This window comes from Catharus ustulatus, chromosome 2, assembly GCF_009819885.2.
Source record: "Catharus ustulatus isolate bCatUst1 chromosome 2, bCatUst1.pri.v2, whole genome shotgun sequence".
NCBI lineage: Eukaryota > Metazoa > Chordata > Aves > Passeriformes > Turdidae > Catharus > Catharus ustulatus.
In genome coordinates this window covers 1,310,018-1,452,978 of record NC_046222.1, presented here as the reverse complement: position 1 = coordinate 1,452,978, position 142,961 = coordinate 1,310,018, and the positions used below count along the sequence as shown (strand labels likewise).

General features: G+C 47.5%; 2 protein-coding genes across 4 annotated transcripts; one reads left to right on the top strand and one right to left on the bottom strand.

Moving 5' to 3' along the window:
• Positions 1-7,200: 7,200 nt before the first annotated feature.
• Positions 7,201-17,452, top strand: ADAMTS1 (ADAM metallopeptidase with thrombospondin type 1 motif 1). The gene is made up of 9 exons (XM_033052144.2): positions 7,201-8,154; positions 8,373-8,719; positions 9,171-9,303; positions 9,683-9,850; positions 10,111-10,397; positions 10,623-10,809; positions 10,910-11,085; positions 11,899-12,074; positions 12,238-17,452. Exons 1-9 carry the CDS (start codon positions 7,650-7,652, stop codon positions 12,977-12,979), a joined length of 2,721 nt encoding a protein of 906 aa, XP_032908035.1. The 5' UTR covers positions 7,201-7,649; the 3' UTR covers positions 12,980-17,452.
• Positions 17,453-31,323: 13,871 nt separating this feature from the next.
• GDPD5 (glycerophosphodiester phosphodiesterase domain containing 5) lies at positions 31,324-123,311 on the bottom strand. 3 transcript variants are annotated; one of them, XM_033052145.1, is made up of 17 exons: positions 123,193-123,311; positions 85,226-85,400; positions 58,117-58,220; positions 55,070-55,163; positions 54,429-54,488; positions 53,420-53,518; positions 52,114-52,207; positions 50,158-50,303; positions 46,368-46,450; positions 43,647-43,797; positions 43,060-43,278; positions 41,755-41,912; positions 40,169-40,316; positions 39,171-39,253; positions 38,006-38,020; positions 34,734-34,846; positions 31,324-33,461 (listed from the first exon to the last, which is right to left on the bottom strand). In XM_033052145.1, exons 2-17 carry the CDS (start codon positions 85,340-85,342, stop codon positions 33,346-33,348), a joined length of 1,800 nt encoding a protein of 599 aa, XP_032908036.1. In that variant the 5' UTR covers positions 85,343-85,400; positions 123,193-123,311; the 3' UTR covers positions 31,324-33,345. The 3 variants fall into 3 exon arrangements, with proteins under 3 accessions (XP_032908036.1, XP_032908037.1, XP_032908038.1); XM_033052146.1 differs by lacking the exon at positions 123,193-123,311 and adding an exon at positions 87,967-88,061; XM_033052147.1 differs by lacking the exon at positions 38,006-38,020.
• Positions 123,312-142,961: the final 19,650 nt, after the last annotated feature.

Sequence of the window (142,961 nt, the reverse complement as noted above, 5' to 3'; positions counted from 1 at the left end):
CTTTCTTCCCCAGCTCCTGGAGAAATGAGACACTTCTACAGCAAAGCTTAATTTCACCTGGTAGGGAGAGCAAAAGGCTTGGAGGTAGCTGGGCTTTGGTACCCCTCAGGAGCACAAAGAGCAGGTCAGGGTTTGTCCTGTGTTCCCTGACCAGCACACACAGAGCCAAAGGAATTACTCATGTGTGGAGCAGCATGTATTTACAGCACTTGGCCCTGGAGTCTAGAACACCAGCTGATCCTTTTTGTGCTATCTGTGAGGGTCGAAACGACATACAGAGCAAAATTTTGGACGAGGCACTCTCCAGCAAAATGCTGATGTCTGTAATTAAACTTATCTCTGTGTGGTAATGTTCCCCAGGCACTGCTTCCTGCTCCAAGTGCTTGTTGGAGGCTTTCTGGAAGTGTCAGAAGGTTTGCATTCCCCTACTCTTGGATAATCAAAACTGCTTGCAATTTTGTTTGGATGTTGAAGCAAGCTCAGGCAGGGAGTTTATGCACGGATGGTTTGCAGTATTTTAGGGACATGGGTCTGGAAGCTGCTTCCTTCACCAGTGCATCCTTTCCTCTGCTGGGGTAGGAGGTAGATACACGTAATTCAGCCCTGAAATTCAGCAAACTCAATTTTACAGCTCTCTGTCTCCATCCCTCCTGCTGGAAAACACATCTACACATGTGCCCTCCCTGAAGCAAAAATCACGAGTTAATGTTGTCACTTCTTGCACTTTCTGAGTGCCTGATGTCATAGCTGGAGTGTTTATAGCTTTTCAATTTGTTTCCGACACCATGTTTGAGTTTGGATCCTTTTGAGGAGGTAAAAAGAGAATATTTTTCTTGGAGAGCTTTGAAATCCAAATTGCAAAGCTGGCAGGGCACTCTCAGTTAAATTTGGGTTCACTTTTCTGCCTTATTAGCAATTTCTTTGCACAACCTATTTTAGCTGGTGTATTTACCATATAAAGCAAAGCCAGCTCAGCTGGCATCACTAGAATTACATAAATGTATGTTTTTATGAAGTGGAAAATTTTTACCTGTTTGCTAAAATACCTGATGATGCTTTGGTTTTAAAAAGTGTGCTCTATGTGACAGCTGTGCATATTTGCACTGGAGCTGGGATTTTTATACCACACTCAGTTTATAAATGGTATTGAGCAATAGCTTCTGAGATTTTTAAATAATCAAGAAAGTAAAAGTGGGCAAGGGAAGCTTGAAAATTGTGCTGATCTACTCTGGGACCTTGGAGGTCTCAGGGAAGGGGCTTCCCTAGATGGCTTTGAAGACACATAACATACAAGCAGGATGGTTATAATGGAATAATTGCAATGTCAGCCCCAGAAGTCCAAGAGGTCTCCAGTCCATATCCCACACTTAATGGGACCAGCCCTACTCCTGCCAGTGCAGCCCTGAGGATCAGCCCATCAGCAGCCACATGATCTCAGCCCAGCCCAGATCAGCCACAAAAAGGACTCTGTCCTCTTCCCCCACTTGCATTTCCCAAGGGACACGTGGATGTCCCTCTGCCCAGCATGCAACTGAGGCAGCCAGAGCCAGCTGCAACCCAAAGAATTTGGGGTTGCCTCAGCTGTGTTCCCCATGGACCCAAACTGGGCACCAGAGCCAGGCCTCTTTCCCAGCAGGAGAGGACAATGAAATGATGTCCACTTTCCAGTCATGTCCATCTTATGGTCATTAAGGATGACTGAGCTTGTGCAGACAATTAAATTAATTATTCTGATAAAAAAATCCCATGTGAAACAATGATGCATCTTTCTGCCTGAAATACTTTAACAGCATACCTAAAGGTATTGGGAATTAAAACTAATAGTCCTCTGACTAAACCAAAGGTGGAACACAACTATGAGAGAATGAGTCAAAATACTGAGATTAACTGTTAGATAGAATGATAGTGGGAAAAGCTTTCCCCATGTCTATTTTACCCCTTCCCTCTCAGCAAGGGTTTTGCATAAGGCTTTGCTTATTTATCAAAGCAAGAGGAGAAATTGAGTGATGCTGAATGGAAGTTACACATTTTGTCAACCAACTTTTTGATGTTTAGTCTTACGCAGAAACAAGGTTTCTTTCAGGAGCCCTAAGAGCAACAAGAGTGAAAATACAAATTTGGTTTGCCTCGGTTTACTACTGTCTGTTTATTTCCTGCTGTGTCTGTGGGATAAACTGACATGGGGGATGGATGGGTGTTTTGTTTGAAAAACTTCATTTCTTGTAGAAGACACTGCACATGCTTCCTCTCGATACCATTTGTAAACACAGCATTTCAGCCAAGTTTTTATGAAGCTTTTGGTCCTGTGAGGGGTTAGCACGATGCTGGGAGTTAAGCCTGACTATAAATATTCCCAGGAATGGGGCCGACGTGTCTGCTGAGTCCCCTTTGTTCCCGTTTTGTGCCCCAGCTCCGTGTCCCATTGCTGGTTCCTGTGGGGGGAGGTATTAACAGTGGGATTTGCAGTTGTGCAAGAGAGGTTTTGTCCCACAGGGACTCCCTGAGCTCAGCCAGGGAGACACAGCCAGGCTTCCGCAGGAACTGGGACAGACAGAGAGGTCAAACCTTCCAAAAACAGGGGGAAAAGGTAAGGTAAGCAGGAGAGATCTTGTCTTTGCTCCTCACCATCCCACTCTAATTGGCAGTAAATTAAATTACCTTCCCCCAGGTTAACTCTGCTTTGCTTATGAGAGTAACTGGTAATAAGTTCCCCATCTTTATCTCAATTCACAAGTTTTTCTATCTTATTTTCAACCTCCTGTTATGCTGAGGAGGAATGAGGGATCAGCTGACATCCAACCCACCATGCTACCCTGCAGTTCTTTGCCCAAGATAAGTTACATTTTATTTCACTCATTTCACTGATAAAATGGAAACATTAAGCAATGTGTCAGACAAATGTGATGATGTCTTGCCTCTAGTTCAGCTGACCTGATTAAACCAGCATGTCAGTATTGACATAGAGAAATTATGTGGATAATCCAGGATTTAAGGAGACCTTTTTGGACTTTGCTCCATCCCAAGACACCTAAACAAGTCTGACCAACTTATGTGCCCTTCTACCTGATGGCAAATATTCACTTCATCCCCAATATTAAAAAAGAAGCAAAAAGCAATCTGAAATTAGAGCCTAACACAAGGAAACAAGGGGGATTGAAAGCAGAAAAAAACCAAGAAGGAACCATCCTATGTCCTGTTCAAAATGTGCATAAAACTGTCAAAAAGCAAGAACTGATCAGCAACATCCTGAAAATTATGGCAGAGCTACAGGTTCTGCAAATGTCTAAGAATTGCATTGATGTGACAAAGGTATTTTGTCTTGTTGCTAAGAAATTGCTACATCTCTTTGTGCTGCAGGTTTTCACCTGTTCAAGAAGGATAAGCCTCACTAGGGCATTTGAGGAGATACTCATTACTGGCAGTGAATTGCTCATCTGAGCCCCATCCCTACAAGCCAAGGGGAAAGCCCATCCAAGCTTTCAGCAAACCATGGATTAGATGAGTCTAAGTACGTATATAAATTGTTTGGAGAGTGGAGAGTGGTTAATCACTTTCCTCAAAGGTTTGTGCCCTTTGTTAAATACACTCACTGCCAATCAACTTCTGATTACCCAGCAGGGAGGAAGGGTGGGGGAAGAGGGGATGGGCCAGAGTGAGGGAACTGATATTTAACTCCACTGAAAACGTTCGCTGCTAATGTTCAAATTTCTTGACACTTTTTATCAGGTGTATCAGAGCATTATATGGGCTCTGGTCAGAAAGAATGACCAGCACATCCAGGACAGCATGGAAATCTTACTGGACAGTGGCTGTGGAAGGAGTGTGGCATCACACATAGAAATCTCAAAGGTAAAAAATTATTAATAGGTGCTGGAATGAGTTTTCATTAGGAAGAATTCCATGGAAACTGTATCATGCCTTGCAATGCTTGTGAAATCCTCTGTCCACAGGAGAAAGTGCGGGGTCTGTTGAAATCCCAGTGTGATAAAAATATCAAAATGTCAGTGGAGCTCAGGGCACTGTGAATGTGCCATTTGCCATGGGGCTTCAGAGCCATTGTTAAAGTTATATGTAACTTCTGAAACACTTTCAAAGCAGCCATGCCATAATGCACCATTTTGTTTCGCCTGATTGCTTTTATTTGATCCCTGGCAGTTGTTTTGACCATGAAAATTCAGATTTAGGTCAGCTGTTCACGAGAAATTTAGATGGTGGTGCAAATTCTTCAGTGGGAATACTTCTACTACCAGAAAGTGAGACACAAAGTCAGACCTCAGCAGTCTTTTAAACCAGGTATTGTGGATTTACCATATTGTGGGCTGTGGACAGGTCTGAATTCACATTCTCATGCAAACCTCCTTCTTTTTAAACAGCAAAATATTTGACTCATGCAGTCAGAAGTGTCAGTCCAAGCTCCTGCTGAATCCCATTTTGATAAAAGTAGAGAAGCAATCTCCAGAAATAATCTTGCAAGTGTTTTTCAGAGGAATTTTTCAACAGCATCAAATGTTTTATTCAATGGGCCTAATGTGCCATCTGCTGTTTTAATTCTAATTTAATTCTTAAATTATAACAGTGCAATCATTCTGCAGCACTGAAAAAAATAAGGTTGAGGTGGTTGTTTGTGGTGCCTTTTTAATGTTTTGTTTTGTTTTGAACTCTGGAAGCAGCCATTATTGCAAACAGTGTTGAAGAAAGTAAAGCACTGTTAATCCAGCTCAGAGACCGACAGCACTTGGGTCTGAGCCATTAGAACTGTTCTTGCAGAGCAAAAGACGGTGACCTGACCCAAAAGCGATGATGTGGTGGCGCTATCTGGTGGCTTAATTGGCATTACACTGTCTTGTACTCCTGACAGGATTCGCTTTCTTCCTCTAAACACTAGAAATTTCTTTTAAAAAACCGATTTTATGACTTTTCTGGGTCCTTATCTAAGTTAAATCCTTCAAAAGGTCAGTGAGTTTCTTTCTAAGTCTTGACTCACACAAACTGTGATTGGAGCTGGCACTGGTTGAGTACAATATAGATTAAAAACACACAGAGAGAGAGGTTTCAGTGCCCTGAAAAATCCAGGCAAAGTCACAGAGGTTGTTCACAGGAAGCAATTCAAGCACTGTCCAGATGATGCAGGTGGTGATCTAGGTGTGACAAACCTGTTGTAAAAGTTCCTTCCCAACACGATTTGTGCTCAGGTAGTGGAACAGAACAGTTGAGCTCTTTGCTAAAACACTTCCCTGGAGGTTATATAGAGACCAGGAAAGCTTCTGTCCTAATCAGGGAACTGCAAAGCTCCCTGCTAAAATAGAATGGTTTTCCACCAGGAAAGCTGGGACATGAACCATGAAACTCTCTGATAACAATTTTTTATAGGCGAGTGCCACCTGGTGGAATATGGAAAAGACTTTTCAGCCTGAAAAAGCTGTTTTAAGGTGGTCAGGATCTTTTCAAATCAGAGAATTAACATCAAAAACCAGCAGAAAAACTAAAGGTGCATCTGGTAGTTGGGTGGACACAGCTTTGGTGGCCTGGCTCTGGTCCCTGCTGATCTATGAGTGACACTGATTACACTGACAGACAAGCAGATTTTCATATTTTTAATTCATATATTTGCAAGAGTCTCTATCTTGAACCAATGCAAGTTCAAAAATAAATTATGAAGATGCTTTCCTTTCAATTCCATTTCTATTTCCAAACTTTTAAACTGGTAATTCAGGGATCTAGATTTGGTATCACATCCAACACCAAATCAATTAACAGCATGAATGAACGGTACCTTTGTTGTTCTGTGCTAGTGTTCTGGGCACACACAGACCTCAAAGGTAAGGGTATGGATTGACACACATTCCCAACTCAAGTGAAAAATCAGTCAGAACTGAAAGGATTTTTCTGCTGCTGATGTATTATTAACAGGCAGCAGTCGCAGCCTCTGGAAGTCAATCCAGCATTTCCTGCTGTGTCCCAAAGAAAATCCCACATTTGAGGCCTACTCCTGATTTTGCTCATCACTCTGCGGGACAAGAGCACTTTTGTTGAGCAAGTAGCTGGGGAAATTGGGTTCATCTTTTCCTATGTTCCTTTGAACAACTTCAAACAATGCGCAATTCTGAACTTGCAAGATTTACAGAACGCCATGGGAAATGGAAGCCTTGTCAGAACTTAGCAGGCAGTCAGGCTGTGCTATTGACACACACATGTGGTTCCAAGTTTGTCTGACATGGTTTAAATTAGGAAGAAAAGCCTCAGGGTTATTAGATTTAGTGGCATAAATGGGACGCTCCATCCCAACAAAACAGTGGATACATGAAGTTTTGGAAATATTTGCCCTATCCCAGGTTTTGCTTCTTCTGTTTTCAGCCCCCGAGTTTCATACTTGTATTAAATGATGTGTTGACAGACACACAAGCATCTTTATTTAATTGGGAAGCCCAGGAGTTGTCACCAACAGGTACACACATTCTGTTTTTATTCACACTTCTACTCACCACTTTTCTGCCCTGCTCTTCCAAAAAGGCCTCCAGAAGCAGAAAGCTGGAGCTGTGCACATAAAGAATTAAGGGGATTAGCAGCACCACCATGCTTGGGTTATGGCTTCAAAGCAAAATATTGGCTGCACCTACGTAAACGCCTCTGTTTAAGTGATTGGAAAGGAACCATTTCTCAGAAGTACAGGTGCATGACCGACTGACTGCAGCTATTAGGGCTGCAGAGAAAGGGCAGGAACTGCTTAGAAAAGGGGGAAGGGGGGAATTAAAAATTAAAACAAAAAAAAAATTATAAAAGGAAGAAAAATTGGAGGAAAAGGCACGAAGGCCAGCAGGGATGTGCCCCCTCCCTCCCCCGCCCCGGGAGCTCCGGCCCGTCCACCTGCCGCTCCCCGAGCCCCGCGGGGCGCGGCACGGACCCGCAGCGCACCCAGCGCTCCCACGAGCGATTCCCCGCGGCGCGCAGCCCTCGGAGCTGGGCACGCAGCAGCCCCGGGGGCAGCGCAGGGGCGCAGCCCAGCCCGGCACGGCAGCCAGTGGCCGACCCCGGGCCGCGGCGCTGCCGGCCCGCCCCGTCGGGGGCGGCGGGAGGGCGGCGCGGCGGGGGCCGCCCGCGGGCGCCTTACGCACGCAGTGATCTCAGCGGCGCGGGCGCGGCGGCAGCGCCGGGCTGGGGGCGGCACGGCCGGACCCCATAAAGGGCGGCGGCGAGCCCCGCTCCCGCACTCACCCCGCACGGCGGAGGCGGGCCGGCTCCGCTCCGCAAAGGACGGGAGGGCTCCTCGGCGCCCTGGAAGTGCAGGCGGGACCGTGCCGGGGCTGCCCGAGACTCGCCGGAGCGCGCTGCCCGCTCGCCGCTGCTGCAGCCGGGGAAGGCTGAGGAGGAGGAGGAGCAGGAGCGGCAGCCGGAGCAGCACAGAAGACAGAGGGACGGAGCGAGGGGCAGCGCTGCCCTCGCACAGCCGCGCTCCCCGGCACCGCCGCCGCGCCCCGGCCATGGGGAAGCCGACGCCGCCTCTGCAGTGACCGCGGGACGCGGCTCCCGCGCTGCTCCGCCGGCAGAGAGGCTCAGACACCCCCCAAAACCTGAAAGCAAAAAAACCCACATCTTCCACATCCACCCCTGAATAAAGTGAAATAAAGAGAGGAGAAGGGCCGCGCCGAGCGATGAGGAGCGGGGGGCGGCTGCCGGCGCTGGCGCCGGTGCTGGCGGCGCTGCTGGGGCTGTGCAGCGCCGAGCGCAGGGCGCTGGTGCTGCCGCGGCGCCTGGGCGCGCCCGGCGCCCGCGAGCGCTTCCGCCTGGAGGCCTTCGGGGAGCGCCTGACGCTGGAGCTGGAGCCCGACAGCAGCTTCCTGGCCCCGGACTTCACCCTGCAGTACCTGGGCGGGCCGCCGCCGCCGCCCGAGGACGACCTCTCCCGCTGCTTCTACTCCGGCACGGTGAACCGGGACCCCGGCTCGGCGGCCGCGCTCAGCCTGTGCGCGGGGCTGCGCGGCGCCTTCTCGCTGCGGGGCCGCCAGTACCTCATCCAGCCGGCGCCCGGCACCGCGCACCGCCACGGGCCGCACCTCCTGCGCCTCCGCGGCGCCCCGCGGGCCGCCCCCGCCGCCCGCTGCGCCGTGGCCGAGGCGGGGGCCGGCGCGGAGGGGCCGGAGCCCGCCGAGCCCGCAGGTACCGTGGGGATGCCGCGCCGGCAGAGGGGAAGGGGGGTCTGGCGGGGATGCCCGGACGCTGCTTGCCCCGCATCCCTGCCCCAGGTGCCCACCTGGGCGCGGGGATCGAGCGGACCGTGGGTGCGCATCTTGGCGCTCCCGTGGGTTTGGGGTACCGAACGGGGCTCTCTCGCCGTGCTCACCTGCGCTTTCCCCCCTCCTTTTTTTCTAACGCAGAAACGAGAAGCAGGAGGAAGAAGAGGTTCGTGTCCAGCCCCCGCTACGTGGAGACCATGCTGGTGGCCGACCAGTCGATGGCCGAGTTCCACGGCAGCGGGCTGAAGCACTACCTGCTGACCCTGCTCTCCGTGGCCGCCAAGCTGTACAAGCACCCCAGCATCCGCAACTCCATCAGCCTGGTGGTGGTGAAGATCATGGTCATTTACGAGGAGCGCAAGGGCCCGGATATCTCCTCCAACGCCGCGCTGACTCTGAGGAACTTCTGCAGCTGGCAGAAGCAGCACAACCCGCCCAGCGACCGGCACGCCGAGCACTACGACACGGCCATCCTCTTCACCAGGCAGGTGAGGGACACCGAGGTCACATCCAGCCCAACTGCTCCCTGTCCCCTCTGCCTGGAGACCTCCGAAAAAGTGTCCACAGACAGTCGTGTGCCACCACAGCTGCAGTAAAGCAGGCTAAAAATGAGCTGCTTCTTGTTTTATTCAATCTTTTTTGCTGTTTGCACCATGTCTGGTGAAGCTCACGGTTTGTGCACTGTCTTTGTAAACTCGCAGTTTGTGCACTCTGATCCTGCCCCATATATTTTTAGCAGATTTCAGATGGAAATTATGCATTTCATTTCTACGTGTAACCCTCGCCTATGTTCCAGAGACAGATTTTTGCCATCATACCCATTGAAGTGCTGAATATTTATGCTCTTTCCATAAGTAAAGGCAAACTGCCAGGGCTGGATGGCTCTTGCCAAGGTTAAGTCTCTGATCTGATTAATAATGAAACTGCCTTTTTTTACAGGACCTGTGCGGTGCCAAGACATGTGATACTCTTGGGATGGCTGATGTGGGAACAGTTTGTGATCTAAACCGCAGTTGCTCTATCATAGAAGACGATGGTTTGCAGGCTGCCTTCACAACAGCCCACGAATTAGGTACTTGAAACTTTGCAAAGCCTTTCCCTGGGATTAATTGAAGCCAGCTTGATGCCGTAAAGCCCAGCCTGCACCTCCCCGGAGCAGTCGGGAGGAGGCAAAGCCCTGTCTTGGAGCAGGCTTGGACTCTGGAAAGCAAATCCAGCCTGCACAGCACTGTCTGCAAGAGCTGTGTGTGTGCCTGCAGGGGGAAAAAAAAAAAAAAAAAGGGGAGAGAAGATCCAGTGCCATCTGCTTGAAATCTGGGAGCGTTCAGATTCGGGCTATTAATTACAGACCGGGCTATGAGCAGCTCTAGAGCAATATTTAAAATACTGTTGGTAATGCGTAGGACAGACTTCCTAAAGTCACAGACTTTGCTTTTCTCCTTTTCTCGAAGGCCACGTGTTTAACATGCCTCATGACGATGCAAAGCAGTGTGCTGGCATCAATGGAATGAGCCGGGATTTCCACATGATGGCATCCATGCTCTCCAACCTGGACCGCAGCCAGCCCTGGTCTCCATGCAGTGCCTACATGATTACAACATTTTTGGATAACGGTCATGGTAAGGTTATTAAGCTTTCCATTCATGTGGCGTCTGAGCTCTTGTGCTTTACTGCTTTGCTTTTTTTTTTTTTGAGAGTGCTTTCTGCACAGACTTAACCTTTTGCATGCTGTCAGTGAGTTTAGAAGAGCCTTATTTCACAAAAATGGTGGCACAAACGGGCTCGAAGGCTTCTGTTGCAAAGCAAATGCAGTTCTCTTTTAAAACTGAACCCATGGCATCATCTGACTTTTTTTCCCCCTTTTTGTCAACTTTTCCAGGGGAGTGTTTGTTGGACAAACCCCACAGGCCCATCCAGCTCCCTTCAGACCTGCCTGGCACGCTGTATGATGCCAACAGGCAGTGCCAGTTCACGTTTGGAGATGAGTCCAAGCACTGCCCCGACACGGCCAGTACGTGCACGACGCTGTGGTGCACCGGCACCTCGGGAGGGCTGCTCGTGTGCCAAACCAAACACTTCCCCTGGGCAGACGGCACCAGCTGCGGGGAAGGGAAGTGGTGCATGAATGGCAAGTGTGTGAATAAGACTGAGAAGAAGCATTATGATGTAAGTATGAAAAAGAAATGGGTGCAGCTCGGGTTGCTGGGCCGCGTGGAGAACGCTGCGGTGGGAGGGATCTGTTGGGAAGGGTTGATTCAATGCTAATAAGCAAATCCAGGGCAGGTTTTTTAATGAGTTTGGGTAAAAACCAGCGTGATGATGGCTTTTATGGTGTGGTTTTGTGTGGGTTTTCCTGTGTTAACTTGTGTCCTGCTTTTGTTGTCGTTCCAGACGCCAGTGCATGGGAGCTGGGGCTCCTGGGGGGCGTGGGGTGAGTGCTCCCGGAGCTGCGGCGGGGGAGTGCAGTATTCCTTCAGGGAATGTGACAACCCCGTCCCCAGGAACGGGGGCAAGTACTGCGAAGGGAAGCGGGTGCAGTACAGATCCTGTAACATTGAGGACTGCCCTGACAACAATGGTAATTTTTCCCCATTTTTGACACCCAGGATTGGTGTGTTGTGGAGGAAGAGCGTGGACAGAGAGGATCTCATGCCCACCTGTGTTTTCTCTGCCTGCAGGGAAAACGTTCAGGGAAGAACAGTGTGAAAAGCACAATGAGTTTTCCAAGTCTGCCTTTGGAAGTGGACCTGCAGTGGAGTGGACACCCAAGTTTGCCGGTGTGTCTCCAAAGGACAGATGCAAGCTGGTTTGCAGAGCCAAAGGAACGGGATACTTCTTTGTTCTACAGCCAAAGGTATTTCCAAACTGCACCTCTTCCAGCTGATCATGAGGAGGATTTTTATTTTCCCTCTTTATGTGAAGGGTTGAGCAGTGTAGAAATCTGAAATTGTCTTTCTCATATTTAAGCTGGATTATTCCTTCCTGTACAGTGGGATCATTGCAAGCATGCTTTAAGTGTTTTGGCACAATCCTTCCACTTCCTTTACCCACTCCACCCTGGTTTCCTTCCCTCTCCCTCCACCAATCTGATTGCATCGAGATAGGTTTGGAAAACTCAGAGGGATCTTTGCCAGAACATTGGTGCTTTCTCATACTGGTTACTAATATGCTGACAGCTTAAAATAAACACGAGGAAAAATGTTCATCTTGCATAGCTACTTGAATTCGCTGTCATCAGATGGTGAGAGCCAGGAACTACCAGGGCGATGACACAGAGGGTTTTTGTGGAACAGCACTCCTAGAAATAAAGGATGTGCTGAACAGCATTGAAAGCAATGCTGGCAGTGTGATTTGAGGACATAGCTGCCTTCTAGTGACTCTAGAAAGCAATGGGGCTCTTTTTGTATGAAATCGGTAAAGCAGGAGGTGTTCTGGGAGGAGGTATTAATGAAGACTGAGATTGTTTTCTTCTCTCACCATGGCATCATTTTTGCAAGTGAGATGAAGTAGCACCACATACCTCCAGCTGCCGGTGGGCTGCTCTGGATTTAGTTTCCAAAGCCCTGAAAAAGACAGGTGCTGCAGTTTTCCCACCTGTCTGTACTTGGTGTTAGGCGGTTTCTGAGCGCTGTGCATGTTGTAACATGAGACTCCTTGTGTCCCCAAGGTGGTGGATGGCACCCCGTGCAGCCCCGACTCCACGTCTGTGTGCGTGCAGGGCCAGTGCGTCAAGGCCGGCTGCGACCGCACCATCGGCTCCAACAAGAAGTTCGACAAGTGCGGCATCTGTGGGGGCAACGGCTCCACCTGCAAGAAGGTGTCCGGCACCCTCGTGAGAGCCAAGTGAGTGTAGGGCTGCTGCCTCACCTCGTCCTCGTGGGTGGGATTCATCCATTAATAGCTAAATGCCTTGCCTTCAGACAAGGTTTAGGCTTGTGCTGGGAGGCTTTTCCCCCTCCCTAGGGAGGAGCAGAAGACTGAGTGTTTCTCTCCTCTCCCGCGGCAGGCCCGGCTACCACGACGTGGTCACCATCCCAGCGGGAGCCACCAACATCGAGGTGAAGCAGCGGAACCACCGGGGCGCGAGGCACGACGGCAGCTTCCTGGCCATCAAAGCCGCCGACGGCTCCTACGTCCTCAACGGCGACTACACGCTGTCCACGCTGGAGCAGGACATCACCTACAAGGGCAGCGTGCTGCGCTACAGCGGCTCCTCGGCCGCCCTGGAGCGCATCCGCAGCTTCAGCCCGCTGAAGGAGCCCCTGACCATCCAGGTGCTGACGGTGGGCGACCTGCCCCAGCCCAAGATCAAGTTCACCTACTTCGTCAAGAAGCCGGCGCAGCCCGGCGCCGACAAGGCGGCCGGCAGGAAGAAGGAATCCTTCAACGCCATCAAGGAGATCATCTCCTCGGAGTGGGTGATCGAGGAGTGGGGCGAGTGCTCCAAGTCGTGCGGCTCGGGCTGGCAGCGGCGCGCCGTGGAGTGCCGGGACCCGCGGGGCCGGCCGGCCGCCGACTGCGCCCGCGAGCTGAAGCCCAGCAACCTGCGGCCCTGCGCCGACGTGCCCTGCCCGCAGTGGCAGCTGGGGGACTGGTCTCCCTGCTCCAAGACGTGTGGGAAAGGCTTCAAGAAGAGGTTGTTGAAATGTGTCTCCTCCGACGGCGCCGTGCTGCCCCAAGAAAGCTGTGAGCCCTCCAAGAAACCCAAGCACCTGATAGACTTCTGCAATGCCACGGACTGCAGCTAGACAGGACGACTTGGGAAAGCTAAAACCCGTTCGTTTTTTTATTATTATTTTATTTTTTCCTTCAGACCAGTGCACTGAAAAACACAAAAGAGGGCTAGAGGCAGCGCCTGTGTTTTAGCATTAAAGAAGTTCATGGTGAAGATCCGTGATGGGACAGTGCAAACAGCTTGAGTTGGCTTTGCATCCCGAAAATCCCCTGCCAGCTGAAAATTGGATGGGATAGCAGACCCATGTCATTCATTTCTCTTCAGCAGATAAGGCCCAAAGGCATCAGAGTTGCCTTTTTCTAAGTCTGTTACAAATTAAGCCAAGCGTGAGCAGTGAGACACATTTCAGCAAACATTTTGGGGTTTGGTTATTTCTCCCTTCTTTTGGATTTATGTTGTGGTACTGATCAAATCCCCACGTGTAGGAAGGGGAGGGAAAAAGATAGCTTAAAATAATTGGTCAGGGCTTACCTACCTCACAAAGGGCAAAAAACAAGATTGGAAAAGGAGCTTTAACTATGTCATTCATGGCTGCTATTGTTTCAGAGAATAGTTTTATATAAAAATAAAGCCATATTCTCTACCTGTCAAGAGTAAGAAATACCAAGAACAAATATCAACTCCACAAATCACTAGAATTTATTTTTTTTTAAAGTACCTTTATGTCATCCCAATGTGCCTGTCCACTTCTCTCAGCCACTCCAGTGCCATTGTGGTGACATGTGTAATCCAGAGGCTTGGAAAAGTGGAAATCTGAGTCTGAGTAATTGCTCTTTGTGCCTTCTGCATAACTCCCACTGGCTTTTCTGGTTCCAGCTTGGTCCTACCTTCCTGCCAAACTGATTCATGGAGTGTGTGAGCATTCCAGTCGTGCTTTCACACTCAAACCTTTGGCCTTACCCCAGCCAATGGATATTATTTGAGTTTAAAAGAAAAAAAAATCCCGTTATGAATGGGAATGTCCTCTGTGGCCTCTGCTGGGTTTGTAGAGCTCAGTCACTGATCAGGTGGGAAGGCAAAGCTGAGGGATAGCAGGTCCATCCACAGCAAAATGCCAGCATTCACATCATTGTGCCAGTCCATAGACCATGAGAGAATATGGCTTTCCATATGTATATAGTAAAATATATTACTATAGATTTTACATACTTCATAAGTATTTTTATATTTCTCTCCCTTCTGGGAAGGGTTATAATTTGTAATAAATGCATATAATGAGCGTATTTATTTTTATACTTCTTGTCTAATGTGATCTTCTAAGTTATCGCTTTTTTAAAAGGACATATAACAAGGATAGAGTATTTATACAGTATAATATGTTACTAGAGGTAATAAATGAACCCTATAAATTTTGGAAATGGAGTGTCTTTATTTTCACCAGTCCATGGAGCAGAAAGAGCTTGGAATCTGAGGAAAATATTAAGCAAAAGGCAACTAATTACCTGTGTTAGTGAAGACTTTGGAAAACTGTCCATAATGTCACACACCACCTTAAAAGAGGTAATTTTGTATTTTATTACTTAACCACTAACTCAGCTGTTTCAGAAGATGGAGTGCAACTATACTGATGCCACTGGTTGTAATAACAGCTTGCAGAGGGAGCAGCACTGTCAGTCGAGTTTAGAAACAACAAAATATGCACAAAAGCAGCAATTTTACCTCACTTTGGTGGGAAAAGGAGCAGTCAGAAACCAGAACCATTCATGAGCAGTCAGCCTTACCAACTCCTGGAGAATTTCCCTCTCTAATTTTCTCCTGATGCTGCTTTTCCAAGAAGGAGCTGTTCTAATGCTGTTGGTAGCATGTTTTATTATGTTAAGATGGATATTAAACATCAAAAGCTGATCTTTGCTCCTTATACCTGATCTCATCACCACTGCAGTCAAGAGAAAATCTTCTGTTGGGCTCCACTGGATTTTTGCCATGGAATTTGAGACATCAGTCATTTCTGGATACTTTTGGCTTTGTGTCATGTAAGAATCTATTAAAACTTCCTTTGCCAAAGTTTGGACTCTGTCTCTGCAGAAATAGTTCCTGTTTTATTCCGTGGATAATGTCCTGAATTTCAGAGAATTCTCATCATGTCACACTTCATTGGGCATTGCTTTGACGTGCAGAAATGCTGGAATATTTTACTCCTAACATTATTCAGGAGGCAGCCAATCCCTTTCTGGTTTTATAAATAGTTCCTGTGTAAATACAAGAAGTAACTATTTATTTATATATATGGATGTATATGTGCATTTATGTTGTATTCACCATCTAGGTTAGAAGATAATTGGGAGTTTAAAGAGAAAAAGTTATCCTGGAGCCTGCCAGACTGATGAGATGTGAAATTGTGGTAAGTGGGCTGGGTATCTGAGCACTGTAAGTGGTGTAACTAGAAAATACAGAGCAGCTCTTTTCCTCTGGTGCTGTTCAAACAATAATGGGATTTACTGCTTGAAATTGTCCTAACAGTAGATGGGAAAACACCTCAAAACTCATTCAAATCAACATCTCCAAATAGTGGAGATGTTTCAGTATAAAAGTGAGATTTTGCTTTTATCATTTTCTCATCACAAGTGGGTCAGCAGATGCAAAGCAGTGTGATTTGTTGAATTTTGTAGGACAAATAGGGATATTTTAGACAAACTATCTTCTTCACCCACTAGCTAAATTAGGGAATGGAGAAGAAAATACTCCTGGAGAAATTCAGAACAGCATCTTCAGAGGAATGACCCGGGCTGCTGAGCAGACAATCCCTGTGAAATTGCTGCCACAGCCCGGTGTTATCCAGCTGGGAAGGCTCCTCATCCCCTGCAGGGGCAGAGCTGCCTGCCAAGCCCCTTCTGGAGCAGAGATCAGCCCTGTGGGATGTGGCCATGGCCTGCTGAGGCAAAGCAGGTGTAATTAGGTGAAGTTTTATCCCTAGCAAAGGTCACCCAAACACAGCAAAGGGATCTCCTGGCAGGCAGATCCCACCCTGGACGTGTCCAGGCTACAACAGGAGTGTAGGAGAGCACTTAGCTGGAATATTTGTGTTTGGCCCCGTTCTGCACCAGCAGAGCTGTGTGTTACAACATGTGCAGGCAGAAGGAGATTGCACCCTCTGGATGATCTATCCCGTGCTCCCTTAGCAAAACAGCTCCAAACATTCACTCGTGCCCAATATTCCCCCTGAGAACACAAAACATGGACAGAAGGGAAATCAAAACACAGCACAGTGTTCAAAACACAGTTATCAGGTTCACCAGTGGTGCTGTGAGCAGGGTGTTTGAACAATTGGTGCTCCCAAAGCCTGGGGCAGAGGGATTGTTGTGGAGATGAAAGCAGCGTTGTTTGGACTCGCAGATGGGTTTTGCAGCCCACAACAGAGAGGCTTGTGCAAAAGGGATTTAATGTTGGGCAAGAGAAGGGCAGTTTCCTACAGCCCCTCTGCCTGGAAGCTGAGCTTGACAGCACCAATGGCATAAAGGATCATCCTTGGTCCTGTTGCAGCCCAGGACCAGCTGCTGATGAGATTCCACACCCCTGGAACAACATCTGAATTTAAATATTCAGAACCGAAGTTGCTAAATCTGTCATCTTTAATATATTGTATTTTTGTGTCATGGTGCTGCAAATCTGAATTTCTCCTATCTTATGACCCTTCACAGATATTCCAGTTGGAAATTTGTATTTTCTCCAGTATTAGCCATAAGATATTTTCCCTACAAACACACAAAAAGGAGCTGCATGTTCCAGGGGAAAAGTCATATGGTCGAGATTATAATCAGGCAAGCTAGGAGCAGTGGCCATTTTAATTGTACACCAAATATATTTTTTCAATATAACTAAGACAATATGCCTATCCCAAACAATTTAAATGCCTGCTGCCACTTTGTATCATTTCTCATGTAAAAAACTGGAGGTTAAATTAGGGAAGAGAAAACAACTGAAAAACATTTTGATTAAAAATTTATCTGTCAAGCAGCACAATTTAAGGGAGAATCTTTTATAATTTGTTTTTCTAATTGAATACCTATACCCATCCTGGCTCAGGACAGCACTGGTTAAACCTGAGACCAAAGGAAAATTTGCCTCCTTGTGTTCAATCTGAGTCTTAATTACATGTTGAATTAACCCCAGAGGTCAAACTTTGGTGAGAACATTTTGATAGAGATGAAACTGTGTGAGGAAAAGGGAAGAGAGAGGGAGAAGACAAAGAGGAAAAGAGGACTTTTGTGGAATTTTGAACTGTGGAAACTTTTGAAACAGATGTTGGAGATTAGATTTCAGAATGAGGCCTGGGCAGATTTAGAAGTGAATTAAATGCAGTGTAAAGCCCATCTCCTTTTTCTCTCCCAGTGAACCAGCACACACATTAGGGGATATGCTAAAATAATGAACACTGGTGTTTTCCATTTCTCATTATCCTCCTGCTGGAACAAATGCAAAGCATAACATGGAAGCATAGAGGGGCTCAGCTGCCTTTGATGAATAAAAAAAAAAATTTAAAAGCCTCTGCACATGTTTCCTCTTTACTCCTTAATTTATAATCTTATTTATTTGCACTCTTAAAGGCATAATAGCTGATGTCAGAAAGGAGAGCTCCCAGAGCAACAGCTGCCTGGCAGACAAGAGGGTCAGAGGCATCAAAAAGATAAGTGTCAAAATCCTGCATAAAATAATTTTGAATCTGATCTAAGCTAGCAAAAGCCAGGCAATTCTGAGTTAATTCTGCCATTTGCATGGGGACAAAAATTTGTATAAGCCCATTCCCAAAGCTCAGGCTGAAGTGATGGGTATTACTCACATGAGGACACTGGCTTTAGGGAGGCTAAGCCATTCAGTTACAAATTTATTCCAGGGTTTAAATCAGACTCCTCTTGGTCTGACTTGAAAAGTCAGTAGGTTGATATTATTTGTCTGTGCCACAGATGTTCTCATCACTGCATGACTGCAAGAAGTGAAGAGAGGGTGGGGTGTAGCAGAAAGAGGAGACAGGGGCTGGCTCTGTCCTGCTGGGAGATGGGCTCTGGAGAGCCTCTGGATGAAGGTTCATGGTTCATGGACAAGGTTCATGGATCATGGATGAAGGTTCATGGGCAGAGTTCATGGATCATGGATGAAGGTTCATGGTTCATGAGCAGGGTTCGTGGATCATGGATGAAGGTTCATGGTTCATGGGCAGGGTTCATGGATCATGGAGGAAGGTTCATGGGCAGGGTTCATGGATCATGGATGAAGGTTCGTGGTTCATGGGCAGGGTTCATGGATCATGGATGAAGGTTCATGGATGCTTGGCAGGTGTGTAACAGGCTCTGCATTGCTGGGGCCAGTCTGACAGTTTCCCTTTTGAGTATCAAGAGGGATGTGTCAGGACTTGAAGGAGGAGATGGAGATGGTGGCAGCATCAGGTGGTTTAAAGCAAACTGCTGACATCACTTTGGGGCTTGGCAAAGGAGCCTCGCCAGCCAGGTTCCCCTTCCCAGCTCCAGGAATTTCCCTGGGGATGCAGGGCTGTCCCTGAGCCACAGAATCATCAGAACCCATTCCAGCAGTGAACCTGCTCTGCTCAGAGCTGCTGCAAGAACTGAGTGTTTGGCATCACTGATTATTTGTTCAAAAAGTATCAGTGATGAAGGAGGGTCCTTTAGGAGAACCAAGCTGAGGAGTGAGGTTTGACCTGGTGTTATCCAGGCAGTGCCAGTGCTGCTCCCCCAAAGGCCTGGCCTGTTGTGGGGCTGTGTGGTGGAAAACAGAAATATGGTGGATTTTTTTCAGAGTCAGCAAAAATGGATCCTACAGTTCTCATTCAATTTCAGCCAAATTCCAGGAAAGTGCTTCAAAGGATGGAAATAATTTGTTACTCAAGACATGAGCTACTAAAAAATAAAGTGTTTGGAGCTCCAGAGAATCTTTATTTTTGGGGTGAGGTGCTCAGCTGCTTTTGGACACAATTCACATGGCCATGGGTTTTGCCTGAGTATCCTGAATGTCCAGTGCCCTAAATCTCCTTCATCTTTTCCTTCAGTGGAGCCTGATGTGTATTGTAGCCGGCTCTCTTCTCGTTTGACTAGTGAGAGCTTGTTTGCTTTTTTTGCTGGGGGCTGTTGAACAAACTCACACAAGACCTTCCTGAGTCAGGCTTGCTCTTAAAAGCATTGCTGGCATAGTCTTGTCACTGGAGAACATGGGAAGCAAAGCACAACTCGATTTGGTATAGCTGTAACAGCAAAAAATCCTAATGAGGATGCATTTACACTGGCCCAAATCCTTTCTTCTGTTCTGAGAGCATTCTAAGGTGTACCTGCAAGGCAGTTTAATTTGCTGAACTGAATTAGATTTGCATTTTTGCACCAACAGAAATAGCTTCACTGGTTAAAGCCATGTTAGCAAATGCATTTGCATCCAGAAAATTAAGTAGCCTTCTTTCTTGTGTGCTCCAAGAAATCAGAAATCTTCCTGGGAAAGAAAAATCCTGCTTTTCTCCCTCATGTCAATACAAAGTGCTGCAAAGGAGAGTGGGTGTTACACACCTTCTCTAACATATCCACTGCTTTTAAATATTTGGGCTGTCAGAAATTTCAAATCATTTCTGGCACTGAGTAGAACATGAAGTTTACTGATGCCTCTGCCTTAATGGACATAAATTCTTACAAATAAGCACCCAACATCTTGGTGAGTCAAAATTTCACCTCACTTGCCCACTAGGGCTGGCTGGAGATAATAAAACCCACCCCCAATCTCCTCAGCAGGGTCTGGGGTGGAAAAACTGAGGAAGCCTAAGGAGAAAAAAGCACAGTTAGCAGCATTTTAAAATCTGAGAATGGCAGCATTGTTTTGGGGAAACAATAAATGCTGGGTTTAAACAATTTAATGTCAGACAAATGTGAAGGCTGTGTCGTTCAGGAGCAGCAGTTACAGCAGCGTTGTTTCAGCTTAAATTTAACATCAAGCAGTAACTACAGGCGAGATTTGTTCCCTAGCAATGAGATGTCTGCACATCACAGATGCACGACTTCTTCAGAAAACTGCCAGAGTACCGGATTACTCCAAGGAAAATTTCGCAATGGCCTCTGATTCCTTCCTGCTGAAGTGATTTTCCACAACACTTTGCTCACTGGCAGATGAGGAGAGGCTGGGGAGTGAAATGCATGTTGTAGTATTGCAGAATAAATTGCAGTCACCAGTGTCTTGATTCAGGAGTCCATGCCTGTGGACACACTGGTGACAGCAAGGCTTCCTGAGGTCAATGAGATTCACTCTATAAGTGGAATAAACAAATAATAATTCTTAAAAATTAAAATAAAATCATTACATTCCCCTTTGCAAAGTCACAGCAAGGAGGCTTCAGCCCCAGAAATGCTCAGGTCAAGATTATGCCTGTCCCTGTGAAGTTCTTTGTGCTGCAGCACTGTGATAACAGAGCTCATTCCAGGCTGATTCTGCTGCAAGTGATGGGGTTAAGATGTTTTGTGATGCACACTTTGATTTTTTTTTACTAAATTTCCTGCCTTTTGGGTACTTACCTTTACAGCCTCTGTTCTTTTTTGTGCACAATCAGTGCTGCAATGATGCTGTTGAGCTCCAGAGGAGGAGGTAGAGGATTATTTGCAGTGGTTTTATCAGAAACTACTCTTTTAAAAGCAGGAAGCTTTCCTGTTTTGTTTGAAGTGTAAATATTGTGCAACGCTGCAAACATTGGGCGTCCTTAAAAGCTGTTAGCAGGTGCTAAAAGAAATACTGGGCATTGTAACGGCTGGTGAAGATAATTTATCTCTCATGGTTTATATTAGTTTAATTGATGTTGGTAGTGGCACAAATAAGGAAGCATTTTGGTTTTATTGTGGCTTTTGGTTTAAAATTGGTGAGGATGTTTTTTTAAGTTTTTTTCCATGGCTGAAATGTCAGATATGATGGGCTCTGCATTAACAAAATAGAGTTATTCAAGCCCAAGAGCAGAGCATTAGTCTGCATTGGTATCTGAGCCATGTGATCTTCTTTTCTCCTCCATTCTCATTCAGAGAAGTGAAAGGTTGGCAAAACAGATCCTTGTGGAAATCACTCAAAATATGGCTAAAACTGAAGGAATAACCTTTCCTTTTGGCTGCTTGACTGAGGTGCAGCGTTTGGGGGTTGTGAATTTTCAAGAGTTGGCTGATTTGCATAGGCACATAATTTCTTAAAAGTGGAGCTGGCAGTGCTGCAAGAGTTACAGTTGGCCAACAATTTCCCTTGTAAAATCCTGCTCCTGCTGGGGTAAATTATTTTTCAGGGCTCTGAAATTTCTTGTGTCGGGCCTCTGTCTCAGTCAGTGAATATCTGCAGTTTCATTTTACAGTTATTGGTGTGGTTTCTTAACATTTCTGGGGGAAAAAAAATAGAAAAGGAAATAAAAGAAGCCATCTATTCTCTAGATAATTGTGTCATGATGCTCCAGAAAAAGGATGGAGCTGATGGGACTGGGGGAGGTGACTCAGATTTCTGTAACTCTAATTTTGTGACTCAAACCAAAGTCTGGATGGTTTGAAATGCTCTACAGTTTAAAAAACTCACTGGAATTCAGTAAAATGAGGATAAAAACATCAATTTCTCAAAGCCAGGATGGATTTTAAAACCTGGGCTCTGAAAGTGCCAGTTACAGTCCCAGACATGAAATGTTCTGCTAAAACTGATGTCAGTCCCCCCTGCCTGCTCCAGAAAGACTTTTTTGCTCTTCCCCTTGCAAAAAGGATGATTTTACACTGTTTTCAGTCTGTCAGTTCAGTAAATCAGTGAATTTGGTTATAGTTCTTACAGTTGCAAGGCTTTAGAAGAGAGATTTATTTTACTCTTTGAGGTTATAAAGAACAGGGATGGCTTTAGAGTGAAGGACAAAATTAAGAATATTGAAACAGACCTAATGGAGAGAATTTACCAATCCCACAATTTACTATGGATTAATACCTGTGGTCCTCATAGTCCCAGAAGAATCTCATGTTTTTTATTTGAGGTATTTTTTTCTATGCAAAACAAGTGCAAAGGTACTTCCCCTAACAAAGGGCAGAGTGGGAGAGGAGAAAGCCAATTGTTTTGGGAAAGGAGCTTAGAATTATTTAATATATGTTTTGTTGGAGGGTTTTAGCAATGAGAGCAAGAAGAGCACCCTTTTAGGAGAATTTTTTGGGAAGAAAAATGCTTGTCTTGAAGGGATTGCTGGAATGGTCAGCAGAGATGGGGCTTGGGCTGTCAGAGACCCCTGGTGTTTGCTTCAGCCCACCTTGGACAGTGCCACCCCTTTCCCTGTGAATCCTCCCATTCCTCCAGGAATCCTAGGGAGAAATGGGTGCAAACCAGTGTCCTCTGAAAGGGAATAATGGCAGGGAGCAGGCTCCAGGCACAGATCAGCTTTAATGAAGCTGTTGTCAGGCATTGTTTGAGGGAACAGGAGAGCTGCTGTGTCCCACAGAAGCCTGCTCTGTCCCGAGCACAGCCTGGCTGTGCAGCTCCCTGATAAATAACTCCTTTTGTGCTGCACATCTGGGGGAAGGGCTGCTTCCCCTGCTGGCCACATGCCTGCTAAATAAAGCCCAGAGGAAATTGGTTCTGCGTGCCGCTGTCACAGAGGTGAGGGCTCAGCAGTGACCTCTGGCCCCTTGAACTCAAGGCACTGGAGGATGCTCCACGAGGTTGGCAGCACCAAATCTTTGCTTTGCTCCCTGGCCAGCCAGGGTATTCTTTAAAGGGATTAGCTAGCACAGCTTGGCAAGTGAGTTGTAGGGGACCAGAGCCTTCCTCCCCAGTCAGAGGTTGGGAAAATGCAGTGTAGTTGAAAAAGTAAATAAATGAAAATAGAGATGTTAGACTGCAGAAGCTAAACTGTGAAATTGTAGAGCAGTAGTATTTTGGAATAAATTTATTCATCCCTGTAAATTAACCAGTGATCACTGTGAAGCAAGGACTACCTATGCTCCAAACACGAATTTGGTGATGAATGATCCAATTAATCAGACTCTTTTAAATCCCCTTTTTCATTCCTGGTGAAGTACCTGGGTGCTTTCCCAGCATGTCCTGTGACAAACCTGTCAAAGAGAGAAGTCACATTTCAGTGTGATTTTGCAGGGCAGTGTTTGACCCTGCAGAACGTGCTCAGACACATCCAGGGAGGACAGGAAGAATTCCAAAGGAAAGAAAAGGAAAAAGAAGCACTTGTGGCTACTCTGATTATTTAAGTGCTTTGGGACCTATTTGCATTTAGACACGAGTAAATACAATGAAGACAAATATAGCTGGAGCTAAGCCTTTGTATAAATTTTGAGATGATTGGGTGTGTGTCTCTGTGGGGTTACTCATGAAGCTGGAACTGGTAAGAGAGGAATTCTGTTTCATTCAATTTGTAGGATGTAATTTGAATTTAATAGTCTTCAATGAAAGGAGGTAGGAAATTGAGGAAGGGAGTGTCTTGTTTGGACAAATCAGAGATTTGATTTGCCTCTTCCTGTGCAAATTTCCCTTAATGCTTGATATTAGCAAGTTGTTTTTCCTGCAGAGAAACAGAAAATTTTAGAGAGGTTATTTAGGGAAAGTAAATACTGAAATCCATAGTACAAAAACTTGCTGAGATACCTCATTTAAATATCCTTCAGGTCTTAAAGAAAATAAAAACCTGTTTTATACATAAGCCTGAATCCATAACAAGGAGAGTTAGGGACACACTTACCATCAGTCATTGCAAGTAACCTACCAGGAACTGTTTGCATTTGTATAATTGGTGATAAATTTTACCTATATATGTAAAAAAAAAAAAAAAAAAAAAAAAGTTTAACTTATGCGATTTCTGTACAGAAATGGAAGTTCTCATGTCCTTCTCAGCCTGTCCTTGCTTTTGTGGGTATTACTCAAACCTTAAACAATGAGTTTTTCGTCAAAGATAAGCTCTCAAGCAAACAGGAAGAGGGTGTAGTAAAAAGTGAACGTAAGCCATATACTGGAACTGCTGGAATCAAAAGATTTTATCAGCCTTTTCTTTTTTATTATGTCTGTATATTGCAATATATCCATCTATTGTTTTTTCTGTCGTTGCTGTCCCCTGGCACCAGGAAATCATATATAACACAGGGTATCTTTGTGTCCAGGCTGAAAACTGTTGTGCAGAAATTCTTTAATTTGCATTATGAATTTATGAATTAACACAGTTTGTGGTAGATACAGTCTACTTGAAAGTGGTGGTCTGCAGGGAACAAATATCATGAGGCATATCCAGTTTTTCCTCACATTTATCCAGGCAAAGAGCAACGAAATTTTTCCTCTGTGTGCTTTTCATGTACATTCTTACAGCAAAAAACCCTTCTGCACTTATCATGTGTGATCTGAAAGCAAATCCACTGATAAAAAGAAGCAAATTCAAAAAAAAAGAAAAACCTCTGCTGCTGTCCCCTCAGTGAGTCAGATTTTAACTGTGCAAAATATGGATACTCCAGAGCAGACCAAAGTCCCCCAGAGGTTAGAATTAATGTGACCCTCTGAAGAAATTGTTTGGGTAATAGAGACATTCAGCACTTTGCCATCTCTTAATTTGCCTCTAATTTTGGCTCACCCTATTTCTCTCTGAACAGAACTATGCAGTCTCCTGGAAGCTTTTTAATTGAGACTCAAGGCAGGCTCTGTCACAGTTTGTTGCTCTGAAGATGAAGCATTAATGGTAATATTTCCTTGCTTGTGTTGTTTATTTAGATTTATAGTTTTTTCTAGGATTTGTCCCACAGTGTGTTCAGCGTGCTGGTTCCATGGAATTGTTGCACAAACGGAGCCCTGCTTCTTCAGCTGTGCCCTGCAACTGCAACAACCTGCTGCCAGCAGCACTGCAACTTGCTTAAGTCACAGGCATCAAAAAAATCACATTAAAAACTTGTCCCAGAACTGTTCCCTGCCTTGGGTGGCTGAGAGTGTCTCCCTGTGCTGTTCTGCACTTGCCCTTTTTACCTCAGTGGGAATCTGGTGCTCTCAGCAGCGTCTGGAGCGATTCACCTGGGCTCTGTTGAGCTCGGGATTATTTCGCTCCCAAGGATGTGAGAGATTTGCAGAACCAGGGCAAGTAATGAGGTCAGACCTTGCTTTACCCTTCATTTTCTAGCAGCTGCTTCCTTGTTTTCCTGAGGTTGCTGCTACCCCTTTAAAAACAAGCATCCCAGGAATTTTCTTTTGAAACAGGCTTCCCCTCTCCAAATCCAATTATACTCTTTCAGCTGGGTCATTCTCAGCCCCTGCCGCATTTTTCTTTTTTTTTACAGAATTTATTAAAAAACACGACCCTGCCACGGGGAAAGCAAGGGGAATTTTCACCCTGCTGACTCCCAGCTCTGCTCCAGAGCCCCTCCTGGCTCAGGTGGGTTTTTATTTCCCTTTGGAAAGCACAGCAGGGCAGACAGAGGCAGACAGGGAGCGTGGGGCTCATCCCAGGCAGGACAGGACGGAGCTTGGGCCACCCAGGGATGGGCGTTGGGGGAATGGCAACAGGAAAAAGGAAAAGGATTCAGGGTGTGGAAGTGGGAAACCAAACTTCATCATTCATGTTGGCTGAGATAACAGGGTGCATTTTATTTTAGCAGTGACAGGAGGAATTCACAGTGCCCTGAGACACTGACACACCAGTGCCACCGGAACTGCCATCAGAATTTTGCAAAGAACCATTTTAGTTTAGACGGAATAAATATAGAACACTTTGTTAACTAATAAATAAATAATCTCTGAAGCCTTCCCATACAATTTCCCCCCCAAGTGTCAAATAGCATTCATGTTGTAGCCATGTATAAAGAACCTCTTGTTATGGGTGGTGAATGGGGCCAGTAATGGGCCACATTGCCTTCTTCACAAAACTGGACATCTGTTCTTAGAAAACATTAGGATACTTCCAAATGCAGCAAAATTAAATGTATTCCTTAGCTTCAACATAAAGTACAGCAGTCCAGGGTAATTTCTGGTTTTGCAATCTGCAGAGCGCTGTTATCTGTTTTAATGGGGATTATTTAACACTGATTTATTTTATTTTCATTAACCCCTGCAATTCACCTTTCAAACACTTCCTACTCTTTCACATTTCAGTGCTGTGGGTGTGAAGCCCCTCCTTGCTGCCTGTGACCTCCCAGCTCCACGGGGAGAGCAGGCAGAGATGCCTGGAGCGGCAGGAGGACGTGTCACTTGGGAGGATGCCACCCCTCTGCTCAGGTGTCTCTGCTGGAGCACTCAGCAAACACTTGTTGTGTAACATTCTGCACTGCCCAGCAGAAACAATGGAACAAATCAAGTGGAGAGGCTCTCAGGACCCAAAAATGCCTTCATTTTTGTTGTGAAATCCCACATAAATCTCCTTAACCACACACAGCGAGGGAGGGCAGAGACCTTTGCTTGTGACAGCTGTCAGTGTTTCTTACTTTCAGCACAGCATTTTATCTCTGCAGCCAGCAAGAGGCTCAGAGTTTATAAAATGCCTGAATCTGGGTCAGGAAATATTTCTGCTTGTTGCAAGCTGATTTCCCTGTCTGCTGGAGGTGTTGAGAACGAGACATCACTGCTGTGTTGTTGCTCTCCCTTCTGAGAGTCCAAAAATAAAATTCTGGGATAAAACTCCCCTCTCTCTTAGCTGTTACCATCCTGTGCTCCTGTGGTTTAACCTGAAGGAAAAGAAGCAGCATCACTAACTCAGTATCACTAATTCTTAAAGGGATGGATGTGACCTGACCCCTTCCAAATCCTGAGAAATGCCGTGTCAAACAGCCCCAGCTGGGGATTGGGATGGTGGGAAGGGCTCAGCTGCAGCTCCAGTGTGTCTTGGGAACCCCTCTCAGGTCCTAAACCTGTCCTGAGAGGCTCTGGCACTGGCCTGGCCAAGCAAGAGCCTCCCAGTTCCCTCTGAGCTGTGGAGAATATCCCTGGCACTTTCTCCTGCTGTTTTCCCAGGAAATCCAGGAGCCAGCTCTGGAGCTGTGCTCCTGAGCATCTGACTCTTCTAAACCTCATCAGTGACAAAGAAGAGTTAGGAGCTCAAGAGTTCATTTTGTACAGCATTTATCACTTGAGGTTAAAAACACACCAGAAACCAAGATTTACAGTGCTGCTGTTGGGGTTGTTTCCCTTTCTATAAATTGCAAACACTAAATCAGTCTCATTTAGAATATTCTGCCATCTAAACATCTATTTTTCTTATGCTGTTTCTTGGTCCACCTTGGCTCTCTGGTGATTCCAGTCCTATGAAAATGCTCAAACTCATGGCTTGAAAATGGACAATTTTCAAAAATCTCTATTTAATTCTGCAAGATTCTACAAGAAATGCTGCTGCATGTGGGTGTTTGGCTGCACATATATTCGAATATCATATTGAGACAGGTATTTTGAACATAAGGGAGTTAAGAGTTGAAGTTTTAAAAGTATTTTACTTTTTAATTTTTTTTTTTTTAAGCCAAATGATCTTTTTCAAAGCTGAGCCATGGAAATGCAATCAGTTTGGGTGTTTTACCTCTTTCCCCACCCTCCTGGATATGTCACACAAAATCTGAGCTTGACTCAGTCCCCTCACTAGTGAGGTCAAAACACACCACAATTTACCAGTGCAAGCAGACAAGCTGCACCTCAGGGCTGTCCAGAGACAGCCAGGATGCTGTCCATGGAAAAATCAGCTGTCCCAAAAGCGAGGAGGACACTCAAACCTCGCAGCTGCCCTGCTTTAGCTCATGGAGCGTTGCCTGCTGGTTTGTGAACAGAGCAGGAACTGTTTGCATGTGTCTGTGTCAGGGCTTTTGTTTATGGCTTGGGTCACTGTTTCCATTTCAGAAGAAATAAGATAAATCCTTTTGACATTCTAGCTCTTTCTCTTCTTGGCTCTAACTGATGGTGAATAATTCAGATTTGGCAAAGGGTTTTGTCTGCCCTGAAAGTGCGTTTCTCAACATTTGCTGGTAAAATTTGCCAACTGTAGTCTGGACTGCAAAGGTTTTTACACATTTCAAACCTGAAGAAAAGCCCATGTTGGGTTTTTTTTAAGGTGTCTGTTTTTCTAGTAAAAGATATGGTCTCTCTCAATAAGCCTCTCTGCCATTATAAATCACTGTGATTCTCTATCTACATATGTCATATTATGCATTTCTTTATTTCCATTTATTACTCTTTACAGCTATTTACCTGCACATATATCAACATGTTTGGATGTGAGTATCAAGAGACAGAGCAGGACATTAAGACAAGCACTGAAAGATTTGTGGGGTTTTGCTTGTTTGGGGTTTTTTTTATGGGAAGATACAGAAGACAAGGGTTGGAGCAGATGCTCTGGGTTCTTCACTTTTAGCTGTAGATACTCATACATCAAAGAAAACCAAAACTTTTCCAGACAGAAAGGTGGGGGAAAGGACAAGCTAGCAATTAATGTGTAGCACCTGACTGAGCAGCAGTTAATAGGAGCAGAGTGCTGGGGGAAGTTTGCAGGTTCAGAAAGGATCCTCTGCTGCAGCCAGGCCCAGGGGTATGTCACAATAATCACTACCAGTGCTGGACCTGCTTTCTCTGAAGCTATTTTTAGCAAAACAATCGGAATACAGGATATTTGGTAAGCATCAGCGTCCGGTGTTTATCAAAAAATAAAAGCTCCTGCATGATTTGTAAAGCTATAAATAAAGCAAGAGGTTCCTGTGCATTGAAATTCGCATTGTTTGCCTGAATGGCTGCACAAGCAGCTGGACAGCCCCAGCTCCCCCAGCTTTCCTCAGCAGGGAGATGCTCCAGGCCCTTCAGCATCCCTGCATCCCTCTGTTGGATCTACTCTGGGAGCTCCCTGCCCCGAGGAGCCCAGGACCGGGCACAGTAAAATTAATAAACTTTAATAAATAAATAAATACAGCATTAACGCCCACAGAAGACACATTTAAATTAAGCTTAAATTTAAACGAGTTAAAGAATCCGGCTGCATTTTGACCAGTGATGACAGAGCACATGTACAGCATCACTGCAGGACACAGTTCAGGCTCCCTTCTTTCCTACGGCCAGTGGTTAATTAAATTTTAATTACATTTTAATTACATTTTAATTAGCTGGGGAGTGCAGGTGCGGCCCGCGGCCGCCAGGGGGCAGCCAGGGCGCTTTAAATGTGTAAATGTGAATGTTTAAATTCGGGAATAAAGGTCAATAATGAGCCAAAATCCGCCTGCCCTTCCGAAACTTGGGCAGAAAAGGGTGGGATTTTGGGGGCTGGTTTTAGTATTTTATTTTATTTTATTTTATTTTATTTTATTTTATTTTATTTTTTTATTTCTCTGCTTGAAATTCTCTGCAAAATTTGAGGTTTAGGTATGCAGGGATGCATGATACCAAAAAATAATTTGATATTGCTAGCAGAAGAATTGGTTCCTGGCTTTTGTTCAGGCCACTGTAAATTTGCAAGCTTGGTTTTGGGTTTTTTGTTGGGCTTTTTTTTTAAGGCCACTGAAATGTCCATAATGCAGGTGGCAACTCACCCTGATGCCATGAAAGCAAACAAGAAAAAAAATAAAAGCTACATAAGTCATGTTGCCTATGCTGTCAGTGTTCTTTGACTTAAATACTTTGCTAGAAAGAGCATATACTGCCTATAAAAAAAATATTATCTGAATGGGAACTAAGATCTGATTTTTCAAGGTCTGGGATTTGGTTTTTTTTTTTACTTGGGCTTTTTTATTCTGCCTTTTTTTATTATTGCTAATTTATTTTCTTGCTATTTTCTTTAAGGCAGACAAATACAAAAATTTCCTGCTCTTCAATCAGAGGTATTGGCACATCTCTTTTATAACAATCTTTGTTAAAACTGAGACTCAGCTCCCAAATTAAAAACCACCCATCCCAGGCTGGTTGTTGGAGAGCTGATGAGTAAAATTAATCACTTGCTGAAGACACCTCGTTCTCCTCATTGCCTGCAGCTGGCTCCTGGATAAGATGTGTACCCTGAACAGAGGCCGGGTTTCAAATATCCATTCCTCAGTAAATTTCAGCTTTTTGTTCCTGAAAGAGCAGTTTGGGGCTGGCAGATCCACTCATCTCTGAAGCTGCAGGTAGGAACCCCAATGACACGGGCAGGGAAAATATTTTGAGGTAAATTTGGCGTTTAAAAAGGTTGCCAAAATAATGCTGGAGTTTCTTTCCTTGGTGAAATCTGAAAGGGTGCAAATTATAATTCATTTCCTGCTGGGAATCTAACCTGAAAGGAAAGCCTTAAGGGTTAAGAGGGTGTTTAATTTTCTATACCGTCTTGATTTCTGCACCCTTTTTTCTGCACATTTTTTATTCCTGCTGTACTACTACTATTATTATTATTGTTGTTGTTTTTGTTGTTGTTGTTGCTGCTGCTGTTGTTATTTTTATTATTGTTGTTGTTATTTTTATAATTGCTGTTGTTATTGTTGGGAGCACCTGCCGGATGGTTTAAGGTTGGAAACGGGGATCTGACAGTGAAAAAATGTGAAGTGCAGAGAGCTGAGAAGGGAAGTTCAAATCCCTGCGTGTGCTGTGCTCTAATGGAGCATCCATCCATCCATGTATCCATCCATCCTGGCACATTTTTGTGTGTGACAAGTGTGCTGGACTCTGTGCACAGCTGAAAATGCAGAGCAGCGGGGTGGGTGCAGTTTACAGGCTATAAAGGACAGAAAATTGTCATTTAAAAGTGCAGTGAACACAGGGATCCAAATATGAGGTCTGAGCAAACTTTTTGTCCTGGCTTATCTCCGAAAGATGTAGCTGGAAACTTCCCAAGATATCATTTGTGAGGAGGGGGTCAGAGACAGCTTTACGTGCTGGCACATTTCCCTTGCCCAGTTTTTAGCAGGATCGGGATCGGACTCAGGATAGGGATCAGGATCAGGATCAGCTCGGGCCCGGGGTCGCCCTCTGGCGGCCAGAGCGCGGCGCTGCAATAAATTAAATTATCTTTATTTATTATTGTTTGTTCAGTCGTGCTGACGCCCAGCTTCTCCGAGAACCCAGGAGATAAGGGATTTATTGACACAGGCTCCCAGGGACGAACTGAGCCCATGTGACACCATCCCAAAGCACCCTAAATAATTTTTTTCCCAGCCTAGGCATAGAATTCTTACTGAGAAAAAACCCAAATTAAAAAAAAAGATGTGGGATCTGAGGGCAAGAGAGGGGTTCGGCATTAAATTGAAAATGCACTGGGAAAAGTAAATCTCTGAGACACCTCATATTCTCTCCCAGCTTGGTTTTTGTGTGATTTGCTCTTGATTCCAACTTCTCCCAGGGCATTTTCAACCTTGGGGGTTAAAATGAGCTGAGCACAACAGCTCACTTTCCAATTTCCCACAGAAAATAATGGGAAAAGTCTCTGGCTGGTGCAGTGGGAGCCTCCGTGTAGTGCCACAACACAAAACGATAGACTGGCAGGGGAATACTGACAGTTTATTTCACAGAGCATTGCAGAGTTTATTTTGGTCTAGCTCTAGTCTCATCAAAAAAGTATCATCCTCTTCTTTTTAAAAAAAAAAAATAGCATTTATTCAGGACAACAACAGTCAGTGCATTATGCAGGAAATTTGGGTCTTGTCATTAAAAAAAAAAAAAAAAAAAAGTTGGAAAAAAAAGTTAATTGCAAAAACAACTCTTTGTTGGTTTGCTTTTATAACTTCCAAGCTTTTAAGCACTTAACCTTTCAATAAAGTCATCTCCAAGGATAGAAGCAGAACATGCAGGTGATCACCAACAGATGCTGAGGTTTAACAACATCTCTCACTTGGCAATGACAATCCACCAGGAATGTTCCAATACAGCACCACATCAAAGGGAGAAGCAATTTAATTCTCAAAATGCCTTCAAATCCACCAAAAACCTTGCAGTTCTGCAGAACAGGACACACTGCATTTCACTCTATTAAGAGTACCATGGAGGACAGTGCTTGGGGAAGGTGACAGGGACCAGGGGCTTATTCCACTTACATTCACAAAAACCCAGGGGAGGTGCAAAGGAGTGAAGTCTTGATTTTAGGTGCTGCTTTTTAGAGCATCAAAATTCACACTGCCATTATCAACGTGTTTTTTTCATATAGTTAAGTCAGTCACCCACTTTTGCCCCCAACTCTTACATACTAAGCCCAACCTTCAGGGTTTCAAAATGCCACTGGATTTCACCTGAGAAGGACAGAGCAGTTCCAAATCAAGAACAAACTGCTCAAGGCTGTTTCTCTCATGGCTTTGGGTGTGCAATATGTATATCAGCATCCCCCAGACTGTCTTCTCCTCTGTATCTTTATTTTTTACCATTCTTTTTTACTTTGAACCCCTGGTCTAAGATTCTGGGCTAAAGCCTTTTGCATTGGGCACTTGCTGATGGGAGCCTCTGCCTTCAGAGCCCGTCAGCATCTGCAAAGCAAAGGTCTCCTTGCAGGAATAAATTATATCCTGGGGCTGCTTCACCTTCCAGACTATTTACAACTTCTCCACCCTTGGTCCAGAGAGGGGGGAGATCCCAGTGCACCACCACCTCCTCTTCCAGCAGGGAAGCAAGGAGTGACTGCAAATGCCACTTGGAGTGGCAGGCACTTCAGCCAGACCCCAGCAGGGATGGTGCCCATGGCATTCTTGTCACGAGCCACCCGGGCTCCCACCACAGCCCAGCTTGGGGAGAAGAGAGAAAAAAAAGGGAAAAAAAAATAAAAACTGCTGCCAGCAGAGCCCAATCTAAGACCAATGCTCAGGATTTGCCTTCAAAACTCTGCAGGACATTCCAAGAAGGCATCGAGCATCCAGGCTGTGGGGAATGAGGATGGGACAAGGAGCAGGTGCCCAAGTGACTGAGCCAGTGCAAGCCCTTCCCTGGCTCTGAACCTCAGCAGGGAAGAGCAGCGTGAATTCCCCTCCTTGGCAAGCTTCTCTTCTCCCAACAGCCTCCTGCTGCACCAGAGCTACCATTTCATTGCCCAGGAAAAAGGGAACGAGGGGAAAACAAAAGAAAAGAAACCATAACAAAACCAACACGTCACAAGAACATCACAACATTCAGCTACACAGTCGCTGCACCAGGGGAAGGACTGGAGTAGGGAGAGGGGGAGGAAGGGGGCACACATCCAACGTGTGGCTCCCAAACCCCCAGGGGGACTCAGGCTCTCACATCAAGATTCAAAGAACTTCAGCCATAAGGTTGAGGATTTAATGAACACGGTTTTCCCACTCATGCCCTGGAAAAATTACACTCAAACAAAAAAAAAAAAGACAAAAAAAAAATCAAGATTTTCTACATATTTACAAAAATAAGCCCCCCAAGCCTCACAACCAGGGAGGTGGAGCAGCCAGTGGTGGGGAGTGGGAGCGGGTTTCTGCCTGAGCAGCAGTTCCTCAGAGGTTCCCATCCCAGGGAAGCAGGAGAGCACGGCTCTCGCTGCCGGAGCGCGGGGCCGGAGCAGAGCCCTCAGCTCAGCCGCAGCTTGGTGTCCCGGTGATCCGTGGGCGTCACCATCTCGTTGGCAAAGCCATTCTCCGAGCAGAAGGACAGCTCGTCCGTGGTCTCCACGCCGTTGTTGATCTCTGGGAAGGGCAGAGAAAGCAGGGATGTGATCCCAGGAGCTTCCCCTCTGGATGGGGAACTGAGGTGCTGAGCAGCCATGTGGCATCCACCTGATCCTCCAGGGAATTAGGAGCACTGCACTGATTTCCAACCAGCTCTGAACACAATCTGCCCCCAGGATTGTTTTTTTTCAGCCCTTCAAAATCCAGCCACCACCAGAGGCAGAGCTGGATGTCCCCCTACACCTGATGTCATTGTCACAGGCTGACCAAATTGCCTGTGGGAGTGTGGGAGAGCACCTGAAGATAATCCCTACCCAAATGGCCATCCTGGAAAAGGACTGACTCCTCTAGTCACCGGTTTCACTGGGAAAAACCTGCACCCAGCAATGTTTTCATGGTAAATTCCACCCTAGGCAGGAATAGCTGTTTCAGAAGCACAAAACTTCAATCTGCACCTCCCACCTCTAAGGGATTTTATGTCTAGGACATGCTAGGGAAGCTTAATTCTGCTGTGCCAAGCTGCTTTCCTGTCTGGGTTCCCTGGGTTTATACCTGATTTTCACCACCTCTGGCTGGCATTTCACACAATAAGCAAAGTTGCCTTTTTGCTCTGTCTGTGCACAGTGCACTAAACCCTGATCCCTGCTGGGCATCTCCAGACCCTAAATACAAAAAAAGAAAACCCATAACAAAGCTCAGGGGGTGGGGGGATTATATTCACATTCCTTCAAAGGTGAGTTTTCCAGCTTCATGCACCACATTTAACCTTTTAAAGCTAAACATTTCCACCTTTGCTCAGAGTTTTGCTATCTTTCTTAGAGGTGGCATGTGACGCACACATTACCAAGTGCTCCAAATACACTCTGGGAGGAGCACAAGGGTATCAGGAATGCCACAGCCTCTAATGCCACTGAATTCCAGGCCTACCCCAAACTCATCACCCTGTTTGTGGTCACATGTGCTGTTATTAGTGGGTTTTATGGCTTTTGACAGGAGTGAGTGGAGAAAATGTGGGACAGTGTAAGATGGGACAACCCAGGAAGCTGAATGCAGGATTTGTGAGCACATCAGTACTCAGACCTGAACCAGTTTGGGATGGGGCACAGAAACACAGAATGGTTTGGGCTGGAAAGGACCTTCAGGATCATCCCATTCCATCCCCATGAGCCATGCCTGTATCCCCCAAGTGCAGCCCAGTCCCCTGATCCACAGCAGGAAAAGACCCCGGAATGAAGAGCAGCTCCTCCCTCAGGGGGTGACAGCTGAGGCAGGGACCAGCCCCATCCCCACCTGAGAAGATCAGCTTCTCCTTCATGATCTTGACGTCCTGGCTGGAGCGGCGCACGGCAGCGCTGAGCATGATCTGCTCCGGGTTGTAGGTCCTGATGCTTCCCAGGCGCCACCTGCAAGACAGGAGCAGGATTTCAGGGATGGCCTCTCCAGCCACAGCAGCACCCTCAGGGCAAGAGGCCACCGAGTCCCTTTGCTCCCTTGCACCTACAGGATGTTCAGAGGTGACTGTGTTACCTCAGGCATCTTTAACCACCCTGAGCACCCTAATTCCTCCCAGGAATTAAACCCACGGATTCACAAATCCATGGACTGATTTCCCCAAGGACTGCAGCTGTCCCACAGCCCTCTCCAGCTGTACAAAGGAGACAGAGGTGTTTAAACTTTTAGAGGGAACAGAATAAGAGCACCAGCCGAGTAAAGAAACCACAAACTTTCCCTCACTGAGTGCCATGGGCAGGCTTGTGGAGAAGAGAGCTCAGAGACAATTTTAAGTTTAAGAGCAAGGAAATGGAGAGTGTGTGAAGGGAGGTTTAGATTTGATAGAGGATATATTCCTTCCCCAGAAGGGCTCTCCAGCCCTGGCACAGCTGCCCAGGGCCCTGGTGGAGTGCCCCTTTTTGGAGGGATTTCACAGCCAGGTGGATGTGGTACCTGGGGGCACTGAGCAGCCCTGTGGGACACCCTCGTTAGGAGGGGAAGGGGGAATAGGGGAAAACACAGCCAAGGCAGCTGTTCCCAAGATCCCACCACAAGGGGATGATGCTTAGGCCAGGCTTTCATAGCCCACTCACCACTGACCCATCAGTAAATCCCACTCTCCCTGCCAGGGATGCCCTAAAACTATTTGATAAAGAAACAGCAGGGATTTAGGGTGGCTTTTGAGGTTTTTGATCTGCGGGCACCATCTAGTGGCTCACCCACACAGGAGGAGGTGATTGACACAATCACTTTGTTTTCAATTTCTAACCCCCGACCAGCCCCAGGAGCAGAAGATTTGAGGACCCCACAAATCTCCAGCCTGGGTCTACAGCATCAGCCTGACAAATCAACATGCACAAAAGAGGTTCTGCAATATTTTTCCCAGGAAAATGTAGCTGCTGGGGTCTGTTTTGTAGGGTTTCCACCCCTTTCCCAAATCCCAGTGCTTGACACTTCAGGGTGACCTGAATCAGGCTTTGACCAGGGTACAGATGAAGGCTACACAGAAAAGAAGGGGTGGAATGGCAACGTGACACAACTCACAGAAGCAATGCAGAGGAAGCACAAGGAGGCACAGACATCAAAGTATAAAACAAATTAAAAAACAAACAAAACATTTATTCTATCAGCATCACCTAAACTGAGCCACTCTGACCTGGAAGAATATATTTTTGGTCTTAGTGTCCCCTGCAGGCAGATCCCACCAAGGCCAATGTGATTGCAAGGTCTCACAGGATAAGACCCTCCTCAAACTCTAAATCAGGACCAAAACCACATTGGTACAAGCCTTTTCTTTGCCCACCACACCAGGATTTTCAGAATCAAGTCACTCTGTGGCCAAAAGTGACCTCTTACCCCAGCTCTCAGCTCTCCCACAGAGGACACAGGTCATTCTGGGCACAGAGAGCCCAGCCTCATGCATGTGCAGGGACCAAGGGCTTTCTTTCCTCCTGCTGCCAAGGGGAGCAAGCACTGCCCTGTGTTCTCCATCCCCGTGGGCTGTGGGCAGGCCCAGGGAGGTAAAACATGCACCAGGAGAGGGAGGCTCCTCTCACAGGGGTGCACTGTTCTGACTGAGCCAGGAGAGGGTCACCCCATCTTCCAGGGCTGCTTTGAAATATCCTCTCACAAGAGCCAGCAGTACATTTAACCACGATGCACCTCCAACCAACACCATGTGAAACACTCTGTGCTGTGCTCAGAAGCCTCAGGGTCTCCAAAAAGCTGGTTGAATAGAAAACAGCACCTCTCCTACCCCCTTGGACTCTGTTGTGATGGACCAGGTTTGGGACAGCAGCGTGCAAAAAGGCCAGAGAGACAGCAGGAAGGTCCTGTTCTGGGAGGCTGGCGTCAGAGCAGACCAGACGGACACGGGGTGGGAACAGACTAAAAAATACTGGGACAACAACACAGAGACAGCATACACCGGGTTAGGGCCACGGCCAGACCCTGGGGTGGGACAGGAGATGCTCAATGCCATGGGAAGGGGGTGGGAGAGGGGCAGGTCGAGGGAAAAATGGGGTTGATGGGCACTGAGGTGGGTGAGATGGAGCAAGCACAGAGCCAAGCCAGCTGCAGAGTCCCCCTGCTGTGCCTGCTCCTGCCTCCAGCCTGCCCAGCTCCTCCAGGCTGCCTTCTCCTCATCCACGAGCCAGGGGGAGCGGGAAGGGGAGCCCACCCCACCTCCCTGCACCCACAGGAGGGCTCAGCCCAGCCCTGCTTTGGGGAGTGCTGTAACACCTGAGCACCTGATGGACACCTGCAGGGGTCAGTGGGCAACCAGATCCTCAGGAATACAAGCCCATGGCACAGAGCACGAGCAGGAGAAGGAGACGGGAGCAGTTTGGTCCCAGTAGGGAAGTGGCAAAGGCTTTAGTGCAGACAAGTGATGGCACTTCCCTCCAAAGGGATGGGAATGGCTGCTGAGGGAAGGGCCACAACCGGGAGGAACCTGGAATTCTGACTTTCAAATCCAGCAATTCCCTCCCCTACTGCAGTGCTCTGCGTTTCCACACTCTGTTCCCAGTTTCACAGTGGTGCAACTCGGGAAGATCCCAAGCGCTGAGGGCAGCAACTGATGATTAATTCAGAGAATTAATTAGAGAAGTGCTACCTCATATAATTGAAGAGATTCTACGATTTTCTTTAGGATAGAGGCTGGTCTCAAACATCTCTGGTAAATACAGGGATATGGAAGGGGATATTTTGCATGGGATTATTTCCACAGAGAAAGCATTACATCCTCTGGGAATCTCCCAATTACAAGGTGCCCCAGGACCTCAGAACTGGGCTGTTTTAAAAGGCAGTGACCCAGATCACTGCAACAGAAGGTCAGATTGCCTTCAAAACATCCACTGGCTTCAGCATCAGACTTCCATGGTGCTCATGGCTACAGACTATGCAATGTTCAAACCCTCCTGGTCCCCTCCTGGAGCCAGATGTTGGGAAACACCAGAAAAGCTGCATCCTACCCTGTCCATCTGCAGTGAAGCCATAGCAGAGAGGGAGAAAGAAAGAGAGAAAGGAAGGCTGAATGAAAAAGAGAAAGAGGAGGGAAGCACCAGAATTACCTGATCATGTGATAGCTGTGAGATGCCAGAATGCAGCAGAGAGAGAAAGAGGAGGAACATGCACAACAGTCAGAGCAGTAAGAAAATAAACAAGGCAAAGAGGCAAAAAAAGGTTAGTTAGAAGTCATCACAGTTGGTATTTCCCCTCTGCAGAGGCTGCCACGGTCCTGTCCCTGGGGCTGGAGCAGAAGAGCAGGAGCAGTCCCTCCCACGGCTACGGAGGAGAGAGAAGCCATGCAGAGGACAGAGGACAAGCACATCAAAGCAGTGCCTCTGCTCCCTCCCACCCCCTCATCCTTGCATGAAGGAAGCAGCTCTGGTTTGCCCCAAAAAGGACTTGGGGAAGGAAAAACAAAACAACCAAACCAACCAACCAAAAACACCAACCAAAAACACCAACCAACCAAAAAAATCAACCTGAATATGCCAAATGCCAAGCCCCGTTCCCCAGAGCTGAACCACATCAGCAGGTGGTAGCTGGGCAATCCTGCTCTGTTTCAGTTTTGGCATATCCTCAACCCTGGTAGCAATTCTTTTATGTGGTGGAGAAACTGGAACATCAGGGAACATCTTGGAAGAGCAAGCCCTTTGCTGCAGCAAAGTCCAACTTCTGGAGTAGAGTTCCTCCTCCTTTCTAACTAAGCAACTGATTTGATTTGCAGGATCATAACCCTTCCCACAGCGACTCCCTGCCTGTGGCAGGGGTGTTGGAAGTAAATGATCTTTAAGGTCCCTTCCAACCCAAACCACTCCATGATTCCATAATATTTCTACTTCCAAACAGGAGCAAACTGATGTAAGCAAACTAACGTGTTCTTTTTGAACACTGTAATGGTGGAATCTCAAAATCCCTTTAAAGACTGTAGTATCATTCTCAACATCCATTTCCCTAAAGCATTTACAGTTTCTCTTCCACATATTTCAGGAGCAAAGCAAGGTATCTGACACTACCAATTTGTGATCTCTTGTTCTTAAAAGGTGAATCCAGTTCTCCATCCCATCTTGGGAGTGGAATTATTGTATGCAAGGATTTTTAAATAATTATTTCCCCTGCTATTGCAATCCAAGAACTGAGGCTCAGGGCACTCCTCTTTCCCATCTCCACCCGACAATCTGGACAAACACAGGTCACAAACACACAAGAGCAGAGCTGTAACAAACTTACTTCTGGAATATAAAAACTCCTACAATTACGAGAAATGAAATGAGATCAGACGTGATCCAGATTAGGTGGTACTCCTCTGGAGGCTGCAATACAGAAAACAGAAGCAGACCTTAAATCTTATTTGGGTTTGTGCAATCACAGGGAGACCACACACGGCTGGAGTTACCACCAAGGAGCAAGAAAAGCACAGAGCTGCAGGGGTTAGGTATAAATCACAACATTTATGACCTTCCTAATGCCAGGCTGTCATCCAAAACCATCAGGGAAAACTGCAAACAGGAACAATTTGAAACTCTCCCTCCTTTTGTGTGCTGACATTTTCTCAGAGCTCTCTGGGCTGAAAGTTTCCTATCTCAGCTGTACCTCAGGGTGAGGGCAAGATGCTGTTTGGCAGTCCAAGTCTGGGGGAAAACAGGGAAATATATCCATGCAGGGTCCATTTTAAGTGCAGATGGGACCTTTCAGGCACAGCCCCATGCCAAAAGTGCTATTTGTGGTTGGTCTGGTTACAGTTCCAGTCTAAGTGGTCATCACACCAGCTGAGCCCAGCAGAGCCATCATCATTGGCTCTCTACTTATTCTTGTCCAGCAATGGGGCAGAGAGAGGTAAAACCTGCCCTCAGTTTGGGATTCAGAACAGGTAAAAATCTAATTTTACAACCTGGCCAAGACACAGTTTGGTTTGCTGGCTCACCTGTATGCCTGCTTCTCCTGCAGTTCTTAAGAGCTGCTCAGCAGCTCTGCAAAGGTGTTCTTCCCTCAGAGGGAAAATCACTTGGGTTAAACAGGGGATGCAATGCAATCTTCAAGGGTTCCACCCAAACTGATGGCATTGTGCAAGAGGAACATCAATTCATTACCCTCTCAGGGCTCAGCTGTACAGAGAGGAAAACCCTCAAGCCCAACCAAACCTCAGTGGAAAATCTCTCACCTCTACACCCACCCCACTGCATTTCCCCCTCCCAGAGGCTCCCAGCCTGAGGCAGGGGGGTGCTTACCATGAGCCAGATGGGGAAAGGCACCTTTTGGAGGACGTGGGAGCTGTCGGAGGTGACCGAGGGGACGCCGGCGCACCACAGGATGGAGAACAGCCAGGGCTCGTTCACCGTGTACAGGTTCACACTCAGGTTGGCCATGGTGTAGTCCCTGCCAAGGCACACACAGGGTGATGTGCAGGACCCCACCAAACCTCATCTCCAAGAGGAGAGCTCTTGCCATCAGCCACAGGATGGTTTATTTGAACTGTGTGAGATCGGAGTTTTTAACTGGGCGTGGGCGTTTTGTGAGCAACCCAAGGACACTACAAGCCAATGGTTTGATCCTGGCAGCTTTCCTCACCTCTTGGCTGCTGTCTGGCACAGGCCACAGACCATCTCAGATGCCTCCCCAGGAATGATGGGCATGGTGTGTTTCTGGAACAACCATCTCATCGTGCTAATGCGAAATCAGCATCTGCTCAGACGCCTGTAACATTTCAGGGGCAATTTGCTTAATTAAACGCTGACAGACCTGTCTCCAACATCAATTCCTACAACTTCCATGCCCTTGTTTTGGGGACAATTGTGGAGTTACAGCTCCCAGTCTCCCGAGGTCATTTTCCAAGCAGCCAGAACTGCCAGCTGGGGTCCAGGAGCCACCAGCAGCACACCAAGCACTGGCCATTACCTGGTACCCAGATAATTCACATCAACTCCTCTATTTCCTTATCTATGAAGGAGAAGCATCAACAATCTCCCTCACAGGGGCAGCACAGATTAATCCCTGCAGTTTAACACTGGTAGAACACTTTGGTGGAAGGTCACAATGCAGGACAGGGACATCTGGACTGACTGCTGGCAGCCGTGGAAAGACACAGCAGGATCACCCCAAACAGGGCCATGCTCTCAAACAGCTCCAGGCTCAGTTCCTCCCTACTTCAGCTCTAACATGCAGACAGACAGCTCATTTGGAGATAATTCTCTTCTGCAAACCTGCTTAATTTAAATTTTAAAAACCAGAAAAGGCCCTACTAGAAACAATGTGCCCTCCCTGAGAAAGGGGCAAAGCTGGGAGCTAGAACATCACACAGTGCACACACAGGCTCAGGCAGGTCAGGAACACCTTGCTGTGCCAGCATCATTACAGAGAAGAGCTAATCAGTCTAAACTGATGATACAGGACAGGAGTTTCTCTTTCTGCAAAGAGAAATTTCTGAAAGCATTTCCAGACTTTGGGCTAATCAAAATTCTGTGCCAGCAGCAGACGAACGGAAGCAAAGGGCAGCTGCTAATGAGGATGAAGCAGCACTCAGAGGGAACTCAGAGTGAGAGGCCTTCACTTTTTCCCAGAGCTATGAGTGTACTAAGAATCAGTCAATTCATACATTTGTATTTGAAAGAGGCTCATCATATCCTGAGACAGCATGTAAGATGTCAGAAGCAGCTGTGCAATCCCAGAAGCAGCCTGGATTCTGGATGATGGCTAGGGAAAAGCTGGCACAGCTCAAGCTTTCAAGAGCAAATCCATCTGGAAAGATCCCTCTGTGCAGCCAGGCAGGCTGGGATGCTCAGGAGAGGATGCTGAGGGCTCTCCCAGAGGGCAGTACCTGACATCCTCGCTGGTGACCTTGGTGTAGCGCAGGTTGAGCTTCACGATGCCCTTCTCCCTCAGGCGCTCTGCGTCCAGCTTTAGCCCAGAAGTCTGCTGGAAACCCGGAGCCACCTGTCTGACCAGCTGCCTCTCCGTGTCTGGCAGCCACATCACCTGTGGGGGGAGCAAGGCAGGGCACAGATTATGGCCAGCCCCAAACCTGAATTCCCTGAGGGCACGAATTCCCTGAGCTCACACCACCGTTCCAAAGCTGTCAAATCAACAGCTCAGCTGCAAGAGGTAAAGTGGATCATTGAATCATAGAGTGGTTTGGGTAGAAAGGGACCTTTAACAGTGGTTAGCTTTTTTCTTCTGCCTTCACTCAGAGTCAGGACTGAATGCCCAAGAAATGGATTTCTTGTTCGGACTTGGCTGTTTATTAAATCTTATCTAAAGTACAGAGAGTTCTTCAGCACTTCTACCTACCAAGCCAAAAAAGAGAAAATGGAGGTGAATCTAGCTAGTTACAAGATCTTTCAAACCTAACTATCCAATTAAAAGCTTAACATCTCTATTATTTATACTTTTGACTCAATAACCAAACACCTGTGACCTGCACTGTGGTACTGACTATCCAACCAAGAGCTACCACCTGAAATCATGAAGAACAAGAAGGAAGAAAGACAATGCCCCAGAATATCCATCTTGTCCCATACCTGTTACTATATTGTAAAACTCCAAATTCAAAACCCTTCACCATGTGAAATTACACTTCTATATTAATGACACACCCATGACTTTAACTCTATCATTCAAATTTGGAAGCCTTCTCCAAAGTAAAAGCACTGCTCTTTTGGGTCAGAAAGTTCAAAACTCCCAGTCTTCAGAGTCCCAACATCCCAATTCCTTGCCATTCCAGGCTGGTAGACCAGGCTGCTCCAAGCCCCAGCCAGCCTTAATAACTCAGTGACACTTACCTACCAAAGCATCAGAGCAGCACTGAAGCTACATGCATTTTCAATAGGGAACCAAAAACCTGAGGGAGAAATTCCCCTTCACATCCCCACATCTGTGTTTTAACTTTTTTTCTCTTGCTCTTCATCTCCATCTCTGTTGTGGCCTTAGTGAGGGCTTCAAGAAAACCAGCAGGAGAACCAATTTCCTTATACCCAGAGAGAACATCTCCTGAGCTGTCCCAGGGGCTCCACTCCAACCTCTGTGACCACTGGCACAACTTCCAGTGATGCCCCACTGGAGACACACCAGGATTCATGGAAACCATAAAGAATTTTGGGAATATCCCCACCCCCACAGAACTCACAGCCTGCTGCTGAATTCCCGACGCCAGGATGGTTTCCAGGGTGATGTTGATGTAGGTGCTGTAGTAGGGATGAGCTGCTGGCAGGTCCTGGAAGTTCAGGATGAGGGATGTGTTGTCCTTGATCACCTCCAGCATATCTTCCAGCTTGCAGACTGACTGGTTGGCAGCCTCCAAGTAGTCAGCCCTAGAGAAAGACCCTGCTGTCCAGAAAGGGTCATTCTGAAAGCAAAGCACATCCCAGGATTACTGACAGGACTCCCCCAGTGCAAAGGCTGACCTTCTTACTTTTACTTCATGGAGATTATTGTCCCAAAATTAAATTTTAAAAAAGAGAGGAACAGTGTATAACACTCTGGTTTTTTCTGTCTTTTTTTATAATCACATTCACCTTCCAGGGATCTTGAAGTTCTTTGTGCTGTCAGCCAGGCTTGAGGCCCCACAGAAAGACAACATGGCTTAGACCAAGCTTAAGTGTAGTAGAGACTGAACTAAACATGGTCCAGCAGCACCACATCAACAAGGAGATGGATCTGCACCTTTCACCCTCCAGGAGGAGCTGGGCACAAGTGTGATCCCATGGCACCCACCTGCAGGAACCACTCTCCGGCGTTGAGCTTTTCCAGGTCAGTCCAGTTGAACATGGAGGAGTGCTCGTAGGCCCGCTCTGGAAACACCTCCTCCACGTTTGTTGTTCTCCTGAGAGTCTTGTCATGCATCAGAAAGGGCACCCCATCATAGCTGCAAACACACACCCTGTTACAGGTGGAGGAGAGAAATCCCCTTCCCACTCCAGCCTCTCTTGCATCAAAATCCTCGTGAAGGTCTCAACCAGCCTAAAACATCCCCGGCATCCTCAAGAGGAAAATCTCTCTTAGATACCTGCTGGATGTTGGCAGCTGTCCATGCCTCATCTACTTCTCCCCATTATCCCCTCAAAAATTTCAAACTCAGGTGCCTTCCACAAGAACACCCACCCTGAACGCTCATCAAAGCTTCCTTCCTCAGCTTCTGCAGCTCCCAAAAACATCAGAGGTTTCCCTGGACGCACTGACACACACAAACTCTCCTCAAACTGTTCACAGCAGATCAGGAAGGAAATTTTCAAAGCCTCTCAGACTATATGTGAACATCAGGCTTTCAGCAAGATGCAAGGCTTCCAAACTACCAAAAATGCTCTGAAATTGAAAACTGGTTTCATGCCCGCAGCAGTTAAGTTCATGCTTACAAAAACTAAAAAAAAAAACAAGTCTACACCTCTCAGATGAAACTAAGCAGCCAAATGCATGCCCTGGGGTTTTACAGTCATCTGGATATTACAGAATAATGGTTCTGGAAAGCATAAAAACCCTTTAAACTTTCTTCCACTCAATTTTCTGTGACCATATCCATGTTAAAACCACACAGGTTAGTGACAGTTTTTATCAAATGCAGGGGAACAGCTGTCTGCACCCAGAAATCAGGACAAACCCAGGGCTTTGCCAAAGCAAGGAGCCCATGCTCCTAACAGTAGACTCAGAAAAAGTCTGAAAAAAGATTTGTCATTTCTGGGGTGAAATGACTAATCTCATTTGAATTAGGAGACAACCCAGAGCTATTTCCCAGAGGGAAAATGAAACCCAATTTTAGAGGATGGAGCAAATGTTGCCTCAGCTTTACCACTGCCCTCAGAAGTCCCTTCTCACAAAGGTCACTGGCATCTTTATTTGCTATTTCTGGCCTGAGCTGTGCCAACTCCTTCCCCCAGCCCAAAGCAACCTGCTGACACGGCAATCCCGTAGTGCTGCAGTCAGAAAGAGTTTAATAAATACAGTTAAAAATAAAATAATTTTTAAAAATGCTAGGCAACTGTGGAGTGTTACAAAGAGCCAGGAGCTTGAGTTTAACATCTCAAAGAAGAGCAGAGCACTGCTAAGCCTTAACCACAGTGCAGAAGTCCTGCAGGGCACTTGACATTTGCTCCCTCCTTTCCAATCCTTCCCTCGTGGAGTCACCCAGCACCACTCAGGGCTAACCACAGTGTCTTGGCAGACCCAGGTTTGATTCAGAGACAGGAATCAGAGCTTTAGAAGAAGAGATGTGGGGGGGGGGGTGGAAGAGAGAGAGGAGCAGGCAGCAATTCCAGGCTCCCGCTGCATGGACTAAAGCTGGATTTCAACTAGTTTGGGATGTGGAATAGGTGTGGAGCAGGATGATATGGCTCTGAGTGTGTGTCCCAGCTGCCCACCCATGCTGATACATGTCCAGAAGAACATGGAAATATTCCAGGAGGGATGGACCCACCCAGCCAGAGGTAAGAAGAGCATCCCCCTGAAGGGTGAGGACAGCAAGGGCTGTTGTGCTGCCAGCTGCACCAATATCCCACTTTTCAGTCTGAAAGTCACTGGAATCCTCTTTTTCTGAAGGCACTTGGGTGTCCTGGAGAAGGCTGAGGAAATTGAGCCATCAAAGGCATTGTTGAAGCCTGGAGTGCTCCTCTGGGATGGCAGTGGGGAGGGATCTTGGGGCTTTTCCAGCTCTCCTCCTCCCAAAGCCCACCCTTCTCCTTGGCCAGTGTTAGTGGATTCAGCCACAGGAGCCAAGTGCTCATCTGGGAGCTGGACACTCAAGTACCTGTCCCCTCACAACAGCTGATGAACTCATTTTGGAAAAATCAAGAATTGTATAAAACACATCCCCATTCATACTCCATCCTTCCAGTGACCTTCCACTCACTGATGGGAAGAAATTCCTTCCATTTTTAAATCATTCCTTCTGTTTTAAATAATTTTATCTCAAAAAACAAACAAAAAAAAATCATGCAAAGCAAAAAGTAAACAATGAAAAAATAAAACTTCCTTCTACCAGGAAAAAATATCTGTCCATCAGCATGTACCTCCAAAGCAGTCAGAGAAAAAAAAATCTGCTTTGAGTCTTTCTTGTGTTTGTAAGTGGTACTGGGACAAACTGGGACCAGGAACATTAAGGAATAATAAGGAACTATCAAACTCCTGGAGCAAAGCACAGCTCTGGAAATAACCCTCTCTAAATTCTAATTGGTTTTGTCCACTCAGCTCAAGATTTGCCAGCCAGGAATGACTCTCTGACAGTCACCAGCTTCCTCCTTCCCTAAAGATTAATGCCATGTAAGGGAAAGGAAGAGCTTCCTCCTGCTGTATTCTTGGGATGGCTTTTCAAGGTTGGTGAAAACTCTCCTGTGCAACAAAGTCAAACTGTAATCTCTTCTCTGTCAGCACCTGGGGCATCCCAGAAGAAGTCAAATTCCTGGCTCAGGTTATCCACAGGCAGGCTCAGAGCAGCCACTGACCTACCTCAACACCACATCAGCCTGGACTCCATACACCTTCTGCTCCACTGCCTTCTGGAAGGACATCAGAGTGTTTTCTGGTGCCAGCTGTCAGGAAAACACACACACACACACAAAAAAAAGCAATGGGAGATCAGTAGCACGAGGGAAGTTTACAAAGCAGTGTCAGCAAGGATGCTGGGAGAAGGGTTTGGAGATATCAGTGTTATTATTCCACATCTATCTGTGCCCAAAAATTCCTGTCTCTTCCATACCACAGAGAACAACTAGACTACACAGTCTGTAAGATACGTTTTACTCCCACTTCTACTCATTCCACAAAGTCAATTATTAGTCTAAAAATCAATTTCTCTAATAACAAATGTTCTAGTTAGTTTTACCAACACATTGAAAAATAGTCTTAAGCCTAGAAAATGTATCCCTGTGGCAACCAGAGAAGGACTGAGATTTTACTTGAAATTCCTTGCTGTTGAATGGAGCAGATGGTACAGAATTAGGGTTTGTTTAAAATAAAAATGGTGTGAGGACAAATACCTTGCTGTTCTACAAAAGCAGTACAGTATAGCTACTCCCAAAACAACAACAGCCAGACCAGAAAAAAAATATTGACAACTAGAGAAAGAAAACCTGGCAGGTTTTCTGCACTGAATCACATCAAAATAAAGTTATTTTTAAAAAATAAATTACTTTTTTCCCCACGTTTTTTTCAGGTTTAGAACACCTGTAACATCCTGTTTTTCCACCACCAGGACCAGTTCTACCAGGACACAATGAGCACTCACATCCCATGACTTACTCAGGGACTGCAAAGAGGAATAATTAAGGGCAAAGGCCTAATGGCACTATACAAGCAAGATACAATAATAAAATAACAAAAACAAATACAAAAGCTTGCTCAAGCACTTCGGGTGGCTGTAAGTGACATTTTCTTCTGATCTCTCCACAGGTCAGCAGAGCTTTGGGGTAAAACAATCCTTGCAAATGTCAGCACCAGCCTTCCCCCAGCGCTGGTATCTCAGCACTGAATTCCTCTGGCTCCAGCCGCACATCAATACAAGTTCATTTTTATGTTTGCTCAACAAAGGCAGCACAGAGCCACATTATCTTCCTAAACCAGCTCCCAATCAAAGCCAGACTTGTTTAGGCGAAGGCAGAGGCGACACCCCCAGCGCACAGCCCTGTGCTGGGTCACCCAAGGTCGAGCTCCAAGAGGAGCTCCCCAAACATTCCCAGAGCTGTCAGCAGGGAGCAGCAGCCACAAGGAGCTGGAGAATCCCAGCCAGGCTTGCTCACATCGCCCTGGGTTGCTGTCACCAGCTCGGGTGTTCCTTCCCAAATAGCTCCGGTTTCTGCGAGGTGAAAATCCTCTCTCTACACTCAGTGTTTGCTTTTGCAGCCACCCTCCCATAAAAACCTCTCCTACAAGGACAGGCTGGGAGAGCAGGGGTGGTTCAGCCTGGAGAAATCTCAGAGCCTCCCAGTGAGACCTCACTGCAGCCTTGCAGTACTTAAAGGGGGACTGGAAAAAAGGAGAGCACATTTTACACAGGCAGATAGGGACAGGACACAGTGCCAGAGGGCAGGGATGGATGGATAGCATGGAATTATTCCCTGTGAGCGTGGGGAGGCCATGGGACAGGTTCCCCAGAGGAGCTGTGGCTGCCCCTGGATCCCTGGAAGTGTCCAAGGTTGGGCAGGGCTTGGAGCAGCCTGGGATAGGGAAGGTGTCCCTGCCCATTCCAGAGCAGAGGAATGAGATGAGCTTCAAGGTCCCTTCAAACCCAAACCATCCTGTGATTCTCTGATTAGAGCCCTTCAGGCAAAGACAGATCTCCCTGTCAGCATGTGGTGAGTCCCCAGCCTGTCACCCTGACACAAATAATTGCCTCTCCATCCTGGACCCAAAACCTGCCCTCCACGGCTGCTGGACCTCTGAACGAGCCACTGACACCCCTGACATCACTCAGGGATACCTGCTTGGTACAATAAATTCAGGCATGCTATGTCTAAAACCTAAACCCAGGTTTATAACAAGGCATAGAAACAATTCCTTAAGGGAAAGAAACTTTGGGGCACAAAGCAATGATTTCCAAAGCTCCTCTCTTTTATAAAACGTGCCCACGTACAGAGAGCCAGACAGACCCAGCACAGGATTTCTAGAATCTCTTCCTCCTCTCCTCATCCCCTGCAAAAATCAAGCTACTATTCATTTCTTCCTACTGCAGAGACACAGCAAGTAATTTCTAGAAAATTACTGTGGATTAACTCATTTTGGTTATTTTTGTGCTTAGAAATCCACTGCAAATGATTCAAACAGAGTCAGGAGCTTCGGGGACCTTCCTTAAAGAAGATTATGAAACTGTGTTAGAGCAGCACAACCTGGCTGCAGCTGGGCATCACCACATTGTGTTTTTCCTTAATTAGCCAGGGCTTAAAAAAGAAACTCGTGGCATCATTTGTTGGGGAGGTTAATGAAGAAGTCTGGATGGATGAACCAAATTTTATTCCAAACTAATTGCAGCCACTGCAAACCTCTGGCTGCTCTAGGGGAAAGTGTCTCTGGCCATGGCAAGGGGTTGGAACAAGGTGGTTTTTAAGGTCCCTTTCAGCCCAAACCATTCTGGGATTCTATGATTAAATCAACAAGATTTAAGGGTATTTTCTTGTCCTTTTGGAAATATGGCCATCATTTTAGTTTATTTTTAGTTAATTTTTTCTTCTTTATCTCTCCTTTCCAGTGTTAATTTCCTTCTGAGCCACAAACTGGACAAAAAAAGTCTCACAAGGCAAGATTAGAGTGATACCTAAGAAACTGAATATTGTTTTGTGTAAAAGGATGCCCTTTGGAAGTTCCCAGTGTGGGGCTTAGCATGGGATCTGCCAGCCCATTGGATTTCAGCATTAGTGTCCCATCATGCCAGGTGAGTAACACTCCAAGGCAGTCAGAGTTCTGTTTAAAACATAAAATAAAACATATTTTTAATCCCCATATTTTAGAGATAAATTGGCAGGGGGTTAGAATGGTCTTCAAGGTCCCTTCTCACCCAAACCATTCTGGAATTCTGTGACCCAAATTTTCAGTAAATTCCTACACCAGACTGAAAGGAAGTGAAAAAGCATAAAACAAAGAGGAAAAAAAACCAACCCTACAATGGGCAAGAGGATAAACTCATAAACAAAAGCCATTAGGGACTTAATAACTTGATACAGGAGATGAGACCTCATTATTGTACTGCCCACACAAGAAAGCTGAAGCTTGATTTAATGAAGGACGACCTGACCTGACACAGATTTATTTCCCAGACAAGCCTTTCTCCTGCTCTGGCAGGAGATGTTTATTGTGAGTGTTTGCTGCTATCAATCAGGCCAGCAGCCAGGTTAACTGCTCTTATTTTTAATATGTAAAGAAGGGGTGCAGCAAAGAAATGCTTCTTGATTTCACCTGCACAGGCAATGCAAACCAAAGCTCTTTAGGAGCCTGAAAAAACAAAGCCACCCCAAACAGATGGTGGCAATGTTTGGGTACCTAAGAGAAGATAAAGGGAAGGATTCCACAATTCTATGAAAACCAGCAGCCAAAAGAATGTGATGGCACAAAGCAGCCTGAGCAAGGCAGGAATTGCCCCTTTTTTTATCTCAAACAGCTGGAGTGTCACTGGACTCAGGGCTCAAGCCCTGCTTTACCTCCCCAGTAATCCTAGGCAGAAGGAATGCCTCAAATTTGTATTTGTTGCACCCACTGCCTGGAGACTGCCAGGTCCAGCAGCCCCTTTGCCCCTGGCATCAGCACTCACCATGGGGGCCCCTCGGTGCCCCAGGATGGCTGGCTTGGGTCCCAGGGCCTTCTTCTCCATGATGCAGGGGGAGGAGATGGTGAGGGGAACGAGGTAAAGTGCAACTACAACTGCCAGGTATGCAGAGAACATCAGCATCTGGGAAGCTGGGATGGAGAGAGAGAGACAAAGAGCTGGTGAAAATGCTGGCCCTGCCCTCCTCATGCACAGGAGCAAAGGCAAGACAGCTCTGTCCTTCCTCTGATCCACTGTCAGTGCCTCTAGTGTAAGAGCACAGCTCTGTGTTTAGGGAAAAACATATTAAAAAAAAAACAAGTCCTCAAGGAGGTTTTCACTCCATTTTGTATTGGGGAAACAGTAAGTTAAGTGAATTGCTTAAACTCCCAGAAATGTAGCTCAAAACATTGTTGGCATTTCCACCCTTTGGGTGGGACAGCACCAAATTTTGCCCTGCCTGACAAGAGAAATAATTCACCAGTCACACATAGCTAAAAATAAGCCATGGCACCACATCAGTGCATTTAAAGTTTATATTGGTGGCTCACCAGCACCACCCACTTGAGTCAGGGCAAAGCCACTTCAGCTGCTTCTGCCTTGAGATTTCCACCAGAAAAATTGGAATAATGTTTTGCTGATCAAGCTGGAGATGTTTAAATAAATCCCTGGGCTGTTATGGAGCTGCAGTGCTCGGGCCCAGATGAGCAGTACTGCCTCTCATGCCACCCATCAGCTCCCAATTCCATCTATCAGTGACTTCCCACCAAGCCCAGACTCCCTGGGAATCTCTGGAAGGTGCTGACAGAGCAACAGAATCACCCCCTGTGCGCCACAGATGTGTGTTCCTTATAAAAAACAACAGGCACCTTTGAACTCCTAGGATATGTGGAGCCACTTGAAGCCACAGATCTTAGAGAAAAAGACTTGATTTTTTAGTTATTATTTATTTTGCAAACTCACTAAGGCTTTGGAACTCAAGGGATAACCTCCCCCCAAAAAGAAAACAAAAACAAAAACCCTCATACAATCCCCCCACAAAAAAAACCCTCAAAAAATAAAAAACCAAAACCAAGCCCCTTAAAACAAATATTTGAAATGAATGCAAGATAGAGAAGGTGGTTGTTTTTTTTATTTTTTTTAAGGGAAGGACAGAACAACCCAGCTCTGCTCCTGGCCACGAGTGATCTGGTTTCACTCATAAATAGTCTCCTTTTTGCTTCCAGCATCTAATGGGCTTATTGACACATGTTCCCACAAGCCAGAAAGTAAATCCAGGAACTCTGCCAGGGATTTTCTCCTCCTCTCTGGCAGAGATGTCAATCACTCACAGAGTACTCAAGGAACTCAATGACACCTTGCTAAGGGACCTCCTGCTGTGTCCTGCACCTCAAAGGTGTCACCAGCACCCAAACCTCCAGGCAGACACAGAACTCAGACAACAGACTCTGAAAATTCAGAACAAAAAAACATAAAAATCTGCTCAGAAAAAAGCCAAACTGCCACAAAGAAATGGCAAGAATAGGCTTGCACCAAGGTCTGCTGCTGCTCCTGATATTTCCAAAGGATGGAAATCCTATTTTCCATTAAAAGTGGCTGTAGGTTTTCACAGATGTGTAGGTTCTTCTCTTCTGTTTCTAACACCACCATCTCTGCACCAAGAAACCTGTAAACTCATCCAGGTAATCTGCCTTCCACAAGTCAAATGAGTCTGAAATGATCTTAAGATCAAGAGATACCAGTGTTTTTTCTTAAAAACAAACAAAACAATCCAGGAACAGAAACAGAGAAGGAAAACAACTTCCTGGCTTATTAAAAATTAAAAAAAAAAAAGGAAAAGGGAAAAATGAGGAAAAGGGAGGGGAAAAAAAAGAAACAAAGGGGAGAAAAGAGAAAAAGGGGGAAAAGGAGAACCAAGTGGAGCAATCAGTGCCACCCTGCAGGGACACAGGAGGTACTCACTGGCTTTCTCTGTCCGTGCAAACTGCCCCGCCACCAACCACGACAGTGCTGTGACAGCTGCCAGGGCTCCTATGTGCAGGAAAGGGGCTGTGGCCTGCAGGGCACAAGAACAGGAGAGGAAAATGGGATTAAAGACAGCCCAGCACCGTTGGTTTTGCAGGTTTCATTTCCAGGTGGGTTCTGCATGGCTCCTGCATCAGCCTCCTGCAGCTGTTTTGGCCATTGCTTCTTCCAAACCCTGCCTTTGCCTTTGGCATTCAGGCTGCTCCTAAGGGAAAGGAGGAAAGCTCTAAGCCCCTCTTAGGGGAATTTCTCCCTCAATAACACAGATATTTGGGAGAAGGGTTGGAGGAGTCCAGAGGAGGCCACAGAGCTGCTCCAAGGGCTGGAGTCCCTCTGCTCTGGAGCCAGGCTGGCAGAGCTGGGGGAGCTCAACTCATTGTGGCCTTTCAGGACCTAAAGAGGGTCTGTAAGAAAAATGAGGACAGGCTTTATTAGGGTCAGCTGTGGTAGGACATGAGGGAAGGGTTTTAAACTGGAATAGTGTAGGTTCAGACTAAACATAAGGAAAAAAACTCAGGATGAGGGTGGTGAGGGCTGGCACAGGGTGCCCAGAGCAGCTGTGGCTGCCCCTGGATCCCTGGCAGTGCCCAAGGCCAGGCTGGACAGAGCTTGGAGCACCATGAGATGGTGAAAGGTGTCCCTGCCCATGGCAGGGGATGGCGCTGGATGGGCTTTAAGGTCCCTTCCAGACCAAACTCTTCTGGAATTCTCTGAACACACTGCACTGTATCAATCACCAGGGTGCAGCACCATGACACAAAGTTGAGATGCACCATCTGAGTCATGTTTCTGCTCTCCAATTCCCTGCCCAAATCTTAAAAACACCCCAATAAAATAAAGCACTTCTCAGAAATGTTAGTCACTTGTGTGAATGCCATTTCCACCCCCTAGATTTGCATAGATTTGCATACTCCCAAATACACGTCAGTGGTCACCTCTAAAGCAAAATGAGCAGGATATTTTTGGACTTTTTTTTTTTTTTTTTTTTGAGGAAGAGGGGAAAAGGAACAGAGAACAGATCTGTAAGAAATTAAGTCTGTACATATTTCCCTTTCATATTCTCTAGCCCTGCAGGATACCACAAGTCTTCCTTAAAACAATTTTCTCATTGCCAAGATTTCAATTTGGGGTGTGACAACCATGAAGACAAGAGTTCCATCCTACAGAAATACCTAAATCCCATGGAATTCAGCTGCACTGACCCCTTTCATCCCCCAGGGAAGCATCCTTGCAGACAACTTACCTGCAGTGAAATAAATACCATCTCCCACTCATCATCCCAAAGCTGTGCTATCGATGACATGGTCACCACAGTAGTTATCAAGGTTGTCACCAGGCCAATCTGCAACAAATAGGAGGGTATTCACAGGCTGGAGACTGTGGTTATTATAAAAACTGTATAGGTTGGGAAATGGAGAGAGAAAACCTTTGCATGGAATAAAAGGTGTGAAAAAAGCAGCGTGAAGACTCGGGGGAAGGAGGTTGGGCTCGTGTGCTGTCACATTGTGACCTAAACAGATGCTGGGGCTGGGGAAGGGACTCTGGGTAGGACAGTGGTGGCACTGGGGTGACAGACCAAGACCCAGCCCCTCAGGACCACCCCCAGCCTCCCTCTCACGTGGAAGCACTCAGAGGTCAAAGCAAAGCAGTCAAAATGAAAACGTGACCTCCACAGTGAAGGTAAAAAGTTCAAACCTTTGAGAAGTGCCACGGAAATAACTCCAGCTGTAAAGACTGAAAATCTGGGCTGTCTGTCTAAAAATAATTCCCCACTCTCTGCCTCTGTCTGGTATTCAGCCTCTGCTGTTCTGCCAGAGCCAGAGGATGCTGCTGCAGATCCAAAATCTGCGGGGGAGACTTGGCAGAAAATGGATCCCCAGAAATGAACAGATCACATCAGGTGCACAGGGCTCCTCTAGGCCAATTTCAGGTATAATACCCCAGATCAGCAAATAAAACCCCACATTCCCAACATTTACAGAACCACTTTGGTACATGCAAACAGTATTCCCCATCCTGTGGGACACAGAGGTGTCAGGACACAAATCTCCAATTTATTGCTTCTTCTTCTCCTCCCTTCACACTCATCTTCAACCTGGCTTACAACCCTCAGCTCTTTGCATGGAATCAGAGAAAACTGGAGGGAGTTGTGTGGTTTGCCATACCAGCTTTCCCCACACATTTTAATCTATATTTGAAGTTAATTCAGTATAGTTCAGAGAAGAACTTTAACTTATTCCATAACTTATTACCTTGTGCAGCCAGTGCAGGTTCATCTGCTGTCCCACAGCTATGTGACACAGTGCCAGGATCTGGGAGGGACAAACCAAGAGTCAGACAGAGGCACAGCAGCACCCTGAAGCATCTGAGCACGCAGGGACATGTCCCCATCCAAGGGGACACCCACAGGAGCCAGGGCAGCCAGCAGGAATGGAGGCAGGATGGGCCAGCAGATCCTCTCCAAAGCCAAGGATGTGGAAGGAAAGGCTTTGCCCTCCAAGGTGCAGGGAGCTCAGAGCTTGGCCCACAGCTCCTGGGGCTGCAGGAAGCAGTGCCTGTGTGTGGCCACCCAAATGGACACCGCCCTGAAGGTCCTGGGATGAAGGGAAACAGCTGCCACTTGTGCCCAGAACTTGAAACTGGGCCATTCTGTGGGAAACAACAGCTGTATTCCCTCTCTGAGAACATCTGTCTTTTTCCTTTTGATCATCTGAGGTCCAAGTCCATCCATTTCCCACTTTTAATTTTATGCAACTTAAGGCTAAGAGCAAGAGAATGACAGAGAAATCACTTCTGGGAGAAATCCCCTGGACTTGTAGATGGCCTGAGAAGCTCGTGGCCTTTTTAAAGCCAACACACAAAGCTCCAAGAAATGGGATTTCATTCTACTCACCAGTAACATTGCAATGTAGGTAAAGCCAGCAGCAGTTGTTACAAGGATTGGAATGGACCAGTCACTCCAATATCCCATTCTGTTATATAAAAACCTGGAGGACAAGTGGGAAAGACAGATTAAGAAGGGATTCAACACCAGAACAGCTTCACTAACAAGACTTTAGAAAACAGAACTTCCAAGAAAAGAGACAGGCAGGAAAAAAGCACCCAGTGCTTTAATCCCTTATGGAAATTAACTGGATAGAGAGAGGCAGAGAAACCCCAGAACCCTTCTTACAGCATCTGAGAGTTCAAACCTGACCTGGATTCAAATTCTTCCACTGGATTTTTAGGAAAAAAACCCCAAAAAATAACAAAAAACAAAACAACATCCCTAAATTGTCTTGGATAAAGGTTGACATTATCTCCATGCAAAACCTTTGGCACAAAAAGGACAGGATGGTTGCAGGGTGGAATCAGCTCATTCAATGAACTGGCTGGGTTCTTTTTTTTTTTTTTTGACTTTTTGCCTCTTGGTGCCTTTTTTTTTTGGTCACATCAGGCAGAAATTCTGCATTATGTAAATGCAGGTCAAAGACTCAATCTCCTCCCCAGCAGCCAAACCCAGCATCATTCATGAGCCAGAACCTCTGGTCTGTTGGACAAACTCTGGGGTGATGTTTGGGGCTGTCCTGGGCAGAGCCAGGAACTGGATTCCATGATATAATTCAGGATATTCTCTGACTGTAATTCTGTAGTATTAGGGGGAGTAAAGCTCTGCCATGGGATCTGGAAAGCAAACCCTTGGGCTCAACAGGCATGGCCCATGTCCAGGTTCTGCTCAGGGAGTCAGAGAGCACAGAACCAGGGATCTGCAGGGATTCAGACATGCTGTTAGGAAAAAAGAAGGAAGAAAGGAACGAGGGCTCCTCTGAAGTCTTTGCTGATGCCACCACCCAGAGCTTCCTTAGCCCTCCATCATTTAAGTTTCTGCTCTGATGTCCCTTCAGTGCCCCCCTGAGAGCACCAGGCCTTCCCTTGATGTGCAAATGATTGTTTTAAAATGCTATTTTAAAATGGCCCATGGTAGTTATGGAGCAGATGAGCTTTCTCCAGAACCAAGGAGGAAAACATTTGCTACACAGACTTGCATTTATGGTCCTGCTCCAGGGGGAACACAGGCAGGTTCACAAATTACAGCATCCCCCCCAGCCTGCCTGAGCTAGAGTGAAGCCTTCTGGTGCAGTGCAAACCTTAGACAGTGCAAATCTGAACTATAATGCAAGACACCAAAAACTGAAGTGCCAGAAGCAATTTTTTTTAATTTACTTAAGAGGCACAAAGCACCTTCGCTAACAAGATCCTCACTGATATTCAGCCTTGAGGAAGGAAAAAAAAAAAGATTAAAAGCCTGAAGCAATACATGCTGGGCCACAATTTTGCCTTGTCCTTCTAAAGCCTGTTTGAATCCCAAAATAGTTCCTTTGGTCCTTACAAGCTGGAATGACCTAACAGCAAAGGTGCTGTTTCTAAACACCAGGACCTCACTGTGCCTCACCACCAACAGGTTCCCAGCCCTGCTGGGAATAAAATGATGCTCCCAACTCCTTCACACCGTGTCTGGCCCAAAACTGCTCTGTTTTCACAGAGCCCATGCAGCTGTGCTGCAAGGGAAGAGGGCCAGGCTCAGCCTGCACGACTCAATGGAAATTATTTCTCCCCCTTGCCTGGAACTGGCATGGCTGTAATTAAAACCTCACCCTGTGTTCTCCTCCTCCCACCCAGCCTTTCCACAGCTGTTTTCCAGAAACCCTGCTTGACCTCTGGTGCCCGTGTGCACAGCAGGGACCTAACTGGGGTTACAGCACACACAAAGCACTGACCCATTTTCAGCACTGAATGGCAGGGCCTGAAATGCTGTTTTCCACCCAGACAGCCTCTCCCAGACCTGTGGTGCACAAGAGGGAATCCTTTCCCAGTGCTGGGCACAACCCAGACTGGGTTGCATGGCAGGGACAGGGCTTTGGGCTGCAGGTGACATCTGGACGTGTCAAATCCTAAAAGCCCCTTGAGTCCAGAGCAGACCTGCACATCTCTCCCCATTCCTGCAAGAATATTTGGGGACCCAAAGCTTGGCAGCACTGCAGCTGCAGTGCCCACTCACAGCATTCCCAGGGCTTTCCTTCATTTCTGAAGGATTGCTTTTAGCCCTTTCACAGCTTTGAGCTCAGACAGAGCTGGTTTTGCACTGGAGCAAACTTGGGGCACATCACATCCTTTACTGAGGGTACAAACTGAAGAAGAGAGGGCTAACAAAATGCCACTTAAAAAAAAGGAATTTATATCAAGCTGCTGTTACAAATATCCCAGAGCCATGGTGATGGTTTCACTTCTCACAGTGTGGGTGTGAGTAAAGAGAAAAAGCCCATTTCCTCCTGGGAGGAGCCAGCTCACATCACCATGTTGGTAAACACTCTCCCTCACACAGCTCCAGCATCTAAAGCAGATGATTTATTTAAGGGATCAGCTCCCCACTGTGTTTTTAAGTACACTTTACATCTTATGTTTGACAAGAAGATGATGTCAAAGCAGTTTGGTTAGAATACAGCCCAAGGTGCTGTCAAAATGTTTTAAGATGTTGCTGATAATAAAAGAGAGAATAATTTCCAGCACTGGAGGCAGCTGGCAACACCCTAAATTCCAACACATCCCACTGCAAAGCTCCTTTTCAGCTCCTTCCAACTTTGTATAATATTTTCCACACCCATGTGCTTCAGGCTGAATTTTTGCCATGGATATTTTGTGGAATAGTTGCAGCCAAATTGCTCAGTCACTTTCAAATCCAGCCAGCCATCAAGATAAACAAACAAAAACCCAGCCACAAAGTGGAGATGCAAGGCCACGTTCCATCAGCACACAGATCAGGCAGAAACAGCTCTCCTTGAGTCCCACTTCCCACCTCATTTCCCCTTTATCATCATCACAGCTCCATCCAAAGGATCCAGATGAATCCAGAGCTGCACCAAGTTGATGGCAACCAAATTTCCTAAGGGAAGCTCTACTCACCAGTTGATTTCATTGTAGTCATTGTGAACTTCCCACCAAAAGTAAAACCAGACCAGGGTGAGGAAGAAGGATGAGGTGAGGATGAGGAACCAGAGGCGCTCCCACTGCGGATGGAAAGAGAAGTCAGTGTCAATAGGATCCCCTCTGATCCCAGCTGAGACTAGGTGGAGTAAAGAGCCATTTCCAAAGGCACCTCTGCTCCCTGGGAGATGCAGCCCTGTTCCCCAGGTCTGGGCAGAGGGGTCACTTATGGAGATTCATCTTATGGAGGGCTGGAAGAGCATTTCTGCAGCTGTCAGAAAGAGGGGACATTTCCTGATAGGGAGCTGGGGTTTTGTTTGGTGAGGTTTTTTTGCTGGTGGTTGTTTAGGTGGTTTATTTGTGGGGGGTTTTTTTGAGGCAATTGTTTAATTAACTTTTCCATTCTCATGCATCTTCCCTTCCCTTGGGCTTAGCCTAAATGAGTGAGTAGTTATCACATGGTGAAGATTACACAGTGGATTAGGGATGTTCCTACTCCTCATTCCTTCCCCTGAGGTGCTCAGATCCTGCAGAGCCAAACCACCCATCCCCAACATTTATTCCTCCCACCACCACCACCACATATTTTAAGTGTTTTGCAAACAGACCACACCAGCACAAACATTCAGCTTCCATGAACATTTCAAGTTCTACTCCACACATGCAAAAGAAATCCCTCAGATAAATCTCTTCAGTGCCCCTGCTCCAATACCATGGGTAAAATCCTGAAGCACGAGGACATCAATCTGTGTCTTCAAGTTTCCTCTCACCAGCAACATTTCCATGGGCTCCTGGCTGGTTTTACTCCTTGGCCTTAAACACTTCCCACATTTTCATTTCAACAAGGAAAACACTGAAATAAATTCTGCATGGAAAATATTCCAACAAACCCTCTCTTCCCACAATAAGCAAGGAAGGATGAAGACTGGAAAAGACTGTGAGCACCTCTACCACTATAATTCCCTTCCAGACCCTGAGCAAACATTGATCTCTTTGGAAAATGCTCTTTTCTCTAGCTTTTTAATTATGCAAACTATCCTGGCTTTTTAATTATGCAAAGCAGTGTAACCAATATAGTGACAATAGAAACACTAAAAACTACAAGGTTTTTCCTCTTTTTCCATGCTAAGGGCTGGAGTTATCTACTTAACTGTGTGTTGACTATTTTTTATTTTGCATCACCCAGGATACCAATCCTGTGACACAGCTCCTCCTTGTATCCTCCATCACAGAAAGAGAAGCCAAAAGGAAGCCATAAAAAGGTTTGGAATTATTTCCTTTTTACTGTGCCAAAAATGATGTTTTCTGCTAGAAATCCCAAATTCTTGGTTGTATAACTCAAATCAAGACACCTAACTTTGCCCAGAGAAGCCATGGCTGCCCCATCCCTGGAAGTTTTCCAAAGGCAGGACAGGGCTTGGAGCAGCCTGGGATAGTGGAAGGTGTCCCTGCCCATGGTGGGGTGGCACTGGATGGGCTTTAAGGTCCCTTCCAACCCAAACCATTCCCCTCCCTCTGGATGCCTTCCAGTCTGTACATCTCCAAGATCTCAAACCTCAATTTCCCCACTGTTTGTTGGGATTTTCTTTCCCCCTCTCCATTTGGGTCTAATACCTCTCCTTGCAAATATAAGTTAAATATTGGTTATTTTCCCACATTTATTTGTGCTTTTCCAAGGCAAGTGAGGTTTTAGATACCTTTTATACTGCTACAAAAATCCCACCCTGCAGCTCTTTAAAGGTCACCCTGGGCTGAGCTTTGCTGATGTTCATGCCCTGGATGACACTGATTTGAAAAACAAGCCAAGGAAAACATTTTAAAACCTCTGAGCTTTCCCCCATACATATAAACATAACTTCCCCCCCTTATTTACATGCAAGCAGCAGAGCTTGTGGCAAGCTCTCCAAAAGCTATTTTGGGTCTGTCCTTTAGGATGCCCTTGCCATGTCTTGCTGGTTTTGTGAAAACCCAGGCAAATTCTTCTATCTCAGGGCATCCTTCAGTGACTTCAGGCACAGTTCTCGGTGGGCTTTCAGAAATACTCAGAATATTTGATCTTTAAAGTCCCTTCCAATCATCCTCTGATTCAGTGATCAACAGACACAATCAGAAGGGCCCCAAAAGGAAATTAATGGAGACAGAGACATTTTACCAAGTTGTAGCTTGCCAGATTTTTAAGTTTTCTATAAAATCACAGAACCCTTGATAAAAAGTAAATAAATAAATCAGTGTTTCACACACATTCTCCACCACTTTTGGACATTCCCAATCCCCACTGCATGCCAGGTGGAAGCAAAACCAACTCCAGGTTAAGGGGTTTTGGGAAAAAAACCCAACCCACATGTTAAAGGAATTTGCCACAAAAAAAGCCAATGTTTGATTCACCTGTGATGCTGGCTCATGGATTTTACCTACTCTTGTGCTTGAAGATTTAATCTTGTTTAAAACAGCACTGAAATTCGTATCACAGGGGACAGATTTTCCAATTTAGGGATTAGTTTTGGTTAACTGAAGTCTCTGCCAGTCTCTTTTGCTGCAACTCCCCAAGCCAGACAAAGCAATATTTTCTGCAGTGGCACAGGAAATCAGAGAGGCTCAGGAAGTTTATTTTATTTATTGTAGGATCTGTAGGAGATGTTATGACGTTTAACTATACACACACTCCCACCAACCCCTCCTACAAGGTCTTTCTCAATTCAGTCAAACCTCCTGTATTAGAAACAGGAATTTCTCACCTATTCCATTCCAGATGATCACACATATGCCAGGAGACACCTCCCAGCGTGGTACCATTTGTGAACTAAAGAAATCCTTTGCCCAGGAAATCCAGGTTTTCTAAAAAAAGTCTCTTTAGAGAAGGATCCCTAGAAATTGATCCTCTGCCAAAACCAACCTGCAGGGCCAATGCAGGTTTAGCTTCTGCTCCTGAGCTCAGGTGAGACCCCACCTGCAGAGCTGCCCCAGCCCTGGGGACAACAGCACAAGGACCTGGAGCTGCTGGAGAGAGCCCAGAGCAGGGCACAGAGCTGCTCCAGGGCTGGAGCCAGGCTGGGAGAGCTGGGGGAGCTCACCTGGACAGGAGAAGGAACCAGGGACACCTCAGAGTCCCTTCCAGAGCCTAGAGGGGCTCCAGGAGAGCTGGAGAGGGACTGGGGACAAGGGATTGAGGGACAGGACAACAAGGCAGGATTAGGATGGGATATTGGGAAGGAATTGTTCCCTGTGAGGATGGGCAGGTCCTGGCACTGACCAAGGTTGCTGAAATGCTGTGCTGTGAACTCAGCTGCCCCCTCACACTTCCTTTGGACCCAGCTGGGAGGCAGGGACAGTACAAGACTCTTGGCTCCAGGTCTGCTCCATGAAAGCCAAGAAAGTCCAAGGCTGGAGCCAGACAATTCCCTGGCAGCCCATGGAGCCAACAGAGCAGAAGGATTCTGCTCCACTGGAGCTGCTGGAGTCACCTCAGTTGACACCAGCCCTGAAATGCCATCCTGCACCTGTGCTGCTTGCTGGAGTCCTTGGCAGCTCATCCCAAGCAGGATTAGCATCCCTGAGATCCACCTACATCTCCCAGCCTTGGGATGAAACAGCAGAAGCCCTTCCTGAGCAAACCCACGCCTCCAGCATCCTCCCCAGCACCCAGAGCCCACACAGAGTTACTCAAGGAACTGGGAAGAGAGAAGCCTGCTTTGAACTAGGAATGGGTCTGAGGAAATTCCAGTGCTGGATGGATTAGGGCTGCATTCCCACAGGGATGAGCTCACAGCAAACATTCCAACAACGTGGGTGAAGCTGGGGCCCTTCCAACATGTGCATCCACAGGAGCTTTCCTGTGAAGGAGCTCAAATGCCACTGCTGGAGCGTGCTGCAGTTCATCCCAGAACAGCTCAGAGGGGAACTGATGGATTTTCTATCCCCTCCTGGATTCACATCCCAGGGTGAGGATTGCACTGGGCTCTCATCAAACCCACTGTGCCCAAAGCTCTCCCAAAGCAGCTGAAACCACTGCAGAGCTCACCTCAAGATTCCACCTCAAACACAGGGAGGAGGCTGTGGGTGCTTGGAATTGAGGAGATCCACCTCAGAGCAGATGGATCTTCCTCATTAAAGATATTTTCTTTGAAAGACTGAGAGCCTGAGAACATCAACAGCTTGGAGCAACCTGGTCTGGTGGAAGGTGTCAAGGGTTGGAATGAGATGAGCCCTCAATTCTCTTCCAATCCAAACCATTCTGTGGTTCTGTGAACTCCACGAGGAGCCACCACTGAGACTGGGCAGAGGAAACAACCTAAAGGTGTGTAGAAATTTCAGTCAGATTTAGGGCACACTTTTTATTTAAAAATTAAAAAAAAAGAAAAAAAAAAAAAGACAAAAAAGGGAAGAGGGGGAAAATAAATTGGAAAAAGAGGAGAAAAAACTGGGAAAATAAATGGGGGGGGGAAAAGGGAGAGGAGAAAGCTGACTGTCTTGTTTCTGGAGCTGCCAGTCATCCACCACGAAGAAGGCTCTTATTCAAGCCAAAGTGCCTCTGGGAATTCATGGCTTTCCATTCCTGTGGAGGACCCTACCCATCCTCTGTCTCCTGAGCACAGTGAACCTCCTGTTCATTCATTAATATAATTAAATAACTAAATAAAAATCTAACTAGAACAGGAAGAAGCTTTTGAACAACGTCTTACCACTCCTCCCCCCACCCCTTTTCTTTTTTAATCAGAACAACTCAAGTTTTGAAAAACAGAAGCCTTTCAGAGAAAATCTAATATTTTAAAGCAATCTCTTGCTGAAGGGCATCTTGGCTTGTGGATGGAATTTCTGCTGAGAGGAAACTGGAAGGAGCTTGAGTCCTCCCAAAAATCTGGCATTACACTGGGCAGGGCATGCACAAGCACATGGAAAACAGCAGCATGTGGATATGATCAAGGCTTAAAAAAAGGTGTTTTATCTCCCTGCAGTGCATACCATCCCTGTGTCCCTAAATACCTGCCTTTAGCAAATGAATGGGTTTTTTTGAGGGATCAGTCCTGAACAATTGCTCTCCACCTCAGGAGCAAGTCCAAGAGCTGGAGTCGAAGTGGAGCACCACCAACATCACTCAAGTGTGTTTTCAGACCATTTTAATTCACTCCTGGATCCAACAGAGAGTTCATTAAGGAGTCTGCACTCCACTGTTTCCTGGCATTTTCAAGAATCAATTTGCTGCAGGCATTTATCAGTATTAGTTTGGAGAGGAAAGGAGGAGAGCAAACATTTATCCAGCAAATACAAAGGGAAAACTGACAGTGCAATTCCTCATTTTGGGGTTACCCAGTCAGGCCTTGTCCAAACAAACAAAAGATTATCTTCAAGCAAGTTATTAAATCATCTCTGAGGATGAAGGATGAGTCCATCTCCCAACAGAACCAGAAACTGAGCATCACCAAGAACAAGGGTCAGCTCGAGTGTTTTGTCAATGGGAACACTTTAGTCCCTAAGGAGAAGTCACAAACACTCATTTTCAACTCTCAGTGTGTGAATGCAGAGTCCTTGAAGCAGTGGCTTGCTCTGAATTCCCACCTTCCTCTGACTTTTGCTCCAGGGTTCACCACCACCATCCTGGGGAGAAATTTCCCCTCTGTCCCACTGGAGTTTGCCCTGATGCAGGTTATGCCCATTGCCTCCTGCCAAGGGTCAATTTGGCTCCAGTTCTCAAAGCCAGCTGGAACACTGGGGCTTGGAGCAACCTGGTCCAGCAGAAGGTGTCCCAGGGGTTGGAATGGGATTGAGTCAAGGTCTCTTCAACACCAAAATATTGGATTCTGTGACCTTCTCGACAGTCGCTCTCTCCTTAGCTGAGAGCAGCAAAATCCTCTCTTCTCACCTCCTGCACAACCCCAGCTCTCAGCCCCTCCCGTTTGGTGGTTCCAGTGGGATCACTTGGTAACCCCTGTAGTCTTGCATAAGTCCTGCCAATCATTATGACAAGAAATGGGGACAAAAAGGAAGAAATTTGGTCTGACAGACAGTGGGTCTGAAGCAAGGAGCAAAGCAAAACAAACCCTGCTGCTCTGGCTGCTGAGGCTTCAACACTTAACCAGATGTTTCCTAAAGTAAGTCACTGCACATCTCAGGCACATCTTGTTTGATTATTGCAAAGATTGGGCTAATAGTTCTCTGCACACCTTGTTAGAAAAGGCCGTGAATGAGATTTCTGAGCTGTGACACGCTCCATTTACAATTCCATTTAGCAGGTCCCAGAGAGCAGCAGAGAACATATTCCTGAAATATGTGTTCCTGCTGGGGCTGCTGGAGCTGAACTGCAGCTCAACAGATGCAACTAAAAGAGAGCCAAATCTCTAAAAATATCATTGTTAGGCTTTGTAAAACAGCCCCTGCTCCCAGCCTCCAAAAACACAACCAGGAAAGGTAGGGCTGATTCCCTCCAGGCTCCAGGGCTTGCAAAGCTGGGAGCAGTCAGGCAGCTTTCCTTGCCTAAACAGCAAGGAGAGGGATAAAGGGATCCAAACTGAGGGATAACTCCCACCTGCCTGCCCCTCCCTCCCCACACAGTCAGCCAGAGGACCAGTTTCTCTCCATGTGTCCATCACCCAACAAAGGCAGCATCTCACTGCATGCCCAGCATCCACCACAAAAAGCACTGGCAACCCTCGATGGCACCGAGATGGGAATTCCTGTGCTGTTCCAGACACGGAGCACAGCTGGAGCCAGGGCTCTTTCTGGCTATTAGAGGCCCCTGGGGACTTTCAGCAGCAATAATCACGTCCTGGACCAGCTCTGCCTCCGGCAATTACATCCTCCCTTTTTCATTCAAGGCTGAGGTAAATAAAAATCCCTGAGGGAGCCTCTGATTCATGAGGAAACAGAAGAGAGTGATAGGGGATCCCCAACCTATCCCCCACAGCATGATGTACTCTACTTCCACAGCTCCTGATAACATGTTTTTAACCTACTGGATTTTGTCCAGCTACCACAACCAGTGCTTCTGGACAAACTCATGGAATGATCCAAGTATTCCAAACCTGTTCCTGATGCTAACAAGGCACTGTAACCTTTTTTACCAAACAGTTTCATACTTGGAGGCCAAAGGAAGACAACTATTTTTTCCAGACTAAGCAAGTCCAGATTTTTCAGTCTTTACTGATGAGCCTCATCTAGGGAAGAAAAAAAAAAAAAAAAAAAAAAAAATATCACAGTCCAGAGACCAACTGGCTGAGGTCCAAGGCTTGCCTGAAGTGGGGCACCTTGCTGGGCACAGCATCCCTGCTGAGCTCTCATCAGCATCAAGCAGCAGGAGGATTTCATCCTCAGAGCCTCCTGAGGGTGTTATTCCTGCTAACTCATCCCAGCCTCCTGACAGTCCTTTGCAAAGGCACACGATGTTGTCAACCTGCATTGAATCTGATGGTTCACTTTAATTAAAGCACCAGCATCCTAGGGCAAAGGGGGTTAGGATTAAAAACAGCTTTAATAAAAAGAAGGCTCAAAAAAAAAAAATCTGTATCATCTGCCTGAGAAAACAGCCAATGAAATGGCCTCAGATTACACTTTACTCAAAAAAATCTCAGAAGAAATTTATTATCAGCAGGAGGAACATTTTGCGCAGATCCTGGGGATTTTCTTAACAGTCAGCTTCAGGCTCCAGGTGGAAATCGGACATTTGTACCCTATATCAGGCCTAAAAAATACTGCAGTCTCTAAAAACCCCAACAAAGTTGTGACCCAACCACTCTGCACCTCAAGGGATCACTCAGTGCCAGGGAAACAGCTCCACATTTGCCTTTACTGATCCTATTTCTTGTCCTGGCCCCAAACTGCTTTTGCCATTTGTCCAGCTCAGGCAGGCCCCCAGCTCTCTCCTGTTGGGTGTTTATGAGTTTAATAAGCACAGCTTTACAGGAAGAACAGTGGATGAGAGAAATCCTGAATATTTATCCCTATTTAAAGAGAATTACTGCATTTCAGAATTGTGCTGTATAAAATATCCTAAATAATCTGACATAGATGTCAAATAGATCAAGGACAAATGATTGGACTGGGAGAACACAGTAAGTTTATTCCTTGGACAATTTTTCCCTTGCATCTTACCCTTGGCAGCAAATGTCTGCAAGACAAGTTCTAAAAATAATATTTTGTCATGATGCTTGGCACAAAATAAACAAAAATGGGCCAAGGATTTCTCTGCTGGTTGAAAGGGCAAGAGCATCACCAGCCAGTGTGAGAAGACAAAATCCCAACAGGAAAAGAGGCAGTGGGTGCCATTCTTGGTACCAATATCCACTTTCCCTGGATTGCACCCCAGATTAGACCCAGTTTGGGATTAGGAAAACTTTGCTTTGTAAGACCAACAAATAGCAGCCTGTGGAACCTCCACAGCAGGTGACATCTGCCCTCCCCACAGCCCCCCTTGTGTCACAGAGGTCACTTTGGTGTGGCTGCACAGGCAGAAGGACAAAGCTAAACCAGGAGCATGGACACCAAAAGGCAAACCAGAACATTTCCCCACAAGGAAACCCACACAGGTTCTTTCTTCTCTCTCCATTGGTGGCAGAAGTGACAGGCAATGACTTATTAAAAAAGCATTTGCAAGGGTTGATCATCCAGCAATTCTGCCTGAAGGGTCAGCTGGTCTCCAGCTGAGGACAGCAGCAAGGAAAATGCTAAAGCAGTAGGTGTCTAAATGCTCCTGTTACTCAGAAACCACTGGGAGGCACAAACACCAGGACTAAAATAAGCAAAATGTATAGGCTGATAAAAGCTGCAGCGAAGAAATGAAAGGTCTGATTTAACACAAAGTCCCCTTGCCACTTCCCAGCAGCTCTGACACATCACACTCCCATCACTGTGGTTCCAAGTGGGCATTTTCTGTGATGTTTATGAATCCTGGCGTGGCAAAGTTGAATTATGTAACAACAACAGCAGTGCCATGCGTGTCTGGGCAGGAGCCAGGGCTTCCCCTGCAGCTATTTCCTCTCATGCCCATCACCATGGCTGAAAGGCAAGTAGACAGCTTGCAGACAAGAGAAACAAGTTGTTACCATCCTGTTTGGAGCAGGAGCAAGAAGGAGCCTCAGTGCTCTGCTGAAAACCTGGAATGCCTCAGTGTGGGTTTGGAAAAGGCCCTGGCACTGCCTCGTGCCCTCCCTGCTGCTTCCCAGGGCAGTGCCTGAACCCTGCCAGGCCAAAACAGGGGCCATGCTCAATCCAGTCTGGTTATTTCTCTACGTTTAAAGTCAGAGTATCTGCAGCAAAAGCACAGAGACATGGCCAGGGAGCTTTGAGCAAGAGGCACTGCCAGGGAGATGAGAAGTTCCCAAGGGAAAAATATTTCTGAGCCACCTTTATGGAACTGGAGCAAATTCAGTATTTCATAGAACCACAGGAGGGTTTGGGTTGGAATGGACCATGAGCAGGGACACCTTCCACTATGTCCAGGCTGCTCCAATCCCAGTGTCCAGCCTGGCCGTGGGCACTGCCAGGGATCCAGGGACAGCCACAGCTGCTCTGGGCACCCTGTGCCAGGGTTTTCCCATCCTCACAGGGAATAATTCCTTCCCAAAATCCCATCCTAATCCTGTCCTGTGTCCTCCATCTCTTGTCCCCAGTCCCTCTCCAGCTCTCCTGGAGCCCCTCTAGGCTCTGGAAGGGGCTCTGAGCTCTCCCTGGATCCTTGTCCTCTCCAGGTGAGCACCCCCAGCTCTCCCAGCCTGGCTCCAGCCCTGGAGCAGCTCTGTGCCCTGCTCTGGGCTCTCTCCAGCAGCTCCAGGTCCTTGTGCTGGTGACTCCAGGGCTGGGGCAGCTCTGCAGGTGGGGTCTCACCTGAGCTCAGGGACAGAGGGGCAGAATCCACCCTTTCCTGCTGCCCAGGCTGGGAGATCAGCCCAGGAATCTCTGTCCAGTGAGTGCCCTTGGAAGCACAGCAGCACCTCGGATGGCTGCTCTTTGGAGAGAAAACTCGGTTCATTTCCTCACCAGAAGATCATTTGCAAATTCCAGAAAAGGCATTTTAATCTGGCTCATATTCTCAGCTCTGTGAAAATGGGAATAATTATCCCTCTCTTCAAGTGCTGCACATTGATTAAAGCACCTCCAATGGACGGTGGTACAGAAATAACAAATCTGCCAAACTGCTGTTCTTGCACCTTGCTGCACTCCAGGGTTTGTCAAAGCAGCAGCACAGCCAGCCTGACTTTCCACTCCCCTTTCAGAGGACATTTTCTGGAAGTTCAAAAAAGCTTGCACTGAAAATAACCCAAAGCTCAAGATTTTCCCTACTCCAGCACTGACTGATTGTAAAACACACCAGGAAAAAAAGGGTTCTAACCCTGCAGCTGTCCCACATGACTGTGGACAATTTGGATGAGCAAGCTGCTTTCACACCATCTCTTTGCACAACCCAAAGTGGGGTTTTTTTGCAGACAATGGAAAACGTGGCTTTGGGCTTCACATCCAGGATAGATGCTAATAAAAAAATATTTCCAAGCACAGGAATAGATCATGCCCAGAGTGCCAACAGGGCCAACCCAAAAGGGTTGGGTTTTATCCCAACCACACAACCTCAGTCCTGCTCATGGAAGAGACTATGGCCCGAAATGAGGCACAAACTGTGCCACACCAAGGTGTAACACCTGCATTCCATGATCCTTCTCCACCTTCCTCATGGAGCAAAGCAGCTCTTCCATCTACTGCTTGGAAGGGAAGCTTGGCAGACATCAAAATGCTCTAAAGGCGGCTGACCACACTCAGAACCAATTTTTTCTCTTCCTGCTCTCTTCAAATCACAACAAACATCCTGGACAGAAGGAATGCAAGATAAATGCATAGTAAAGGAAAAAAAAAAGTTGAATTTTGCAGTAATTATTACCTCCCCTGCAAAGAAACCTTTGGCAGTCCATTTCTCTCCTTCCTTCACAAGAGCAAAACTGCTTGTGCAGCAAAACCCACGGCAGGAAAGTCATCTGCAGAGTCACTGCAAAGTCATCTGTCACCTCTGTGAGCTTTGTCATCACAATCCCTAAGCTGAGGTTTGTACCATGGAGAAAGGGAATTCTGGGGAGGAATGGCCTTGAACTTGTTCTGCCTTTGGGTTTTTTCCGTGCATCTCAGAGCATCAAAACTGCTTCAGTGAGAAGCAGCTGGTGAGAAAAATGCCTAATTTTTCAATCAACAGCTAAAGCAGTCCTAGTTCTTAATTATGACTAATTATATCAAAGCACATTTGGTATAAGACACCTGCTTATTTTTCAAAATGAAAATGCAGCCAGCATTGCCTACACAAAGCACAGGAAAAGTGAAAACTGATTTACAAACCCACTTGAGGGTGTCAACTGTCTGCCTGCAGGACACCCACCCCAAAAAACCCAATCCTCTGCCACAGGAAATATCTGAATTATCCCCGGCTCCCATTTCAGCGGGACTGATGGAATTTCTAAACATAGCATGTGCTAAGCCATATTTCCGATTTTTTTTTATAGCCTCTTCAGCAGTCTGGTTATTATTGCTCCAGATCTGCTGAGAGAAGATCAGGAGTGTTTCACAGAGATCCATAAGGACTCTCTGTTCCTTCCTCCCCAAAGGCAGGCCAGGCAGCTCAGAGGTAGGAGGTGCATCTGCTGCTTCAGCCCACAGGCTGCACAGGATCCTCGCCTTGATTTACCCCAGCAGGCTGCAGCTTTCAGGAGAACCAGGATGAAAGGAGAAGCAACAGCTCCAAAGTTGGCAGGAGCATTATCCCTGAGGGAGGTGATCTCTCACATTTTCTTGCTGCATTTAACACCCAAACAGGGCTGATCTTTCCTCACCTGTCTCACACAGGGGTCTTTCCCAAAGCATCTCCCAGCGCCTCTGGGAGCAACACTAGGGATGGAGAGGACAAAAACAGGGAGGCCTGGCTTTTTTCTTTTTTTTTTCCACTACACAAGTCTTTGATGAGCAAAGCTTTCCTACCAATTGTTCATCCATCAAAGAAACAACATCAGAACTGATTTTCTCCAGTCCAGACCGACTCCATCAAAACATCCTGCCTAAAGCAGCGACTGCACTATGCCAGAGTGAAAAAAACCCTAAAAAATAATGAAAGTAGTGTCAATAAACCTCCTGGCAGCAGCCTGTGGCCACAAGCCAACCTGATTTACAGCTGAGCTCACAGGAGGCAAGAGACAGGAAAAAGGTGGAACATGCCCTCCCCCCACCTCAAATTAGGAAACCACAGGGAGAAGTGCATATGGATGTCGGCATTCCCAGCAGGAGAATGGTTGCCAGAAGCAGGCACAAAACCATCCAGTTTGGCCAAGTCTCCAAGAGAACAGATCTGGAACATTTACAGGAGCAGATCGAGCTTGGGGTCACTTATATAATCCATTAAATATATATATATATATAAATATATATATATATAACTGGGAAGGGGCTGGAACCCCAGGAGAGGCTGAGGGAATTGGGAAAGGGGCTCAGCCTGGAGAAGAGAAGGCTCAGGGGGGACCTTGTGGCTTTTTGGGGGTTTTGTCTGGAGAATCTTGTCCAGAAGTTTGGGCTCTGCCCATCAACAGCCTGATGCTTTCTGCTCACACACTCCCTGCATTAGAAGGTCTCCAGAGGAAAATCTGGATTTGAGAGGAACTGGAAGATTTATTTCTGTGGCCAAGTCTTTTTCTCCTCAATGTGCTCCATGCTGAGTGCAAAACTGAGTTATTAACACGCAGTGCTCCCAGCTCCCAGAGCTGATGCATGTGGGAAACCACCAGACAGAAGTGGCAGCTGCCTGAGGTCGTGTGGGAATATAAAATAAATCTGACAGAATCAAACAGCAGCTCAGAGAAGGTGGAACTCTGTTTTCTGCTGGCAGCTATTTTAAAAAAGCAAATAAGCCTTATCAGAAGTACCTTGTCAAAATGATGGCCTGTGGCACATAAAAAAATGCTGCTAAAAACAACCAAGCAGACAAAGAAAAAAACTCCTAAACAAAATAATATCCAACCACACAGAAACCAAAAAACCCCACAAACACCAGTTACAGACTGAATCAGCAGGCTTGCAAACAGAACCACAGAATTGTTTGGGTTGGAAAAACCAGCTCCAAACCCCTGCCATGGGGCAGAGGTGGTGGAAAACAACTCCTATCACCACTGGACAGCACCATTTCCCCATCCAGAGCAATCAGCCATGGATTCAGGACACAGCAACACCCTGGAACAAACCAGGTGGTGCCACGTGGGATAACCAGCCCAAAAAAGCAATTGCACCTTAGATGCTGCTGAGCTTAATAAACTGCTCCTAAATTATCAGGTCTGGCCTGCCTTGAGCAACAATCCATAGGTTTATTGGATTATAAATTAGAGTCAACAGGTGGAGCAAGGTACAAATTAAAGATGTGCTTTGGAAGCAGAATTACCATAACGCCACAAACAGTGACACATTGCACCTCCCTTCTTTTATTCTTCATTACATTGAGGCTGTGCTTTAATTTTACAACAAGAACCCTGCAGCCTGTGAATCTTCCCTCCAACAGCATCTTTTAAAGCCAAATTTTCTTTCTCTGCTGGGATTTTCACTACCAGACAGCTTTTCCAGAGGAATCATTACAATCAACAACTTCACACAACATCTAAGCATCCCTATCTTGTTTTTCCCCATATCCTGCAGTTCAGGAACAGGGAAAATCTGGAATTTTTAAGGGGTTCACAGCTATCTTCCTGCCTGTAAAAGGCACAATACTCTTTGGGAGGCCTGAAAACAATTTAAAATGTTTCCTGCTCAGATTGACACCACTACAGGGTTCTGCACTTGTTACAGACAAAAGCAATTGCATCAAGATAACCCAACCCATCCTATTTTCTGGAAAAGCAGCATTTCCAAGAGGAGACTGATCTGGATAAGATGGTTTTCAATATTCACAAAGCCTCTGAAGAGATAAACAGTGACCCTGAGTTTGTCTTTCACGCTCAGAGGCCACAAAACTAAAGCCTCTGTTCACAGACAGCAAATCAATCCTGACACCCTCTCCAGACCTCTGAGAAAATTAAAATCATTTTTAAACCCCAGCAAACTCTGACATCTGGAATTTGACTGCAACAGGACCCCAAGGAGGATAAATAGCTGCAATTTTGCAGGCAGCAGTGGCAGCACACAGCTAGAGGACTCCTTTCCTACCTCTGGAAATAACTAAATTCATATTTAAATCACCCTCCTCCCACCAACTTATATGGAAGCAAATCCACTGTAGAAAGTTCTGACAAATAAAAAGCAGCAGACACACACATGAGGAGCACATGATTTATTTCACAGGCTTTCCTCACTAGTGTCAGTGTCCCTACATAGTAAACATGGCTTAATAATAGAGCTGAAGTCCTCTTTAAGCAGAATTTTGGGAAGCCAAGGAAAACAAACCCTAATCCTATTTCAAACCAGCCCTGTGATCACAGACAAAAGTGTTTGAACAAAGCTCAAGATGTCCATACATGAATTATTAAGCTCAAAGCCTCTTTTCCACCAGTGCAAAAAGCATTTCATCCCAACCCCACAAGCAAGACAAGAGTCCAAAAATTGGGAAGTGCATGAATGGAATGATTTGTCCCCAAAGTATGTCCACATACGTGATTTTATCCCCTTACTAACTTTTTCCTGGTCATCTGTTCTCCACCAGGAGTCCCCACCCAATTTTAACACCCAGCAGCCTCTGAGCAAGTCAGTCTTGAAAGAGTAAAATAGGAAAGAAAAAAAAAATAGAAAAACACAAATAACAGAAAGAACACACTCTGCCTGTTTCTGAGAAGCACCATGAAAGTCACCCAGATCTTTTCTTTATAGATCTCAAAGCAGGGCAAAATAAAATCCCTTTTTCAGTCTGGTGGTGTCTTTTAATCAGCATCATCAGGAGCTCTGGTGTAGAAGAAATACCTGAGTTGCCTTTGAGCAGTCTGGTGTTACTGCAGCTCTTAGGAAAGGGATTTTGGCTGTTTCTCTCCTTTCAAGCAAATAGTAAAAAAAGGAGATCACAGAAAGAGGAAGAAAAACAAAGCAGGTAAAAGAGGGAGGGAAAGAGGTGCGTGCCAATTAAATAAAAACCACAAAGCGCCAGGAATAATTTTACTGCCAAGAAATGGGGGGGGAAAGGAAGAAAAAAGTTGACTCGGGGCAAGATTAGCTGTTGAACAAGCCCATGCTGGTGGAAGCAATGCAGAAGTGGAAGAACTGGAGAGTTTTTCCTCCTGTTGCCTTTCTGTCCTCAGACACCCTGGAGACTTCAAAGTCACTGTTCCCTCACCAAACCCACAGAGCACTGCAGCACCAAGGCTGGGAGAACTTTCTCCTGGACAACATTCATCCCCACCAATTTCCCTGCAGGCTTCTAAAGAAGGTAAGCCCAGAAATAGCTTTAAAAAAATCATTCTTGCCACCTCTGAAAACCCCTTCAATCAGTGGTAAAATTGTAACGGAGGCTTTAGGGCCATTTCAGCTTTTTACCTCTCTAATAGCTTTAAACATTGGTTGCAAGTGTTGAAAATCTCAGATTTAATTTGTTTTCAAGCCACAGAGGCACAGTACTAATAGGAAGCTGAGTGCTGGCTTCTCATAAAGCTGTTTTAGTGCTCATAACCACTTAATGTGCCAGCACCAGCAGATGCTTCCCAGATTCTCCCTGGGGTGCAATACCCAGGTTGGTGCTGGGATCCATTTACAAAGCACAGGTAAGAGCAGCATCTCAGGGGTAAAATGACTACTCCCATCTGGAGATAAGCCAGGAAGGAGGAGAGGAAGACAGGTCTTCATTTCCAAAGCTGTGCTGCAGTGCTTTGCAAGCCCTCTAATAATTAGAAGGGGTGCAAGACTTGAGAATAAAATCAAGATCCAAGAGCATCTCATGCACAGCAGAGGAACAACCCAAAAAGGGCTCAGGAAAGCAACCAGAAATTCCCTCCAGCCTCCCTCCACGCCCTGCAGTGCCAGACTGCTCCATCCATCAGGATTGATGTGCCTGCCCAGCATCACTCCAGAGGGAGGCAGGGACAGGAGCATTTCCAAGCAGCACCTGATGGAGGTGAGCCCATCCATCACTGCTGGCAGCCCCAGAGACAAATGCATTCCCTTGGGATGCCACTGCAGGCAGCTTCCATGAAATGACAGCTGGAGAACAAGTGGTAATTGATAAGGAAAACAATTTAGGAGCACAGGCAGTGTATTAAGTCATGAATCACACCTAGACAGAGAGGGCAAAGAACTGCTCAACTTTAACCCTGTTGCAAAATATAATTGTTTGGCAGCAGTTGTCAGTTGATTTAATACCTTAAAACATCCTGACAGCTCTGAGTGGCCTGGGTCACTTCTCCATCACTTTTTCCCAGCTGCAGCTGCTTTAATGCTCTCACATAGATCTGCTTTGAAGGGACAAATTCAGCCCAGAAAAACTCTGTCTCCAAAAGCAGAAAAAAGTGTTTTCCTGAATTTCTCAGGATTTTCTAGAAAAAGGAGTGATAATCATGGAAGCATACAATAGTTTGAGGTTGGAGAGGACCTTTTAAAGCCCATCCAGCCCAACCTCCCCAGCAATGAGCAGGGACACCAGGTTGCTCCAAGCCACAATGTCCAACCTGGCCTTGGACACTGCCAGGGATCCAGGGGCAGCCACAGCTGCTCTGGGCACCCTGTGCCAGCCCTGCCCACCTTCACAGCCAGGAATTCCTTCCCAATATCCCATCCAGCCCTGCTCTCTGGCAGTGGAAGCCATTCCTTGTGTCCTGTCCCTCCATCCCTTGTCCCCAGTCCCCCTCCAGCTCTTTTGGAGCTCCTTTAGGCACTGGAAGGGACTCATAGTGTAAAATGCCACTTTACTGACATGTAGAAGAAATAATAAATTGACACCTTTAAAGCCAAAGATTGGTGAGGTAAGGGCCACGTGTTTAATTCATCTCATCATATCCATCATTCAGGGCTTTTAGTACAATTAAAACAAAACAAGCTCAGAGGAATACCAAACATTACCAAAAAAACCCACAAAAAAACCCCAAAAACCAGCACACAATGGCATCCAAAACCCATCCAGAAAACTGAATAAGGAACTTGGGTTGAAAGCAACCACCAAATGCAAACATTTGGGTTTACATCACCCAAGAAGTGGGAACAGTTCAGCATGTGGGTTGTTGAATTAAAAGCATTATCCTACACCCAAATCAGCACTTGAGGGGTTGAAATCACAACAAATCCATTGCATCAGCTCTGCCCACATTCCAGAAGGGGGGAGAGGAAAGGCAAAGCTCCTTGGCTGCTTTGCTGCCTGAATTATGATGCTCTCAAAAGGCGTCCAGGCTGCCATGTCACACTCCTGAATTACAATCCCCTTTTCCCAGCACACATTTATCTCCAAGGATGGAGTGCTGTACAGAATCCCAAGGGAAACACCCCTCATTAGTTCCTCTGACCCCACCTAACCAGCTCTGTTCTAGCTGGAAATGAGACTGAGTGCCCTGCCTGCACATCCCCCTCTCAGGAAGGGTTTCTGCAAAGATGTACAACAGAGCCAGGGCTGGAAAACAGCTCCCAGTTCCTTCTCCTGCCAGTTCCCCCAGTGCAGCTCATGTTGGGCTGCTCTGGCAGCAATTCTGAGATGGAAATGGATAACATTGCAAGTGGCTCCTGAATAGGGCTGACCTTTTTAGAGGTGATTGATTGGCTCCTATAGCAGTCACTTACAGAATTTCTAATCCCAATTTCTAATCTGGGCACCTGTGCCAGGGCCCCCCCAACCTCACAGCCAAGAATTCCTTCCCAAAATCCCACCTATTTCCTCTGGCAGTGGGAACCATTCCAGCTCTCTTGAAGCCCCTTTAGGTACTGATTTGCAATTAAGAACTGTTGCAAATCCAAAACTTGTGAAAGTAAATACCACACTCACATCAATCTATTCATTAGTTATTCCCATTGAAGACAATTAAAACTCTAAAAAAGCATAACAAGATACTCACTCCAGCAAAAGACAACTCTGAGCAGAATTTGTCTTCAATCCCAAAGAAATTAATTTTCCAGCTATTCCTTTGTTCAGCCCTGTGGGCTCATCCCAGTGAAAGTGGTACTAAGATGCCAAAATAAAAGCAGAAATAGCTTGAAATTTTTTGGCTGCCATTTCAGCCCAGGCTGAGCAGAAGGATTCTTTTTATTTGATTTTCTCTTTTTCTTTTTATACAAAACACCAAGCCACCTCCCATCTAGTTTAATATATTTGCAGAGGGCAGACTGGCCCCATCCCTAAATCCTTCCATCACAAGACAAGTAATAAAGATTGAAGTGGTGGCAACCCCAGTTTTCAATAGCTGCTGTTGGTGAAAATTAACTATAACTTCAGAACCACTTGTCTTTCAAATTAATTCCCACATTCCACAATCATAAGCTGTCCAACTCAAAGAAAGCAGGAAGAGCAATTTTTTACTTATCCATCTGGGGCCAGTTCATCACAAAATAAACAGAAACAACCAACCAACAAAAAAATCTTTAAGCAACAACAGCAGAAATCCAGCAAAAATACAGCCAAAAAGGTGATGATCCTGAATTAATTTCTACTCCCAAGCAGGTAAGCTCTGCCTGAGTCCTGCAAAAGACTCAGAGCAGCTGAACAATATCCTAAATGAAAAAAATATGTGAAAATACAGAATATGGGAGGAGGTCCCTGGGACCATCTCCAATTCTCCATTTCTCAGAGGGAGTGTGTTCAGGAATAACTGCAATGCCTTTTTGTCTCTCTAAGAAGTCCATGTGTCCACCCAAAGCACCCTCACCAGAAAACATCTTTCTTTCCAAGGAAGATCCTTGTCAGATTTTATCTATTGAACTGGAGAGGTTTCTCCAATCACTCTTCAGACAAGCTGATGGACATCAGTACATTAAAATCAAGAACAGACAAATATTGGATCAGATTGGATCCAGAGCTACTGGGCTGTTTCATTTCCTTGCCCTTCATCCTCCATTCCTCCTCAGTTTTCCCACAGCTGTCTTTCACAGAATCCCACACTGGGTTGGGAGGAACCTTCAAGATCAGTGCCATGGGCAGGACACCTTCCACTGCTGGGAACAGTGGGATTCCTCCCTGATATCCAAGCTGTGTCCAGTCCCAGGCAGGAGTGAAGGAAGGAGCAGAGCAGAGCAGCTGATGTGCTGCTCCCAAGCCCATCCCTGTGCCCAGGCACAGACAGGATGTCGGGCAGCACGACCTGAGCCTGACCCAGCTGGCAAACCCTGAGTGCTCACATTCTGCTCCACGGAGTGCTGCCCCATCCAAACACAGGCTTATTTATCCCACAGCATGGTCCAGAGGGCAGAGACACATCTGGTAACAAAAGCCACTGAATGGGCTAATGTGCCAGAGGCTTTCTGCCCCAGCTCTGGTGGCAACCCAGTGACCTGAAGGCCTAGAATGAAAAAAAGAATTAGAGCAAGGCAAAACTGAAGTGCCTCTCTTTCAAGGGGAAAATTGATAAAATCAGGGTCTTCCCCAGCCTCCACAGGCACAGCTGACATCGACAGAGCCTGCCTGAAACAGTGGGCATGTCAGATTTACCAGCATGAGGTTAGGGCTTGGCTGCCCAAAAACAAGGGTGCACTTGTTCCTGTATCTGCCAGACAAGGGGATGCTTTGTGCAAGTCAAAGAAATCATGCATTTTTCTAAACCTTGACATATGGAAGGGATTTACCTATTTTTCCCTAAGAGAGATTTAAATGGGTTCAGTGCACAGCCAGAGAGAAACCAAATGAAGCCACAAGGCCCTGCAGGATCTGAGTGTCCAAAGCCAGCATCCCTCTGGAGAGGAGGCAGAAGCTTGGCTTATTTATTCATTACTGGTTTGTAAATCTCAAGGGTGAAGTGCTAGGTCAAGAAAATAAACAATCAGCCATGCTGGGAGTAAATGTAAATGCTGGAGTTAGCTCATCACAAAAGTTTGGGCATTTCAATCCCAGCACACATTGATCCATCAGAGGTTCTACTTTGCTTTTTGCTGTTTATCCCTCACTTCTGGCTGGAGAAGCAGGAATTCCTGATGGCTGAAACAACAGCAGCAAAATAGTTTGGTCAGACTTGAGCACACAGCTGCTAAATCCTGCAAATACACACAGAGCAATTCTGCATCAACCTCAAGGAAAAAAAAGCAGCGAAATGAGAGATCTCTTCCAGATACTGCTCAGCTACACCCCCATTTCTGATACAACCTGAGGCTCTTGAATGTTTTGGGGAAGGAACAGACCCAGACAAGGAGGCACAGTCACAGAGGGCTGGTTTGCTCAGGATGTGGGGTGGTTTGAGTGGTGACAAACCAGGCGTGGTGAGCAAAGCCTCCAGCAAGGCGCCACAGCGAGCTCTGAGTTACAGGAACCAGCTTTGGTTTTTTCCAGAAAGGCCACAAAAAGTCACGTCAAAAAATGTCAAACGCGAAGGGACAGCAGTGAGCAAGAACGAAAGAGCTTTGTGGTGCAAGGAGCAGCGTGGGGCAGCAGAAGAGCTGACACCACCAACACCAGAAACACCCATCTCTTCCCCCAGGCATCACTGGATGGGATATTGGGCAGGAATTGTTCCCTGGGAGGGTGGGCAGGCCCTGGCACAGGGAGCATGATTTGGACAACCACCCAAACTCCACTTGTTGGTCACCTGCACTGCTTTTTGTCACCCAAAAATCAACCTCGACTTTACAACCGGCTTCAGGAGAGCTCAAAGCAAAGTTGATTCAGTTTCAAAGAGTCACACTTCAAACAAAGGCTCAGTTGTTTGATTTTTTTTGTTCCATAATTGTCCCTGGAAAAGAGCCTCGTTTGACTTCACTGAAGTCAATTGACTCTCAAGTGCAAGCTGACATCATCTGCATCAAGCATCTGCCAAAACTGCACATCAAGTGGAAATGATGGGTCCAGACCAGTCCATCAGCTTTTCTTTTAACACCTCACTGTAGACACAGCACAAAGGCAAAACAAAATTAGGATAATTTTTGAGGTTGAGATGAGTACCAAGAGTAACAACCAAAAAACAATCACAAGCTCCAGCCATGGACAAGCATACTTCCAGCTGTTGGTTATACCCTTGAAATCCCACTGTGGAGCTTGGCCATAGTTCTTCTGGAAATAACCTGGAGAAAAAGCTCAAATCTGCAACCAAACACTCCTAAACCCAAGTTCCCTGTCCCAGAACATACAAGACAGTAAATAAAAAAATCACAGATCAGCTTCACAGCCAATAGAGTCATTATATTTTTCAGCTTTGCTAATCAATTTTGTTAATAAGGCGTGTCAGCAGCACAGAGGTTCCCAATTCCTAAAACCACAAGCATTCCTGGAACCAAGCACTTTGGATCCCCACCCAGACTCCCCAGGCAGCAGAGTCCTCTCTGAAACAGCAAGCTGGCAGATGGCTGAAATGGCTTGTGACCAATGCCAGGAAAGCCACACCTCACACATTTTCAGGTTGTTCCCTTCCCTGCTGACCATCATTTCAGAGAGGGGGATTTGGCAAGGGTCTGGAATAACAGGATGGCTTTACACTGACAGAGGGCAGGGCTAGGATGGGATATTGGGCAGGAATTGTTCCCTGGGAGAGTGGGGAGCCCAGAGAAGCCATGGCTGTTCCATCCCTGGAAGTGTCCAAGGCCAGGATGGATGGGACTTGGAGTAAACTGGGACAGTTGCAGGGGGAATTAGGTGGTCTTTAAGGTCCTTCCCAACCCAGTCTATTATCTACTCCCACTCTGGCTCCTTCCCCAGTTTCCCCCTGCTCCTCTGGACACCTTTGTCAAGGATCATCACCACAAACTAATTCTGCTTCTTCCCATTCCATCCATTTCATTCATTTACTCTCACTGGGGCCAGGTTTCCTTCTTATCTCGTTCATTTTTGTGGTCATTTTGGAACCACAAGCATCCTTAAAATACTTCCACAAAGTCTAATTTTATGAGAAATGGAAAAAATACCTTCAACTTGGATAGGATAAAAAGAAAGGATCATAAAAAGCCTTTTCTATTGGCCCCTGCACTCTCCCAGTGCATCTAGCCACCACCACCCAGTAAGGACACACTGCTAAGTTGCTCTCCCACATTTTCTGCTCTGTCACAGCCCAACTGTCCTTGGATCTATTCCAGGACACCTGGGAATTCAGGATAGACACTGGAAAAGCAGAGAGGTGAAGTAGGAGACTGGCAAATTCAACCCCAGATATAAAGGAAATCACTCAAGTCCAACTCAAGGGCATCAGGGTCACATTCACTTCCCTCTGGGTGAGGAAATCAAGTTTCCTCTGGAAAAGGGCCACAAATTTTCACTACTCTGTCAAGATCAGAGAGAGAGAACCTCTGACATCAGACTCCCACAAGTCAAACTTCCAAGATGTCAATGCCATTTCACTTTGCTCATCTCTCCTCAATATTCATACTCATGGTTCCACACATGGGAAAGGACTAAACATCTGAGAAAAGAGAGACAATGAATTAACCTGGGATTAACAGGATCACAGGCTCCCAATGCCTCTTTGGAAAAAGGAGTTATACAATTCAATTGTAAAAGTCTAACTGCAACAACAACTACACAGCTGAGAGGAAGAACATTTGTTTAGGAAAACAAGCAGAAAAACTGCCTCAGTTTCCCCTTCTGGGAGGGAATTCAGAAAATATTGCACCTTGATGCTGTGTAAACAATCTTCAGCAATAGCTGTAGGACTGTTTCAGTCACAAGCCCAAAATCTGGCACCATACAGCTGCTGTGCAGAAAATAAATTGTATCCCAGTCAAAAAAAAAAAAAATACAGGGAACTCACAAAGGTCTGGAAAGACTTTTCCATGGGGGTCAAACCAGGAGTTGATTGAGCATATTCAAACCAGTAGAGATTTTACAAGAGTGGCTGCACCACTTCCCTTAGACTCGAGGGGCACTGCTATATCCTGCTGTCCAAGGGGAAGACATCTCTAAAAACACATGACTGGCTCTAAGGGACCATGGCCCAAAACCCTTCCTTGCCCCCTCTTCTTGCCCCTTTCTCCACACACAGCTCAGTTCAGTGCTGCCTGTTCAGAGCCCAAAGCCACGTTTTGCAGATGCTCTGCAGTAAAAAACCTTTGACACCTCTAAAGCTTTATAAATCCCAGGGCATGTTAATCACCCAGTCTGAGCCCATAATCCCAGCCCAGGCCCCACAGTCAATGGGTTTTGCAGACTCTCCCCCAAAGGCATTCTGCATCTATCAGGACCACGCCAGAAATTCAGCATTAGTCAAACATCCTCACCCTGGCAATATTTAGGGTGCACCACAACATTAGGCTCCAACACTGTGGCTTTCCTGGGGTTTCCAGGACTTGGGATTTCCCATCCTTCAAACCAGCTTTGCTGAAATAGGGAACCTCTTTAACACAGAACAAGCAGGTCCATCCCAACCTTTCCAGGAGCTGTGTGAGGGCGTGGAAATCAAAGAGGAGCAAGCTCTTGGCAGGTTAGGGTTAATCCCAAGGCTGGAACACTTCTCTGCTCCTTGCCACTCCAGGATCCCACCCTAAGAGAGATCTTGGTCCTTCATGAAGGCCAAAACATGTGATTCCCAGTTAAAACCAGTAACACTCTGCAAAGTCTGGTCTGAAAGCACCACACAGAGCAAATGCAATTCCTGCCTGGCTCAGCTGTCACAGCTTCCCTGGACAATCATCCACCTCACAGCCTCCCTGTAAACTGAAGGGCTCAAAGAGGAATTTTAAAAGGTATTCAAGTGATGTGTAAAACCCTAAACACAGCCTGGTTTTGCTTTCATTTCCAAGAATCATGGGGAAAAAACAGAATCCTAGAATCAGAACAGTTTGGGTTAAAAGGGAACTTTAAAGATCATCTAGTCCCGCCCTTCTAATGAGGGGGGCACCTTAGGAACAGTAAGGAAAAAACACAGATATTTAATGGAATGACTGGATTTCCCTGCATTTAGCCCATCAAGCCAACATGATTGGACACATCCATTCATGGGGACTCAGCTCTGAATCACCGATCACATCCAACACGCAGCATCCAATGCTTCAGTGCCCAGCCTCAAATCAAACAGCCTTGCAAGAGCCTCTTTCCCTTAAAAGCTCCTGTGCCCTCAGGCCTACGGTCTGGAACCCCCACAAACTGAAAAACACACGGAAAAGAGCAAATTAACCCATCCTCTAATAGCAGATTTCAGCAAAGCAAGCAATTTCTGTGACCAGTGACCTCTGGCCATTCGGGAACGAGCCCTGACAAAGTCCCAGCTCCAAAGCCTGTGGCTTAGATCATCTGTTCAGGTCATTTCCCAGCTCTGGCCAAGCGGGAATTACAAGAGCATTTCACCAGAGAGTGAATTAATACACGCAGCCCAGACACAGCACTGCAATTCATTATGCTGATGGATCACAGCTCCTCATTTATCTCTGCACAAAGGGACCCCAAAAAGCCACCAGAAGCCTCATGTGATGCATTTAACCAAATGGACTATCTTGAATCACACACATTTCACTTGAAGGGCATAAATCCTGACAGGGACTACCCAGTTCATAGGAAGGGGCTGAGGTATCATCTATAGATTTGCAGCTACATGAGCAGCAGCAGAAAAAGGCAGGGAGAGGCTTTATTGGATATTTTCTTTCATCTCCCCTCCCACATCCTCACAGTTCAGACAACTTGTAATTAAGAAGAGGATTAGGAGATTTGTGATGGAAAGACAGACCATGCTTTGATAGCTCAGCCTAGCCAGTGAATAAAAGTGGCTTCTTTTTACTGGGTGGTAGATTAAAAAATTATCATTGCTATTTTCTTTGGTAGGAAATCTTTGTTCCCTCTCCCACTCAGGATGATTTCCAAGTGGGTTATTTGCTGTGTACAAACAACAGAGGTTTGGAAGCAATAAAAAAATGCTTCCATGCACTGACTTCATAATAACCTTGGTTGAATATGTGATGAACAAGCTGTGGTTAGATCAGAAATTCCTTCCTCGCACCAGCTACAGAGATTATGATGATCTGAATCTCAGCAAGACCATTTCTCCTCCTTCATGTGTCTTTCATTTTAAAAGGCATTAAAATTTTAAAAAAAGAAAAAAGAAAGGCTATCTTGCCATTAAAGCTGAGGGTCCATAAAAGAAAAAATCATTTTGGAAATGTTCAGAATTTTAAAAGGAGATCAGAGTATATTGGCTGTGTGCCTTCAGCCCCTCTCTTCATGCAAAGGATAATGACAACTACAGCAAGTTGCCTCTCAAAAAAAACCCTAGAACTCAGGTGACCACTTAAAATTCTCATTTAATGTAAATTTTTAACATGGAGTAGAAAGCTTGATGTGCATGCATGTGAAGGAAAAAGAGGAATCATAAAAATTCTGGCTGTGGAGGTGCAGCACAATTCAGACAACAAATACTCACAGGCATCAGCTGAAGATATCATGGAGGCAAAGTTGGATTGTGACCCAAATTTGGGTGAAAAGCTGTTTATTCTGGGGAGTTTGATGTTTTCACAAGACAGCAGACAACACAGCCTGCAGCTCATTTTAGGCTTTCTTCTACTCTGCTGCTGTCACCATCACTTTTACCAAAGTGGAAGTTGAGGCCTCACATAGACTTACAAAGACCAGTTCAGACAGGACATTTTTAAGCCTGGATCAGCCACCTTTTAACACAACAAATTCCTTTCCAGCACTAGCAAAAACCAATGGAAATTCCAAGCAGATTTGGAAAGCTGCCACTGGTATTTTTTGGTAACACAAGCACTGAAAAATTCGTGGCAACTTTTCTTTAAATTTTTGAAAAGAACTGTAATGTTCTGCTGGCTCAAAGCGGTCACCCAGAGTGAGCTGGCCAGGCTGAAAGCAGAGGGAAAACAGCACCAACATTCCTGCTTTGCCAAAGGAAATTTGTTTTAGGCTGCACAAACTCAAGCAGTGACTTTCCAATTCACAGCCAAGCTGCAGCACCAACAATGGTTGCAATTCACAACCAGGAGCATTTCTGGCATGGGATCTGCCACATAGCCTTGTTTGCTCCTTCACAGCTGCTTTTCCAAGAGGAAAAGCACTCCAGAGCCAAGAAGATCCCTGCTTATAGACTTAAAAACAGAACAGAGGAGCCAAGGGATAGGAGAGCAAAATTAAGCATTCAAAAGGCAACCAAAGGGTCCCCTGGGAGCACTTCCAGATGGAACAAGATTTAAAGAAGGTAAAAGCCCCCAAATTTAACTTGTAAGCACGTTTTAAAAAACCATCCCAGGCAACATGGGAGCACAGGAGAACAGTAAAACAAAATCCTTACCCAGATGATGTAACAGGATGGTTTTGACAGCGATTATTTTCACACTTCTCCTATCAACACATCACAAGACCTTATCTCACAGCCCAGAACAAGAGGGGAGGTGCACGTCGAGCCTCATTGCCCGGATTCTCTCTGCCAGAGCTCTTACAATCTATATTTACCCAGGGGAGGGAAGAGTCACCTCCAACAGCTTTCCCATTTACACTCTGCTTGCTCTCACCTTCTGCTGCCTTTCATCAAACCCCAGGAAGGGTTGGAAGGGACCTTAAAGTCCATCCAGTGCCACCCCCTGCCATGGCAGGGACACCTCCCACTATCCCAGGCTGCTCCAAGCTCTCTCCAGCCTGCCTGGGACACTTCTGGGGATCCAGGGGCAGCCCCAGCTTCCCTGGGCACCCTGCTCCCCTACCTACAAACTCACTGTCACATGCAAGAACAGAATCATAAAGATTGGAAAAGAATTCCAAGTCGTCAAGTCCCTTCTGGGACTAAATATCACCATGCCCACTAAAGCCACACCATGAAGGCACAGATGCTGCACAAACACAGGACCTGCATACCCAGCCAAGGGTGTTGCAAGCACCAGCAGGACACAGAGCAAGGATGAAAAATCACAAGGAAAGTGTTCCCCTTTGCCACAGATTTGGGGACATTCGATCCCCTGGAGCACCATGACCAATCTCACTGTGCCCATCTACATCAACCACACAGGGAGGACCTCCTGCCCTGCTCAACAATTCCCACCAAACATCCAAGCCAATAAATCAGAGAAAAACCCAAATATTTAATACTTTGAGCACAAGCCAACACACCAGGCAGGTGCTGTCCCTGCTCACCTTGGTGGTGTCATCATGTGACCGCTGGTACCGTTTCCAGCGGCAGCCGTAGATCCCGGTCAGACAGGACAGACATAGCTGGGGCTCGTAGTACTGCAGGGGTTGGTGTTTAACCATGCTCCTTCCAGCCCCTCCAGAGCCAGCTACCACAGATCCATCAGCTCCTGGGAGCGCCCTGAGGCAGAGGAGAGAAAACGACGACAATAACAAAAGGAAATTAAAATCCCGAGCGATATTTCAATACATTAACAAGCAATTTAATAATTAACCGTGTCCTCTGGCTACTGAGAGGAGGGATGAGAATCACATCTATTCCCAGCCCTGCCAACATCTCCCACTCCTTACTCGACGAGACCAAGAAGTTTAATTAGTTTGCAAGTTTTATTTCCTTGTGCAGCTTCTCCCACACCACCAAAAGCAAACGTGTTCGCGGGAGTTATCTGCTGGGAAAGCCACGTGCAGACAAAAGCAGCAGGATGATGATCTGCAGCCCAGGTGATTGGGTTTTTATGAATGACTGAGGTGTAAAGAGACAGAGCTGCTGCAAGAACAACCTGAAAATCGATTCAGAGACCTCCACAAAGCTGAAGCTGAGCCAAGCTAAAGCATCCCATGGAGCCTGCAAAACAGTGCCAGATGAGGAATAAACACTTCCATGCCTCCTGCAGAAGGGGCACGACAGGAGTCAGGGACTATCCTTAGCTGGAAGGCATCAAAAAAATAAAAAGGATCAAACTTCTGGCCCTGTGCAGGACAATAGAATACAGTGTGCATATACACAATATATAACATAGGCATTACCCTTTTCCTATTATAAACCTCTCAAGCACTCCCAGGGATGCAGAGCTGGATGCTGTGCTCAATCCCACAGCTTTTCCACAGCTCCCTGCAGCACAGGTGTGCACCCAAGCCCCACACACTGCCGCTGTGTGCATCATCAGGGGGCTGGAGTGGAGTCTGACAGCAGCTGGGCTTGCACACCTTTCCCAAGAGTGCAGACTTGTGTGTGGGCAGTAAATCCTACCCTCTCCTGGGGAAACGCTTTGCTTCCTTACATGTGGCATTCCCAGGGCTCAGGGCTTGGGAAAAGCTGTGACAGCTGAGCAGCAACATCCTCACTGGCATCAGCAAAGCCTGGGCTTAGGGAGATAAACCACATCCCACAGAAGGAAGCCTCCAAAAGCAGGGCTGGCTGTATTTTCCAAACCAGCTGATGCACAAGGGAGTGGTGGAGTCTAGAAATGACAGCAGGGACACGGAGAGCTCACCCCTCCCAGCTCCTGCCCATGTCTGTGTCCATTCACGCTCCGTGCTGACAGCCAGGACAGCCTTGCCCTGATGCTCTCATCAGGACTCAGCATCCCCGAGGCAGGAGGTGGTTGTGGCTTCAAACCCAGCAGCCTGTCACCCTGCTGTCCCCAGAGCCCTGTGCCTTCCTCTGGCCCAGACACAGAGGCAGCTTTGTGCTCCCAGCAGAGCTCCCTGTGCTGCTCAGGGCGCTGACCCAAGCAGGGGACACGAGGTGAGCACAGCTCACATCCATGTGTGGCCAGCCCAGCTCCCCACGTGGCTCTGCTCATCCCTGAGGGGATGACAAGCAGGACAGAGGCACAGACACAGCCAGCCTGGCACCAGAGCTGTTTGCTGATCGTGTCCCCCCGTGCCCTCCCAGCCCAGCTGTGCCACCTCCATGACCTCGTGTCGAGGTCACCTCCCTGCCCACATTTCACCTCTCCTCTTGTTATTTATAAAGCTCAGCATTAGTCACTGCTCAAGTTGCCTCCCATCTTCAGCTTCAAGAGCATCCCTCCCCCTCTGCCTTCCCACCAGAGGCACAAAAAACTGTCACAATGGGACAGAAACACTGAGGATGTGCAAAACTGGAGGTTATTTAAAGGTCTTGGGCAAAGCCATCCCCTCTGCCCTGAACATTCCAAGTGTGGAGTGAAGTACAAGATGCTGGGGGATCTGTGCAAGATGTAAAAGTCACTCACAGCCTATTAACAATTCTCCAGCCAAATCCCTTATTCCCACCCTGAAAATCTAGAAGGCTACAGTTGTTCCAGGTAATCCTGTACAAATTCTTCTGCAAAGGACAGCATCTCTCCTGATTTCCACCTCTTTCTGCTTTAGCCATGCAAGACATGAGGGCAGACAGGCCACCTCCATCCACAAAAGCTTTCACTGGGTACTTCATTTGATCACTTGCAAGAATTGTGTCGATTTGATAGGAGAGAAATCCTTTCCCAGGAGGGTGGGCAGGCCCTGGCACAGGTTCCCCAGAGGAGCTGTGGCTGCCCCTGGACCCCTGGCAGTGTCCAAGGGAAAAGACAGCTGAAAAGGCTCTATAAAGCACCAAGTGAAGCTCCCAGCCTGGTTCCTCTCACTGCAAAGACAGGTTCTGTGGGAACCCAGAATTCCAGGCTGCTCTCCACAAAAGCTCAGAAAAAGCACAATGACAAAAAAACCCCAAGATGAGTTTTACAAAATCCATTCCTAAATACAGTGTAATTGCATGAGGCGCAACCAACAAGCCTAAAATCATTCCTTCTTCTCTATGAACATCACAACCAGATCCATACAAGCCCAAAACAGATGGGAAAGGACAAAATGCAGCACCCACCCTCCCCTCCACACGCAGGGACACCTGAGCAGTAACAGGAGCTACAGGGAGAGAAACCACACTGACACCACCTGCCCAGAGAGCCTCGCCTGGCCACGAGCATGGACTCAATACTTACTGCTCCTGCTTCCAGAAATGGAGTTAAGGGAGCAGCAGAAAGTCTGCAGCACCTCAGCACCACTGTTCCCATGACATCTCCAGCTGTCGAGGTGGAGAAAGCAGCCTATGAATGATTCAGCCCACTGCTGGTTAGCATTACATACAGAAATGAAAACAGGAAGCAAGACAACAGGCATTAATTATTCAAATCCAGCAACGTGCACCAGGAGGGAGGGGGGAAAAGAAACAAAATAGAAAACACAAACCCACTCATGCTCTCAACCTTTACTTTCAAAATGCATCATCTGCCAAGGGCTGTGAGCTTCTCAGAGCTGAATAACCAGCTCACTTGTCTAAAAAGGGGGAGCAGGGTAGATTCCATCTGCAAATACAATGGGAGCATTTTCCAAAGGCTCCAGGATGCCTAATTAGCACACACTGCACTTTGGAGATACTGAAGTGGAGGTATCAGTTACACATTATTCCTTTCCAAACAGCTTTGGAGGAGAGAAAAAAAAATTGGAGAAGCAAACTTAAAAGTGAAGCTCACTGGGGAGATCTGGCCTAAAAATTTTTGATTTTTGTCTCTCTGAGTTAACTGCTCCACCCCTGTAGTCTCAGGGCAATATTCAGAAACCTGGACTGGAGAGGGAAGGCAGCAATTAAGACCAATGACTAAAGCATCTCAGTGCCCTCATTTTAGTGAGGGGAAGAGCAACAGCACAAGTCCTGAAGTGCTCTGAGTAAATACTGGGGATGAAGCTTCAGAGGAACAGGTTTAACAGCCTCTCCCAAGGCTTGCTGCAGTCCAAGCCCTCCCCTTTGATCCCCCTTCAAGGAGACTGAGGGGAGACATCACTGCAGGCACAACTTCCACATAAGAGGGAGAGGAGGGGCAGGCACTGATCTCTGCTCTCAGGGACAGGACCCAGGGAACAGGGAGCTGTGTGCAGGGCCAGGACTTGGATTCAATGATCCTGTGGGTCCCTTCCAGCTCAGGATATTCAGTGGTTTTTAAAAGCCCAGGGACAAGCAGCCTTACTGCGCTTCCAGCCACACACCATGGACTGTCCTGCTCCGAACACCCACCACAGTTTGCTCAGGATGGTTTGGATCAGCACATCCAAAAGATAACCCAAAACACAGCCAAGGATGCTTTGATGGAGGCTTATGAATAATGAAATCACAGAATCATTAAGGCTGGAGAAGTCCTCTAAGATAATGAGGTCCAACCATTAACCCAAAGCAAGCCCTGAGCACACAGGCTCCCATCTCCCAAAATTCAGGCCCAAGGAAGCTCATCCCACCTGCAACACAAATAAACATTAGAGATTCATTTTTGAGGTTAATCTTTTACATTAGCTCATTTTAAAAAGAGGCTTGACAGATTCTACTGATTTCCATATTAAAAGAAGTGTTCTTCCTCTTGGTGACTCCTGGGATCACTGTTTATCAAGAATCTCTGTAAATTCAACATCTCCATCTCTACTAAAAGTTGTATCAATCTAATTATGCTTAAAACCTTGTTAAGCAAATAATTTCTTATGCCAATTAGGTGAGAACATCCCTGATAATCAATTACCCCTATTGATATGCTTGTAAGGCTGCTTGTCAGCTGTTTCCCTAATTACACTGGAAAATCTTGATTTTCCTGAAATACTTCCTAAAAAATTAAGCTATTCCAGAGCAAAATACAGCTCTGTGCACAAAAAAAAAAAAAGGGAAAATAGAAGAGAAATCTCTATTGCTCAGCCAAGTCTGAAATCATATAAATTATCTAAATTCTTGGGATTTGCATGCACTCTCCATTGATTTTCATATACATTTTTTTTATTAATACACTGAACTTATCCAAGCCAAAGTAATGCAATTTCATTTTCCCCGACTTGGAAAATGGAAATGGAAGAGGGTCAATATCCCCATCTGTTTAATAACAAGCTATTACTGAGGGCTGTTTGCTCTGGCCACTCCCATGGGAGGAAATTGAGATGCACATACACACACACTGAGCACCATTTTCCACATTTTGCTGGCACAAACCCAAAGCATCTCAGCTTGCAAGATCCAAGATTTCATTTCAAGGCAGGAATGGGACACCCCAAAGGTATAAAACAGCCTCAGGTGATTCATTCTGGGGATGGAGGATGCCCAGGCACTGACCCCTCTGATGACCCAGCAGGGTTATTCTTCCCAGCAGAATTATTCCCCACTCTGGAAATCAGGTTGGTTCAGAGGTCTCCCACACAACATCCTTGTCCTTAAAGCTGAGTGCTGCTGCCTCAGTGCCAGAAAATAAGAGTGGGAGGAATACAAATTAAAAAACTGAAAGATCTACAGGCCGTGTGTTGGTCTGGCAGAGCACTCAGAAGGGGAACACTCCTGAGATCCCAAAATCCATGGCTACATCCCAACCAAGGGAGAGCCTGCAGAGCCACTTTGATTGCCCAAAGTGGCAGGGGATGACCCAAACAGACACATCCTAAATAGGATCTGGTTGAGGTGGAGCCCCTGAGGGTCTGACCTGTTGTTTATTGTTCTTAAATGTTTTCTGTAAAAAAAATTACAGCTTTAAAACTAGGGCAGTGCGTAGTTTGGGGGGTTGTACACTTCCAGTTAATGAAAATTCAGACTTCAAAAGATAAATACTTCAAAGGGATTACAAAAGAAAAACTTAGACTTTAATCTCCCTAAATAAATAAGCACAGGACGGACTAACGCCCTCTGCAACAGAGCTTCTTAATGTTTTCCACAAACTGAGGCAGGAATGGGTGCCTGGAACTTTGAAAGGGTGGAAGAAGAGGAGCAGGGCACAGGAAAAACCTGTATAAACTTCTGGCAGAGCAATAATTAAACACAATCTCTGCTTTCTGCATGAACCTTGCAGGTCAAGGTGTTGTCATGGCTCTGAAAACCCAAACTCTGCTGCAGATACAAAAAATCAGGTGAATCCACAAGCAGGCTCTGAAGGAACCCCAAGCAGCAAAGCACAGGTAGGACATGAGGAAAAATATGGAACATTTCAGGTCCCCTCTGCCAAAGAATTTCTGGCAACCTGAGTATAAAAAGAGCTTCATCTTCTGGGGGCTGGTGGAGAGATGTGCAACAATGTGTGAATTTCTCATATCTTGAAGTCTAATGAGGCTCTTGGCTTTTAGAAGCAGCAAAGAGAAGTATTAAGCAGCCCAAAGCATGTGAAATAACTTTTTTGGCAGAGGAAGTCCAACCTTTCCACCTCTCCAAGTCCATGTCTGGTGCAGTCAGCATCCCAGAACATTCAGAGCAGCACAAGAACCCAGCAGTTCAACAGCTAAAAACCTAAAATAGCAGCCAAGGTGAGGTGAGACACCACCAGGAGCCAGACAGAGCTGTTGATGTTGATCTTGGCAGAAGACAGGGAAGTGGAGGGAATCTGAGCCACAAACCAAAGGGACAGGCAGGAAAGCACCAAGCTGGTCTGGGACAAGAGGGATGGGAAGGGAGTGTCCTGAGTAAGAGACCCCATGCTCAGGCTTGCTGCCTGAAGAGCCTCTGACAGAGAACATCCTGGGATGCTGGTGTGGTCTGGGTGATGACACCACATCAGCAGGGCTCAAGAGAGACAGCCCAGGTGAGAAAAAGCCAGGAAAAACCATCACAGAAAGAATGAGAAGACAACACAGCTGGATGAGGACAGCACAGCTGGATGCTAAACAAAACCCATGCACCAACAAGGAATTATAATAAGCAACTGAAGAATTAAAAAGGTTAAAGAAGGTTTTTCCTCTCCACAGACTCCAGGAGCTTTGCAATGCTCACCAAGCCTTACCCATTAGCAGCATGTTTATGTGAGAAATTAGGTGGAAACAGAGCTGGGTTTGAACATGCACACCCTGGCTTCCTCTTCAGACAAGCATTCCTCCCTCTCCTGGCTTTCCCTTTCCAAAACAGTCCTGAAGAGCTCCCCATGGATGATGTCAGCTGGCCCTGCCAGGTTTCACCCTCCCTGCAAGGTGCCAGCAGCTGGAGCAGCCAGCAGGGTCCCACATCGCTGCTGAGACCCCTCTGCCCTCCCTCAGACACAGCCCCTGCCAGCCAGCAGGAAAAGAAAATGCACCAACAACCCCAGGAACGCTCATCTGAGAGGGAGCCAAGTGCCTCCACACCCACTGCACACACTTCAATGGAAACAGTAAGGGAGGGGGGAGAAAAGGAAAACAAAACCAGCAAGACTCATTTCCCAATCGATGCCCTGCACATCTGCTGTGCAACTGCTACCCAGAGAATTAGCCATGAATGTCTCTGGCTTAATGAGAGGTGGAAAGTCCTGTTAAATGGATTACAAGCTTGCTATTTCCTATGATTGATTCCTTCCATGTGGCTGCAGGAGACATTATTCACTAGGAAAAAAAGAATTCTTAAGCAGCAGAGGAGCTAAATAAATAAAGAAGAAAATCTTGCTTTGCCTTCCTGAGCAGCCTGGGATAGTGGGTGTCCGTGCCCATGGCAGAGTGTGGAAATGGGTGAGTTTTAGGGTCCATGAGGTAACTGATGAAGACCAGGAGAGGTTCAAGATGCAAATCTGCTTTTCATCACCTCCACCAGAGCACTGTGATCACTTGAAAAACATGGAAACAAAAATGATATTGAAAAAATGAGATGTATGCATCCCCCCACCCCTCCTCCACCCCTGTGGCACAGAAGAGATTTGATTTCTGCCAGAGTAAGACCAACATGCACTTTATCCCTCAGACAGGAGAGTTTCCCTGTCATGAGGAAAAGGAAAACTGCATCCAAGGAAACAAATGGGTAACCAGAGACAGGTTACAGCCCCCCCATTGCAGAGTCACTCAGCTCCAGGTAAATGCCTCTCTTGACTGGGATTCCTGTATCCTGTCAAAAGCTGGTGTTGATCTTTAGGAAGACGTGATTAGGGCCAAAAGGATTTTACTCTGTTCACTGCAGCATAAATCTTTCAGGAGAAAGGAATTTTCTTAAGTGACCTGGCAAGCAGTTGCATCAGTCTTAAATGCTCCTTGCTTTCCCAAAAGCATCTCCACATGCAGGCTAAGGTCACCCTGACACTAGGAGGGATGGGGAGAGGGTGAAGTCAGGAAGGGACCCGCCCTCCATCCTCAGGGTCAGTCCCAGAGTGAGCAGAGGAGGCTCACAGACATTTCCAGCTCCTGCCTGGACAGTCCTGCTCTGAAAACACAAAAACAAGGCTCCACCTGCCAGCTACATCAGCTCCTATCTTGTTTTCCTTATGGAAAGGCCCAGTCATGAGGGATTCACAAACTCATTTAGTGATGCAAACCCAAGGCCTATTAGCCCAAGTGCTTTCAGTCATTTTTGAGACCTTTTAACAGGATGAGCATTGATTCTCTGAGCATTAACTCACGGTGTCCTGGTGCCCTTTTTCCAGCACCAGTGAACTCTTCCAGACAGTCACCACTGGCACATTACCAGCAAAATGATGTTGTCAATATAACCAGGGTTAGAGTGACACAGGGACACCTGCAGACATCTGTAAGGTGCTCATGTCCTCTCACAGGCTGCCCAGAGAAGCTGTGGCTGCCCCAGTCTTGGAATTGTTCAAGCTTGGATGGGTTTGGAGCAGCCTGGGATAGTGGAAGTTGTCCCTGCCCATGGCAGGGGTGGGACTGGGCGAGTTTTAAGGTCCCCTCCAGCCCAAACCATTCTGGGATTGGCATCAAAGGTATCCAAAACAAACCTTTGGGGGGTTAGGATGGGCCTGGGGGTTGGAGATGCTGGCACAAAGCTCTCTCCAGCTGGGATTCCTCAAAGCACTCATCCCATTGAGGTCATGATTTATGACCCTCAGCCCCGTGCTCCAGAGAACACGAATGAGGCAAGACCCCCAAGGGTCCATTAATCCATAGCATTTTGGTGGGAATTGCTTCCAGCCCAGAGCAGTTTATCCAAACATCTGGAGCAGCTAAATCCCACAGGAGCCCAGAGGCCAGGATGCAACAGCATTTCTGTCTCCTTCTCTGCAGCACTCCAAGCTTTCTAGGAAAAGGCCTAGGAAAAAGGACAAGCTGGAAGTTCATTTTTTTTAAGTAGCTCTGTGATGTCAGAGGAGCAAAAACAAATACCCAAGAGACATGGAGCATGGCAGGGTGCTCAGCAGAACTGGATCAACACTAGCTATGCAAACACCCCTCAGTCAGTGAGGCTGACCACAGGGAACACATCCATCCACTCAATGACCTTCCCTGTTCATCCCAGAGACACATCCACGGCACCAGGAGACCAGGACACCACTCAAGGCAGATCTTCGAGCACCACACAAGCCAAGAACTCCAGAAAAAGGCTTCCTGAACATATTTTGATTAGTCAGCCCTAGGCAAGCATGAGAAAAATGAAATTTTCAAGGCAACACTTGCTCTGAAGACAGAACCCCCTGCCCAGCTGGGTCAGGCATCTCCCACCTGGAATACAGACCAAAAAGCAGCCACACAGGGAAGCAGAGAAGAACAGAAGAACTTCCCAGAGCACAGAACTCCCACAGAAAAGCTAGTATTATTGTTGTTAGTCTCATACACAGTTAAAAGATTCCCAGGAAAATTAGCCCATGGAACTTGAAAGGGCAAGCCAGCTGCACACAAACACAGCATTTCCAGGATTAAATGGCTTTTATCCCACTTCCAGAAAGCCACTCTGGGTTTTCATCCCATCAGATTAAGATCCTGCCTCGAGAGCAACTAGTGTCTGGGTAGGAGACAAGCAGCTTTCCCTCCATGAGCCAAGATATCTTTATTTCCAGCTTATTTTCCTACCAAAACACAGTGGGATTGCACAAGTGCCTCTGTTCCCATTCCTTGCTTTCTCCTACCTTTCCTTCCCTCCCCAGGCAGCGATTCCCTGGAGCTCCAGCCTCTTCCAGCCCAGCTGGAATGCTCGCCAAGAGTTGCTGCTGGGTGAGGAAAGATCAAATAAACCTCCCCCCAAAGGAAGAGCAGTTCTAGCCCAGCCTGCTGTCAAAGACTAATCAGCAAGTACAGCTGGAGAGGGGAAAGGATGGAAGTGGGAAGATTAAAGATTAGAAATAAGTCCCAAAGAAACCAGACTGCACTTGCTCTTGAGTAAATATTTTTTGGTTAAGTAGGAAAACATCAAGAGCGTTGAATAATTGACTTCACACTCAATAATTCGCTGGCCAAGCCAGTTCCTGCCACTGTTTTGAACAGACTGAAAAGGTCCTGAAAAATACGGGGATGTTCATCAAATTAAGAGAGAGCACCAAATACCCAAAAAAAGATTGCTGCAAGTGGGAAATTTCAGCAAGAAATTTCAGGATTAGGCTATATAAGCATTAGAAGCAAATAAAACAACAACAAACAAACCCAAATAAACAAAAACAACAGCAAAACCAAACCCAAAGGAAACAAAAAAGAACACCAGTAATATCCTTCTTTTTGCTGGAACAGTTCTTAGACATTACTGAAACTCAAGGGCAAATCAACTTTAAAATTGCTGTTCCCTGGATGAGTACACCAGGGTTTAAAGCCACCAGTATCCAGACTGGACAAAGCAGAATTCCACAGGAAAAGAGATGGCCAGGAAATTGAGAAATGAAAGATAGAGAGGTGGAGGGGTTTTCATTTTCCTGAAAAAGTGAAAATTTCCAGACTAGTAAAGCATAACTGGGTGCAGAAAATAGAAGGAATCTCTTTTTTTCTACATGAAAGCAGAAGGAAATGGCACAAAAATCACCAGGTGAATCTGTCATAAGGAAGTGGGGGAAAAAGAGAAAGGCAATTGGGAAAGAGGGGAGAGTCAAGTCATTGTTCCCAAATCTGGCAGTGTAGCTCTTTGTCCATTTTCAACTGAAGAGAGGAATCCATGGAAGTCTTCAAGGGCAAGATGGACTTGGAGCAACCCTGGTCTAGCCAAAGATACAAAAAAGGATCTGGTTGAAAGAAGATGGTTTTAAGGTCTGCTCCAACCCACCCCATTCCATGATCCTCTAAATCTGAACATTCCTTCTGCTTCACCACTGCATCCAGTGCCAGGCCTCCCATTTCCCCTGCACCCCTGGGATGGGAGCATCCTGGTCTAGCTGAGGCTTGGCCAGAACTTGTGGAGTTGTTTTTGTCCTCCCCAGCCAGGACATAATTTATAAACATCACAGCTATCCTCACATCAAGATTAGGGTTTGTCTGGCTCAGGGCTCATGTGATTCCCTTGAATTTCTGTCAAACTCCTGATTATTACCTCCAGCAGGTTCTCCTTCACTCCCTGGAGCCTGATGCTATTTTTGGATTCTCTGGGTTTATCAGCAATCTTTCACCAGTGTGCTTTTTTTATTTCCCCTCCCCATCCCAGCTCTCTCTTAAGCTGGTTTAGAACAGTTATGTAAGAGTCCTCCAGGGTTACAAGGGGAAGGAGGCACTTTCCTCCCTGACCTCAATCCTGGCATGATCAGCACCTCTTCCAGACCTTTACCAACCCCAGCCTTACTGAAACTCCTTATTTCAGAGACAGAAACCACACCTTTCACCTTCCAAAACCATTATTTGAAGCATTAGGTCACAGCATTTACCCAAGCAGGCTGTGATTTTATTATTTTTATCTCTAAGGGGAGAAAACTTTGCAACTGCTAGAAAACACTTTTTTTAACCAATTCTTGATTTAATTTTGTGTATCCACAGGCTCAGACCCCTCGGCTCACACTCTTTTGATGCAGAGTGGGGGTGTGGTGGTTCCTGCTCATCCTCCATCCAGTACTTCTGGAGTCAGCCTGCACATCCTTCAACATCACACCAGGCTCTGGCAACCCACAGGATCCAAGTTCCAAGGTTATTCCTGAGCTCCCTCCCAAGCTGAACTATTTATTCTGTGACCCTTTAGAAGCAGGAATCACTTGGCCAAACTGCTGCAAGTCACCATCTCCTCCCTCTTTAATCCTGGCTATTCAATTCCAGATTCTAAGGGAATTTTACACATCCCAGCAAGCTGGGGGGCTTGGGCCATGCTGCTTTCCAAGAAGGTTCATTTCTCTCTTCAGCAACTGCAAGTTTCTGAGGAACCTGTGAGACTTCAGGTCCTCAGCCCCTGGCTTGGCTCATCCTAAGCAGTACTTAGAGGGGGAGGACATGTTCACTGAGCTAAAAACACACTGTCCCAGTATTTCCAGTAAAATCCTCTACAATTCCAGGTATTCTCAAATGGACTTGTTTTCTGTTCACCCTTCTGCCAAGCTCCTAAGGAATTCAAAATTTCTCTTTTTTTTTTTTTTGTGCCAGTTTGTGTGGACTGACTGAAGCCCTAAAGAAACCTTCCCTTTTTGTTTTGGCAGACAGCTGACACCACCTGCTTCCAGCAGCAGGGCTGAGTTTCTATTCCAGGGATGTTACCCAAGTGCTTTCCTCACACACCACCCACGATTGGGTCCCCAAATCTGTCGGGCTTCACAAAACCCCCGCGGAGCGCGGAGGCGGCTCCGTGTCTCGTCTGGCTCCGTCTCTCAGGAGGCTGTTTCACAGCTTAAGGACATTTCCACCCCCACACCAGGTCACCTCTGCCACCCAACACCTGCTCAGCCCCCAGGTGTGAAGCCACAGCTCCAGAAGTCTCTCCCTGCAACAGGCAGCTCAGGTTTTGCAGGGATTTGAGAGCGATTCCTCTTCAATATCTCCATCATTTCAACAAAAGGCATTTTAAACACCAGCTTTTGAATGTTTTCTCCCCAACTAATGTGGCTGATCCCAGCCCCACATCCAGCCAACACCACAGCACAGCTGCTGGAGGTCACACCATGAAACTCCTGTGCTGGAGAAAGCTCAACCAATCCAACAATCCCAAAATTCCAGCAAAGGTGGATGCCAGGAAAGAGGTACAGAGGAGATGCTCCAGGGCTGGAGCCAGGCTGGGAGAGCTGGGGGTGCTCACCTGGACAGGAGAAGGCTCCAGGGAGAGCTCAGAGCCCTTCCAGGGCCTGAAGGGGCTCCAGGAGAGCTGGAGAAGGACTGGGGACAAGGCATGGAGGGACAGAACACAGGGAATGGCTTCCACTGCCAGAGGGCAGGGATGTATGGGATATTGAGAAGGAATTCCTGGCTGTGAGGGTGGTGAGGGGCTGGCACAGGGTGCCCAGAGAAGCTGTGGCTGCCCCTGGATCCCTGGCAGTGCCCAAGGCCAGGCTGGACAGGGCTTGGAGCAGCCTGGGATAATGGAAGGTGTCCCTGCCATGGCAGGGTTGGCACTGGATGATCTCGAAGTTCCCTTCCAACCCAAACCCTTCCATGAACCTGTTTAAAACTTCCAACCTCGCTTTAGTCTCTCCACACCACAAACCACGGGCTTGAGGTTCTTCTCTGGGAAAGTTTCCAAAAAAGAAAAGGCTGCTCAGCTTTCAGACAGGAACAGCCAGTGGTTAGGCCAGGGAAACACTTTTGCTTTCTTCTGGAGTAAGATCAAAAGAGCTGATCTGACCCTCAAGCTGGGAAATCCCAACCCTGCTCTCACCTCAGCTTCCCCAGTTCCTGTTCCCCGGTCAGAGACTTCAGGAGCAGGACAAGATGCAGAATAATGGGATTCTTCATCAAGATAAGGAGAGAAGGGTGGAGATCCAGGATTATATTCATATTTTTATTTATATTTTTTCATTATTACAGTTTTTTCTCCTCCATCATGGGGCATAATGCTCTCCACAAGAGTTTCTCACCACTGAGCTCTTTATTTTTAGTTTGGCAGCCAGAAGTCACTTTCAGAATCCATAAATTGTGTTCAGGATCATCCCCATCTTTGTATTCTGACAAGCCTGAATTTTTGCTTTAAGTTACAGGGTAGTTTATTAGTCCAAAGGATTTCCAGCTCCACTTATTACCTGCTAGGAGCTGAGCTGACACCCATTCATCATCCCCTCACTTACAAGAACAAGACTGCACAAGGAAGCCAAAGCTCACATCGATTTCCTGCTAAAATCAGGTCCTAGAGACAGAAAAGGTTTCATTGTGCATTTTCATCTTGCTGGGCTTTGAAATTCTGCTCATGAGATAAGCACAAGGTGGCCAAGGCTTCACCACACAGCAGCTCCAGCATTTTTGCCTGTTGTTACCCACAGACAGGAGATCCCAGATCCAGGCAGAGGATGGCAGGTTCAGGTCTAGATTTAGTTTAAGGCAGAGGATAACTGGTTAAACCCCACCTGGAGGTGAAGAGCAGGTCAGATACAGCACAGCCCAAGAAAAGCTCTTCATGGAGACAGGAATGTCAGTGAAGGATAACAAGACTTTTGCAGCACTCTGGTTTGACCACAGCATGATCCAGGGATTCCAGCCACATCCCACATTTCCAAAAACAACAGTCAGCTCCCCATTTTGGTCACCAAAACCAGGAACATACAATGGAGACAGGAATAATACAGCCCAAAATCCAAGGGGAATAACAGGACATCCACAGGATTAATGCAAACAGCAGGTACAGGAGGAAACAAAGAAATCAAGTGATTTCACTGCATCTCCCAAATCTACCCTCCAATAAAGTTAATCCAAATTAAAAACAGGGTTTAACTTAGAAGTTAAGCCCAAAAATTTGGATTTAACTTGAAAAAGACTCAACCTTCTGTTTACTTCCACTCAGCCTTCCCACTGTCAAGGCTTGAACACACCAAAGCCCCAAGGAAAGAGATCAAACAGCAAAGGCAGGACGGGGAAAAGCTCAACTCCCAAAAGATCATCCCTGTGCACATCCCCCTCAGAGCTGCTGACAGTTTTTGGCAGCTCAAGGGGGCACAGAGGGAACAGTCATGACAATTCCTGCTCTTTGCACAAGCCTCAGACAGATCCAGGTGGCAGCTCCACCAGCACAAAGCACACACAGCAGAAACAGCCTGAAATCTCCTCAGGAAAAGAGAATTTTTAGATAAAAACATGTACTTGTTATAAAAAAACACAAAGCAAAATCTCAGTGAAGTATTTAAAAATACTTTTAAAGTACTACTTTAAAAATAAAGTGGAAATGCATTGAAATAATGATTGTGTCACAGCAATTCTGTCACTTTTACCCATCCACCTGCCTTCAGACCACACAATTTGCTTTATTTCACACTGACAGTAATGCACATGAAGCCTCTGGGGGATTTAACCACAAAAGCCCAAATCAAAAATCACCTCCACAGATGGAGAAGGACCAGAATCGTGCAGCAGGTCTGTCTTGCCACCACCCTCTGGAAAAATCACTCAGTCTCAGGATGTTACATTCACTTTTTTTGCCAGATTACTGAAAAATCTGCCAGAGATGCTGAATCACACGTGAATCATCATGGAATTGTTTGGGTTTAGAGAAATATTAAATCTCACCCAGCCCCACCCTGGACACCTTCCACTATCCCAGGTTGCTCCAAGCCCCATCCAACCCAGCCTTGGACACTTCCAGGGATGTGGGGGCAGCCACAACTTTCCTGTCCCATCCCAACAGACATCATCTGGCTCATCACAGCACAATTTTTTTTTCACACTGCACAAAACCATGCCAAAATCCTCCTTGCCTGCCCTGCAGCAACGCTTGGATGCTTCTCTGGTTGCCACAATCCTTCTGTGCTCCCCCACCCAATCAGGACATTGCAAAACAGAAAAAAGAAAGAAAACAAAAAAAAAAACTCATACAGAGAAGCAGTGAAAAGAAATCTCACCATCCCAGTCTGCAGCACAGATGATTTCACCCCAATTACTCGCTCTTGTCATGCAAAATAAGAACTACAGGAGAAAATTCAACTCCTGATCCAGACAACACAGCAGTCAAAAATGAAGACGCTGCCCCAAGCACTTCTTTCAGAATTTTACATGCTGGGATCAGTCTGTCAGCATGTGAGTAGTCTCCCAGAAGTCTTGTTGGAAGGAAGACTGATATCAAAGACCAATTATACATCTGAATTTGAGTCTTCACCCTCTGATTCAGGGGAGCCCAAGGAACACACAGTACAGGAACAAAGGGTTTAAATGGGGGGGGAGGAAAAAATGTCCAAGTTATGCAGAGAATCCAGTCAAAGAATGCAAATTCTGACCTAGTTCTCCCTCCTGACTGGGAGAGGGCACGAGGCAGCTGCTACTGCTGCTCTGCCAGGCCAGGAGAGGAGCAGCAGCCCTGCCAGACCCGCTGCAGCCATGCCTCACCTGGAGGCAGCAAGGTGATGGCCACCACCCTTCTGCCCAGGCAACAAGGCCACAACCCCCCAGCCCAGCAGCACCAGCTTCCAGGGAGCTGGGAGGGCTGGAACCTTGCCACAGCCTCCCTCCAAAGCAGTCCCCAGGATGGGGAGGGAACAGGGACAGAGCACAGAGGGCATGGATGTACGGGGTTGGGCAGCAATTCCAGCTGACACCCATGGAAAGCCAGAGTCTCCAGCAGGGCCATCCACTGTCCCAGGGCAAGGCAAACTCCAGAAGGGATGAACAGCCAGCCAGGAGAGGGAGTTTGGCTCAGCAGCCCCTCCAGCAGAGGAGGATTCCCAGTTTTATCAGCCAGGACTCTCAGCCACACCTTCACGAGCTGCCTGCTCAGGAGCCACTGACCTTCTGCAGGAAAATCCTGTCCTTCAGCTGCTCCTCAGCCCAGCAGGGTGGAGCACAGTCTGCCCAGTTCCTGAGCCCAACTGGAACCAGTGGCAAGACTCACCCAGTCCTTTCCATCTCAGAAGGGTCAAGTTTTCCATGCACTCCCAAAAACAGAGTGACCTCCAGGAGCCACGAGAAGTCTTCCTTCCAGAATTTTCTAGAGGAGAAAGCCTTTCAGGTGTCAAAAACCCATCTGATCTCACACAGGACAGGAGCTGACCCAGCTTAGGTCAGAGAGTCAAAGATGTGTCACTGCAAAAGGTTTTTATTGAAGCACTGAGTTGTGTCAGCACAAGGTGGCAAAGAATAAAAGCAGCCAAAAAGAGGAGCCATCAATGTCACCCCAAGCAGAGATCCAGCTCATTTCCCAGTCATCTCCATCCAGGAGCAGCCTGGGCTAGTGAAAGTGTCCCTGCCCATGCCAGGGGGTGGATGGAATGAGAAGGTCTTTAAGGTCCTTTCCAACCCAAATTACTACATGGCTGTAAAACTGTCTCCAGTGATGAATTTCCATAGAAACGCTGAATTTTCATTAGTGCTTAGCATGCAATTCCTGTAATATATTATACACATTCATCTTCTAATGATGCAGTCTAAGGTATAGGATCCAGCATCCCCCAAACCTCCTCTTGGTATAAATGCAATTATAGACAGAGCCATAAAATCCTTGCTGCACTGGCCAGGAATTGAAATTTCTGTCCAAAGCCTGCTGCAAACTCTGATTATAGAGAAAGCTTTGTTCAGCCAGTCTCCTTCTTTTCCCTTAGGAAACCTGTATGTCAAAAGACCAATAAATGCTGGTAATTTATTATGTGGAAAGACAGAACTGAGATCTAAGCTGAGTTTATGTTTGAAATGGTCACAGAGCCCTGGGATGGCAAACCAGAATTGTTGCTCTCTGTTTATACACACATAAATACCCAGGGATGAAAAAATGTCAAGGAGAGAAGAATTATCAGCACCACAGGAGCATGGGGCAGAAAAATGTGGTTTGGATTTAAAGGTACTTCAGGGATTGTACTGCAAGAAAATTTAAAAATCAATGAAAAAATTATAAAGAATAAGATCATTTCAATTTGCAGTGCTGTTTATCAGCACTGATTAAGCAGAGATTTGTTTTATCCTAAAGGAGAGCAGGTGAATCACTACAAGACTTTAAAATTCTTCTCCACCATTCACAGATTCCATACCCTGAGCTCTGGAAGAGTGTGTGGTATAATTTTGATGTTTAAATAAACAAAAAATACAGACAATGTTTGGGTTTCTTCCAGCCTCTCAAACATCCAGGAACTCCTGCAGCAGGGTCAGGATGTGGAATCCTGCTCATCACCACCTATGGAGATATCCAAAGCACACCCTGCCAGGTGATTCCTCACTTCCCTCTGGCCTCTCCCTGGGGTTTGGAATATTCCAACACCTCCTGAATAACTCCCTTGTCCTTGCCTTTTCTGTGCAGCTGCAGGCAGGGAAACTTTGTCCAGCTCCATGGGATGCAGATTACAAAAATCTCCCCCATTTTACAGAAAAGAAGAGCAGGAATATTAAATAAAACACTGTATCTTTTCCACCAAAACCAGACTGTAAACAGCCTGAGGGTTCAGACAAGTACCTGGGATGTGGAAGAGACTTTCAAACCTGATTCCTTCCTCCCACATCCCAGGTGAGCTTCCTGCTAATCCATGAACAGATTTCCTACACAAGCCAAGGGGAAGGCTTGTGCAGGATGGAGTCCCCAGGCACTTTCAGCCCCTGTCTCTTTGGGTTAGACACAAGCAGGGAAAAAAGCACAGGGTGACTTTGACTGGTATACCCACAAACTTTGTGTCATTTCTAAACTGAGGGGAGAGATTTGAGATTAGATATTGGCAAGAACTTCCTCCCTATGAGGGGAGGTGAGAGCCTGGCAAAGGGTGCCCAGAGCAGCTGTGGCTGCCCCTGGATCCCTGGAAGTGCCCAAGGTCAGGCTGGATCAGCCTGGGATAGTGGAAAGTGTCCTACCCATGGAAATGGATGAGCTTTAAGGTCTCTCCAAATCCAAACCTTGCAACATGTTCTGAAAAAAAAAAAAAAAAAAAAAACCTACACATTGCTACAAAGCAGGTTTTACAAGAGGCCAGAAAGAGGAAGAAGTCAAAGCTGTGATTTATAGAGATGGTGTTTTATGTGCACACACTGGACAGGGGAGGGGATAAATTAGCACCAACAGCCCAAGCTGACACATCTTTGCTACCATCACCTCTGGGACAGGGATCCAACCACAACAACAGACAGTGTGACTCCAGCCCAGCGTCTGTGGGTGTGCCAGCCCCGGTGATTAACTCACAGATGTTAATTACAGGATGTAAACAGTGCCCTCACCTGACCCACAGCCAGGTCAGGCATTGGCAGCCCAGGCAGTGCCCTGATGGCTGCACATGTGCCAGGTCTGGCAGAGCCAGGGCAGTCCCTCCCTGCTGGGGCTGCCCAAGGCCAGGTTGGATGGGCTTGGAGCAAGCTGGGATAGTGGAAGGTGTCCCAGCTCATGGCAGGGATGGAACTGGATGATGTTCAAAGGCCCATTCCAACCCCAAGTGTTCTGTTATTCTCTGATCCCTGAGCCAGTTCTATCCACAGACTCCACAGAAGGTGGTGCTTCGCTCACCACAAGATTCTTTAACTCTTTCAAAGTTTCCTGTGCCACAAAAGCCCTGCTGCTGTCAGTGAGATATTTAACAAAAAGGAGCCCTCAGGCAACAACCTGCAAGGGCTGCCAGTCTGGGAGCAAGGAAACCAACCCTGGCAGCTCAGCACGTGTCACCCTGACCTTCTGCTGCTCAGGAACAGCATTCCTCCCGAGGCACAACGAGATAACACAGGGACAAGGGCACTGCAGAAGTTATTCCTGATAAACACTCGATCAACGTCTTTTTCTTGCTGTAATCTTCCCCAAATTCTTGTTGGTTTTTAATCTAAATTCCTCAGAGGAGAGCAAATCCCACCAGTCCAGGAGATACCTGACTCTGGTAGTGAATAAACCAATGTAGAGTTTTACAAACACATGCTGAGTTTTTCCACCAAAGGAAAAGCAAACAAACACTCTCCAATCTCCCAGGAAGTTTGTTCTCGTGTTAGCTTTCCTCCAACCTTTCTGTAGGCAGCTTTTAAAACATATGAAAAGCCCTGTTTCATGTTAAATTCATAACCAGGGGGCAGAGGACATGAAGCAGAGGATTCCCAGGCTGCTTTTTGAGTTGCAAACACTTAGAGGAGCAGATGAGCTCAAGCGTGGAGAGATGATGGTGATGGGTTGAGTATCCCACATGGGGCATCCCTGACACACATCCCAAAGGGCTGGGAAAGTCTCAGGGCCAAAAGGACTTAGAAGAGTGGAATTGTTGGGGTTGGAAGGGACCTCAAAGTTCACCCACGGGCAGGAGCACCTTCCACTATCCCACATTGCTCCAAGCTCCATCCAGTTTGTGCCAGCACAAACCATCACAGCCAAGCCTGTCTGAGCTCAACTCAAATGATGGGTCCTTCCCAAATCTGTGATTCTGGGACCATTCCAGAGGTGTTGCCAGCACACCTGTGGGTTTCTGAAGCACCCCCCTCCCTTTCCAAAAGTTCAGTTTAAAAACTGTTTTCCCCCTGATTTCCCCCACAGGATGCACCACAAGCTACCAAGCTCCCCTCAGATCAAACGTGCTGGGCACAGTTAATCTGCCTATCCTTAGCCAGCCAGGCTCCACTCTGCAAACACTGCATTACTGTGGATCAGCCAGAGCAGCACACAGCCAGGCCACCCTCAGCTGTCACCTCAGGGGCACCTGGCTCGTGCCAGCACTCTGCAGGGCACAGCACAGAACAGAGATGCTCCTGATCCAGGATGAAGGAGTCTTTGCATGAGGTACCCGTGGCATCACAGCCCTCCAGCAGCTCTCTAGGGACTGCAGAAACTGGTTTGGAACACAAAACTAAAAAAATAATTGAAAAAGCAAAACACAGAGTAAGAATTTGGGGGTCATTTTAAGCACCAGAGAAATTTCAGTTTTCCCTCGGCGCTTTCACAGGCGGCCGCGTTCAGCCGTGGCTAATCTCTGCTCAGACACTCTCTGGGGACACTGATTGTGAGTAAGCCCAGGGATTAAAGGGGGTTAGCCAGAGGGCCAAGGGCAGCCTGAACAAACAGGAGCTGGACCACAGTCACTGCAGCCCCACAGACCTGCCCCAGCCAAGGAATCCAGTCCCCATGCCAAGGATAGGATAAAGGTTCTCCACAGCCTCCAGCAGCACCACCTAAGGTAGCATCCCTGGGGACCAAACCAGGGACAGGACAGGAGCCAAAAACTCCCCATCAGAGGCAAGGAGCCTCCTGGAGTCTTCACACAGCTCCACCAAGAGCAGCAGGTCCAACACAGCGACCACACAGCTCCAAGGCATAAATCTTGATAACAATCACAATCTCTTAAAGCTTAAATGATTCCATACTAGGAAGAGCAAGTTTCCTGGATTTTTAGTGGGTGTCTGCTTTTAAGATCAAATTCCAACAAGATTTATTGCAAAAATAAAAAATAAGTTGCATTTAAACAGAATCATTAAGGGAAAGGCCTCTAAGACTGAGTCCAACTCTTAACCAGCAGCACAGTGTTGTCCCCATGTGCCACAAATCCACACACTTTCTGAGCACTTCCAGGGGCTGTGATTCCACCATTCCCCTGTTCAGCCTGCCCCAATGCCTGACTGCTCCTCTAGGGAAGGAATTCTTCCTCACATCCAACCTAAACTTCCCCCAGCACTTCCTCCCATCCTGTCACTTGTTATGTTTGGGACACAAGTACCACACAGCCAGTGCAAGAGGTCTCCAAGCAATTGGAGGCTGGAGATATTTATCTGTTAACTCAATTTCTCTGCTCCTTCCTACACCTCTTGAACACTTTCCAATTGTCCCTTCCCTGGGGCAAGAAAATAAAAAGGGCACAAGAGAAGTGCAAACAACTTCTGCAGAGTCAGCAGCGAGTTCTGGCACCTAAACCAGATGGATTTGTTTTCTTCTGAGGAATTGGAAAGGAAGGAAGAGGATCAGTGCTTCAGAAAATCAGCACTGCCGCAGCTGGATCTGTGGAGCATTGCTGATCCAAAGCAGGCTCCAGCAATCCAGGGGTTGCTGCAGATTTATTTGCCATTTCTGGACATTTCCAGTGATGTTAACCCTTAGAGAAAAAGTTTTTGTGCAGGTGCAGCGCTTAAAAGAGCACCCAGTACTCCACAGGACCCCCAAATTTCTGCCATCTTCCTCCAGCAAGGAATGTCACAGGGAACATCACTCTGAGAGTTATGGTCTCCCAAGAGGAGGGAAGGAGGAATCTCACCCTGCTTCCCAGAAGTCAGCCAAGGGCCCCAGACCCTCCACATGGCCAGCACCAGGTCAGCACTTCAGTGTTTGGCCCCCTGCTAAAGTGATTCACCATTTCCTCCAGATTCCCTTTAAAACTGCTCCCAGAAACAACTTCATTATTTAGTATCTTGTTTAAAAGCAACAATAAGCAATCACAGAGAAGAACCCAACAGTTCTACAGCAGCCACCACAAACCCAGTTCCCACAGCATCCCCATCACTCCTGTGCTTCCCTCAATGAGCTCTCAGTGCAAAAAGTCCTTTGTGCAACCACTCTTGTCCCTCTGGGACAGCATCAAACAGTTTGGACACTATTTAAACACTGACTAAAAATACAGTTGGCTTTGGACCAGATGCAGGTAAAGCCTCAGTGACTGGGACACAGCAAGGACAGATGCTCAGGTCACACTGGGTTAGGGTTTTAGCAGCTGTCAAGTCAGCAGCACCTCCAGGCAGCTGTCCAGTCAATAATCATTTCAGATATTACCTGCAATTCCTAACCACAGGCTGTGAAAAGGGCAAAGAAAGGAGTTTTTTTCAGACTTCCATGCAAGAAGGTCCTTTACCACTGCCCAAGGGAACGAGGATTTCAATATCCACCACAGGCTTCTCCAGGCTTCTATTTAATCCTGAAGTCCCAGGTTTCCATCAGAGTGCCTCTCACAAGTTCAGACTGTTAATTACTGTGTTTATAGTGGGTGTTGGCCTTATCAGCAGGATGACTGTCTTGGTTCTGCTGAAGCATGATATAATCCCTTAAAATCAGGTTCTCATCGACTGTTGTTTCATTAGACCACGTGATTTCCACCAAACCAGAGAGGGCAGAACCTCCCAGCCTGCTGCTGCCTTTCCCAGTTCCCTCCATGAGCCATCCAAAGGCTGTCATGGAACATTCACCCAACTGCCTTTCCTCTTCCCCCCAGCACAAATCACCAACAGCTCCCTGCAGGAAGCTCTTCTGATAAAAGCTGGAAGGACCTGGAAGCTCTTGTCTGGAGTCTGGGGATACTTTCCAAAAGAAATAGCTCAGAATGGAATTACTGCAGAATCAGGTGGTTACTTACATCCTTAAGCCTGGACTCTCCAATGGTTCATTATTCCTGCATGTGGTACATGGAATTGTTCTGTTCTAACTTAATCCATGTGCCCACATGAAGTGGAGAGATCAGCATCCCTCCCATGCTGCTCTGTCCAGGCCTGGTTTATGACAGATTTTCCTTGGAAATGATCCTGAAGAACAAACCCAATTTTATCTCTTGAAGACTTCCAGGAACGGGGCAGCCACAGCTTCTTTGCACAACCTGTGCCAGGGCCCAACCATTGTCTTGGGATTCTTGGGCATTGAAAAATAAAATCAATTTTTAAAAGTAAATCTCGTCTCCCAAAATGGATGCATTTGAAAAGGTCTGAGATTAGACTTTGCAGTCCCATGTCTCTGGCAGTAGAACCAGGAATCACTGAGGTTGGAAAAGTCCTCCAGGATCATGGACTCATTAACCCAGCCCTGCCAAGTTCAAGGCTGAAGGCAGAATTTGTTTTGACACAATTCCCTCCATCAGCACTAAAACATCTGGTTTTGGTCACCCTGTGATGAGGATCTGGGCAGAAATTACAAAGAGAAATAAGAGAGCTGAGCAGGACAAAGGAAGGTAAAGCAGAGACTAAATCTGAGCCCATCCATCATCACCAGGAGAGCTTCCCACAATGGGGAGGAAGGGGAAGGAAGAGAGTCAGCCACGGGGAACAATTGCTCCAAGGAAGGGGAAGCAGCATTGTTTGAGAGATTTAACAGAAAAGCATATAAACCAATCCCCCATCCCTAAAACAAAAAGGAAAGAAAAAACATTCCCATAGTCTTTGGGAAGGCTCAGCCCCACCTTGACATCACACCTCACTCTGAGCCAGAAGGGAAGAGAAGCTGCTTTGTTTGATTTTTTTCCCCTCAAGCTGCATTATCTGCCTTTTTCCCCAGGAAGGAAACCTTCCACACTCCCCTTCCCCTCCAATCTGCAAAGGCTGAGCCTGGCTCCTTATTCCAGCTCCCAGGAGCCCTGACAGTGCAAGGAAATGGGAGCAAAACACAGCAGCTCCCCACTGGGCCAGGAACTCAATCCTGGGATAGCAGGAGCTTCCATGGGAAAGCAAGCAGGCCCTTTCACTGAGACAATTCCTCTCTTCCCAGCAGGGAAGACCCAAGGGACAGGCAGGAGAGACAGGGCTGTGCACATCCTACGTGGAAATGATGAATGTCCTTGCTCCATCTCACTTATCTCCAAGCTTCCCTGCTGTAACATGATTGCAGCTGCATTTTACTCCACTTAAGCCTTTCCCAAAATACCTGTGCTGCTTTGAGGTACTCCTTCCTCTCATCAGAAGCTCTGCAGAAATTAAATCCTATTAGTGCAGAAGTCTCATGCCATAACTGTGACATTCTGGGGATTTTCAGTGGCAGGCTCAGCAAAAACCTTACCAGAGGAGAAGTCCTTCAAATGCCAGACATCCAAGAAATCTGAGGCCTCAAAGCTTCTTTATGTGCACAGGATTTAGTGCTAATCCCAAAGCTCCCCAGCCCTTCACTGCTGCATCTCAGCTCTGTGCTCTGCCCCATCCCAACCTCCAGCAGCTCCCCTACCTTGGATCACTCGTGTCCCATCCCTGGCAGGGTCCAAGGCCAGGCTGGACAGGGCTTGGAGCAGCCTGGACTAGAGGAAGGTGTCCCTGCCCATGGCAGGGGTGGCACTGGATGATTTCAAGTTCCCTTCAACCTAAACCAGTCTGTGATTCCATGATTCCTAATCCCTCAACGTGGAGGATTTTAAAGGATCCCAAATGCTGCAGGAGCAAGTTCTTCTTCACCTTCTTTCTTTAGTGCTGGAAACATTAAATCTTTGCACCTCCTTCCAAAGCAAAGTGGACACCTCTGCTTATCATCAACCAGCCCCATTATCCTCAAACCTCCCCCTACAAATATCCAGTGTTTCAATGCTAGCAGCAGTAACAGGGCAGACCCCACTCCTTCCTTAGTGACATCTCCTGACAAGTTCCTAGAGATGCTCTGGAAATTATTTCCCTCCAACAGGCACCATCTGAGTGGGTTTCTCTGTCCTGGCCCATCCAGGAGAGGGACATGCCTGAAGCACAGATGGCACCCAGCACAATTCCCACCTCTGCACACTCACCAGGTCTCAGGTTAGGGAGGCTGACAGCCAGGCTCTGAAAAGCAAAATCACTTTGCTGAAATCCTCCCCCACTTCTTTTCCTGCAGCTTTCCACTGGCATCTCCACAGAGCCAAAGCCTGGTTTCCAGGGAACATTTTCCACCTAAATGTTAAGGGAAGCAGCACATGATTCAACTCTGCCATCTGCTTTTCCAAGGGGGCTTTCTCCTCTGAAAACTCAGAGTTAAAGGCACCAACCAAACAAAAAACACACCCAAAACACCAAGGCCTCACTTCCTTACCCACAATAGGAAGCCCTGCAATAACTTTGGGAAGCAGAAGTCTCCAAAGCACAAATATTTTCTGTCCATTATCTGAGACATCTTTCTAGGTTTCATTAAGCACATCACAAATTTACTTTTGTCAGTGGAAGTACAGATGGCATTTGAACTAAAGATTAGGATCCCATTTCCTTCCTCTAAAGCAAAAGGCAAACAATATCAGGAATGTTGGGGTTAACCTGCAATTATTGCACAAGAAGCCCCAGTCCACAGCTCTGACAGGTTCTTCAGACCTCAGAGCCCCTTCAAGGACTGGGGACAGCGGATGGAGGGACAGGACACAGGGAATGGCTTCAAACTGAAAGAAGGCAGGGATGGATGGGATATTGGGAAGGAATTGTTCCCTGTGAGGGTGGGCAGGGCTGGCACAGGGTGCCCAGAGCAGCTGTAGCTGCCCCTGGATCCCTGGCAGTGCCCAAGACCAGGCTGGACAGAGCTTGGAGCAGCCTGGATAATGAGGTGAGCTCATCGTTAAGGTCCCTTCCAACCCAAACTATTCTGTGGTTCAAGATTTGCTCCCGCTCCATGGATAGCCCAGAGACCCCTAAGAAAAGAGCTGTAAATCAGACCCAGCTCAGGGACAATCAATGCTGAATTCAATCCCATCCCAAAAGGAATTAAACCCACTGATAAATAAAGTTGAGGCTTTGGTTCAGGTTTGAGGGAGGGAAGCAAGTTTTGAAGCCAAGTGAGCACATGACAGAAAGAGGGAATCTCCTCAGATTCTTGTTCCTCAGATCCCAAATCACACAGGAGCTGTGACATCTCCCAGAGAAGCCTCCAGCTATGGGATCTGTCACCGGAAGATGCTTTATCACACCTTGCTTAGTATTTTCCCAATAAGAAACCTAGACAAAACACATCCAAGTGAGGCTTTTCCTCATGGTCAGGCTTCCCAAGACTGGGAATAATCCCTGTGTGGCTCAATTCCTGCCTGTCAGTATCCAGGCTGTAGCAGCATTGTACCTTTCCACTTCCCCTGCTGTAAAATTGAGTTATTCTGGGCTCAGAACTGACACCAAGTCAAACTCCATCTGTTTCCACCAAGATAAAGATTCCTCTGAGGTTGCTCTGCTGAGTACCTGCAGTGTTGCTTCCATGGCTCCCAGCTCAGCTCCCCCACAGCAGGAGCAGGGAGCTGAGTGATGCCAAAATTAGTGCCAGGGTTTATTCTGGGCTCAGTGCAAGGCAGTGACTTTGTGCTTTTTAAGTGCTTAGACCAGTGCCATACACAGCATCACTAAGTGGTGAGTCTGGAGTAAGGAGAAAAGCACAACCATGACAGGAAAAACTCAGGAGCTGGCTCTTCCCAAAGCCATTTTCTGCCACGTGGAAGTTCCACAAGTTGCAGCAGAGTCAGAGAAGCATCCCACCCACACAATTTAATTCAGAGCTTGTTTTAAATTAAGCTGTTAAAAAAAAAAAAAGAAAAAAAAAACACTATCAGGAGGTACAACAACAGGATAGGAAAGGAAATGCCACAGCTGCATTATCTTTGAACCCAACAAGAAGCAAGATGAAAAAGACTCAAGGACTGTCTGTATTTCTGAAAGCAGAGAGGATTCATGAAGTGCTGGTGAGCTGGGGGAGCAGAGAAAGCCGAGCAGCAGCACAGCAGGTGGGCAGGCAGGGAATCAGGAGTGGGATTTGCTCCAGCCATACAAATTACCAGCAATCAAGCACTTGGGTGACAAATCCATTTGTGCTGGATAAATAAGGACAGCCAAGCCAAGCTTGTCCGTGGCCAAAACCAGCACCAGCAGGTCAAGGGCTCCCTGCAGAGTCACTGCACTGAGGGAAAGCTCAGATGTGATGTCATGGTCACTGTCACAGCACCTTCCTCAGCCCTGCCCAGTGATGCTGTGTGGCAAGTTCTGCTGCACCCTCAGCTCTTTCAGAGCCCAAATAACCACTGGCATTTCTAGAGATGCTGTCAGCAGCCCCATTTGGGCAGCCACCCATCCATACACTGCCTGTGGGCTGGGCAGAATCCTCACCTCTGCTCTGGAGCCAGGCTGGGAGAGCTCACCTGGAGAGAAGGATCCAGGGAGAGCTCAGAGCCCTTCCAGGGCCTAAAGGGGCTCCAGGAGAGCTGGAGAGGGACTGGGACAAGGGATGGAAGGACAGGACACAGGGAATGGCTCCCACTGCCAAGGGGCAGGGATGGATGGGATGTTGGGAAGGAATTCCTGGCTGTGAGGGTGGGCAGGCCCTGACACAGGTTGCCTGGAGAAGCAGCTCATAGGTTGTCCTAAAGAGACCCACATCCAGTCTGAAAAAAGCCCATTTTTACCAGCAATATTTCAGAAAGCTGAGTGATGCTGCTGGAAGCTGTTCCACCCCCAGAGGGAGGTTATTCCTGACAACAAGCAGATCTCCCCTGCTCAGCATCCCCCACTCCTGCCACCTCCGCAGGGGAAAGTGCCACTTCCATATGAAAAGCAAGGAGCCAACACATTCCCTGCTGCCCTCCTACCAAATCTTCCACAGAGTCTCCAGGAACCAGCACTCCCTGTGTCACTGCTGCAGCAGCAGGAGAATTTTCCCATTGCCACCTTCACACCCTGGTGTTCCCAAAGATGCTCTGTGAGCTGGGATTGTTGGCTCAGGCTGAACTGGGCAGAGCCCTTTGCCAAACACCTCCCAGAGCTATTTTAGGCAGGTTGTGTCCAAAGCTGAAGGTATTTCTGGTATCTGCTCTGGCAGAGAAATAAATTAAAAAATAATCACAAAACAAAACAAGGGTTCATCCTTTGGCTTTTGCACTGGAGAAAAACTGCAAGAAGAGAAAAGGAGAACATCATTACACATTCCATTGTCCCATTCCATTTCCTCAGTGGGTCTGTGTCACTGCTCATGGCAAAGAGTGACATTAAACTGAGGTTACAATTGAAACAGAGCAAAAATTACATAGAAAATGCTCGAGTCAGGCAAAGGTTCCCACCCAGCATTTTCCAGACCCTCTCCCACCTCGGCCTGCAACACTCTCTAAAAATCTCACAATCAAAAAAATCGTATCAGAAGGCAAAGAACAGCACCCACAAAGGCAGATTAACAGGAATAAACCTCCAGGAAGAACTCAATCTCCATGTCTGCTTTCCTACAGCATCCAAGTGCTCATACCCTCAATCCTGTCCCACTGAGGCAGTGGCACATCCTTTACTTTGCAGTCACTAGAAAATACACCTATTTTCTTGGCCAAAACCACTGATGTCTGCAAGGAAAAGAGGGATGATCCCAAACCTTTTCAATATCTGACACCTTTCTTTTCAGAGTCATCATCAGAGCATCACCCTAAGTTACGTCACATTATCTGAGGACAATAACCAACAAATTATTTCTTTGTGGTGCTCCAGTGTTTTTCTGTTTAAAAGGCAGGATAAAAAGCTCAGTCCTCTCCCGTTCCCATGGAGAAACAGGAGGGAGACAGCACAAGCAAGAACAAAACTCTCAGAGCTCCAGGATGACCATGGCAGACAGGTCTTCATTAGATTTTACATCATTTTAGAGTTCTCTAAAAGCCAGACAAATGGCAAACCCTTTTTTTTTTTCCTTTTATCACATTGTAAAAGATGGGCAAAATGAAAAGATCAGACTCTGCAGCTGGTTTCAGCTCTAGAGCAAGAAAAATACTTAAATACAGCCCTCAAGTTGCATGGCAGGAAGAGGATTTATTACTGCTGGGACACAGGACTTTCCCCACAGGCTGCCTTCCCAAATTCCCAAGCCTCCCACCTGGCAGTGAGCCCTGGGGGGAATCCAGACACCTCAGCACTCCCTGTACATCCACTCACAGCATCATTGCTTTCCAAGCTCAGCCACTCACAGCAATATTTATTTTTTTAATACCAGCTCCAGTGCCTCAGCCCAGCACTTGTTCTCGACAGCTCTGCCATTTAACAAGCATTAAACCTGATGGGGCATGAGACAGAACAGGGTTTTCCTCACAGCCCTGTCCAAGAGCTGGCAGGCACAAGTCTTTTAGGCAGTATTTATTTCATACCTTTCCTTCACAGAAAAAAAAAAATTAGCAGCCTTTTGGAATCAAACATATGGAATCAGTCACCAAATGTGGCAAATTTGGGAGCAAAACCTCTCATAAGCTTCAGGCAATGCTGAAACAACAGCAATAAGTTTTAGGGTGGCCAGACAAAAGCAAGCAGGAGAAGACAGACTCCAGGCTGCCCCACAGTTGTATTCCATTTCCAGCTTGAAGCAGAAAACCCCTTCTAAAAAGGAGGTGTTGAGTCAGGGGTCCAGTTTGCAGCTCTCCATGTTTAAAGGAGATTTGAAGTCAGGGCAATCCCTTCCCTCCAAAGGGTGTTTTGTGTTTCCTGACTGGTTTTTAAACCAGAGAAGCCTGGCAGAGCCTCAAGCCAGAGGAGTTGGAGCTGTAAGAAGCACCAAGGATGCTGCTCCTCCCCAGCTTTACAGTCAATTCAGATATAACAATATCAAGAGAATATGGGAAAAATCAGATGACTTTGCTACACGAGACACTGGAATGCACAGCCCCAGGAACTCCTATTCCCACTTAGTTTAGCCCTGGCTCTTTGGGATTAGGTTGCTCTGACAAAGCCCAGTCAGAAGCACCAGAGGCTGATAAACCCCATTAGCTGCTCACACAGCCGAGCAGCAGCAACTGTTAGCTGGGAAATTGGGAACAATTTGGGAGCTCCACGGTCAGGCTGACCTTGGGCACAGCAGCAGGGAACAGCAACCAGCGTTTGCTCCCAGTTTTGTCCAAACCCATGTCCAGCCACCTGCAGCACAGCCAAGGCTGATTTTCCTCTGATTAAGCCCAGCTCAGGAAGCCTAAAGCTCAGGCTTTGAGAGGGACAGGACACAGGGAACAGCTTTCCCACTGCTGTAAGGCAGGGATATTGGGAAGGAACTGTTCCCTGGGAGGGTGGAAAAGCCCTGGCACAGGGTGCCCAGAGAAGCTGTGGCTGTCCCTGGATCCCTGGGAATATCCAAGACCAAGCAATTCTCCACCACGTTACCCTTTGCCAGCTTCATTCCAATGTTTCCCACCCTTACAGAGGTCAGAGCCCTGAAGGAGCACCAAGATGATTCAGGACATCTCTGCTCCCTGCACTGGTGTTCAATGGCTGCACAAAAACTTCAGGATTTCTTTCTCTGAAGAGAGGAGGAAAAGAAAGAAAAGCACATTGGAGAGGGACTTACAGAGCAGCAGCACTCCCAGCAGAATTCCTGGTTGGATGTTCTGTGCTGAGGGACCCAGGGCAGCCTCATCCCTGAAGCCCTGCTGATACTGAGGTTTAGCAGTGCTGATAAGCCCGAGCTGGAACAGCTCTTACGCACAGCAGGTTTTATCTGTGGCACAGCACACTTGTTACAGACCCTCCCTTATCAGCACTGCAAATATCAGCCGAGATAAGGGGAGGCACAATGCCTGGGAAGGTGCAGAAACTGGAGCACACACATTGGGGCTCAACTCCTTTGGCTCCTGACCTCGAGGGCTCCCTGTTCCTCACCCCGTGCTCCCCCCACAGCTCCACATCCAGCCCCCAAACTGCTCCAGGAGAGGAGCAGGGCAGACTTCAAGCCAGTCCTTCAGATATGAACCCTGCAGATAAGCTGCCAAGTCCAGGGAAATAGGGAAAAGCCATTCTTTCCTCTGAGCTAGGAGAAGAGAAGCCAAGAGAGAAAAGTGATTTCCTCACAGCTCGATATAACCAATTACCCCAGAAATTTGGATTCAAGGACTCTCACGACAGAAGAGGTTTAACAAAATGAGCTGACCCTTTCACAGAAACTAGAGGACTCAAAAATTTAAGCTTATTGTGCTGGTAGAAGTGGACCCTGGGTTAGAGTTTCCCAACAAACCCCCAGGCTTCCCTCCTGAGCCACATTCCCACTCTAACACTGGGCTGTTCATCACATCAAGGAGATCAGCCCCAGCAGAAGCCTTGGCTTTCAGGTCAAATCCAAGCTTGCCATGAGCAAGCCAACCTTCCTGCTCACACCTCTCACCAGCAGGGACCATCCAAGGGAGAGGATCCCCCTGCTCCAGGTGACACTGGACAGGGCACCAGCACCATTAGGGAAAGATTCCCTTCCCAGAACCGTTGTAGAAAGATTTTACACCACTCCTGAGGCTCAGCAAAGCACAGGACAAGGTCTGAGCTCCACATTAACCCCTTGGACCTCGTATTGGGGCTGAAACCCATCCAGGTGCAAACCCAGGGAAGGACAATCCCCTCCCACAGTGCTTCTGCTTTCAGGGACAGCACCTCCATCCCTCTAATCCCACAAGCAGCTTTATTTCTCTTGGCAAAGCAGAGCTGTCCCAGGAGCCCTGGCAGGGTTTGTGTTTTGGGAGCATGTGGCCACACACCCAAGTGACCTTGTGAGGCACAAAGGCTTGTCCCTGCCAGCATCAGACACACCAGAGCACGATTTGAACACCTACAGCTGTCTTATATCACATTCCTTTAATATACAGCTCTCCCAGAGCAGGAGCCTGGACATCCAAGTTAAAAAAAACCAAAAAACAAACACATTCCTATGCAGAGGAGACACATTAGGAAACAGCTGCGATAAGGGAAAGTATCTCCAGCCTAGCTGTCAACCTTGCACTTTAAATCAGGCTTTTAATGAGGGCTGCGAGCACTCTGCATTTGCAGTGATTAACTCACAGCTAAAGAAGAGCTGAGCTGCTTCATTCTGAAAGCAGATCCTGCCTCCCGCTTCCAGGCAGGAGCAGGAAAGCAAGAGATGATCTTGCAAGCTGTCAGCCACCACCAAGTGATGCCAAAGCCCGTGCAGGGAGGGGAAATCGCCCTGAAAACAGGAGCCTGCCACCACTCTATTCACAAAGCATCGAATGCAGCACAGCAAGTGGTGCAGGAGCTCCCCAGTCCCCTGCTCCAGGGCACAGGGAAAAAGGAGACAGCAATATCTGTATTTTTGGCAGGCATTTTAATATCTAAGAGCTGGAAAACAGGGATTTCAAATCCAGTGTCCCAAGTGCAGAGCAATCCTTGATAACGAATGCAATTTGCATGTGAACAGGAACACATCTAAAAATAGGTGTTTGAGAAGGTTCCATCTCACCTCTTGGCTTGATGAATTCCAGGGCTCCCAAATACCCCAAATGCACAGATCTCAAGGATTGCTGAGGCACTGTCACTGTGCACATCTCCAAGATCAATCATCCACAGCCACGGATGGAGAAACCCCAGCCCAAAAAGTTTGAGAGAAATGGAGAAAATCACACCTGGACACCCAGACCAGGACCCAGGAGCTGCCTCTTTGCTGGGTTTCAAACTGCAACAGGATTGACTGACAGTTTAAAGTCTCACTGACAAGATTCCTGAATAATTAGCAGGTAGATTGATACCAAGATTCCCACAATACCTGCAAACAATCACTGCCTAAAAAACACCACCTACCTGACAGCCTCGAGGAATTTCTTTATGGGGCGGCTTCACGCAAGAAAGGAGAATTACAGAATCATCACAGAAGGGTTTGGGGTGGAAGGGGTCTTAAAAATCATCTTTTTTCCATGGGCAGGGACACTTTCCACTAGCCCAGGTTGCTCAAAGCAGTTGGGAGGAGACACTCTGGATTTGAACATACACTTCCCACCTTCTCCAAAAGAGCTTTTTTCCTCCTCTGAGAAAGGTCAAGGGGTTGGATGATTCTTTCCTACACCAACAGCTGGGCCACGCAGGAAATATTTTAATCCCAAGGAAAGCATTAATTACCTCTTGGCAAAAAAATAAAAGCCAGCCCAGACAACACACCCCCTCAAAATCCACCCAGCTATCAGAATGACCTCAGCACAGTGGTAAATCCCTGTGGGCAAACCTAAGCCCTCTCTTAAACCCTCGGGGCTTAAGCCATAACCTGGGAAGCCCCCAGCCCCATCCTGCCCCTTGGCAGCACAGTGGGAAGCACTGGGCATAGCAAGAGCCCCTGAGGCACAACACGGGACACAGATCCCAGTTTCATCCCCATTCCCCAAGGTTTTACTCAGACAGGAGCCCTGCAATCAGCACACAGGGTTGAGATGGGGTCACACACAGGGACACCTCCCAAGGGCCACGCCAAGTCCCTCCCTCCTGGCAAGGTCCGGGGCAATTTCACAGGACAGCAAGCCCAGACTTGAGCCTCAAATCCTCCCCAAGCTCTTAAGTGCCCTGCTCAGGATTAGCCCTGCTTCCCAAGAATCTTGTGGAATACCCTGAGCATCCCCTGTCACCTTCAGGTGCCAATTCCCAACCACTCACCGTGGGCTGGGGCCAGCTCCAAGTCAGAAAATTTGATGCATTTTTGTTTTGCTGCAATTCTGCAGAACACTGACTTGATTTTAGACTTGATTTATGATTAGGTGACTGTCAGCTGAAGAGATTCATCAATACAAGCTAAGTGGCCCAAATATAATCTCCTAGAGTGGCTCAGGAGAGCACGTGGACATTGAAGGGTACAACCAGTCCATTACATCTTTTTAAAGGCTACACCCAAAAATACCTATTAGAGGAAACTCTGGGTTTCACCTTGGACTATTTCAGTCAAACACAAGCTGCTTTCCCTGGGCAAACGTGAGCTTGAAACCGAGCACAGCTAAAAACAGCCAAGGACCAGAATATTTCTGTTCTGTGCATTTCACCTCGGGCTGGGGGAGGGACAAGTTTCATTTCACCTCAGCAAGGAGGAAAGGGAAGCAAAACACAGGGGCCAGACACTTACAAAGAGGTTTTACAAGTTGCAGCAGCAGGATTTTAAACAAATAAATAAAAACAAAATTAAAGGCAAGTGACATCTCAGGGGGAAAGTGGGAGATAAAAAGCTGCTTTGGCACAGTGCCACATGGTAATTCTGAAAGTGAAACAGATCCTTCTGAGCATTCCCAGACAAGAAGAGAATAAACTTACAGTCCATCACCTTCAAGTCCTCCAGGATCCAGCAGCCTGGACCCCAAGCTCCTCATGGAAAGTGTGGCTCCAGCACACAGAGAGAGGTGCAGACAGGGCAGGAGGAGTCAGGCTTGTCATGGCTAAGGAATTACATTAAAACCAGTCCTGGCTCTTTCCAAGGAAGAGATTAGCCACCAGCAGGGCTCTGCACAGATGGGGACAGAGCTGGTGCCCAGATTTGGCAGCATCCCAGGAAAGGTGCAGCTTCCCCCTCTCATATCCCCAGTTCACCCTTCATCCATCAGGGGAAAAAAATTAAATAAACAAAACCATAAAACCAAGATATTTAAGAGTCACACACAAAAAAAAATAGTCACAGAAAGAAACATTTTTCATTAACAGGACTAATCCCAATTTCATAATCAGGACCAAAAATACACAAAGCTCAATCCCAACCTGAAATGGATTCCAAATGTGGAAATATGGAATGCATGGAGGCACAGGCACAAAAAACTTCCCAACTGCCACCCCAGAAGGTCCTTGTTTGAACACCCTTCAGGGGAACACTCCGTACCTTGAAACCACTCCCTGGCAGAAATCTTCCACAAATATTTAATTGCATATAAAAAATAAAACTTCATCTTGTTGTTGTTTGCCAGGCTATTGAGCAACAACAGACTATTGCACCAAATATTCAGGCAGTTGTGCTGCCAGTGTCTGTGGGTACTTCTGGAGGAAGTGGGGAGAACACAGTGGTTTGCTAAAGAGGAAAAAGCAGCAAAGCCAAACACCAATGTGCAGCTTTTTTTTTTTTTTTTGAAAGTGAATACATGCATTAAAGTAGCTGTATCTAATCACTGTTTATAGAGGGGCTGGCAGGCAAAGCAATTGCCATAAAATCTTTTAAATCCCGTTTCCCAGCATCACGCTCAGAATGTTCCTGAGAAGGGTGGTTGAGCAGCAAGGGCAGAGCTGGAAGGGGAATAGCTGGTTTGGGAAGAAGGGAGAGGGATGAGGTGCCCAGCTCCTAAACCCACCCTGGCACAGAGCCCCTGTGAGCCCCTCTAGGGTCAGGAGGCAGCTCCGTGTGCTCCTCAGCACGGATAAGGAAGGAGCTCCTTGGTGTGACACTGCCCTCTCCTGAGCAGAGGGGTCTGCTCAGCCTCACACCCAGCCCACAACAAGGATTTTGGGCAGCCCTGAGCAAACAGCCTGAAATAAGTGGAGAAACTGAGCCACAACCCGCCCCACAGCAGCTCCAGTTGGCACCAGCAGAGCCCAGAGCAGCTCCAGCCTCCTCACTCCAGCAGCACTGGCTGGGGTTCAGGGCAGGAGTGAAATACCCCTGTTTGAGCTCTTTGGAGCCTAATTAGCAGCCTAATAAACAAAAGTGGCTGCCAGGTGGCTCCCATCTCTTCATCTCAGAGGGTGGAACTGGATGAGCTTTAATGTCCCAAAGTGCCCCTCCACTTCCAGCTCCATCACCGGTGACTGCCACACCTTCCCACACAAGCCCAGAGCTGCACCAGGAGCATTTCAAAGGTACAACCATTCCCTTTTATCTTCAGCTTCGAGAAGACTCACAGAGTGAGTTAAAGGACAATATTCCCCCCTAGATGTGTCTGGTTAAAGGGCACCCAGACCTATCTTCCACCGCCTGCAAGCATCAAAGTCCCTCTAACACAAATCAGGGCAAAGGAGCCACCTGCTCCCTGCATCTTTAACCTCCACCTACAATAGCACTTGCACCAAGTGCACTCCAACACACACGTTAAAAACATTTCAAAACCCACAAAAAGAAAAACCAAAAAAAACCCTCTAAATATACTGATTCTGGCATGGTGATTTTAAGGCAGTTACTTGAGATCAAATACACCTCAGTACACAGTTAATGGGTAAAAGTACAACCAAGGGTTGTCCCCTCACAGCTGGTTCTGTGTCTCCTTATAACCTTCCTGGTTTATAAAGCAATTTGTTGCCCTGCTAAAAACCAAACACTTTATCATTAATTCCGAGCCAGCAGTTTCTGAGTGTACAACCTGACACCAAATCAATCGATCTGACCAAGACTCATTTTCTTTCCAAGACAAACCCCAGTCGTGCTCTGCCGAATTTATCGCAGGGAAAAGTGTAACAAGCAGAACACGCTCATTTCATTAAAAAGTACAGCTTGACAGAGACACCCACTCTAAAATTAACTCTGCCATTAAAGCAAAGCTTGTATTTGCCTCTGAAGAAGCACCTCCTAAATCACAGAGAAATATTCTGCAGCTCTACATTGCTGGGATGTCAGCGTGAAGATGCTTCAGAGCTTGGCAGAGGAGAAGATGTTAAAATAACAGGCTTTAAGGAGTCAGGATGCATCACTGCCCAGGTGGATAAAGGCTGGCTAATGAATTAATGGACCATTTTCCATAGCAATCTGATGAGGAAAATGGACATGCCAGACAAAATGCGAGGCAGGAAATCCATTTACCTCAGCTTTTCCCCGGCCACACCTGCCAAGTGCAAGCTGGCAATTTGTAAGGGGAAAAGAAGGGAGAAGGTTGTTATCCTGCATAGCTGGGTGATCCAAACCACCAAAAAAAATCTCTTTAAGAAGCAGCACCACTCTAACTTGTACTTGGTAATCAGCAGCAATCTAAATTTCCTGGCAGCTGGAGCATCCCGAGGAGACTCCGGCACTCGAACGGCACGCTTGGATTTAATGTTCTCCGTGCACAGCGCAACTTTCTAATGCTGAAACATCTGTGCGGGCTCCTTCCCACCAGGACAAAGAGCCAGCAAAGAGAACCATCACTCATCATTTTTTAAATTTCACATGCAGCATGGCTATGCCTATTCCTGTCACCTATCCCTAATCCCTCTCCAGCCCCAAAATAACCCTTAAGCCAACACGATTACACGTAACAAGAGCGGCTGTAAGGATCCACCCCTACAGTCCCAAAGCACGGCAAATTCGACACAGCCAGGTTTTTCCTGGCTGGAGAAATCCCATTTCCATCTCGCCAGGGGTGAAATTTCACAGCTTCCACACCAGGAATTGCTCCAGCAGCCCTTTTCCAGAGCAAGGCTCACATGCCGACTGCAAGTTCTTCATGCCCAATTTTCCGGGCGGGGAACAGACAGGACATGGGTGAGAGCTTCAATAAAACACAGCAACGAGACGATTTTCTCCCTCTTTTTCCTGAATTATTCTTTTTTTATTAGTTTCTTTGCCAAGGATCAAGACAAAGTAACACCCTCTTGTATTTTTCACCCTCTCTGCTCAGCGCTAGCTGGAAATTTGGGGTCTTTAACAGAGGCTGTGCTGCCGGGGAATGTCGCCAAGAGCGATCCAGGACATCCCCGAGCATCCTCAGGGAGCTGGATGGGCACTGAGTGTTCCTCCAGCTGGACCAGCAACAGTAAATAAATCCCTTCTGGGATTCTGCTGCCTCAGGATTTTACAGCTCCGGACAACAGCGGTGTGACACCCTGGGACCGCGGGACACTGCAGATGCCATTATTTTATACCAAAATGAAACAAGCGGGGCCTGAAGGGGAAAAGCAGGGTCCAGATCCACACCCGGACAGCCTGGGGGTCTCGGAGACCAGAGGGGGCACCCCGGGACCTCTCCCCAGGTGGGTGCCCACCCGCGTCCCCCGCCGGGAGCAGCGCTCGCATCCCCAACTTCGCTCGGGATGCTCGGGATGCGGCCAGGTGAGCCACCCGCGGGGAGGGCAAGGAAACACCTTTGGGGCAAAGGGAATCTCAACAGCGTCTTCGGACAGCGGAACACCTTCTGGGGGATGAAAAGCGACACAGCCGTCCCACCCGCAGCAGCTCAGCATCGCCCCTCGCCAGGCGGGATGCGGGGGATGCGGGGATGCGGGGATGCGGGGATGCGGGCAGCCCCCAGCCCACCCAGCCCGTCCCTTCCCTTTACCTGCTGCCGCCGGGAAATCCGCCGGGTTCCCGATCCCTGCCGGCGCTGGCACAGCCCTGCCGGCAGGGAAGGGCGCAGGGACGGCGCTGGCACGGCCGCGGCCCCGGCCCCGCAGCCCAGCCCAGCCCAGCCCGGCTCGGCTCGGCTCGGCTCGGAGCGGGGCGGGCGCTGCGCCGGGCGGCTCCGCCCCGGGCAGCGCGGGAGGAGCGGAGGGACGGCAGGAGGAGGAGGAGGAGGAGAAGAAAAGGAAGCTGCACCCAGCCGTGGGGAGCTGTGCGCTTTGGGGTGTGCCCCAAAGGGTTCTGGATTGGGGGGCGAGGGAAAGGTTGGGGCACGCCTGGGCTTGGCTCTGTGCCGGGAGTTTGGAATGCTGAGCCCCGAAAGGGCAGCGAGCACCCGGGAATCGCACAGTGAGTTGGGGTGGTAAGAGACTTTAGGGATCATCATTCCAACCCCACCTTCCACTGCCCCAGGGTGTTCCAAGCCCTGTCCAGCCTGGAGTTGGACACTTCCAGGGATGGGGCAGGCACAGCTTGGGGTAGGAGGGATGTTTTGTGTTCCCACCTGCAGGTTTGGGCTTTACAACCTCCTGATTTCTGCCCCCCTTTCCAACTCACCCTTCATTTTTTTCTACCCCACCTTTACCACCTCCTACATTAGACCCCGAGCTTCCAGTGGACCTGATCTCCACACTGAAGCCGTCCTGGTGTGGAGTCCTTGAGTTGTAGCATTTTGGAGGAAGGATGAGTGTTTTGTTGGGTCTACACCATGCTCAGGACTTGTTTTCCTCACACTGCAGCAGCACAGGGTATTTGGGATGAGAAGGATGCCCAGACTTGCCCAGCACTGTGGCCAAAACTCAGCTGTGTCCTGGCTGTGAATCCTTTGCCCTTCTTGATGCAAGGTGACAAAACACTTGGCTGACAGCAATGGATTGCTGCAAATTGGCCATTTTCCACTTTTCTGGACCAGCCCTGACGTACAGACTGATCCAAGCAGTGCAAAAGGAAGGGATGTGCTGTCAAAATAACAAGCAAGCACGAGCCAAATGCCAGATTCCTCTTTACTGAGGCAGACTAAGCAGAGAGGTCACTGGCAACTGGATCTTCTCCTAGGAGAAGCAGAAATAATCCTGCTGCACCCAGCAGTAGGGAAAGACTGGAGGTGAAAAATCAGAATTTAGAGTCTGTTCCAAGCGATGAGCAGCACAGCAGAGGAGCTGTGGGGTTGAGGTACAGGCAGCTGTCCTGGCAGCCCTTTGCCAAGTGCTTCTCCTTCCAGCACTGCTGACAGGAGACATTTCAGAATCACAACCCAAGAGCTGCGATTACCTTAAACACTGATGAAAATCTGTCCTGTGGGAGCGTTTTGTTTGCTGCCTGGTTGTGGGTCCACAGCAGAGGATGTGTTTTAGGATGTGTTTTCCTGCAGGCTTGGGGGTGGATGTGCAGGAGGGGACAGGACAGATGCAGATTTTCAAGGCACATAACAAAGTCTGGTGCCGTAGCCAAACTTTAAACATCCTTGGTTTTGTGCCTAAGGATTGCCTTTTAACTTCAGTAGAAAGAGTTCAGCCTTTTGTAAGATCAAGGGGGAAATATATTTTTCTGGCACCAAGAGGAAATACTCTTCAAACTCGTGAGGTTTCAGAATCCCACAGGATCCAACACCAGGATGCAAGGCTGGGGAAGGATTTGTTCTGCAGCCACTCCAAGCAGCTGTGAGGACAGCAAAGGTGAGCAGAAGGACCATCTCTGACCCCTGAAAGCAGCACTTTGGCTGCTGAGGGCAGTGCAGCGTCAAAGAAAAATCACTGAAGGAAATTTACCATGAATTTCCATGCAGCCTCCAGGAAAACAAATGCAATTTTGGACAGGCAAGGTTGGTTTCAGATTTATAAGCTCCTTGTCCTGTGCTGAGAGCCTTGAATGCTCAAAGCTACTTTAAATATCTTTTTGGCATAGGAGGGACTTCTGCTGTGCTCATTCCTCACATTTACAGCCAGCTTCACTTGCAAAGGATGCAGCTCTAAATCCCTCCTGAAACCCTCTGGACCCCAGTGACACTCCCTGTGTGTGATTCCCTTTTAAAGCTGCTCCTTTAGGATCTGGCTCAGCTCTAAACCAGGGCTCAGTTTCGGGACTTCACACCAAATCCTGAAAGTGTTTTGTTATGTGCTTATGGACAGGAAAATTCCTCCAGAAGGGACGTTTTTGTCTCCTAGAAGTACGAGGCTGGCAGCTCAGAAGGGCATCAGGGTAGAGTCTCAGAGGAGTCACTGCTCTGGTCTTTGCTTGGGATGGATGGTGAGGGGGATGCTGCAGTTCCCTTCAAGAGGGGGATCAGGAGGAATGGGCTGATTAATCCTTAAACTCAGCACCAGCCTCCTCCAAGAAAAAGTGCTGTTGCATCCCCTCTGTCGGCAGAAAAAAGCCCCCTTTCCTCCTCCCAGGCTCACAAGGAGCAAGTCTTTGCTGGAGCAGTCTGGATGACCTAGACATGGCCTTGGACACTGCCAGGGATCCAGGGGCAGCCACAGCTGCTCTGGGCACCCTGTGCCAGGGCCTCCCCATCTTCCCAGGGAACAATTCCTTCCAAATATCCCATCCATCCCTGGCCTCTGGCAGTGGAAGCCATTCCCTGTGTCCTGTCCTTCCATCCCTTGTCCCTCTCCAGCTCTCCTGGAGCTCCCTTGGGCACTGGAAGGGCTCTGAGCTCTCCCTGGAGCCTTCTCAGAGATGTCAGAGCATTTTGGGTGCTCCCTTTTCTGCATTTGCTGCTGCACTCAGCAGCTGCTGGTGACAGCACAGCAGATTCCCCCACGTTTTTTGGGGCAGAGCAAGGAACCCCTGCTCAGTTGCCAGTGTAGTGCTGCCACATCTGAATGGTGGACACTGAGCAAGGCTGGGAGATTTCAGTAACTCCTCTTGGCAAAGAGAAAATAAAGGATGAAGCAAGCAAGGCTGGATTTACTGGGGGATGTGTGGCAGCAGTGGAGCTGAGCCCTGTCCATGTCTCTGGGAGGCAAATCCCGGCTGTGGCTGCCCCAGAGCATCCGAGCAGCCTGGGCAGGGGAAGGAAGCGTGCAGAGGGACACACCATTGTTCTGCCCACTGCAGCTCTCAGGGAATGCAGAGCAAACAGGAGGGAGCTCAGCGCCTTCCTGTGTTTGTGCTGTGAATATTTTCATTAAGGTCCTTTTTCCTACCTCTTTCTGCAAGGCCTTTGTGCCTCTAATAAGTGCAAGGAGCGTGTTGATTGTAAGCGTCCCCTCAGGCATAATTATTTTACCATAATAGGATTTACAGGGAGGGCTTTTCCTGTTACATCCTCTGTATTTCAACCTCTCTTTCATTTTATTTTTTGCCTCCTCAAGCTGCCCCAACAATCCCTTGCAAGGTCTCCATCCCTGCAGCAGAAGCCATGGTGAACTGGTGAGCCCTGAAGAGATCGCTGATGGGAAAATGGGAATATTTTATGTTACCCAGCAACTGGAAATGAAGATATCTTTTGTCCACCAAGTCAGGAAACACTGTTTGCACAATAGCTGTGTTTGCCTGCTCTGGGGGAGTTAACCAGCAACCCCTTCCAGGAGATAAGAGGGATGTACATAAACAGGAGGAAAGTCACTGGCAGGGATTATTGGAGCAGGTAAATCAGGTCCCTCTCACCCTCAGCATCCTCTGATGACTGCACTGAAGTCTTGCGGTGTGGGGGAGGAAATAGGGATGGCTCAGTCATAGAAGTAACAGGTAAATAAATATGAAATAAATACAATAACTATAAAATTGAGAAGAACTGGAGGAACCAGGAGCAGTTTTTGTGGTGATGGTGACACACTGGCAAGGTGAGGAATGTCTGTCTCCATCGATGTTTCCCAGGATGAAGAGCACCCTGTGCCCTCCTGTCCCTCTGAAGCCCTAAAGGATGTTACCCTATGTCATTGACTTGGGCAAACAACTCCTAGACTGGCCCCACAGCCCTTCAAAGGGTGGAGAAACACGGATCTACTCAGAGCCCTGGGGATGCAGGGGAGCTGGGCAGTGTCCTGACAAGGACAGTCACCGCCACGAAGGGTCCCCCAGCTGAGCTGAGCTGCTGGCCTTAGTCCTGTGTCCCAAGCTTGTGACCTTTTATCTGCTGGCATTTTTCCCCACATTAAATACACAATTGGAAGGAATGAAGCCATCCATAGCCTCCAGCTCCTGCTCTCAGTATCAGGCTTAAGATAAACACAAGTCTCCTGTGGGGGGGAAGAAAAACTGTAAAAAAATCTTGTTGATATGGTACTTCACAATATGGTCTAGGGGCATCGTGGGATTTGGTCACAGGTTAAACTTGATGATCTTGGAGGTTTTTTCCAGCCTTAGTGATTCCATGGTTCCAGATATATTGGGAGAACTTCAGGGCCTCTAAGTAAAGCCATCTCTGAAGTAAGTGGTTTTAAATTAAACTTTGTTTAACAGCATTTTCTAGTGCAGTCCACTTAAGAGACAAATGCAGCTGAAACAGCAAAGAAGGAAATCTATTTCTCATTATGTGGTGCAAGACTTCCCTGCCCTGTGAGAAGGAGCTTTATCAAAAAGTACTTCTGATAACATCTGACTGGAAGAGTCAGAGAGGATGAGTGTGAAGGCCAAGCCTTGCTTACACCAAAATCCCAGTGGGTTTTGCTGAAGGAGCTCCCATCACATCCACCCTGGAAGGCAAATCCCAGCGTTCTCCCAGGAGCCGCTTGCTGGCTCCATGCACACAGGGCTGCTTTGTTCCCTCTGCTCCCTGCCCACCCAGCCCTCTCCCCTTCACCAACACATTAATCAGAGCCTTTTGGCTGAGGCCTTTGTTCTGTGCCTGCACAGGAAGGTCTGGGCTCATGGATCACATTCCTGATACCAGCACGGAATGATCTTTATTGACAAAGCCATCATCGATCTGCTCCCTGCAGGAGGACTTTCACCTGCTCCAGCTCTGGCCACGTTATGGATTTGCAGCTGGTATTTGGATACAAACACAGATAGGCTCACAGTCAAACCCTTCTGGGATGTGCCCTGCTCCAGTTAATATTAAACACCTTTGGAGATATCTCTGCATTTCTCCAGGCTGGGAGGAACCTGCTGCATTCTTCTCATAGCTTCTTTGCAGGTCGTGAAATAAAATCCCTGACCTGGATCCCTGAACAAAGCCCCTGTTATTCACCTAGGCCAGGGGGAGCATCAGTTTTCTGATCCTCTCCAACCCAGAGTTTTCTCAGATGGAGATGTGGGGTTTAACCCCATCACAGGGGATGAAAAACCCATCCCAGCCTCAGCTCAGCCTGCCTGAGATGGAGCGTGTGTGCACAAACACTGCTGAAATTAAACCCCCAGAGTTCAAAATCTCACTGTCTGAAAATCTTATGTAACTCCATTTCCCTCTATTCCTAATTTTCTTCCTGTTACAATATAATGGTGTTCTACATGATGCTGTTCCAGCAGTTTATATAAACTTCTATAAATTTAATCTGTAAATTGCTTTTTGATGGGTGAAGCACAGCACCTGCCTTCAGCTTTCCAAGCATCAGCAACTGTGCACAAACACCCTTCTCTGTTAAAGCCAGACTGGAATTTTGGGGTATATTTGGCCCAGGAGGAATTTGTTAAAAGATCTTGGAAAGAAGAGTCCTCCTTGCACAACACCAGCCTTTGGGTGAGCACCTTACAATAGCCATGGATTCACAGATTAGTGGAATATTCTGAGAGCAGCCAGGATTGTTCCCAGCCCGTGGTCTGGGCAAAGCAGCACCAGAACCTCCCACATTCCTGGAGTGGGAGCGTGGACTGCACCCCTGGCTGCAGGGACAAGCCCGTGTCTGGGGGATGGATTTTTCCAGCCTCAAAGGTGGAAAGCATTTTGCCCTCATCTGCTGGAGTACAAAATCCACCAGGGCCAATGTGGTGCTTTGTGCCAGCCCCAGTGGGAAGGAGGGAGTAGCATCTTTCACTCCAACCAGCTCATGCTGGGCTCCATGGAGGAAAGGTGAGGATTAACTCCATCCTGGGAGAGTACAAGAACTGGGGGGGGCCCACATTGAAGGACAAGCAGAATGTATCCAAATGAATCCAAATCACCTCCCAAGCCAGCCTGGATCACTGAAGATGTCTGAAATCTCTCTGGAGTTTCTGATGGTGCAAGTGTACCTCTTTGCCCTCCAGCCCAGAAGTTGCCATTTCCCACCCCAAAATCTCAGCTGGGTCAAGGTCCACCCCAGAAACCACCTTATTCATCAACACCATGAAGGGACCAGCACCAGCCCCCTCATTTCCAGCAGCACAGCACAGGCAGAGCCAGGGAATCTCCTCTCCTTGAGGCAGGTTTTTTCCCTCCTAGTTTGTAGGACAGGCCAGAGAGGCCTCCAGATGTTTGCTGTGACATCTGGGGTGGAAAGGTCACAACCAAGACACTCACAGTGTTTCCCCTCTGAGCCCAGCAGCCACCAGCAAGCTGTGCTGGGCACTGGGGCTGTAATGAGGAGAGCAAATATTATCCTCCATAGGTATCATGAGCTGCTGCTGCTTTGAAATGCTGGGAGAAAAGCCTCCTTAAATAATTGGGATTCCTCCCACCAGCACAGGGATGAGAGGAATAATATTTGGGAGAGGAACACACCCTGAATGACAGCGTCTGTGTGAGGGTGGGAGGCAGAGAGCAGCCGGCATCTCCCAGCCACAGATGGTTTCCATCAAGGGGAATTTTTTCTTGTTAATCCCAAAACAAGCTTGGGATGTATTTTTATTTCAGTGTTAAGAGGAGGAAAAAGTCTGACATGACCCCCTGTTTTTCTGGCCTCACTGCCTGCTCAGCCTCTGCTCTGAGCAAGCACAGAAAATTTAGTTCATGTTAAAGGCAGGGACTCTGAGAACAAAAAATCCTGGGGTGGTTCTTCCAGCTCTTCTTGATCTGGGAATTTATTCCATTCAAGCTGGAAATGGAGGTAAAAATCTAAAGCCTGGGCATGTATTTGAAGTATCCTGTGGTGTTCTCTGGGCTGCTCATCAAGGCACAGAGAGCATCCAGGTTCTTGTGGGGGAGTCAGCAAGGGTGTCCACTCCCTCCTTTAAATTTTAAACCTGCTTTGAGCACTAGGGATGGACTCCTGAGCCAATCCACTCCCAAAGCCATCACACGAGCTCAGGAGCATCTCTAGCTCAAAAAACCCAAAAATGATGATAAAAATTGCTATCAGTGGGAGGATGGGAATTCATTCCACTCAAAAGACATCCCAAAAGCCCTGCTTTGAGGATTTGCCTGGCATTCCTCCATGGCCTCCCTGGCATGTTGGATGCCATGGTTCCACAAACTTGCTCAGAGGGAGCTGCCAAGAGGAACCCCTTGGCACATCCCAGGAAGTTTCCACGGACAGCCATGGGTTGGGGATGTGGCACCCCTCCCAAATAATCAGCTGTGCACCATCTGAATGGATTCACATGGAAGCAGGGCCAGGAAATAACTTTTCCTCATGGAGTGACACTTCTGCTGGAAGCAGCCCTACTAGGTGGTGATCTCTCAATGGGAATTTTCTTTCAGATAGAACTTCCTGGGATATCTACACCCCCAGATGAGACTGGGCATTCTCCCTCCTCTACGGCAACTCCCTGGAGTGACTCAGGACATGCAAACACTGACTCATCCCATCCTCACAGGAGCATTGAACTTCCCACATGCTCCAAGACAGGGTGGTGGGAGAAGGGAAAGGCTCCATTCAGCCTCCCCTGAGGGAGCACTGCAGATGTGCAAGGTGGGGCAGGCAGGGCAGGCTGGGGCAGCCAAGGACCCTCTGGACAGGCATGTACAGAGATAAGGAGATCCTGGTGTGGGAACTGCTGCCCAATATGGGAAAAATGGGCTGGGAGCTGTCCTCCTTCTGGCTCAGGATTGGTTTAGGAAGAAGGATTTGAAGAGCTGAGGAAGAGGACGGGGAAATCCAGGGTTGATGTGTTGGCAACTGCAAAAGGTGGTGGCACTTGCAAAGTCAGCTTGGCTGCACAGATCCTGGATTTCATCAGGACATGGTTATTCCACACACAGATACAAATATGTGCAGCGAACAGCACCACTGAAAAAGCTGCCAAGCTCCTGAGTCTGTGACCACCCACCGCAAATCCTGCTGGAAAACTGTGGAGGAACCTGGGTCTGCTTGCCAGGCATGAGATGGATTGAAATTTAAATGGACATTCAGATACATAATTGGTCATCCTAAAAACGCTGTTTTCTCATGCTATTGCACATTGTGAGGGACAAAGCTCCATGACCTGTTCTGTATGTGAGTCAGAGCATCACATTTGACATTTTCTCCTCCTTTAGTCCTGGGAAATGGTCGAGTCCAACCCCTGTCCCTGCACAGACACCTCAACAATCCCACCCTGTGCATCTCTGGCAGCACTGTCCAAACACTCCTGGAGCTTTGGCAGCCTCGGGGCTGTGCCCATTCCCTGGGCAGCCTTTCCCTGATATTCAATCTAAACCTGCCTTGGCACAGCTCCAGCCATTCCCTGGGTTCTCTCAGACACCATGGTCCTTTCCCTGCTGATCCAATGGCGGGGACAGATCTCCAGGTGACACCTGAGGAAGTGAGGGCTCCTGAGTGTTCTCCCTTCACAGCAGAAGCAGAAGGGATGTGGGATGGGCTATCCCTGCCCATCGCTGGCCATTAAAGATTACAGCCCAACCAGGCCAGAAGGATTGTAGGAGTCAATCCCATTTAAGCCTTTCTATTTAAAGGAATCAACTACCCAGGAGAAAAAAAACAGCCTAAGATTAGAAACTCACAGGATTTCCTCAAATTCCAGCCACCAGCCCCAGATTCAGCCCGAGGGGGTGGTTTGTTATTCTTCCAGAGCATGAATCCTGCACCTCAGCAAAGTTAAGTTTGGATTATGCTGTGCAGCTCCATCACAGGCCCAAAAGCCACACTCAAAGCTGGTTTAGTGCTGCTCCTTCTCTGCCTAAACCATCTCCAATATTCCTTGATTAAAAATAGTTTTTTAGATGGGAGAGTTTTAGCTTTTGCACAAGACAGGGATGTTTCCTGCAAATTCCATATTGCTTGGGAGGATGCTCCTGTGCAAGATCTTTCAGAAAATTCAATGCTGAGCAGGGTGGGAAGCAGAAATAAATGTTTTTCCTTTTTCTTGTTTTTGGTAGGAAAAGAACTCAAAGACCACCCAGTTCCACTCCCTGCCATGGGCAGGAACACTTGTGCTATCCCAGGCTGCTCCAAGCCCCAATGTCCAGCCTGGCCTTGGACACTTCCAGGGATCCAGGGGCAGCCACAGCTTCTCTGGGCACTCTATGCCTGGCTCTCACCTCCCTCACAGGGAGGAAATTCTTGCCAATATCTAATCTAAAATCTCTCCCCTCAGTTTAAAGTGACACAAAGGATGTGGGTAAACCAAAGTCACCCTATGCTTTGTGCCTCACCAGCAGGAATTGGGAAGTCATTTGGGATTTGATGTCCCTAAGCTGGGTGAAATTCCAGCCTAACTTACCTTAAAGCAGGAAAATATAAAGCCTGTCTCTACAGGGATGCCAAAGGAATGAGGGGTCCCTTCTGCCCCAGCACTGCAAGAGGATGGCAGCAGTTGCTTTTTCCACGCGTAGCACGAGGGGGTGACTCATTCCTGGCAGGAATTTCCCTCTCACCCATCCCCTCCTGCCCCTCTCTGCACCTGGAGGTTTTCCCCCAACAGCAACAAGACGTGAGGGCAGCTTAAGATCAAGAAGCAGAGACCTTCCTTGAATCCCTGACATTTTAGTTGGCAGCATCTGTGCAAGGATGTGTCCAAGAGGTCCCCTCTCCCTCCCAGCTGTGTGTTTTGGGAAGGAGGGGAATTCTGGAATACTGGCCAGAACTGCCCCATCATGAGGGCAGGGAGACTGGGCATCAAAAGAGAGACATCTTATGTGCCAGTTGTCCCTGTGGTGGCCTTGAGGAGCAACCAGGACTGGGCAGGGCACGTGAGGGAATTCAGCTTTCCCAAGAAATCTCAGCTCAGCTGCATGTGCACAAACAGGTCCAGCAGGAGCCATGCAGGGATGACCACACGGCCAGGTAGCCCATGATTCATGGGATAACCATCTGCTGAAGCTGCAATCACTCACTTCCCACCTCCAGTTCTCCTCCAGGCCAAATGGCAAAGCCACAGGGGAAGAAGGTGCCTCTTTCTATGGCCACCAAGCATAGCCTGGTCCCACGGCAGCAAGAGCTGCCAGGGCTGGTGCTGCAGCTGCTGCTGTGACACAAGACCTTAACTCAGCTCCACAGCAAGAGATCCAACCCTGTGGGATTCACACAACAGCAATGGTTCCAATCCTGTAGGATTTAGTAGGTCCAGGGTAGCCTTGGGGCCACACCTCAATTTCTCAAGGTACAGAACCTGCAAAGAGATCTTGGAAAGCTGGAGATGGAAGGAGAGTCCACAGGAGGATCTGATTTTCAGAAAAATAACAGAGTCACAGAATCACAGACTGGTTTGAGCTGAAGGGGCATCTTCCACTGGACAGGGTCATCTTCCACTATCCCAGGCTGCTTCAAACCCTGTGCAACCTGGCCTTGGACACTGCCAGGGATCCAGGGGCAGCCAAGCTTCTCTTGTGCCAGGGCCTCACCACCTTCCCAAGCAAGAATTCTTTCCAATATCTAAATCCATCTTCTTTTGGTTCATAACCTCATCCTACAACTGCTTACCCTGACAGATGCAGCAGCTCAAGATACAGGGAGGGCAGAAATGTGCCCCTTTCTCCAAGTTGCTTTTCCTTCACCAGTTGTCCCAAACACACCAAGTCTTCCTTTTCCCCCCTGCTCTGGGCAGCACAGCTTGGACATCAGTGGAAAATGATTCCTTGAATGAGTGTGGCTGGATCAGCTGACTGGGCTGGCTGCAGCAAATCTCGTGGTCACACAGCTCTAAAAGTGCAGCAGTGTCTGCCTAAGCCTTTCCATTTACAGGACAAAGAGGGGAGCTGGGAGTGTGGAAATAAATCCTTTGGTAAATCACCCCAGCCAGGCTCTAAGAATCCTGACAGGCTCTAATTTCTCTCTCCTGGATAGATACAGGGCAAAACTTGCTGCTTCACTTGATTATCCCAATGCAAGGGGCTGTAAGCATTCCCTGAGTTACTCTGCAGGGATTTTATTCACTGCTGGCAATTGCAAAGTCAGGAGAGGACGGGATCTGAGCAGGAACTGGTGAGGTTTCATCTCAAATATCCATCCCCTGAGCATGAATGTTTTGTGAAAAACCTGTAGGGGTTTTTCAGGTCTATCAGTGGGGTTTGCTGGCGTTGGCACCAGCACCACTGGGGCTGTCAGCTCTGATCATGCACAGCTCAGAGCTTGCTGGTGACTGAGGCTTGGGCTCCATCCCGTTCAGATCCAGGTAATTAAAGGAAATTAAACACTTCCCTACAAGCCAAACCCCCTTTTCTGGGTGTTGTGTACTGGGAGGCTGCAGTTCTGGACCACAGCTGAGTGGGAGACCTGAAGGGTATCACTGCAAACCCCCTCTGGGGGCTCCACTTTGTGTTTGGTGGAAGCTAGCCCTTCCCATTTACTGCTAAAGGGATTCCTGCTGCTTGTGCATCCTGGCACATCCTTCCAGGACACATGGACATGTCCTAGAAACAGAAGCTGTGGCTGCCCCTGGATCCCTGGAAGTGTCCAAGGCTAGGCTGCACATGGCTTGGGGAAGCCTGGGACAGTGGAAGTTGTCCCTGCCCATGGCAGGGGGTGGGACTGGAGGAGCTTTGAGGTCCCTTTTGACCCAAACCATTCTGTGCCATTATAATTGGGTGATTTTCTATGAGAGCTGCTCTAAGTCACTCCCATCCCTACAGACTTTCTGCCAAGATTCTCCTGCAGATCCCATTTGTTCCTTGCCTCTCTCCTGTAGGCACAGTGCACCCCCAGCCCAGCCTGGGAGGGATTTGGGCAGCCTGAGGAACCCTCTTCAGGAGAAAAGGATCCTGCAGGTCCCTCAAAGAGAAGGAGAAGGACTCCCTCTCTCTGCTCCCAGGCAGAATAGCATCTTTGAAACTGAAACCTGGAAAGACATGAGGAATCTCTGCTGCTCGGGGACCCATGCCATGCTCCCTCAATTTGGGGTTATCTATACTATCATCATCTTATTTCTAGTGATAACTCCAATCAATCACAGTTGAAACTGCATTTGGCAGAGTCTGAAATAAGTGAAGTTTCCCTTCCAGGCCAGGATGAGTTTTGGAGCACTCTGGGATAGTGGAAAGTGTCCCTGCCCATGGCAGGGGGTGGGACTGGGTGATCTTTCCAACCCAAAGCAGGAAAAAACAACAAATAAGTGGAAATGGCATGGGTTTCTTCATCCATCTTTGCTTCCCTTTTCCCCTCCTGGCCCCTGCTAGCCTTGCTACTCCTCCTGGCTCTGCTTTTCTCCTTCCAGCAGGGATGACTGTCCTGGAGGAGCATCATTCCCAGGGCAAGTGGAAGGGGAGCCACCTCTCCCTGGCAGAGGGGGTTCCCAGGACGCAGTGCTGGGCACATCCCGGGGCTGTCCGGCAAAGACCGAGCCTTTCCTGCTCCTCCTGCAGGCGGTGGTGGCTGGGGAAGGCTGGAGCCAGCCCGGGATGGTGCCGGAGCCGGGCAGCGGGGGGAGCAGCGAGACCGGGACAAGGGACACGAGGCAGGAGGATGGAATGTCCCTGCCCGGGGCAGCAGCGGCTCCCAGGCTCCGGAGAGATTCCCTGGGCTCGGGACATGGGTTTGGATTTGGGGATGCGCGGAGGGGATGCCCGGTGGGATCCTGGCTGGGCACTGCTCCCTGGGGAGCTCCAGGAAAGGGGAGCAGTGCCAGGATTGTGGAGGATTCTCTGCAAGGTACCCAGGGCTGCTGTGGATGGGAGCAGGATCTAAACCGGTCCTGCAGAGCCCTAATTGGATCTGTGTGCTCCCAGCTCTCTGTAGCTCCTGAATCCCAGCCAGCCCCTCTCTGTCTCCACTATTTTTAAATCCATCTATTTCCGCTGGTCTCTGCTTTGGTGCAGCCTTTCCGCACTGACACTTCTGCAGCCCAGAAATCCTAAATATTCTCATTCTCCCAAGTGTTTAAGCACCAGCTGCACTGGGGACCAGGGGAGCTCAAGGACAGCAGTGCAGGGGCTGTGCTGTTTGTTGTGGGTTTGTGGCACTTTCTGAAGCATGGGAAACTCTTGGCCACAGCCACACAGAGCCTGAAGTGTATTCCCAGTGCAGGATTCAGAGCGTGGGACTGGAGCTGGGACCAGAGACAGAAACCCTGGTGGCAGTCAAGGCTGGAGGAGGTTTTTTCACCCTGATCCAACCTTCAAGGACAGTGGTCCTGCTACCCCAATGATGCAGGGCTGGCACCAAGGCACACAATTACGTGTTGAGCTGAAGCCATAGCATTTGGATTTTCCAGCTAACGGGACACCACAGGTGATGAGGCTCAAAAGGACCTCTGGATGCACAGTGCCATGAGCCCAGTGCTTCTCATGCCCATAAGGATTTGTTTGCACTGGCTCTACATCAGCCCTATGGTGCCCAAGATTCCTGCAGGGCTTTTTGGGCCATCCTGGCTCACCCTCCACTTCACACCTGCTTCCACAGGGTGACTGACCATGGACCTTCCTGCCAGAAAAGTGGCATCCAAGCAGTGGCAAATTGCTGGATTCATGGCACATGGTGAATTAGAGACAGAGCCCAGAGTGGATTTATCCCATAGTTGATGAACATGCCTCCAGCAGATCCAATTACTCTATTAACTGGAATTAGGGAGAAAATCATAGTTAATTTGTTAATTCACCAAGACAGGCACCATCACAGACACTGAAGATATTTCTGGATTTGAGGAGGTGAACTTGGAAAATGAAGACAATTTCACAATGTACCAAATTGCAGTTTCTCCATTATTTTGCACACGGTTTGTCACTGGAAGCTACAACAACCAGAACTGGGTATTCCATACCCAACAGAAACCCTTGTAAGTTCAGGATTTGAGTGTTTCCCTCCCACTAAACTGCAGCCATGACTTGTATCCTGAACTGTTCAAAACTCAGGAGCTGCCTGAAGTTCTTTGCTGCTGCTTTTCTGTGTTCAGGCAGCAAAGGAGCGTGAAATAATTCCCATCTGGATGGGGCTAAGCCAGTTCCATGCAGGAGAGGAGGAGGGCAGCTGTAAGAGGCTTTGATTCACAAGTGTCTTTGCAACCACAGCATCCCCTGGGTCCAAAACCAGGAGTGATCCCAGGGGGATTCAGGTTTTGACGTCAAAACCAACAGAGTCCAGAAGTGCAAATTATTTTGAAGACTGAATCCAAGCTGTTTGTGCATGGCTGGGAAACATCCAACACCTTCCTGAAGGGAATCCGGAGAGAAACAATGATCCTCATTCAACTAAACCTCCCACCCCACCTCTCCCAAGCACCTCTGCCCCAGGCTGAACAAGAGACCCTCTGTACAGAGCCAAATTCAGCAGCTCTGATGCCCCCTCCAGTGTTGAGAACAGCCTGTCAGATCCAGGAACATCCACGAGATGTTCAGTGTGCTGAGTGCTGGGCCAGGAGCTTGGACTGTGCTGCCTGGAGGTGCAGAGAGAGGCAGCTCCTGCATCTCTTCCCACTGTGGGAAGCACAGTTTGTATCCACACTGGAGAAAGGCATCAATCACGGTCCCACAGGTTATGAAAACAAAGCAGAGCCTGTTCCTGCCTGGGCAGAGTAACCAGGAGCAGGGAGAGAAGACAAGGATACAGAGTCTGCTCTGGAAATCCAGAGGACCCCTTGGCCATGAGATCTGTCTCTTCTGGATGAGATTGGAGCTGGGATAATCCCACACAGAGCAGCTCCACATGCTGGGGTCCCAGCCCTCAGCAGATTGTCTGTGCAGAAAGGGAGAAGATGCCTCTGGGACTCCCTGTCAAGTCTTCAGCATCCTTGTGGAGAAGGAAAGCAGCAAAACCAGCCTAGCTCTGATTCTGTCCCAAACTCACCTTCCATGCCTCCGCCTCCCCAAGTTTTGCAGAGGATAATCAGCCTTGCCCAACTTTATAAAATCCTGGGACATCTGCAGATGCAGATCTGATGTGATGAGTCAGATCTGCCGTGTGTGACTCAGCTGGCAGATCCCATCCAACAGCCACGGAGCTTCCCTTGCTCCAGGATCCATATTTGCTGTTCTTACTGCCAAGTGCGTGACTATTCCCAAAACTAAACATGCCTGTGAGTTTCTAAACACCATTTGGGAAGACCAGGAAAAAGTCTTTCTAGCTTCATTCTGAAATGGAAACAGAGAAAACTCACTGGACAATCCACAACTTTCCTCCCTGCAAATTGCAAAAGATGGAAAACAGAGAGTGGGTTTTGCTTCTAAAATTAACATTACTCTCCCTGACAGAGGAATGTGGCTCTGCAACACCAGGAGCAGTGGCAGGACAGGGATGTGACCCTGGAAAACTCTTTACTGTGTGGATGCAGCCCATTGGCAGCTGGAATAAAATGTGAGTGGCTCCTTCTGAAGCTCCCAGGAGCAGACGTCGCTCTGCAAGAATGCAGCAGGGTTGCATCATGTGGGCTCCTTGAATCTTCCAGAAATCTGCCACTTCTTCCCTGCCAGATTTTCCTGGGGAATCTATACAGTAGCTGGGAAAAACACACTGCAATTTTCTGCTGGCGTATTTGAAGCAGGCAGGAGCGTTCAGGCTAAGTGCGGTTTCATGTGGGGACACAGGGGAGATGTCAATTTTTTCCTAGGGGTCTCTGGCCTTGGAGATACATCCTGGAACACATCCTGGCCTGTTGCAGACACATCCTAAACTGCCACAGTAATGGGTTAAGCCCCCTGACCCAATCTGGACCTATGGCAAGGGACATTTGCCTCCCGGGTGGGTGCATTTTGTGATCCCAAGCAAAGCTGCAGCAGTTCAGGTCTGGACACAAACTGGTTTAGTCCCACCAGATCAGCATAACATCCCCAGGGCTGGGGCAACCATCATTCTTGGAAACTAGGGAAACCCCTTCTCCTGTTTGGTTTTACACTAAAGGAGAGATTTAAAATTAGATACTGGGCAGGAATTGTTCCGTGTGAGGATGGGGAGACCCTGGCACAGGGTGCCCAGAGCAGCTGTGGCTGCCCCTGGATCCCTGGCAGTGCCCAAGGCCAGGTTGGGTGAGGCTTGGAGCAAGCTGGAACAGTGGAAGTTGTTGCTGTCCATGGCAGGAGGTGGCACTGGATGGGCTTTAATATGACTTCAAACCAGTTTGAGATCCTGTGATTCCTGCTGTATCTCTGGGCAGCTTTTCTGCTGAGAGAGCAGCAGAACAAGAGAGCAGAACAGACAAAGTTGCTGCCATGCCCCTTCCCAAGCATCCCTTTGTTTACACATCCTCAGCACTTGGCTGAGGAGGATTGCACACACTGTTTATTCCTGCTGGGCCACTGCCCAGTGCTGAGCCCAGCGTGTCCTTCCTGGGATTCATCCCTGTCCTCCTCCTTTCCTCCCTTCAAACTGCTGCACCAACCCCCCAAAATCCCCAAGGCAGCAAACCCAGCAGCCCAGCCCTGTCCTGCACTCAGCCTCCTCCTTCCTCTGGCATCAACAGCAGCAGTTTTAGGGCTTGGCTAGTTGGGAACCTGATTCCCAACGTGGAAAAGTCTTTAGGGACAGCAGCAGGACTGGGGAGACAGGCAGTTGTGTGACACCCTTGCACACATAGCACAGGCTGAGCCCTCCCCTCCTCCCAGTCCTGAGCAGTGCTGTGCTGGAAGCAGAAGATTGGCTGGCTGAGGATCCCTCTCCAGGCCAGCCTCGGGTTGAGGGGCGTTTCTGTTCCCTCGGCTGGCTCCAGAATAAACGGTTTCCTTTTACATCCCGGTTTCCTCGGGAGAGGCTGAAACCCTGAGGGGGGAGCATGTGGGGCTGAGCCTCCTCTCAGCTTCCACCAAACGTGAAGGGCAGGCAGAGCTCAGACCTTTCACTTTTCCATATGCTCCTGGAAAACGCCAGGAAGAGACGATGGAGAGCTCATTGCAGCAGAGGCAAACTCAGCTTTTAACAAGACATCAGAGATTTCCCACCACAGCTCCACTCTGTGCAGAGCAGATCGATCACCTGTGCCCTCTCTGCTTGTATTTTGTAATAAAGGGTGAAAAACCTGGAATTGGCACATTCCTTGTTGCCTGTTCCCATTGAGGAAACGGATGTTGCAGCATCCCAGAGCCCTGGTGCTCTCACATCCTGTCCTTGAGATGGCTCCTGTGCCTGTGGGGCTGATGTGACTGACAAACTAAGCACTTGCTGTTCCTTTTGGCTGCTTTTTGGGAGGATCCAGCCAGTCCCAGTCACTGTGAGGCAAAAGGGAGAGGATAGGGAGTGCACATCACCAGTGCTTATTTTAGAATCACAGAGTTTAAGGTTGGAAAAGTCCTCTAGGACCATTGAGTCCAAACATTAGCCTGGAAAGAGCATCCTGGAGTCCTCTTGGCTTGCCACGACCCCAAACCAGAACTCCGGGATCAGTGTAGGAACAGCACAGGACCCCAGAGCCCCATGGGGATTGCAAAGGGATTGCAAATCCCTCCTGCCACATCCACAAGGATTCCATCTCCTCCTGCCATAGCCCAGATTCCAGGAAGGTGTGGGATGCAGGGGCTTGCAATCCAACCTGCCATCAGCCATGCTGGCCCTCTGCTGAGGCCACACAGATGTCATTCTTTCCACCCCACAGCACCAGAGGAATTCCACCCCCTGCTTCACTGTGTTGGCAGGAAACCCTGTGGATTTTGAACTTTTCTCTGGGAGTATTAAACAGGGATTACAAACTGGGATCAAGGGAATCTCTCTCTGCTGTGCCCTGTGGGAAAGCTGCAGCTGCAGCCTCTGTAGCCTGTCCTCCCTGGTTTGTGCACCACAACATACCTGGATGATGCCATGGATGGGGAATTTGCTCCATGGCAATCAGGTCTTTTCCTTTTTCTCCTCCACCACACCTGCTGAGGAAGCAGAAGGTGCTTTGCAGAGGATCCACAGAATTTGTCCCTTTAGGACATGTAAACCCTGGAGCTCTGGGCACAGCAGGCTGGCACAGGGAGTTTGGCTCTCACTGCTGCCCTCCAGACAGGCCAGGGCACAGATCCACGGGATGCAGCCTTTCAGCTCCACTGCCATCCTTTGTGTGCTGTCTGCTCACACAAAGCTGGACCCTCCCAGCTCCAGCCAGGCCAGATCTGGGCATGGCTGAGGGCCAGAGATGGGGAACAGGGCTGGGATCCCACTGCAGCCCCGGGGTGCATGAATGAGCTCACAGTGCCAAAGGAGGCCATGCAGGGAAGAAATTAAAGTGGTGATCCCAAACTTACCCTTGAGCTGAGCCAGGAAGCAGAATTCCCCCAGAATCTTTGCATGTGGAGACTTGGAGGAGCAGGCAAGTCCTGACTAGCTTTAGAGTAGAGAGGGATCCAGGGAGAGCTCAGAGCCCCTTCCACTGCCTAAAGGGGGCTTGTGAAAAAGAGGGAGAGGGATTTTTTATAAGGGCAGAAAATGACAGGACAAGGGGGAATGGCTTTCCACTGCCAGGGGGCAGGGTTAGATGGGATATTGGGAAGAAATTCTTCCCTGTGTGAGTGGTGACACCCTGGCTCAGGGTGTCCAGAGAAGCTGTGGCTGCCCCTGGATCCATGGAAATGCTCAAAGCCAGGCTGGGCAGGGCTTGGAGCAAGCTGGGACAGTGGAAGGTGTCCCTGCCCATGGCAGGGGGTGGTACTGGCTGATTTTAAGGCTCTGCAGTGCTGGCTTTGAGCATCCCTGCCCTCCTCAGCCGTAATCCTGGAAAGCAGAAATCCCTCACCAGCAGTGCCTCACAGCAGCACAGAAGATGACAGACTGTCTCCAACACAAGAAAACAGGATGAGTCTCCTGGGTCACTAAGGTGAAAGTGCAAAGCTGCTGGAGTTTATATTTAAAAAGTCCTGTCCAAAGAACACACAGTGTCTGCTTTCGTAGAAATAAAACACTCCTTCAATAGATAATCAAGTGAATTAGTAACACTGCTTGAAACAAGAAGTCAAACAACCAGGACAGCACTGATCTGGATGTTCCATGGCTGGGCATGGATTGTTTCCCACAGAACTGGGCTCCTGGTACAGCTGGATTTCACTGCTCTCCATCCCAGCAGCTCCTCCACACCCATTCCAAGCACTGCAAAAACGTCCTGGATGTCTCCCTCTGCTTTGTCGTGGGGGCTGTAGGATCACACCCATGTCACAAAAACTTTGGGTGGTTTTTAATTTAAGGCTCAGTGGATCTGCACTGCCCTAAACCCACAAAGTCAACCCATGCTGGAAATAACTCCAGACAAAAGAAACTCCAGTTCTGCCCTGCGCAAGTGCGGTTTGGAGGGGAGGAGCTGGGCTGGAGGAGTGGATGTGTCCCTTTGGCAGCTGGAACCACTCATTACACGAGCAGGAGAGACGGAAGACGGCAACTCCCAGTTTGGCTCCCCCCTTCCCAGGGCTGGAGGAGCTCCTACGTGGCACTGTGGGGGCTTGGAGCGCCTCTGCACAGCCCAATCTGCTTGGAAATCACTGGAGAGCAGCAGGAGCCCTCCCCAGCAGTGCAGATCAGCCTGATTTCCAGAATGTTGGCCCTGGACAAAACTGTTCACAGTCAAGATGAAGCTGTTTGCTGACATTTTGGTAGAATTGACTCATTTTCTGCGTATTCACATGCTAAAGCTCTGCAGGGTTTT

What these genes read in the sequence shown, in the direction of transcription:
- ADAMTS1 (XM_033052144.2), top strand. Translation starts at nt 7,650, where the DNA reads ATGAGGAGCGGGGGGCGGCTGCCGGCGCTGGCGCCGGTGCTGGCGGCG. An exon ending in TCTTTGTTCTACAGCCAAAG is followed by an intron (nt 11,086 to 11,898) that starts GTATTTCCAAAC and finishes TGTGTCCCCAAG; the next exon opens with GTGGTGGATGGCACCCCGTG. An exon ending in GGCACCCTCGTGAGAGCCAA is followed by an intron (nt 12,075 to 12,237) that starts GTGAGTGTAGGG and finishes CTCCCGCGGCAG; the next exon opens with GCCCGGCTACCACGACGTGG.
- GDPD5 (XM_033052145.1), bottom strand. Translation starts at nt 85,342, where the DNA reads ATGGTTAAACACCAACCCCTGCAGTACTACGAGCCCCAGCTATGTCTG. An exon ending in CCGGAGAGTGGTTCCTGCAG is followed by an intron (nt 43,279 to 43,646) that starts GTGGGTGCCATG and finishes CTTTGCTTTCAG; the next exon opens with AATGACCCTTTCTGGACAGC. An exon ending in GGAGAAGCTGATCTTCTCAG is followed by an intron (nt 33,462 to 34,733) that starts GTGGGGATGGGG and finishes TGCCCTTCCCAG; the next exon opens with AGATCAACAACGGCGTGGAG.